This window comes from Chionomys nivalis, chromosome 4, assembly GCF_950005125.1.
Source record: "Chionomys nivalis chromosome 4, mChiNiv1.1, whole genome shotgun sequence".
Lineage (NCBI taxonomy): Eukaryota > Metazoa > Chordata > Mammalia > Rodentia > Cricetidae > Chionomys > Chionomys nivalis.
In genome coordinates, this window is record NC_080089.1 from 102,811,675 (window position 1) to 102,937,844 (window position 126,170).

General features: G+C 49.4%; 2 protein-coding genes across 4 annotated transcripts in view; one reads left to right on the top strand and one right to left on the bottom strand.

The window, feature by feature from the left end:
- Alas1 (5'-aminolevulinate synthase 1) overlaps nucleotides 1–11,811 on the bottom strand; it is a 14,133-nt gene extending 2,322 nt beyond the window's left edge. Inside the window, exons 1-9 of the mRNA XM_057766406.1 lie at nucleotides 11,695–11,811; nucleotides 10,698–10,920; nucleotides 7,856–8,083; nucleotides 6,204–6,353; nucleotides 5,679–5,901; nucleotides 3,689–3,873; nucleotides 2,801–2,980; nucleotides 2,109–2,273; nucleotides 482–750 (exon numbers count right to left, since the gene is read on the bottom strand). Coding sequence (XP_057622389.1) covers nucleotides 482–750; nucleotides 2,109–2,273; nucleotides 2,801–2,980; nucleotides 3,689–3,873; nucleotides 5,679–5,901; nucleotides 6,204–6,353; nucleotides 7,856–8,083; nucleotides 10,698–10,899 — 1,602 coding nt within the window. The 5' untranslated portion in view covers nucleotides 10,900–10,920; nucleotides 11,695–11,811. The remainder of the gene's footprint in view (nucleotides 1–481; nucleotides 751–2,108; nucleotides 2,274–2,800; nucleotides 2,981–3,688; nucleotides 3,874–5,678; nucleotides 5,902–6,203; nucleotides 6,354–7,855; nucleotides 8,084–10,697; nucleotides 10,921–11,694) is intronic.
- A 31,349-nt stretch (nucleotides 11,812–43,160) lies between these two features.
- Poc1a (POC1 centriolar protein A) lies at nucleotides 43,161–111,284 on the top strand. Of its 3 annotated transcripts, none has more exons than XR_009056972.1 (11): nucleotides 43,161–43,543; nucleotides 45,471–45,555; nucleotides 47,144–47,315; nucleotides 47,654–47,833; nucleotides 49,220–49,327; nucleotides 50,657–50,772; nucleotides 57,385–57,518; nucleotides 67,835–67,903; nucleotides 71,057–71,146; nucleotides 83,971–84,088; nucleotides 84,864–84,942. XR_009056972.1 is itself a non-coding variant. In XM_057766407.1 (11 exons), exons 1-11 carry the CDS (start codon nucleotides 43,526–43,528, stop codon nucleotides 110,683–110,685), a joined length of 1,215 nt encoding a protein of 404 aa, XP_057622390.1. In that variant the 5' UTR covers nucleotides 43,161–43,525; the 3' UTR covers nucleotides 110,686–111,284. The 3 variants fall into 3 exon arrangements, 2 of the variants coding, with proteins under 2 accessions (XP_057622390.1, XP_057622391.1); XM_057766407.1 differs by lacking the exons at nucleotides 83,971–84,088; nucleotides 84,864–84,942 and adding exons at nucleotides 90,434–90,577; nucleotides 110,587–111,284; XM_057766408.1 differs by lacking the exons at nucleotides 83,971–84,088; nucleotides 84,864–84,942 and adding exons at nucleotides 90,434–90,577; nucleotides 110,587–111,284 and having other exon boundaries at nucleotides 45,474–45,555.
- Nucleotides 111,285–126,170: the final 14,886 nt, after the last annotated feature.

Sequence of the window (126,170 nt, forward strand, 5' to 3'; positions counted from 1 at the left end):
GTCAAGGAGGTGCACACGGCTGCCCTGTCAGGTCCTGTATGGTCAAGGAGGTGCTTTTGTTTTGTTTTTTTCACGCAAGCAAACCCTGTTCCCAGGAGGATCTGCCTGCTCTGGGGTACTAGCTATTTCCTTACATTAACCGTGATGTCAGCAGGGATATGATTGCAGAGGGAAGAAGTGCAAGACCGGCTTTGAAATACACCAAGTGGAAAGTCACACCTCAAAGCTGCCTGTGCTTGGCTTCCAGAGCTGTCCAGACACAAGTTCCGTGTTTACCCTGTTAAGGTTACTGCTCTGGAGAGGGAAGCTGTGCTCCAGCTCAAAGACTTCCTTCTTATTATGAAGGCAGCCCAGGCACTGAAGACAGATGGCCACTGGGTGGCCCCAGCCCTAGCAATCACCCTGGACAAGCCCAGCTTTAGGAAGGTGGACAGAACACTGGCACGTCACGTGTGGAGTCCGACCACAGACAGGCCATTACCCGCACAGGGATGATGTGACTCGGGCAGTGGATGACCGGGAGGCCGGCGTCCATCAGCATCTGCCTCATCAGCTTGACATTGCGCTGGTGCTGGCGGCGGAGGGCGCGCCCCTCGGCACTCTTCAGGATCCGCACAGACTCCAGCGCTCCAGCCAGCAGCATGGGAGGCAGGGAGGTGGTGAAAATAAAGCCAGCAGCGTAGGACCGTACGGTGTCGATCAGCAAACTTGTGCTGGCGATGTACCCTCCGACACAGCCGAACGCCTTACCTGGGAGGAAGAGGAGCTGTTAGGTTGGCAACAGCAGCATGGGCACCGAGAGGCACCGCAGACTTTGCAGCAGTCACCTGGCTAAAGCGTCTGTGGCAGGACTGAACCCTTACTTGCTGTTCAAGCAAAGGGCAGAGTCTGGACAATTGGCATTTGCTGGATAAATACAAACACTCAGAACCTGTTAGAGCTGACTTAGGGTCAGGCTTGTTTTTCAGTTCTGGCCAAGGCCCTTGTATAATCTGTGTCTCATATTTCAGGATTAAGGGCTCCAAAAGGGTTGGTTCTCAGGAGCCTTAACTCTCTGTTCTGAAGTGAACATTTTTCTCAACCACAAGAGGATTAAGCAGGGGCAAACTTCTCTGCCTAGCACTTCCACCTCACTGGGCCACACCTCCACCAAGCCTACCCCACACACTGGAATTGGCATTTGAATAGGGGGCTTTCCTCTGCTGTCTCACGGCTGGAAGATGCTGGCTTTTCCTTGCTGGTCCTTAATTGAGTATAGGTTCTAACTTAGCATTCACTGACTGCTACACGGGTTTCTCACTGCCCTTAACAAACTCGGAATGTTTATAGAAAGAGAAAAGAAAAAGAAAAACCCTCGAAGTTCTACAACCTCTCAGCAATTCTCACATGCGAAGGCAACATCTACAGTAATGAGCTATAAATACTCATTTATCTTCTCTACAGGAATCCTGATACAGCTCCCAGTGCTATTTCCATCACATTGATGGGGAGAAAACAAAACAAAACAGGCATGGAAAGGTCACACAACCAGGGAGCTGCACAGCCGGGACTAAGGGCCAGACTTCGGTGCCATATGAGGAGAGGAGCAGGCTGGGACAGCGGAGCGCTGGCTCCCTGGGCCAGGCACAGAACACAGCATTTCCCAGCACCTGCTGGAAGAGCACTGGGGCGCTCGCTCCTTCAGAATCCAGCAGCACAGAGTGAAGGCTTTTGTCACAGGATGCAGTAAGAGCCACAAGAATGGCTGGAATGAGCTCAGATGGCGAGTAATGCAATTCCTGTCATGTTTAGCTGTGGGAGTCTGTGAGCCTCCATGTCCCCAGGGATGCTCCAAAGCGGGGTTAGCATACACTGGAATGAAAAATTTCACTGCAAGATGGAAGTGGTGGCATGCCTACAAAGCCAGCACTGGGGAACCTGAAGCAGGAGGGCCATCATGAGGTCAGCCTGGGATATAGACTAAAACAAAATACACCCTGAAGAGAAATAGTCCAGGCTTTACATGCTACCACACTGCTTCCTATCCTGGTGCCGGTCAGACCAGCCAGCCGCTGGTCTTGTTATGTATCCGAAGTTCAGTGTAAAAGCAGACTTTACAGTGCACACACCAAGTGTCCCAGAAATGATGTCCATTTTTGACATGACTCCATCCCGGTCACCGATCCCTCCGCCTCGAGCACCATACAGCCCCACCGCGTGGACTTCGTCCACAAACGTGATTGCTCCAAACTCATGGGCCACATCACATAGCTCTTCCAGTGGGCACACTGCTCCTAAAGAAAGCCACGGAAAATATTAATATTCGTGGTTAGAGCCAAAGCAAAGGACTTACATTCTTTTTCTGTTTTTCTGAGACAGGGTTTCTCTGTATACCCTAGCTACCCTGGAACTCTGTCTGTAGACCAGGCTGGCTTTGAACTCAGTTACATTAGTCTCTGCCTTCTGAGTGCTGGGATTAAAGGTGTGTGCCACCAATGCCTGGCTTGCCTTATATTCTGTGGGGTCAATTTTAGTACTGAACTTACCCCAGTACCTGTTTGCCTTGAGGTCACAGTCTAGCAACAGCCAGGGCAGAAAACCCAGTTACCCCATCCATACAATGTCTCTCAATTACAGAATCCCAGCAGAGACAAAAATGCAAAACCAAAGGAAACCTCCTGTTTTTGTTTGTTCCTGGCAATGAGTGTAGCACCGGAGACACCGTGAAGTAGAAGCCTGACGACCAGCTCTGCCCCCAGGGCCCACACACCGCACCTTTTAAACAGCTCAAGGCTTCAGACTGGTCTCAGCACAGACTCACCATCCATGGAATGAACAGTTTCGAATGCTACAATCTTGGGAACCGCGGGGTCAGATCTCTGCAGCAGTTCTCGGAGATGGTTGACATCATTGTGACGGAAGATGTATTTTGGCACTCGACTGTTGCGAATCCCTTGGATCATGGAGGCATGGTTCCCAGAATCAGAGTAAATTTCACAGCCTGATGTGAGAAAAATGCATCTTAGGGACAGAGGCATCAAAGACAACTGACATCCTGGACAGGTACAACAGACCTTTTCCTGCTGACAGTGCCTTGAAAATGTTCACTATGAAAGACACCATGAGTCAGTATTTGTCCTGACATGGTAACTAGCTACTGCGTCTCTTCTCGGAAAATGCAAAGGCAAAGATAGCCCATGGCTGTTGGGATGGAGCTCAGCTGCAAGGCACTTGATTTACATGAGCTGACGCCCTGAGTTCTATCCCAGCATCATGAAACACAGAACACAAAAAAACACAGAACATGGAGAACAATCCTTAAAGCCACAATGCCACATATTCAGAAGCCTAGCATTCTGAGGCAGGAGAACCAACAGTATGAAGCCAGCCTGTGTTACACAGTGAGACTATGTGCAAAGACAAAAATTGTCTCAAAAAAAAAAAAAAAAATGGGTACCTCATTTCAAACTCAATGAAGATGTGACTAAATGCAATGAAGCATCTGCTAAAGGAGCTTCTTAGAATATGACTACAATCAAGTCAGGGGCTTGAGGACAGGACCTTCCACGTTCTGCTGGAACTCCCAGTTAGCACCTCGTGCTGATCCAGGCCACCAGGCTGACTTGGAGGGGCCTTCTTAGTAGCCAATGCTATTGTCATTTTGCAGACCCCTCAAACGTGCTATGACGCTGACACAAGGCCTCCTTACCAGGCATCATCTTAGCCAGGGTGAAGAGGGTGGAGTCGTTGGCTACGAAGCAGGAGGAAAACAAGAGTGCTGCGTCTTTGCCATGGAGGTCGGCCAGCGCCTGCTCCAGTTCCACGTGGAACTTGCTGGTTCCAGAAATATTCCTAGTTCCACCAGCTCCTGCACCATGCTGCTTCACAGTCTCCCTGTTAAAAATAAGTGAAATACTAATACTGCAGGGTTCAGATCTCCAGAACTTATTAAAGATTTACTTATTATGTGTACAGTATTCTGCCTGCATGCATGCCTGCATACCATAAGAGGGCACCAGATCTCATTACAGATGGTTATGAGCCACCATGTGGTTGCTGGGAATTGAACTCTAGACCTCTGGAAGAACAGCCAGTTTCTCAATCTCTGAGCCATCTCTCTAGTTCCAGAATTCATTTAAAATCCAGGGGTCTTACATTCCTACAACCCCAGCACTGGAGCAGAGGGGATTGCAAAAAACAAAGATAAAAGGCTATGAAGTAAAGACCTAAGGCTGCCCTCAGGCCTCTAAGCACACCCCACCCCACCCCACACATACAAGTACATAGCACACATAAATACACACTATAATACACACTCTCTCTCACTTCTCTCTCTCTCTCTCTCTCTCTCTCTCTCTCTCTCTCTCTCTCTCTCACACACACACACACACACACACGAACACTTTAGAGTTGGGGCTGGAGCTCAGTTGGTTGAGTGCTTACTTAGTATATAAAAAGCCATGGGTTCAATTCCTGGTACTGCATAAACACACATGGAGTATGTGCCTGTAATCCCAGCATACACACACAAAACAACAACAACAACATCATGATTATACTTCAACTAAGCAAGAAAACTCACGGTTCTATTTTTATTTCATTTTAATTTTTTGTTTGTTTTTGTTTTTGTTTTTTTTGAAACAGGATCTCACTATGTAGCTCTAGCTATCCTGGAACTCACTATGCAGACCAGGCTGGCCTTGAATTAACAGAGACCTGACTGCCTTTGCCTCCCAAGTGCTAGGATTAAAGGCATGCACCACTATGCCCAATTTATTTTTTATTTAAAAAAAAAAGAACCTTTTAACCCATGATTCTAAACATCATATAAATTGATCCTCTTTCCAGAACCCAAGAAAATGAAAATTATGTTGATCTCACCTAGGAGCTCTCTCATTATGAAACCTGGGCCATAAATCTTAGAGCAATTGTTAAGAATAAGTGTTCAGGGACTGGAGCACTGGAGCAATGACTCAGTGGTTAAGAGCATTGAGTATTCTTCCAGAGGACCCAGGTTCAATTCCTAGTTCAAGAAGATCCAATACCCTCTTCTGTCCTCTAAGGCACAAACATGGCAGACATGCAGGTAAAATACTCATGCACATAAAATAAATAAATCTTTCAGCGCAAGTGTTCATTTAACAGTCATTAAGACATATTAGCCATGTAACTTAAACTAAGGCTTCTTTTTCTAAGAATAACCATTGACCCAAAAATAAGTTAAGATAAAGCACACTCTAGAAGGCAGCAAAGCAGTTACACATTAGGACACATGCAAATGCTACTGCTCAACCTCATATGGGACTCTCTTTAGCAAGCCCTTGGAGAATGTGATGAGCAACTCTCTCAAGCCATGGTGGTCCTTCTGAAGGACAAAGATGGGACCTCCATCCTTTTAAACACATCATCCTGAAATAGCCTTTTCCACTACCTTCATATTTGTCTCTAAGAAAGTCAACAGCGGTGGTTATCAAAGGCTGAGAACATGTGCCAGTGAGATGGCTCAGCAGGGAGGGGCTTTGCTGTAAAGTGTGGTGGCCTGCGCTCAATCCTGGGACTCCTGGACCGGAGGACGGAGAGCTGTGTCCACAGGGAACAGCAGTATCACCGTGGCACACTTGCAGTGACTAAATATTCTCCCACAAAACGTCCAGCTGTAAAAGCCACCTATGTCTTGCCAAATAATGCCAGTTACTTACATGACTGCCCCACACACGCGCGGGTGGCGACTCATGCCTAGGTAGTCGTTACTGCACCAGACCGACACCTGCTTTTTGGTGAGGAGGGAGTCCGTGTAGTCGTCAGCCATGGGGAAGATTTGTGCTCTCCGGTTCACAGTTTTAAAAACTCGGTAGGTATGGTCATTTTTTTTCTCATCAATTTTCTTCTCAAAGAAATGATCATATTGAAAAGTGGAAACAGCTAAAATGGAGACAAACAAAAGACAGTGCAGTCTTTTAAGAAGACTCTCCGGGTTTGGTGAAAGACAGACCTGAGTTCAGGTCTCAGCTTGGTCATTTCATGGCTACACTCAGGACTAGAATGATGTCCCAGTGCTGTGACAAGTGTGGGTACACTGTCCAGTACATAGGCGGTGGGTAACAAAAGAGAGGCCAATGATCAGTAGCCCAACAGTACTCAAGCAAGGACCACAGGGCTCTCCCTCAACATGCCGCTTCGCCTCCAATCTGACATACAGTTAACTCACAAACAACAAGACTCACATTTTGGCAAGTTATCCTGAAGAAGATGAGACACTCTTTCTGGCCTCTGCTTCCGCATGATATCCTGGAAGTTCTTCAGCTGCTGGCTCGGATCCTCTCTACCAGTTTTCACACTGGTCATACTGGGGGTCACAGAGTTTTGGGCAATTTCTATGGCAAAAATAACCAGAGGCATAAAAGATGGACTTTATATTCTTAGTTCACAATACCTTCTAGGCATAATAGTTAACGGGGGTAGGCGGGCACAGCTGGAGCAGCTCATCAGCTAACAGCACTGGCTGCTCTCCTGGAGGACCTGAGTTTGATTCCCAGCACCCACATGGTAGCTCACAGCTGTCTGGAACTAGAGTTCCAGGATCTGACATCCTCTTCTGGCCTCTTTGAGTACCAGGCACATTTTGGTGCACAAATATATATACAAGCAAAACAATAAAATCAAATTTTTTTCAAAAAAAAAATATCTTATTGTCTGGGCATCTTGGTACATGCCTTTAGTTCCAGAACTCAGGAGGCAGAGAGAGGCAGATCTCTATAAATCTGAGACCAGACTGTGCTACACAGTGAAACCCTGTCTCAAAACACAAAACCAATAGAATAGACTGTTGTCTACTTCATGAAAAGAAGCCAGTCATAACCAAAGTTGGTTGTAATGAATATACAGAATGTCTCCTCCTTCAGTGTGCTTATTATATAGCAGTATTTGATCCTGGGCTGCTTTTGGGCTTTTCGAAATGGAATATTGTTGTAGCCCAGCTGGCCTTGAACTCAAGACCGTCTTGCCTCACATGTGTAGTGCCATTTTGTTTTCACAGCTATCAGCCAGTTCCAAGGGACATGAATTAGAGCCTATGGCTCCCAGCTGACCGGCTGAGGCAGTCTTCCTTTTTTTTTTTTTTTTTTTGGTTTTTTGAGACAGGGTTTCTCTGCATTGCTTTTGAGCCTATCCTGGAGCTAGCTCTTGTAGACCAGGCTGGCATCGAACTCACAGAGATCCACCTGCCTCTGCCTCCCGAGTGCTGGGATTAAAGGTGTGCGCCACCACTGCCAACCTACCTCCCTTTTTACTTTTTTCAAGATAGGGCCTCTCTAAGTAGCCCTGGATGTCCTAGAACTGGCTATGCAGACCAGGTCGAACTTAAACTCACATTGATCCTCCTGCCTCTGCCTCCCAGGTACTGGAATTAAAGGTATGTGCCATGCTCAGCATGCCGAGGCTTTTACGGGTGGTTGGGAGCTCGATGAGGGTAAGTTTGCTCTCCCATGACCACCAGAAGGACAACCAGCTTGGGAATCTCAAGCTAGCGCTTACTGCAGTAATACCATGGTTCTACCTTCTATCCTTCAAAAGGGTAAGGAGGACCAAAGAGACACATGAATGCTGGCCTCTGCTCAAGACGACAGGTTATTTCCAGAAAGTGAGCATGACTTGGGTAGCTGGCTACCTCCTATTCCTTCACCAGAAAGCAAGTCCCACATTTTGCAATACAGTTGGGATGGTCTAGCTTGAGGATCCCCCTTCCTCTTTGCACTAGAGAGGAAGGTATTCCCATTAGCACTATGCTGGCCTAGTAAGAACTCACACATAAACCGGAGGTCCCAGGGGCCCAAATGACAGGCTCCCTCTTCCCACAGGCCAGAGTCGTTTCTGTTACCTTTCCTCACAGCGTGCATCTCCTGCACATCCTCCTGAAGCTCCAGGCTGGCCTTGCGGAAGACACTGCTGCCTGTCTGGCTCAGCTGTGCGGCCAAGAAAGGGCACTTGCTCCCAGAGCCCTGGCTTGTCGCGGGTGACGGGTGTCCTGACGGGAGCTGTGCGCCATCTGGAGTCAGCTGGGATTTGTCAGGAGCCTGCTGGACTGCGGCTTTGGCAGTTTTCTCTTCTGAGGGAGGAATAGAAAGAACAGGCATCAGGACCTGCTTGCTGAGGGCACAAGCAAGTCACCAAGTCACAGCACCTCAAACTTTATGCTCGTTCTAGTCTGTAACCCATGCTCGAGTTTCCTTTGTTAAACTCTGCTAACATCCGTTCTCGCCTGCCTCGCCGTACAGCGGTCCTCTGAAGGGCTGGTTGGCCCAGACCAGTTAGCACCCAAACTCACAGGCATTCTTCTAAACCCAAGATCACTATTTTATACTTTCAGACAAACCAACATTCTTTTTCCATTTGTTAAGACAGGGTCTTACTATGCAGCCCATGATACTTGACTTGGCAATCCTCCTGCCTCAGCCTCCTCGGCGCTGGGATTATGTGTGCACTTAGCCCCCAAAGCTCTTGACTTGGATCACTGTCAGCAAATTCTACCTCATGTCCACTCAGCGTATTTCAGGGGAGCCATGCTCCCCTAAGGCAATTGGTAGCAGTCACTGTTACTCACTTCGCGGTTTCTAAACAGATTCCCAGTAAAGCTCAACCAGTTTTAACAATACTTCTGAAAAAGAAAGAGGCCATCACTCAGATCTTCACACTGACCTCTCTGGGTTCAGACCATTAGTGTGCCGGAAAGGACGCAGGCTCCACGCACACAGCTCACCTACTTTATCATTTAAGTTCATCAGAGCTGCTGACGTAACCCAACGGGCTGGTTTGGGGCTCTAAGTTACAGTGACTCCTTAATCCCTTGAGCAATGTGCTCACCTTCCTTCTAGAAAAGTCTTCCTTCATCATTTTGGAATACTCCCATGAGTCACTGGCTGCTCTTTCTACAACTGGATAAGGTGTCTCAATACAGTTTCCATAACATTTCTATAAAGGGAAGTTAAGAAATGTTATTTTGAAATTAACTTAATTTTACAAGTAATGTAGATGTGTTGTGGAAAGTCTAGACAACAGACGGGAAATGAGCCTTCTAACTCAAACACGGCCACCACAGATGCGTTGAGAAAAGATAACTAACTCCAGACAGGAAATCCCCTAAAGGACTGAGCCCTGCTCCCTTACAGAACAAACATTCCTTTCCTACAGGTTCACACCAAAAAGAAGCCTGGAAGGCAAAACACTCACTAGGATTAGGCGGACTCTGAAAAATCCTTCTCCTAGATATGGCTCAGTGGTTAGGAGCACTGACTGCTCTTTCAGAGGACCCAGGTTCAATTCCCAGCACCCACATAACAGCTCATAGCTGTCAGCAACTTCCAGGAGATCTGATTCCCACATACAGACATACTTGCAGGCAAAACACCAATGTATATAAATAAAACTAAACAAATCAAAAAAAACCAAAAAACAAAAGCAAAAAAACGAAAAGTCCCTCTCCTGGCAGAAACTGACTAAGACCACTCCAGCCTGTTCATTAAAGCTTATCTGCCTGAGTGGGTCCACGCATTGACAGCACTAACTCCATGCCACACTTACACAGTGCACCCAGAGCGAGCCCTGAAGCTGAAGAACAGACAGTAGGGTGGTGGGTGCCAGGCACTGGGGGAAGGAGTATGGTGGTTAATTAAGTTTGGGAAGATGAAGAAAGCTCTGGAACTGGATAGTGACAGAATGATACGAGCGTCTGTAATACTACGGATTCACACACTTAAATGATTCAAACGGACACTGTAGTGGTGCCATGCTTATCATCCTAGCACTTAAAGGGCTGAGGCAGGAGGATTGCCACAGTTGGAGGGCAATCTGGGCTATATTATGAGACTCTGATGGAAAAAATAAAAAGCTAAAATGGCAAGTTTTATGCTATAGGTATTTTACAAACACACACACATATACACACACATTTTACTTAAAGGGAAGAAATAAAAAATGATGGCTCAGTGGTTAAGAGCACTTGCTGCTCTTCCAGAGGACTCAGGTTCAATTTTCAGCACTGAGATGGTGGTACAACCATCTGTAACTCTCCAGAGGATCTGACCTCTTCTTCTGGCCTCCTTGGACACCAGGCATATAGTAGTGCAGTCAAACATTCATATACATAAAATACAATGAATACATCTTCTAAAAAATAAAAACATGGCAGCGGTAGCTGAGGTCTGTGATGTCAGCACTGGGGAGGCAGAGGCGGGGTCATGACTATGTGGCCAGTGTGAGACGTTGCCTCAAAATGCTAAGCAGGGCCGGGCGGTGGTGCACGCCTTTAATCCCAGCACTCAGGAGGCAGAGGTAGATGAATCTCTGTGAGTTCGAGTCCAGCCTGGTCTACAGAACGAGTTCCAGGACAGCCAGCACTGTTACACAGAGAAACCCTGTTTCAAAAAACTTTAAAAAAAAAATATTAAACAGATTTTAAAATCACTACTTTACGAGTCAAAGGCCAAATCTTCATTGAGGAACAGACTGCAAGCGGCTGCTCGCAGCAGACAATGAGGAAACACTAGAGTCCAGCAGACCTGACATGCGATCCAGAAACCTGTATTGTATTGTTTCTGGAAAGCTCCTAATCCAGGAGTCAGAGAGCAGTTACACAAGAGGACCCCCTCCCATGCACAGTGCTGATCCCTTCCCTAGAGTGGCCCTTACCACCAAGGAGGTGTCTCACTGCTAACCCTACTCACTCTCGTTGGCTGGAGGGGTTTCTTTGGTCTGCTGGCAGTGGACTGCTGACGTGGACAGGGTTCGAGGGGCTGGCTTGGCTCCCACTTCCATCATCATCTTGGGGCAGTTTTGAGCATAGAACAAGAGAGATTTTCCTGCCTTCTGCAAAAAGGCCTGAGGGACTCGCGATAAGAATGGGCATCTTCGAACCACAGTCTCCATGTCTGCAGAGGTTGCTGGCTCCTGGAGAAGAACCCACTGTGAGTGATGTCAAGGGTGCCCTGGGCATACCTCTCACTCAAAACCCAAACAAACAAAACTAACAACGACAGCACCGACTGCACCGAGATAGGACTCAGTAAAGGAGTGGCGGCCACACTCTACCCAGGTCACCACTTCATTCTCCACCTCTACATAAAAACCCCCGGCAAAGCAACTTCTCCAGAGTAAATAGGGACGATTAATAACCAAGGGGGTGGAAGAGATGAAGGACAAAGCAGAATAGGTGTGGGAGGCCATAGGCTCCTCGAGGAGTGCGCACCTTAGCAAACATACAGGGGCAACAGTGAGGCTAGCGAAGAAGTCACTGTCACCTAAACAGGCAGGGAGGACGCCTGGGGACCCTAGCAACCCGAGGGAGGGGAAAGAGTCTAGACCAGCCTTGAGTTCCCGAGACAAGGTCATGCCCCTACAGCTGGAATCGGGAAAGGGAGCAGAACGAAGGATAGGGTCAGGGCTGACTCGGACAGGAGCAGGGCTAACCAGCCCAAGGAGTGGGGCTGGTGGAAGGGGGTCAGCGGTGAGTCAGAGGTCCCCCGGGGTCGCAAGGATAGGAAGGAGATTCTGAAGCCGCCTGTCAAATGCCGAATGTCAGGAGAGGACGGAACCGGGCCTCTGAGGTAGCCTAAGCGGTAAAGATGAGGTGGTGGTGGACGCTGAGGGCCAGAGGGGGATGGGGCGTGTGGCCGCGGTGGCGGGGCGCGCCGGCTTCCCGTGACCACCGAGCGCGACCCTTACCTGCGCGGGCTCTCGACGGGACGGCGGTGGGCGCTCGAGTGGAGGGCGCTAAATGGACCAATGCCCTTGTCCGCTATAGCAGCCTGGGGGACACAACTGGTGTATGGCCCTAATATAGAGCCAGAGTGACCGCTGCGCATGCGCTGTGGGCGCGGCCTCTCCGGCGCACGCGCACCGGAGTCGGCAGAGCAGGGAGGCTGCTCTCTCCGTGTGGGCTCTGCTCCAGCTGGTGGACTGTGACTCAGTCCTAGGCTTCCAAGACCAGGAGGGCAAGGTGGTGGGCGGGCGGGCGAGTCCAAAAAAGTTCCTTTTTGGACTCTATCCTTCGGTCCTCTGTCACCTTCCACGAACAGCCAGCCCTGTGTGTCAGACCCCTAGCCCCGGTGTAGAGCGTAAACCAACCACTCAGAAACCTGCCTACTAGTAGTAAAAGGGTTTCTTGGATTTAGAGGTAGGGGTTACAGATCCTAGAAATCTGATTAGCTAGGGGCTTAGTTTTGCTTGTGACAATGACAGGGCTTTTCTACTGGATGAATGGCCCAAGAATAGATTGGTCCTGGTGAGGATGTGCTGAGGGGTCTTGGAGATCGGACTGAAGAAGCAGCAGCAGAAGGGAACCCAAAAGTAGCACATTCTGGTCCGAACTGAAGAGAGAGAGAACTGAGAAACTCGCTAGTTGGAGCCCAGAGCTCCACAGCGCTAGCCATCCAGATGGTGAGGGCGACATTACAGCAAGGGCCCGACACAGGGTTTAACAGCTGTAAGTTATTGCGCTTGGGTTTTGTTGTGTTTGCTGTTTTGAGATAAGGTTTCTCTGGACCCACCTCTTAGACCAGGCTGACCTCGAACTCATAGACGTCCACCTGCCTCTACCTCCCAAGGGCTGAGATTTAAAGGCCTGTGTCACAACCTCCCGGCTCTTGTTTTTATTTTGAGACAAGGTCTTCTGTAGTCAATCTAGGCTGGCCTCAAAGTTTTTAAAAAAGGATGACCTTAGCCGGGCAGTGGTGGCGCATGCCTTTAATCCCAGCACTTGGGAGGCAGAGGCAGGCGGATCTCTGTGAGTTCGAGACCAGCCTGGTCTACAAGAGCTAGTTCCAGGACAGGCTCCAAAACCACAGGGAAACCCTGCCTCGAAAAACAAAAACAAAACAAACAAACAAACAAACAAAAAGGATGACCTTGAACTTTTAGTCGGCTTGCCTCTGCCTCCCAGTGCTGGGATTTATAGGTATGAGTCACCATGCCTGGTGTATGTAGCACTGAGGGTTGAACCCAGGGCCTTGTGGCAAAAACTCTGCTAGTTGAGCTACAACCCAGATCCTGTTTTTGTTGTTTTCACGAGCCAGGGTCTTGTTCTGTGGACCAGGCTGCCTCAGACTTCCCCAGATTCTCCTACTTCTGTCTCAAATGCTGAGGTTACATAAAGTTACGCAAGACTTAATTAGCTCATTTTTATTTTTATTGAGCACCGTCCAAAGTCCTTGCTGGCCATGATGTACACCAATTGAATGGCTTTGTGCTCCATTCTGTGTTAATCCCAAAGATGGGAGGAGTACACCAACCCAAATCATCTTGGCCAAATTAATTAGAGCAAGCAGTTAATTAAGGCAAGTTTTTTTTTTTTTTTAAAATTTGTGTACATGGTCTGCCCCCTACCACAAAGCAGGGTTTGAGAAGTCAGCATGGGATGTGAGGAAGCATGGTTTTCATAGCTCAGGGTAGGGGGTTTCCAAGTGGGGAATTTGGCCGGCAAAATAGGCAGGGTTACAGCAGCGGAACGTAGCACAGTAAGTGAGTCCTAACGACCTCTTGAAACAAAGACATGATTGCAAGGTGGTCATAAGGTGATCATAACAACAGGTAGTCATAACAACCTTTTTAAACTAAGGTATGCAAGATGATTAAAACTGAAACAAAGACACAATTGCCATTTCCTGGAACAGGCAGTGCAGAACCATTTGTAGTAAAGGTTACAGGTGGGGTATAGCCTAATCCTTGAGAAACAGATTTAGTCATAATCAGGAATGAACCAAGTTTGTCTTTACTATAAGGGGGCTTTTAAGCCTAAAATGGAGGCAGGTTGATTCTTTGCCTGGAAGAATCAGAGTTGAGTCCAGCCGCCTTTGAGACTCCTGAGACCTTACCTGAGGGGAGGGACCTGGCAGTCTCTCAGGAATGCCAGCTGGCCTCCTTATTCCACACCCTTCTCGCTTGCCCCAGACTGGACCTGTGCCAGGCCAAGAGCTGCCCTCCTGCATTTGAGGAAAGAACCATTCTGGATGCTTCTTTCCCAGCTGGACATTAATAAGCAGAACAAAGTCCAGAGTAATAAAGATGGAGGTGTGCCTGGGTACTTCCTGGTTCTCCCCAAATGCCCAGTTAGCTGGCACAATGAGCCTGTGACTGCCGAGGAGGCACTTTAATCCGAGGGCTCCGTTCGAGTTGCCCAAGACCTGGCTCCCACTTTGCTCTGGGGTAGCACCTATCAGTCAGAGAGGAGAGAGAAGGCCAGCACTTGAACTCAGAGCTTAGACCTGGTGCTGAGTTGATTTCACTTGCTCGGGGCCTCGCTTTCCTTATCCGAGCAATGGGATCGTAATGCCCACTGCCTGGCTATCTTAGGAACCGTTTGGGTGGTAAGTAGTAAAGTAGAAACAGAGCTGAGTATTGAGCAGGCATGAGTTCTAAACCCATCTCTGAATTTCCAGGGGCTTTGGCCTTCACAGCTAAGGCTTGATTTCCTCATTTGCGAAGCTTTTCCAGCTCCGCAGCTTGTCATGGGCAGCAGTGTCAGGGTGAAGTCATGACTGCAGAGACTTATTGTTTAAACTCAGGGTAGCCAGCTCTGGGAATTTCCTGTTTAATAAGGGGCGGAGGCTAGGGGATGAGGAGGCCTACCCACAGGAGGAAAGTGAAATAGGATGTTGTAAAACAATCCCAAATAGAGGAACTATTACTTTAACAGGAAGGAGGGAGACTCCAGTCACCAGGAAGGCGTCCTGAAGAGAAGTAGGCGCTGGCTGGAAGGGTGGGTCTATGTGGTGCTGGGAGGATGCTGGGGAGAACAGGAGTGGAGAGTGCCAGGCCTGTGGGAGGGGAGCGTGGTGTGTGAGTCAGCCTGAACAGCCAGAAGCGGGGGCAGGAAGTGCGACCAGACAGGCCTTAAATGAGCCACAGGGTCAGAACCCAAAGCATCATTACCAGGGTTCTGCCCAAAATGCAGGGCTCTGGGCTACACTCCTCGATTGTTTTTGTTTAGCTGGGTTTTTGTTTTGTTTTGTTTTTTCAAGACAAGGTTTCTCTGTAGCTTTGGTACCTGTCCTGGAACTAGCTCTTGTAGTCCAGGCTGACCTCGAACTCACAGAGATCCGCCTGTCTGTGCTGGCGAGTACTGGGATTGAAGGTGTGCGCCACCACCGCCCAGTTTACGCGCCTCGATTTTTCGAACCAGGAGTCTGTATTTTAAACAGACCACCCTTCCGGTTTGGTGGGCATTAGGTCTCTTAGGGACACATGTTGGGATATGCCATTCCAGTGGTTTGTGTTTAAGACCTCAGAGGACAAAGCTAAATTCAAGAATCCTAATCCTAGTCCTGCTACAGTCCAGCTTCCTGAGCAGATACTCCATTCCTCAGCTTCCATCTTTGTGAAGTAGGAGTGACCTCACCTGCCTTGGTTTGTGCCTCAGTGAGCCTGTGCCGGTCCAGCAGCCATCCTCCCCTGGGTTGCTGCTTCCAGGCTAAGTACTCCCTCCTTCCCTTTCTCTCCCCACCCTGTCCCCGTGCATCCTCCCGCCACCCCTCCTGACCTGCAATATAAACTCTTTATCCGTTGCTCTGGCCCTGAACAGGGTGCCCAAACCGCTAGGGTTCAGGCAAGGTCAGCCCTCATTCTAGGAATGACGTGCAGACCTTACTACTTCTCAGCCGGCCTGCGTCACTGTCACGGTCAAGGACTGCTACACAAAGCACCCGGCCAGCGGTCAAGGCAAAAGGAAAATGTCAACCCTTGCCCCCAGAATCCCCACTCCTTACTCTGGGCCCCACGAGCTGTTTTCAGGAGCACCCCTCCATGACAAGTTCACTAGTCAATCTTACTGATTACCACTCTCTGGCCTCAGTTTCCCCTCAAGGAGACCCTGATAGCAGGGGGCAGTGCTACCTACCACGCTCACTGTCCTAGATTTAACTCCCAGCAAAGCAAAGCTAAATTGAAAAGAAAAGAAAGCGTTCCAGCCCAGGCTGCTGCTGCTTCCTGTAGCTTTGGAGCAGAGGAACATCTTGGGCCAGTACTCGTATGTTAAAGTAGGTGAGAGGGCTACCGGACAGCCTGGCTCTGCCCTGGAGGGCTGGAATGTGAACTCCAGGTTTACAACAACAGGGCTCAGGAGCCACTGCGTGAGATGGGCTGTAGAGGCTGAGGAGAGAGACTGAGGTACCCGCTTTGCTTTGTCCCTGCCTTTGGAGTGACTTCAGGTGCTGGTTATCTCGGGGCAAGGGGAGGGGTGTAGACTCTGACTTCTGTTCATGAAGCTGAGTGTGAGACTGGGGACTCTGGCTGGAGGGGAGCTGTAACAGGACCCCATACCTTAGCATAATTGACTCCATGATGGAAGTACCTACCATTCAGGCTGTAAAACTCAACACACAGACAGCACCACCTGCCAAAACTAAAACAAAGGCTTAATCCATCAAAGTCCATAATTCTGGGGAAGTCTCTAAATGTACTAACTTTGCTTTTTGGCTTCTGCAGTTCCTCTTCTGACTAACTGTTCTTGTCAACTGAAATATGTCAGCCCAGGACATGGTTTTTGTGCTTAAAAGCCACTCTGAGAAGCCAGGCAGTGGTGGAGCATGTCTTTAATCCCAGCACTCGGGAGGTAGAGGCAGGCGGATCTCTGTGAGTGCAAGGTCAGCCTGGTCTACAAGAGCTAGTTCCAGGACAGGCTCCAAAGCTACAGAAAAACCCTGTCTCAAAAAATAAAAAACCCCAAACAAACAAACAAAAACAAAAAAGTCACCTTGAGAAAGGTTCAGTACTACACTGAGATCCCAAACACCCATTGTAGTTGTGGACCAGCTAATAAAGACTCTACTGGCTTAAACCCACGTCCGAGCAGTCTTCTCTGGTGGAAATCCCATAACAGAACAAGGCTGTTAATGCTTCCAGAAGGAGGTTTTCATAGGGTTCTTTCAGGACAGCCCACCCCAACCCCATTCTAGAGGTCAGGAAATCCTCAGAAGGCTCCAGAGATCCCCAGAATCTAGACTTCCAGCCATATACAACAAATTATAGCCTAGATATCTGCTTGGCTCAGATATCTTGTATTTTGTTTTCATTTTTTTTGTTTTTATGTTTTGTTGTTAGTTTTTTTTTTTAAAGAGAACCTACATAACTTGTTTGCTTGTTTGTTTTTACTTAAAAAGCAATGCCAGGCTAACCAGATGGCTGACTGCCAAGCCTGACAGTCTGAATTCAATCCCTAATATCCACATGGTAGGAGGGAACCACCTCCGGCAAGTTGTCCTCTGACCTCTGCAAACATGCATTCAAACACTCAATAAATTAATAAAAACATATTTTACAGCCGGGTGGTGGCAGTGCACATCTTTAATTCTAGCACTTGGGAGGCAGAGGCAGGCGATCTCTCTAAATTCTAGGCCAGCCTGATCTACAGAGTGAGTTCCAGAACAATCAAGACTACACAGAGAAACCCTGTCTCCGGGGGAAAAAAACCCAGTAATTTACAAAACCGATGCCTCTACTGCAAACAAATCTGGGTCAAAATAGATGACGTCAAAATGACATCAGTCCCATTTGTCTGGGTGTAGGGTTTTCAGCTAGCCAAAGAAACTATCAAATTTGTTAACGTTGCTTCCATTTCTAAACTTTCCTTGAGGGGCTGGAGAGATGGCTCAGAGGTTAAGAGCATTGCCTGCTCTTCCAAAGGTTCTGAGTTCAATTCCCAGCAACCACATGGTGGCTCACAACCATCTGTAATGGGGTCTGGTGCCTTCTTCTGGCCTGCAGGCATACACACAGACAGAATATTGTATACATAATAAATAAATAAATATTAAACTTTCCTTGAAGAAATATAGGGGTCACATTGTCCTCGAGGTAATCCAGAAAGTGACACTTGCTGTCTGCATTCATGTTTTGTTCACCAGTTAAAGAAGTAATTCCTTTTCTTTTCTTTTCCTTTCTTTTTTCTCCCCCCCCCCTTCTTTTTTTGAGACAAGGTTTTGCCATGTAGCTCTGGCTGACCTGGAACTGCTATATGTAGACCAGGCTGACCTCAAACTCACAGAAATCTGCCTGCTTCTGCCCTGGCTTCCGCCCACATGCATGTAAAGGCTTTGTCCTCTGGCTCGGCAGTGTCTTTACCTGCTGAGCCATTTCTCCAGCCCCTTGTAGGCTTCTTTTGTGAAGCTGTTTCTTGTCATGATTCATGACAATATCAACCAGGGATTTTAGTAGAGCGTTTTCACCAATGGGCAGGTCCTCAGGCTGAGCCTCCGTCCTATTGGCCATCTTCCCCTCTGTTCAGGCACAGGCTGTCTTTGATCTCTCTTCTCACCTTGACTGATGGTCTCCTGAGCTGTTGGAGAGGCAGAATCCAGGAAAAGACCCAGTGTGGGCCAGGGTGCTGGGGGGAAAGAAAAAGGAGGTGGGAGGTGGATTCTGGTCAGAGCTAGGCCTGGTATCAAGGAGAGGCAGCCTGAGACAGAGCCGTGGAGCCAAGGATTTCGCGAAGGCTGGGAAGCCTCGTGAGGAAGAGGAACATGCTGGACACCAGTGAAGCTTGAGCCAATCAGACTACGGGGAAGACAGATATAGTCACAGATGGAAAGGTGGCAGTCCCAATCAGCTGCAGCCAGATTTCCACTGTTACTCAGCTGCATGCCATCACCTGCAGTGGCCTGACTTGGCTGAAGAAGGAATTTTAGGAAGAGCCAGTGTGAAGCAAAGTTAGATTAGGGAGAAGGTTGAACATTGTTTTCTTTGTTGTTTTAACATAGCTTCAAGTAGAGAGTTGGTAGAAAAAGAAGTTCTTGGGGAAAGACCACGTACACCCAAGCGTGGATGTGGACTGTTGTGTATGGTGTTGGGTTCACGCAGTCGTGGAGAGAAGAAACAGGCACTGGAGGATGGTTTTTAGCCTTTCTAGCTGCAGGGGAGTCAGCCTCTGGAGAACTGACTGTCTCTAGCTTAGCCAAGGGCTCCTTTATTGTTACTGAATTTACACCTTTATCAAGTCAGTTTCCATACACCAAAAGTTCTTATCTGAAGCTCCCAAAGAGACGATGCCAATGCGAATTCCTAGCTTCCAAGTTTTGCAGAGGCTTTAAACCTTTAGGAAACTCTCAGATAAGATTTTTTTTTCTTTTTTTTTTTTTTTAAGATTTATTTATTATGTACACAGTGTTCAGCCTCCATGTATGCCCTCAGGCCAGAAGAGGGCACCAGATCTCATTACAGATGGTTGTGAGCCACCATGTGGTTGCTGGGAATCGAACTCAGGACCTCCGGAAGAGCAGTCAATGCTCTTAACCTCTGAGCCATCTCTCCAGCCCTCAGATAAGATTTACATACTTCAAACAGAAGCTACCAGATACTGCTAACACTCCGTAGTCAAACCAGCTGCAGAACACTACAGGGTCTCCCGAAACAATGGACCTTTCAGGAATAATGTCCAGCCCTCTGAGTAGAGCCACAGACCTGACTTGGGAGCTCTTTAAAGGTCCCTCCCAAATGGTTGCTAAGAAACATCTGCTTTTCTTTCTTTGCCATCTTCTTTTTATTATAATTTTCTTCCTCCTCTTCATCCTCCTCTTCTTCTTCCCTCCACCCCACCCTTTTTTTCTTCAAGACAGGGTCTCTCTATATAGACAGGGCTAGTCTTATGAACTCACTGAGATCTGCCTGCCTCTGCCTCCAAAGAGCTGAGATTAGCATCAAGAGCCATCTGCCTCTGTTGAGTTCTGAGTTCAAAGGAGTACAGCACCACACCAGACCCTGTCCTCTCCTTGGATAAATGAAAGTATAGGGTGGATCTAAAGGTGCCTAGGACAGGACGACCATCTGGAAAGACAAAAGCAGTGAGCCACAAGGGTTTCCCAAGGGTGTTAGGACCCATCTTTTACTGTAAATGGAAATTTCTTGTGATATTTCTAGAAAACAACAGATTTATAGCTGGCAAAGGAGGAAGACTGTATATACACCCCACCTAGACCTTAGCATGATTCATTGCTATCTCAGAATTCTTATTTAAAATATCTTTGCATAAAAGGAATCTTGTCTCTGTGTGGGCAACCTTCATAGCAAATGCTGTCAGTTGTACTGGAATATTCTTAAGCTTTTTTTTTTAACATTCGTTTATTTTAGGGGAAGGCGTACACACGCCATGGCACACATGTAGAGGCCATTAGAGGGCAACTTTCAGAAAGAAGTTGGTTCTGTCCTTCCACCGCGTGAAAGACCGAACTCAGATCATCAGGCTTGGTGGTGAGCACTCTTACCTGCTGAGCCATCTCATCAGCCCTGTGCTAGACCTGAAAGGCTTTGGTGGACTCTGGGACTAGCCCCTCCATTCCCTTCCCACATCCTCTTATTTCCCCCTGTCTTTCTATCCTAAGCAATGTGATTATCACCCACAACAGGGGCCTTGGTCTATCATCCCATAGGCGTTTAAGGGCCTACTCTTCAACTTTTCATTCTTTCTGGAACAAAAGGGAGGGAGAAGCCAAGAGAGTGAGCAAAGGCTGCAGTGTGGTGGCAAATGCCTGCAATCCTAGCACTCTGGAGGCAGAGGTGGACAATCTCTGTGAGTCCAGGCCAGTCAGGGCTATCTGAGACCCTCCTGTCTCAGAGAGAGAGAGAGAGATGGAAGGAGGGAGGGATTAGGGACTCAGAGGGGAAGTAGATCTAGGTGTGCATGGTCAGGGAGGACAGTTGGGGGGCAGTTGCTAAAATGAGTTAGCAAATACATTCGTGTGTTTGGCCAGATGCTGTTACTGTTGCCAACCTCAGGTTCCCCTTGAAGCAATCGTACAGAATAGTGCCACAATTAGTCCCTATATGGTACAGAGTCCAGGACAGGTAACTTGTATACAGCTAGCAAGAGGGAAGTGTGGTTGACTGTTGGTTTTCAAACCTAGAGAAAAACTTCAAGGAACCAGGCTGTGGTTGCACTGAGTGTCTTGGGTCTCAGTGGAGGTGTTTCTGTACTTTGGGTGCCTGGTCTATTTGGAGTCCCAGGACTACACTGTAGCCAGCCAGGATCTCAGGAGGCAGGACTCCTTCCATTCCCATCACTGTATGGTCAGTGACTCTGAGCTTCTTCCTATTTTGGGAGTCTCAGGAAGGAGACAGGCTCTTCTGCCCCACACCACATAACTTTTTTCTAATGATAGAAAACAGGATCTTGTTCTTTCTGCCTCTTTGCCTAGATCCAACATCTCTATCCCTTCTGCATGCTAACAATAGAGGGGTAACAACCACTACCTGTCATGGACATGAGACAACCAGGCAGGTGTGTGTGTCTGTGTGTCTCTGGTGTGTTTCGAGACGGAGTTTCTCCATGTAGCCCTGGCTGTCCTAGAACTAGCTCTGTAGACCAGGCTGGCCTCCAACTCCCAGAGATGTGCCTGCCTCTGCCTCCTGAGTGCTGGGATTAAAGGCGGCTAACATGTGTGTTTTAAACCTGATTCTTACAAGCACCTATCCAGTGTCCATATCTAATATTTCCCCTCCAGTCTCAAGCGGTCAGCACAGGCCTTGAGCTTCACTTCCCTTACACACAGAAAGCGAGGGATACTTCTGTGATGGTCAAATGTCCCATGTAACCTTAGCTTGAGCACGGGATCACTGTTTAAACACTGTCTAGATGTTGTTGTGACTGACACCTGTGAACAGCTGGTTTTAAAGGAAGGAGATTGCTCTGGATAAGGAGGGTGGGCCTCCATCAGTCAGCTGAGGGCTTCCGGAGCAAACACAGATTTCCTGGAGGAGCAGGCCTCGTGTCACAAGCTGGGGATGCAGAAGTCTGGCCGGAGTGTCCAGCCCACCCACTCTTCTACAGAGGTCAGACGTGTCAGTCTCTGCAATCACTCTGATCATTTTCTCCCTTGCCCTCCATCCTATCGCTTCCATTTCTCAGGAGAACCCTGACTAGTTTACACGAGATTGGGGTGAAGACTCAGTAAAAGGGAAAATGCCTTTCTGGAGTCAACTCTTCCTGGGAGCAACAGGCAGGAAGTGTCAGTTGTTGGCTGCAAATGAGAAAAGTGAGGGCTGGGAAAGTGAGGCTTCTAAGGCCTCAGAGAGCTGGAGTCAGGATTCCAGCCAGACCTGCCTTTTCCTTGTCACCCACCTCCTCACAGGTTAGCCAAGGGGCTCACCATGGGCTCTCTTTTCCCAGGAATTTCCTTCCCGTTTACTTAAAGCCCTCAGGCGCTGGTAGAGGAAGTAAGACCAGAAGCCCTATTGGGACTCTGGTATTGAACTAACCTATTCTTGTGCAAGAACAGTTGGGGGTGGTGGCTTGCCAAGACTTATTGCTGCAAAACTGTCTTGTGGCTTTGAGATAAGTGAAGTTAACGAAGGAGCAGCTACAGCTGGGAGGCCTGGCCCATGTCCCAGCAGCCCTAGGGAGCTATGTTCTTTGAGAGACAGACCTGGGATCCGCATCACAGAAGCCTTTGGGACCCACGGAGGTGAGGGCAGTTGAGGAGCCGGAAGGCCCTAGTCCTCCACACTCTCAGAGGTCCTGGAGCCTGGTGCAAGGGGTAGCAGGGCACTTCTTTACCGGGTTCCTCTGGCTTCAGTCCTCATCCTCAGCCCTTCCCCCAGCTCCTCCCTTGGACTTTATCTGTTTGGTAGATGTGAGCAGTTTCGGGCACTAAGGGACCCATAGGGCTTGAGCACACAGAGAACAGATGGGCACAGTACTTCTGGCTTAGTGGAGAAGGAGGGAGGGCACGACAGCCTAGTGGACAGAGGCACTTGCCAGGAAACCTACTGGCCTGATCCTCAGAACCCACATCGAGGTGGAAGGAGAAGACCAGCAGGTGCCCAACACCCATATCATGCACACATGCAATAACAGCATAAAGATACAAGAAATAGTCATTGAGACCCTGTGACCATAGATTACAAGACAAACTCTACTACTGTTAATATTTGGCTGCTAATTTCTTTTGTTGTTGTTTTTATTTTTCGAGACAGGGTTTCTCGTAGTCATGGAGCCTGTCCTGGAACTCGCTCTGTAGACCAGGTTGGGCTCGAACTCTTGAGATCTGCCTGTCTCTGGCTCCTGAATGCTGGGATTAAAAGTGTGCACAAGCACTGCCCAGCTTTTTTTAAACTTTTTTTTTTTTTGGTTTTTCATGGCAGGGTTTCTCTGTGTTTAATAGTCCTGGATGTCCTGAAACTCACTTTGTAGACCAGGTTGACCTCGAACTCACAGAGATCTGTCTGCCTCTGACTCTGGAGTGCTGGGATTAAAGGTGTGTGCCACTACTGCCCTGCCTCTAATTTTCTTTTTTTGAGACAGGGTTTCTAGTCAAGGCTGGCCTCTAGTTCCCTAGGTCTAGTTAAAGATGACCTCGAACTCCTGGTCTCCCTGTCTCTATCTAAATGCTGATTTATGCAGTGTCAGGATTGAACTCAGGGCTTCTACACGATAATCAGGCTGTCTATCAACTGAGCTACATCCCCAGAATGATGGGAAATGCTTTTACTTTTTATGTTTATTTTTTCTTATGTGTATTTATAAATGACTGCATGTATGTATATGCACCTGGTTGAAAGCCTTTATGTGGGTGCTGGGAACCAAACCCAGGTCCTTTGCAAGAGTAGCAAGTGAAATCTCACCAGCTCCTGGATGACACATTCTCATTGTGAAGGCACCCTTGGGTGGTTTGCAGTGATAATCTATTCGGAAATAAATTGTCAAGAAAATAACTCCACCCAGCTCGGGACTGTGCTGCGGCCCCTCAGTCAGAGCTTGCTAATGGAAGCTATCTTCTCAGAACCTGCTGAAAACCATAGGGAGGGGATCTCCCTGGTCCTTCCATTCCTGTGGGTTCTTCTCAGAGCCATGGTGGGAGGCATGATGACGGCAGCCCCTGGCGAAGGGACAGGGGAGGAAAAGGGGGAGAGGCCTGAGGTCACCTCAGAAGTTACAAGCTACTCAAAACAGACAAGATGGTGGGATGGTGGGGTGGGAGGGGGCCAAGAAAGTGGGTCTAGTGGACTGGGCTGACGCGCTTTCAGCTTCTAGCCTGCCACAGCAAAAATTACTTGCTTCAACTACAGGATCTTGTTCTGTGGGGTGAGAAGACAGTTCTATAGTCTTGGGGTTCAACCCGGGGCAAAGCAGGCCTTAGGGTCAGCAGAGTGAACTATGTTAGACCCAGCCTGCTGGCAGGAGGGCACGGCCACTTATCTTCCTAACCTCCAGAGTCCGTCGGCTTGAGCAGTTATTGGTTGTGACATCAGTTCTGTGCTTCCCCCCAGCTAACTGCCACAGGTCACTAAGCCCCAGATTCCTCTTTGCTTAGCCTCCCTCACAGAGGTCTGCTGATCTAGCTGTGCCTTCATTACCCTGACCTGGGGCTTTGGAGGGCACCATGCCAGTACTCCCCAACAACCCTAGGGTACACGATGAACACTTGTTGAATGAATGCATGAACGAATACAGTTATAAATGAATGAAGATTGTATGCTGACTATGTGTGAATGAGTTTGACGTGGTTCCCTAGGCCCCAGAGAAAGAGTAGTCTGTTAGTCTTTGGGCATATTGCGTCAGTCAAGAGGTCGGTGTGGAAAGCTAGAAGCGGATGGCTGATCAGCAAGGAGCCTGAAGAGAGGCTGGGGAACATTAAGTGAGATCATGCACAGGCCACCCAGTTCTGGGACACCCTCAAGGGCCTGCTCTAGTAGGTGCCATAAGTGACAGGTCTGGATACCCACCACCACATGCCGACCAGGCATTATATATACATAATATATACACATACAAGTCTGTGTATATATATCTATGGTCACACAAGCCCTCCAGTGTGTCCTCAGCAGTGACAGCAGCACCTTTTGCTATGCTGACCCTGGGAAGGTCTGCTCTGAGTCTCAACCTGTGAATATGAAGTCGATGGAAACCCCTTGGAACTGACTTAGGGTAGAGGTCGTGAGACTGACACAGCCGTAGCACATGCATGTGTGCTGAGTCTTTGTTTGATTTTGTTTTTATTTGTTTTTCATGACAGGGTTTCTCTATGTAGCCCTGGCTGTCCTGAAACTCACCCTGTAGACCAGGCTGGCCTCGAACTGAGAGATCCACCTGCCTCTGCCTCCTGAGTGCTGGGATTAAAGCTGTGCACCACCACTACCAGGCTTTCCTTTATTTTATTTTATTTTTTCATATGGCAAATCTTCACCTCAGACCCCAGTACTCCTTCTAGGTACTTCTCCCATACCCTTTTGTGGCCCGTTCATTAGAAGATGACTGTGGCTAGGCGTGGCACTGAGTGGTCATCCCACACCAGGTGCAGCACTGGAGCCAGAGGACACAAAGCCCACACTCTGAACTGGCATTTTTCCCTGTGACCAGAAGGCTGTTGGAGTGTTCTGTGGTCAGATAAGTTGGTGGATTACATAATTCCCTTTGCGTTAACTGTATTTCAAAAACAGTTTTCCTATACTCTGCCTGCGTCTTAGCAGGCCAAACATCGCTGGCCAGCTCGGAATGTGACAATCCAAATGTGAAAGATTTTATGGTCAGTTTCCTTTCAGGATAGCCTGCTGATTGCATTCACATACACAAGCACGGACAACTCTCGAATGCATGCACAATCTCAGCCCATGAGTATGCAGAGAGACACAGACTCCCATCACATATGGCCATGTTCCCAAGCCCCTGATTACAGGGACAACACCACAAACACCAGCTGCCTTGGGGAGCCACCCTGTCACATTGTTACAAGTGGCAGTATAACCAAAGTGAGCCCCAGGATTGATAGCCACAGTGTGCCGTGGTTGGGACTTCACCGTATACACGTGGGCTGAGTTGAGCATCATAGCCTTGCACTGTTTCACCTCTGCTGTGTTGACCTCCCCCCCCCCCCGCAAAGGGCTTCTGGGATATGTTGTCACCTGTACTCCCAATGAATCCAGAGGAATCAAAAGGCCTGTCTGTCATCCCCCTGTTACTTCCTCAGTAGTCCCTGCTCAGAGCTGTCCTGAAGGCCCTCAACATGCCTGAAAAAGTATAATTGGACTGGAACATGGACTCTGGGATAGCATGATCAAGCTGAATGGTCCTCACAGCCCCTTTCTTTCTGGGTCTCAATTTCTCCATCCACCAATGGGAATGTGAATGGAGGGGGCAGTCTCTTCTAGCTCCTGTGATAGGGACATCTCCAACTCTTTGGCTCCTCTGACATTCCCTAAGTCTCTACTCCAACCCCATTGCCTGAAGCCTGTTGTTAATGAAGATCCCTGCAAGGTACCCTTGCCCTACCTCTAACCAATCAAGCCATTTCTGAGGCCTGGGAGGGGCTCCCTAGGGCAGAGCTGGTGTTTGGTTGTCTACAGAGCTGGGAGAGTGACTCTTCAGCTTGCAAGCAGAGAGATTGCTGGGTGACTTCCTGGCACCCACGTAAAGCCTCTGGAAAAAATGCCACCTAAGCTCAGAGGGTTAGTCTCCAGAAACAAAGGAGAAAAGTCTTCTAGAGAAGCTGCCTTGCGGCCTGGCAAAGAACTCAGGCAGGAATGGCACTCTGGGCACGCATAGGTGGGTGTTGTTCTGGGAAAGTCAAGGTGGTGGTCTCCCTGGTGTCTTTCTTGTTCCTTGCTCTTCCCAGATGCTCAACCTTCACAGACAGTCCAGAGTTTCGATGTTTGAAGCTCTGTAGCCAAGTTCCCTTGCCCCTGAGTCTGGGGAAAGGTCAACTGATGTGTACCTAACCCATGTCCTGTCAGGGTCACCATGAAACAACTGAAATTTTCTTCAAAGGGCAATTGAGTGGTCACTCAGTGCCAGGTACACTATAGGAGCCAGAGAACACAAACAACATTCCAAACTGGTATTTTTCCCTGTGACTAAATGTTTACTGGGTGTCCTCGAGCTTTCTGTGGTGAAACAAGTTAGTGTGTTATATAATTCACAAGTTCTGAAGAAAGGTGAGCCGGCTTCATTTCTGAGGGTTTTGGCAGGCGTTGTGAGCACACTGTGTACGTGGGGATTGTTTAGGGATGTGGGCGGAGGAGACACTCAAGTGTGCTTTGTTTCCCTCATAGCTGAGCACAGAACCTGTCCTAAGAGCATCTAGGGAGGTCTAGCGGGGTCAGAGATCTCCAGAAGTACTTGAGGGCTGGGGACCTAGTTCAGTGCTAGAGCACTTGTCCTCCTGACCCCTAGCATGACAAAACAAACCAACCAAGAAAAACCTTAGAAGCTCTGGAGCACAGCGAGCCTCCCCCGGCACCCCCCCCCCCCATTTAGATCCACATCTGTGTGGTCCCAGGGTTCCTTTACCAGCAGGTGCCTCTCTGCCCATCACACCTGAGAGGCCAGATGTCAGTGACCATATCAAAGAGCCCTTTCAAAAGCCCAAACTAGCACTGTCCTTCCACAGCTTAGAGTAGACTGGCGGCTCCTTTTTAGAAGCTATTTCCTCACAGGACTCTCTATAGCCTAGCTACTTTATTGACAGCTCTTCAGCTTTCTATCCAACTAAGAAATCCCTCCCTGGGGCATCTTCCTTCCCTCCGTTTGAGGGTGTGCCAACCTCATGCTTTCCTTCCCCTATTTCCCCATCCTAGTGCCTGCTCTTCTACAAAGCCCTGGCTGGCCACTAGGGCTTTTGCCATCCCCTGCCCCTCCCCATCTTGTCTCAACTTTCCTCTCTATGCCTGAACTTTCTGATCTCTGTAACCTCTGTCAACTCCAGGAGGCTAAAGCTTGTTGGCGGCTCCACCCCACAGTACACAGTTCAGGGGTGGGGGAAGGGATCTATTATCAAATGAGAGGAGCCTGGAGCAGCCCAAGGAGCCCCCACAGGCCTGGTGTTTGGACCTCTCAGGCCAGCCGGGCTGGAGAAGATGGAACTCTCCCACAGGAGGGAGCAGCCCCTTGACAGGTCTGGAGTCCTGGGACAGTCTAGGCAGGAAGCACAGGTATCTAGACCTGGACAAAGGGAGTGGCCCTGTGGGTCGTGTAACCGGCTCCATGAGTCTTATCAGTGCGAACCTGTGTCCTAATCCCTGGAGCTTGTCGTGTTCCTGACAGCGCACACGGGTCAACGCAGTACGGATAAACTCGGCTCACCCAGTGATCTGAGCTCTCCACAGTGAACCTGATAAGCTCCCAGGCTGTCCCTGCGGCAGAAGGTTCTGAGGGGAACAGGAACCTGACAGAAACAAGCCTGTCCATCCTAACCCACCTTCCTGGCCCAGGAGGGCTCCAGTGGGCAGTTGTAGGAAGAAAGGTTTAGCTTGGGCCAGACTGATTCCAGATATCTGAGCGTTCCAAGGAAGGGTGGGGAGGGGCAGACCCTCTGACTCACTTCTTTCTTTAGCAGGAGGTGGTTATCCATAATCTCCACTGAGGTTCCCTGATCCCTGACTCCACAAGTGGCGATGCCGGCTGGACTTCCCCCCACCACACACACACCTCCTCCATCAAGTCAAAGCTGTGCTTCGGGGCAGCCTTGGAAGTCCAAGGCTCTCCTCTCTGTGCGTCTGCACAAGACGTCAGTTCCGGTCTCGCTTAACGTTCCTAAGGAAAGTTCTGTGGAGCAGAGCCCTAGTGCCTCTTTCACAGAGGAAGCTAACACTGTGCCCTGGGCCTGGCTTGTAAGCTGTGGTCCTCTAGGCACTTGAGCCAGACCTTGGATGTAATGCCATGACTGTATGTAACTGCCCAGGCACACACCCGGATGCTCTGAAGGATATGTGGGTACAGGGCTGTGTATGTAACCGCCCAGGCATACACCCGGAAGCTCTGATGGATGTGGGTACAGGGCTGTGTATGTTACCGCCCAGGCATACACCCGGATGCTCTGATGGATATGTGGGTACTTGCATGAAAAGTTTCCTGTCCGTTCTCTCTCAGCTTCCCCTATCTATTCTCATTTCAGACACCACTTGTTGACAGGTAAGAATGTGCCAGGCCATGGAGCAGCCCCATGCCCCAGGGTTGTATTCCCCTAAGAGATACATCCAGCTCCATCCCCTTGCTGTCAGTGAATCTGATCTTATTTTGAAATAGGGACTTTGCAAATGTCAGATTAAATAAAGTCATCTTAGATGAGACTGGGCTCAGAAGAGGGAAATCTGGACACGTAAGGTAAGATAGCCACGCGGAAAAAAAAAAAAGGAGGCAAAACAGAGATACTGTTCACAGGGGCAATGTCTAGATGGAGGTGGGAAGTGTGCCCCTCCTTGGCATGCCCAGCACACCCTATTGCCTATAAACAGAAGGTTCATGTCCCCTGCATAATCTTTAAAACCTCCCTGGTTACTGTCTAGGCTCCTGGGGCCCACAAGGTTGAGAGAGGGGAGGCTCAGGGTCTAGACTTAGCATCTTCTCAATAGGAGTCCCCATCCATTGCCCTGTGCCCACTGCACTCTGACTCCAGTTTCCATACTGACCTGAGGACGGGCCCTGCTGCTGCTCCCAAAGCAGACCAGAACAACCTGGTCCATCTGTGGAAGCTTGGCATGATTTGGTAGATCCCGAGCCAGGGAGGGTGGGGAGGAAGAAAGGGCAAGGCCACGGACTGCTGGCTGTTGAACTGATCTTTCTGTGAACTCACAGAGGCTGGTACAAATAGAGGTTTCTAGAATCCCTGTGCCCATGAGCATGACAGGGCACCAGCACACTCGATAGCATGGACGTGGGGTATAATGGTTTATTGACACTCCATCTGGTGCCTTTGTCTTGTCATTTTGCCTAGACAAACCTCACTTCCAACTACAAGGACTGGAGACCCTATGCATGAGGCCTTTCTTTGTCCCAGGAACCCTGAGGCCCTGTGTAGGGCAGAAGGGATGCCGGGCTCAGCTGTGCCTGTTAGGAATGGGTGGACAAGTGGACTCCCTCACTCTTCAGAGACAGTCTTGGGCATTGATTGTTGTGTGACATGCCCCAGGGGTTTTTCAGTGACAATGAATGTTTGTCACTCAACATGGTAACTTTCATAGTAACAAAACTACCTCTGTCGCTTTCCCTTCCCTGTAGGGATATTTTGTTTGTGATCTAAGTGACCTGGAGACCAGAGTACAGAGCTAACCCACCAGAGGCTAGGCAGTGGTGGCAGACACCTTTACTCCCAGCACTAAGAGATATGACTGGGGAGAGAAGGGAATATAAGGTAGGAGGAGACAGGAGCTCAGATGCAGTCTGAGGATTCAGTCTGAGTGTGTAGTCTGAGGTTTTGTGGAGACAGATGCAGTCTGAGGATTCACAGGAACAGGATGGCCCCTTTGGTAGAGGTAAGAACTCTCCAGTGGCTAGCCGCTCTGCTTCTCTGATCCGTCAGGTGCTACACTTCCCTGCTTCACTTTCTCACACCGTCCTGGTATTTCCTATAGGCATTCTCCAGAAAAATGAAAAACCTTCTAATCCACTGGTTCTCAACCTTCCTAAATGCTGCAACCCTTTAATACAGTTCCTCATGTTATGGTGACCCCTAACCATACAATTATTTTTGTTACTACTTCATAACTGTAGTTTTGCTACTGGTATGAATTGTAATGTAAATTTATTTTTGGAGATAGAGGTTTGTTGAAGGGGTTGAGAACCACTGCTAGTCCTTTCTCCAGGTCAGCCAGAAAAGTCCAGATTAACAGGCAGAGGTACATACACAGTCTTACATAGGTACACACACACACACCCCGATCCAGGTACACACGATCTCAGACACAGCACGATCACACAGATCCATAGACTCACACACAGCTGCTGTGAAACAGACACATGCACACAGATACACAGGTGCAGCCATCCCCAGAATACCCGTTAGTGTGTGCACATACAGACATGCAAACATGCATTGGTAGAGGTGACACATGCACACATAACTGTCCATATACTTGCACCCCATTCCATATGATGAAGAAAGGGCCTAAATGAAGCAACTGACTCCTCCAGGGACAATCAGATCCTCAGCTAGAACAAGATGGGGTCCCAGGAACCCCAGGAGAGATAAAACTGGCCTGAAGAAGTCTAAGCAGCCTGAGCTCTAAATGTTCAGTGATGGGGCATCCACAGAGGATGGAGACATTGAAGACCCCGTTCAGAGTGGGGGTCAGGCTTCCCCTGCACACTTCACATAGTATTTATTAGGCAGAGGGAATATGTAGAGTAGGGATAAGGGTGGGAAAGTGTGGCCCAGGAAGTCATCCTAGTTGGGAGGAGCACAAAGGGAAGGTAGAGAGGTGACAGGGGCTGAGCAGGTGGACAATGGGGAGTCTGGTCTTATCCTGGCCATGGGGAACCACAGGTTTACTTCAACTGAGGAGGGACCACATAGTGGGCCCCAGGAAGGCGGGCAAGTGCTTTCTCTCTCTCCAACTCAATCTTTGCCTTGTACCACCTGGTTTCTGTGACTCATAACTGAACCTGAATGGGATACAAAAGTGACCCTTCATAGAGAGTTTTGCCACCTGTGTGAGCCCTTGCTTCTCAGAGCTGGGCTGAAAGGTAACAGTCCCTGAGAAGTGAGTTCATCTTCTAGGGAGAGTTTGTCCCTGCTTGACTCTATGACTCTTCCCTGAAATTTCCCTCCTGGGTGGGCTCTTCTGTTTAATGACCAGCTGAGTAGTCAGGCATGGCATGGTGGTGCACACCCAGAATCTGAACAAATACTCAGGATTTGGAGGCAGGAGAATTCTGAGTTTGAGGCCAGCCTGGCTACATCCTGAGTTCAAGGCTAGCTTGAGTTCCACAGTGAGATCCTCTCTCAAGAAAACAAGGTTGGGTGGTGATGGCGCACGCTTTTAATCCTAGCACCCGGGAGGCAGAGGCAGGCAGATCTCTGAGTTTGAGGACAGCTTGGTCTACAGAGTTAGTTCCAGGACAGCCAGGGCTACATAGAGAAACCCTGTCTCCAAAAAAACCAATCAATCAATCAATAAATAAATAAATACCAACCAAAAAACAAAAGCAAGAGCTGTTAGTAAGACAGTTCAGCAGGCAAAGGCCCTTGCCACCAATGATGCAAGTCTGATGATCTGAGTTTGATCCCAGGGACTGAAGGGACAAGGAACACATTCCACAGAGTGGTCCTCTGACCTCCACAGGTATGCTGTGGAAAAGTACTACGTGAAAAAGGGCCAGGGAGCCAGGCGGTGGTGGTGCATGCCTTTAATTCCAGCACTGGGGAGGCAGAGGCAGGCAGATCTCTGTGACTTCAAGGACAGCCTGGTCTACAAGAGCTAGTTCCAGGACAGGCTCTAAAGCTACAGAAAAACCCTGTCCTGAAAAGCCATAAATAAATAAATAAATAAATAAATAAATAAATAAATAAATAAATAAGCAGGCCAGGGATGCCAGGTGGTGGTGGTGGTGCACACCTTTGATCCTAGCACTCAGGAGGCAGAGGCAGGCAGAGCTCTGTGAGTTTGAGGTCAGCTTGGCCTATAGAGTAAGTGCCAGGACAGCCAAGGTTCCACAGAGAAACCCTGTCTTGGAAAAACAAAAACACAAAACAAAGCAAGCAAGCAAGCAAACAAACAAGCAAAATGGCCAGGGATGTGGTTCAATGGTAAAAAAAAAAAACATGCTTAATACAAGCAAGGTTCTGGGTTTGAATTCCCACCACTGAAAATAAAAATAGTCTTAAAAAATATGACCAGAGACTGGAATCACACATAGCTCAGTGGTAAGAGCACCAGTTGCTCCTCTGGAGGACCCCAGCACCCGCATGGAAGCTCACAACTGTCTCTAACTTCAGCTCCAAGGGATCCAACACTCTCCTCTGGCCTCCACAGGCACCAGGCACACATGTGGTGCACCGACATGCATACAAACACCAATATGCATAAAATAAAATAAAATTACAAAATATGACCATCTGCGTGACAGCTCCCAACTAACTGGCTGCTGTAGGGCAGTCTTGGCTTCATCTCTTTTGTGGGGGCAGGCAAGTCTCCAGACCTCTCCGCCTTAAGTATTGCAGCAGCCCAGACTGGCTCAGATCTCCTAGTCATTCTCCCTGAATACATTAGGACTAAGAAGTCAGGCCTGCAGACAGACGAGTTCTACTCCTAGTGCCTCAGTTTCTCCAACAGTAAAATGGGCTTAACTCTGCACTGCTCCTGGGGTCATGGTTAAGACTTCATTTGCTTTAGTTATCTATCCACTCAGCAGGTGAGGGTTGTTTTCTGCTGACAGTCTGGCTCCAGGCTACTTCTTGAAGTCCCATTATGGCCTGACCTCTTTGGGCATCTATGTTCTTAGCTCAAATCCTCTGGAAACAGTCAGAGAAGTCCTTTTATGCGACATAAAGAGTTATGGCCAATCTCATTCTGCCCTGCTCCAGGAATCTAGGTTGGACTAGTATACCTGAACCCTTGCCTTTCCTGGGATAGTGGGGCATAGGCCAAAAACCTTCCACAGGTACCATAGATTGGGCACCACACCCTTTCATGACCTTACCGGAAGACTGAAGTCCAAGTGGCCAATGATTTTCTTGAGGTCACAGAGCTCATTTCTGGAGCTCTGCTGGCCAATACAGTAGCCACTAGCCATACACAACTAACTATGTTTAACTGAATTAAGGCAAAATAAGCAGAAGGATTCTGTTCTTCAGATACAGTAAGCACATTTCAAATATTCCATACTCACATGTGACCAGTGGATACCATGTTAGACAAAGTACATGACATTTGCACAGCCCTAAGTCTTTTGGTCATCGCTGGCCTAGAACCAGAGTTCTCAGCCCTGGCTGTCCACTGGACTCACCTGGAGAGCTTTAAAATACTGATGCTAGGCCATGCGTGATGAAAAGGAAGATCTCTGTGAGTTCAAGGCCAGCCAGGTCTACAGAGCAACTTCCAGGCTGGCCAGGGATATATAGTGAGACCATGTCGCAAACAAAACCAGTGATGTTAGGCTGGGCATGTAGTTCACTAGATAGAATGCTTGCCTAGCATATACAAGGCTTTACATTTGAGGCTGGTGTCTTTTGTTTTTAATATTTATTTATTATTTTATATATATGGGTTCTGTATCTGCATGTATGCCTGTAGGCCAGAAGGGGCATCAGATCCCACTATAGATGGTTGTGAGCCACCATGTGGTTGCTGGGAATTGAACTCAGATCCTCTGGAAGAGCAGCCAGTGCTCTTAACCACTGAGCCATCTCTCCAGCCCTGAGGCTTCTGTCTTAGACCATACACCACCACCACCACCATCACCACCACCACCGCCGCTGCCACCACCGCCACAACCACCCCATGCCATCCTGACATGATGAGACCCTGGGTTTGATTCCCAGCACCACATAAACTGAGCATAGTGAGGCATGCCTGTGATCCAAGTATTTAGGAGGCAGAGGTGGGGGGGGTTGGAAATTCAAGATTCTCTTAAAGCAGCAACATGATGAATTTGCTGACAGCCTAGTATACAGGAAACTGTTTAAAAACAACAAAATACACCGGGGCGATGGTGGTGCATGCCTTTAATCCCAGCACACGGGAGGCCGAAGAAGACAGATCTCTGTGAGTTCGAGGCCAGCCTGGTCTACAAAGCAAGTTCCAGGACAGCCAGGGCTACACAGAGAAACCCTGTCTCAAACAACAACAATAAAACTAAACACTGATGCTGGAGCTTTCCTCACAGAGGCTGTGCACACAGAAGTATTCCCCATCTGGCTTGAGAGGACGATACAGTGCCGGATAACTGTCAGCTCCATGTCCACACGCTGATTAGAAACCAATTGCAGAGGCACATGGTTCAAAATCAGCATGGTTTTTTTTTTTTATTTCCAGGAACCACAATACAGTTCTAGTCACATCACTGCCTGCAACATGGGAAGATGGGCCACAGCTAGAGAGACCCCCTCTAGCGCCCCACTGGCAGGGGACATTTTCCCAGAGTGACCACTGCAGCTGGGAGGAGGAGCTGGGGTAGGCAAGGCTGAAGACCTATAACCCCATTGGCTCTCTTCTCTCTCTAGGCTGTGGCCTCCTTCTAGAGAAAGCTGACTCACAGGGTCATGCCATCTCTGCAATGGGTACCACGAAACACAGAATTGAGTGGCATTCCCTGGGGAGGGTACTCTGCAATGTCACTCCTACAGCAGGTGGGCCATAGTCCCATCTGAGGGGTGCAGGGAGCACTTCTGTTTCCCTGTAGCTCTGGGGCAGGGTGTGTGGTTTACTGGGGACCAATTCCCAAGGATCTGGTCTGCTTTTCTGTCCTTCCAGTCTGGTTTTACCCTGCTCTCATCTGCTTTGTCCTGGTTCCCAAGTTTCTGTTTAGCTTTCTTTTCAGTTCTCGAGTGTGTTACCTACAGACAAACTGTCCTTCCTCAACCGGGTAAGGCAGCCCACACCCGAAATCACAGCACTTGGGACACAGGCAAGAGAACAGGAGTTCAAGATCACCTTTGGCTATATAGTGAATCAAAGACTAGTCTGGGCTTCGTGAGCTCTTGTCTGAAAAAACAAAAATAGAAACAAGGCTGGTTGTGGTGGCACACGCCTGCCATCTGACCACTCTAGAGGCAGAGGTGGGGAGATCTCTATGAATTCAAGGCCAGCCTGGTCTACACAGTGAGTTTCAGGCCGTCCAAGCCTACGTAGTGAGACTCTGTTTCAACAGCTGCAACAACAACAGAAGACAACGATGAAATAAACCCAGTGTGCCAGATGGTAATAAGTCACTGGGGGGCAACGAAGCAGGGACAAGGGAGGGGAGGACTGACGCTTTAAGTTGAGTGGTCATGATGTTTAAACAAGCACTGATGGAAGTGACAGAACCAAGTTGTCACTGGCACTGAACCCAGTATCAAAGTCCCGAGCGTGGAGCCAGGAACACTGGTGTTCAGGGACTGCTGAGGCCAATGAGGTTACCGCACAGAGAGCTGGGAAGAGTAGGAGGAGCAGGGACAGCAGGTGTTGGCTAGACTGTTGGCACAGAGGAAGTATGAAGTCACACAATTAATATTAAGTGACAGAGAAACATCAGGCTCCAACATGAATTAATAGCTCATGGGATGTCCCCACCCTCACGCAGCAGGTATACTATAATTGAGAACACAGAGGCTAGTAGAGGCGATGTGACTCTTACTAGCTTATCCAGCTTGCAGGTGGCAGAGCCTGGGTGCATCCCCAGACCAGCCCAACCCTGGGGACAAGCCCTGAGCTGCCCTGGCATAGAATTTCAAGCCTGGGCCATCTGCAAGTAGAACAGATCGCCCAACTGGACTGGGCTAGGCTGGGGAATGGGCTCTCTTCCTTTCCTATTTCTATCTTCATCCCATTCAGGGATGGCCTGAGAATCTGGATTGTAGAGTGAAGATGAGATGAGAGATTCACGTAGGTGGACATGCCTGTGCCCTCTGTAGCAGGACAGAGACTTCCTGGTTCAGGGGCTTGAAAAGGCAGTGCCTCTTGTAGTTCCCTTAACATTAAGCTCCCTCCACATGGAGGCTTCTCAAATGTTGAACTCTGACACAGTATGGAGGCCCAAGTCAGAGCTGCTGTCCAATCAATGGAGCTGACAAGCTGCTCATTGGTGTGGGGCTTCTCTCATCCCTCTTCCCTGGTGGACAGGAGTAGAGAAGACTGGGATTGGGAAAGATCTGGAGGAGACCTGGAGACTGAGAAAAATCTTCCTGTGTCTCTCATTTGGAGCAAAACTAACATTTGAAGACTATTTTATTTGATTATAAATGTTGCTGGATTAATTCAACATATATATTTTGAAAATGCTTTGACTTCAAAATTTAAGTCAAAAGATATGTTACTTTGCTTTTGTTTCCACAGGAAATGAGAGGCTGTGGATTCATTTCGGGTTAAGAAATATCAAGTTTGATCAAGGAAGATCCCTCCTCCCCAGAAGTCTCCGATAGGAGAGGATGGCCCAGATGTCTGAGTTCTACATCCAGAACAGTTTCAAGACTGCTGGATGAGATGATCAAGCCTCATAAGATACTCCAGTCAGACTTGATCATAATTCTAAATTTTCTTTAGGTCTCTATAAGATTATCAGTGCCCCTAATCAGTAGGAAGTACCCTGGAAAATTATGCCCACATTCCCCCCAAAATGGATTATGGATATTTATCTTTGTTTAGAGTGTTGGTTACAAGATATTATGGATAATGGTCTAGACAAAAAGCTAAACAAAGGATATTAGATTTAGAGTTCTTGTTTTGAAAAAAGGGGGGGGGGGAAGTGCTGTAAGACAATGGTCTTTTATCCTGTCACTTGTATTTTAATAAAATGCTGATTGACCAGTAGCCAGGCAGGAAGTATAGGTGGGGCGACCAGGCAGGAAGTAAAGGCAGGGCAACAAGAACAGGAGAATTCTGGGAAGAGGAAAAAGTCAGTCTGCAGTCATCACCCAGACAGAGAGGAAGCAAGATGAGAATGCCTCATTGATGAAAGGTGCCAAGCCATGTGGCTAACACAGACAAGAATAATGGGTTAATGTAAAATGTAAGAATTAATTAATAACAAGCCTGAGCTAATAGGCCAACCAGTTTATAATTAATGTAGACCTCTGTGTGTTTCCTTGAGACTTAACAACTGCAGGATCCAGGTGGGACAGAAACCTCTGTCAACAGAACTCCATCTCATATGCACAATAAAGCTTAAGACAGGATTATAGTAAAACTCTTTGTAAAGTGCATGTGACACCTTCTGCTGTGGGATAATGCTCCTGTACACTGTAAAGATTTGTCACTTGCATTGGCTTAATAAAATGCTGATTGGCCAGTAGGCAGGCAGGAAGTATAGGTGACTAAGAGAATTCTGGGAAGAGGAAAGGCCAGACACAGTTGCTACCCAGACGCCAAGGAAGCAAGACAAGAATGTTATACTGATAAAAAGTACCAAGACACGTGGATAAACATAGACAAGAATTATGGGCTAATTTAAGTTATAAGAGCTAGTTAATCATAAGCCTGAGATAACAGGACAACCAGTTTATAATTAATATAAACCTCTGTGTTTCTTTGAAACGGACAGCTGCGGGACTGGGCGGGATAGAAATTTCCGTTGATAAACTTCCATAAAGATGGGTTCTGTAGACTGACTAGCTCACAATAAGGGTATGGGGGAAGATTCCATATGGTCTTGCCACACACATAAAAAAAAAGGTTACCAGGCTATTAACCATATTCACTCCCAGGCTTCTAGGTGGATAACAACAGGTTATATATCCCTTCCTTTGAAGGATCAAGCCTGTGTGTTTAACATTCCTGGTTCCCTTTTCTGTGAGCACAAGGACCTCCATGCCTCCCACACCTTCTAGGGATTGAACTCAAGTCACTGGGCTTGCTTGGCAGCATGTACTTTTCCCTGCTCAGCCAACTCACTGGCCCTTTCCTATAACCATATAACTATAACTATATATATATATATATATTTGCATATATATAGTTAGTTGGTTAGTTAGTTAGCTAATTAGTGTGTATGTGTCTGTGTATGAAAATGGAGGCCAATAGAGGGGGTGAACCGATGAGTGAGTTACAGAAGATAGACAAAGGGTTACTTACCTACCCTATTGACTTTATTTATTTATTTATTTATTACGTATACAATATTCTGTCTGTGTGCCCGCAGGCCAGAAGAGGGCATCAGATCTCATTTCAGATGGTTGTGAGCCACCATGTGGTTGCTGGGAATTGAACTCAGGACCTTTGGAAGAGCAGGCAATGCTCTTAACCGCTGAGCCATCTCTCCAGCCCCCCCTATTGACTTTTTATTTTGAGACAGGGTCTTATTGAATTTTCCAGGCTGGTCTCACATTCACTCTGTGGCCCAGGCAGGTTAAGAACCCATAATCTCCCCATTTCAGCTTCTCCAGTAACTATGATTACAGGGCTGAGGCACTGGGCCTGCTTAAACCCAGTCTTCTGTGGTACGGGAGAATTGTTTGTATTCTGTCAATCATGTTTTAAATAAATGCTGATTGGCCAGGCAGGAAATATAGGCGGGAAAACCAGACAGGTAGTAGAAATGATGTAATGAGAACAGGAGAATTCTGGGAAGGAGGAAGTTGATTCCTCCCACTCCTGCCCAGACCACCAAAGCTGCAGGATGTGATCTGCCCCACTGAAAAAGGTACTGAGCCACATGCATGGCTAACATAGATCAGAAAAATGGGTTAATCAAGATGTGAGAGTTAGCCAATGAGAGGCTAGAGCTAATAGGCCAATCAGCTTTATAACTTATAGAGATCTCTGTGTGATTTTTCTTTGCGGCTAAATAGTTGTGGGGTATCGGGTGGGATAAAAACCCCAACAAACAAGCAGGCCTGGCCCCCTTCATGTTACACTTCTGAACTGAAGATTCCTAAACTAAGGGTGTTTAACAGGTAAAACAGACAAACCTGCTACTGCCCAACAAGAAAAATCCTAAATTTAGTAGACAAACTTTTCTGCACCACTTACCCCCTCACTCCCCAACACATGCCTTGAATATTTAGCTGGCTATGGAGATCAGGCTGCATCAGTGGCTTTCCAGCTGGGCCCTGCCCTAAGTAACTCTATGTTACACAGCAGCAGCTGGCTTTGTTATGAATGCAAACACAGAGGCAGAATGACTCTAAATTTCCTTGTGTATGTAGGTTATCGCTACCTGTCTAGGCATCAACCATGATACACAGGCGGATGAACATCTTATTCCTGCAAGTAAAAAGTTACCACCTTGTCAAAGTAGATCAGGAACACGAACACACAGGCACATGTGAGTTTACAACCATCCAGATCTGGGTGGTGGCGGCACACACCTTTAATCCCAGCACTCAGGAGGCAGAGGCAGGCAGATCTCTGTGAGTTTGAGGCCAGCCTGGTAGCTGTAGGAGCGAGTTCCGGTATAAGGTTCCAAAGCTACACAGAAAAATCCTTTCTTGAAAAATCAAAACAAAACCCAAAACCAAAACCAATCAACCAACCAACCAACAACAACAACAACAAAAAACCCAAAAAACAAACAAACAAAAAAACCCACTAGGCTTAGAACTTGGTTGTTGTTGTTGCTTTGAGACAGGGTCTCACTGTGAAACCTTGGCTGCTCTGGAAACAGCTGGTCTCAAATTCAGAGAGATCCTCCTGCCTCTGCCTCCAAAATGCGGACACTGAAAGCATGTGCCGCCATGTCCAGCTCCTTGAGAACTTCCCAGACAGACGAGACCAATGAAGGGTGCAGCACCCTCACCCTCACCCGGGTCCTAGAAAAAGAAGACCTAACACTCCAATGGTGACAGCTGCACCGATCTTTCCGCAACCAGTCATCCAATCACTGAACATATGTGTCAAGGAGCCAACAGAGAATCCACTGTCCTCAAGGCTTCAGCTCATCACAATTCCCCCTCATTAACTTGGCCCATTCAAATGGCGATGCCTCTGCTTGTCCTTCCATCTCTAGGATGCTTCTGTCTCAGCTTGGCCCTGCAGCCGGGCTCTAAGAACCTCCAGCAGCTCTCCAACAGTGCTCACTAATATCACATATAACGATGGACAGTAACTCCCTGCATCGGTATCAGCTCTCCACCTCTCCTTCCAGCAAGTCTTCTTTGAACTCTGTAGCCTCTTCAATTCTTCTGTAGTCATTTTGTAACCTACATAATACATTGTGTGTGCACATATTTATGTATGGACACACCAACACCCATATTTACATATATACTTATTATGTAAGGGAAGAGATCTGGAAGTAATATTAGTAATTAGGATTGGAATCATGGGGCTCAGCTGAGTCACTGCTTGCCTAGCATGCATGAATGCCTGGTTCAATCCCCGCCATTGTATAAACCCAACCTGATAGTACAAGCCTGTACTCCCAGAATGGAAGCAGGATCATCTGAAGTTCAAAGTTATCTTCAGCTATGTAGTGATCTGGAGGCTGGCTAGCCTGGGCTACATGAGACCCTTCTTGTAACAGGGCCCAAGAACTTAGTAGGCTCCCAGATCTTAGCACAACTGACTTCATGATAGAAGTACTGTACCATCCAGGCCATAAAATTCAGCAACAGACAGTACCACCTGCCAAAATTAAAACAAAAGTCTAATCCATCCAAGTCCATAGTTCTGGAGAAGTTTCTAAATGAACTAACCTCGCTTTGGGGCTTCTGCAGTTCCTCTTCTGGCTAACTGTTCTTGTTAGCTGAAGTATGTCAACCCAGTTCATGGTTTTTGTGCTGAAAAGCCACCCTGAGAAAGGCTCAGTGCTACACTCGGATCCCAAACACCCAGTGTAGTTGCCAGCTGGCTGATAAAGACTTTCTATTGGCTTAAAGCCAGGTCCGAGCAGTCCTCTCTGGTGGCAACCCCACAACATTCTCAGTGAAAAGAAATCAAGAAAAAAGAAAAAGAGATTAGAATAAAAATAGAATAAAAAAGAACTTGTGGTTGGGGGTTGGGGAGAGCAGTAAAGAGCACTGGCTGCTCTTGTAGAGGACCCTGGTTCAATACCCATATGGCAGCTCACAACTGTGTGTAACTCCAGTTCCAGGGGATCTGATGTCTTCTGGACTCTGAAGACACCAGCCATATGTGTGGTGTATATACATACATGTAGGCAAAACATATCTTTTTGTTTGTTTGTATTTTGTATTTGGAGACAGGGTTTTTCTGTGTAGCTCTAGTGACTGTCCTGGAACTCACTCTGTAGACCAGGCTGGCCTTAAACTACCAGAGATCTGCCTGTCTCTGCTTCCCGAGTGAGTGCCCGGGATTAAAGGCATGTGCCACCATTACCCAGCTCACATAAATCTTAAAAAGCAAAAATAAAAGAACCTGTGACTGTCAGAGACAGAGGCAGGAAGTGTGAGGTCAGCCTGGTCTACAGAGCAGGCTCCAGGAAAGCTAGGACTACATAGAGACCCTATCTCAAAAACAAAACAACGACAAACTGACAGAGCTTGTGAACTTATTGTTACTCAGAACATTGTGAATTGTAGAAACATACAAATGTGTCTATCATGTTTCTGGCATGGTATGCTCATGACACTTATAGACAAGAGAAAACCGAGTATCGTTATTGAAAGGCTGGGAAAATGTCCTCTGAACAATGCTGAGCAATCCAGGCTGTTCTGTGTACGTGAGCAACTATTTTTGTCTTGGGAATTTCACAGTGTCTAAGTTAAATTGGCCTAAACATTTCTAAAGTAAAGAAACCAACTCTATGCCAAAATAGTTAAAAATGGCATCAGATATAGATCCACTTCTTGTATCCCTCCTCGAGACATTCTTAAAAATTATTCTTTTTAATTAAGTGTAGGTGTGTATCTATGCATGTGAAGGCAGGTGCCCCAGGAGACCTGAGGTGTTGAATTGCCTTGGAACTGGAGTCACAGGCAGTTGGGTGCTGGGAATAGAACTTGTGTCCCCTGGGAGAGCCGTTTACACTCTTAACCAATGAGTCCAAATACACTCCTCCACACTCCAGTTTCTGAGTTTACTGTCCCTGCAGATTTAGGGACACAGTCTCAAGCCTAGACATGTGGGTTGAAACCTCAGGACACTGCCAGATCCTAATCAGTGTTGGAGTACGGACAAGTTGGCCTGCCTAGGAGAGGCGATAGAAGGTTCTTGAATCTTACAAAACATCCAGTTCTGGTCAGGTGCACGTAGGGAAGATTCCCATAGGAAGCTGAGTAGAAAAAAGGTCACTCAGGGCCTTTCACTGCAGAAAGTGAGAAAGGACGGCTTCTGCTGGTCAGGCCCAGGACTGCGTAGTTTACCCTCTTTTTTTTTTTTTTTTTAATAGGTAGGTTAAGATTACGTCGCACTAATCCAAGATTCTCCCCAGACTATTCAGTGATGGGAATACATGGACTTCTTTTAGACACAGAGTATGTGAAAGAGGCCGGGCTGCAACCACAGTCACTTTTAAGACAAATGGGGAGACTGTCCTCGGAGCAGACACGCTTTTCCTGAGGTCACCCAGTAAAACCATGGGAAAATTAAGAATTGAACACAGGTCTCTCTACTTCATGGTTATGATTCCGAGTGACTCCAGCTCTTTTAAATAGACACTTGGGAGCCTTCGGAGGCACGAACCATTCCGAGGTCCCGAGGGGCAACCAACTGGTTCTCAATGGCGCCTTAGGCGGAAGCTTTAAGGCAGCACCAAACACCACCACCAGTATTCTCTTTCCGGGATTCTTAAGGCCGCCACTCGTAATGGTAAAGCTCCGCCCGCCCCGGGGAATTTCGGGAAATGTAGTTCTACTTTTATTAAGACTGTAGGGTAAGAGCTATGTAGAACTTCATTTCCCGGAAGGCTGCGCGCTCTATTGCCTGAGCTAGGCGATGAACCGTAGGGCCTAAACCTTTAGCTAGGATTTTTTAAGTTCTCAGAAGGAAGGTGTGACGGCGAACGGAGGCTTTTGGCTGCTCGGCGGGTTAACTCATCTGTGGAGCTGGAGGAAGAGAGCGTGACGACTGTGGAGCGGGCCCACTTCCGGTCGGCGGTCAAAAACCTAGAACTCTTCTCCTTTAATTGCGGTGGGCGGGACGCGACGACGCCACCTGCGTTGCTATTGGCGGCGATTGGGGGCGCGGAAACTGAACAGGCACAACTGCCGGCGCAGCTACCTCGGGCTTTTGAGGTGCTTCTGGTCCTGCCAGCCCCGCCAACCCCGCCATGGCCGCTCCCAGCCCGGTAAGTCTCTGGAGAGTGGGCGCCTGGCTGACTGGAGCAATGGCCACGAGAGGGGCGGGTGGTGACGCGGGGTTCTGGGGTTGCCTCCTCATCTAAGGTTACGGGGTGGGTCTAGCATTGACCCAGCGTCCCAAGTGCCAGATAGATGCTGGACCACTCTGGCGAACAACCAAGCCCCTGCTTCTGGGATTTATGATTTAGCGAGGAAGATACAAGCAAGGCCCGAGCCTTGTCGTGGCCTGGGACCAGAGTGAGCCTCGTCCTGTCCTCTTCTTGATGCCTTTTTGGAAGCAACATCCTTTCCAACAGGCTGAAGCAGTAGGCCACTGGAATGCCTGAGGTGTCAGAGGCCTGCAGTATGACCTAGGCCGGACCCTGACCCCTCTCCCAGTCCAGAAAACGGACTCCAAATTGGCCTTTTAAATAAAAGTTTGCGGCCGGGCGGTGGTGGCGCACGCCTTTAATCCCAGCACTTGGGAGACAGAGGCAGGCGGATCTCTGTGAGTTCGAGACCAGCCTGGTCTACAAGAGCTAGTTCCAGGACAGGCTCCAAAACCACAGAGAAACCCTGTCTCGAAAAACCAAATAAATAAGTAAATAAGTAAGTAAATAAATAAATAAATAAATAAAAGTTTGCTTCCAAAGTGCCTGGTGCTCTGACGAGGTGGTAGCCGATGGCCCCGGTGCACCTTAAAACTTGGGCAAAAATGGAACCTAGGGGCTGGAGAGATGGCTCAGAGGTTAAGAGCATTGCCTGCTCTTCCAAAGGTCCTGAGTTCAATTCCCAGCAACCACATGGTGGCTCACAACCATCTGTAATGGGGTCTGGTGCCCTCTTCTGGCCTGCAGGCATACATACAGACAGAATATTGTATACATAATAAATAAATAAATAATTTAAAAAAAAATGGAACCTAGAATTTTGATTACCAATCTGATCATCTGTTGACATCCATAACAACACGCTGGTTTTAGGGGAGGGGAGGCGCACATGCAAGATGAACGACTCAGGGAAGAGGGCATTGGGAAGGGGTCCCACTGATCAGGGCTGGACCTTTCTGCCCACTGAGCCTAGGATAGACACTGCTTTGTCCTTATTTTTCCAAGAGGTTCAGATGAGGCCGAATGTTCACTTGCTGCTTTGTGAGAGCCCTCCCCCTGAGCTACCACTCCATCTGTTAAAAGGCGTGGCCCTGCAGGTGTGTTGGGGGTGGAGCTGGGCACTGGGCCTCACCTTTGTTTTGGGTACAGCTTCGTGGAGTAACGGTGGCTCTGCTGTGCCATAGGAATGTCCTTTCCCAAGCTGGGTTCCTTGGAGCTCCTAAAATGGGCTTCTGAAGTTTTTGATGTTTGAGGTGGAAGGAGATACCTTAACTCTGTATGACTCCTAAGTCTTGTATACAGCCATGGCTGTCCTGGAACTCGCTCTGTAGACCAGGCTGGCCTAGAACTCACAGAGAGTTGCCTGCTCCTGCCTCTCGAATGCTGGGATTAAAGATAAGTGGTGCCATGCTCGGCCCACATGTGGTTTATTTGTTGTGATTTGTTTATTCATCTGTTGATGGGCGTGTGTTTATAGACTGTGTCCCTTTCCATACTGCACTCCGTTATTCTAACAGCTTTTAATGGATTTCTTAGGGTTCCTTATATACAAGATATAAAAACACTTGAGGGGCGGAGCAGTGGTGGTGCACGCCTTTAATCTCAGCACTTGGGAGGTAGAGGCAGGTGAATATCTGTGAGTTTGAGGCCAACCTGGTCTACAGAGTGAGTTCCAGGACAGCCAGAGCTACACAGACAAACCCTGCCTCGGAAAATCAAAAAACAAAACAAAAAAACCACTTGAGTATTTTTAACATCTCCTGGTTATAGGAAGAGTCTTAGTCCCAAAGAAGTCTTTTACCCACTTGACCTTGCTCTCCCCCAGGAGGACCCCTCACTGGAGAGGCACTTTAAGGGCCACCGAGATGCAGTTACCTGTGTGGACTTCAGTCTCAACACAAAGCAGCTGGGTAAGTGAAGGCATCTATCTTGTCTCAGGTTCTAGATTCTAAACTTAGAAGGATTGGTGTGTGGACGCCAGAGTACAGCAAGGACATGCTGTTTTGTTTAGCCTTTGTCTTGCTTCTAATGTGTTAGCTTTCTGAACACTGGACTTACTAGGCTCCGTAAGCTCCATTGTGCGTGACTAGAGTGTAACACCCAGAGAGGTTAGGAGCCTTGTCAGGGTCGTGCAGCCTTTGTTTAGTTTAATCTTTTTCCTTTTATTGGAAAGATTCTTTTTCTCACAAAATATATATGATTGCTGTTTCCCTCCCTCTACTCCTCGCAGTCCCTTGCCGGGTGGTGGAGCATTCCTTTAATCCCAGCACTTGGGAGGCAGAGGCAGGCGGATCTCTGCAAGTTCGAGGCCAGAGAGGCTCCAAAGCTACAGAGAAACCCTGTCTCAAAAAACCAAGAAAAAGCAAAAGAACCAGGCTTCTAAGGAATAATAATAAAATATAATAAGATAAACAAAAACTATCACATCTGAGCTGGACAAAACAAACAAACAAGGAAAAGAGCTCAAGAAGAAGGCACAAGAGTCAAAGACACACTTGTTCTGCACACTCAGGAGTCCCATAATGACATTAAATTGGAAGCACATAGTATATATGCAGAGGACTTGGTGCAGACCCACGCAGGCTGTGTGCATGCTGGTCATGCGTCCTTTGAGAGTACAGGGTCTAGGTTTTCCCCTGTGCATCCTGGCTATTTCTTGGGTCTGCTCTGGGGTGTGGACCCCAAACTGGCTCCTTCTCCTGAGTCTTCAGTTTGATTGCCCACAGCAATATGGCACATTTTCTTGTTACAGAGACCTGCTAGTGAGAAAGATATTTAACAGGCCCATCTCCCAGCTCCATACCACTGCCCCTTCCTTGTACACACCAGGGTTCCTAAACAGCTTTTCTGACTGCAGGTTTCTTTTCCCATGGATTAGGCTTGCCTCCTTAACTTATTGCTGAGTTTCCCTGCCAGAGGTTTGCTCTAAACAAAGAGGGAACTGAAGCCATTTTTTTGTCTGTCCCTCCTTAGGCTTCTTACTAAGTTTGGTTCTTTGTTTTGTTTTTATTTTTAGATTGGCTCATTTTATTTATGTGATTGTTTTATCTGCATGTATATCTGTGCACTACATATGTGCCTGGTGCCCCCAGAGTCCAGAAGAGGGCATAGTTAATCACTGAGCTATCTCTCCAGCCCCAAGTTGGTCCTTTGAATAGAAAATGTCTTCTATATCTAACTGGCTCCTGAGCGTTGGGAGGACTGGGCCCCTGTGCTCCCAGAGTATCAATGGGAGACCCCGCAGGGATGAATTTCATAGGACCCTGGGTTGCAGTACGGAAATGGAATGTGAATGGTCTATCAGTGTGGTTCCTGTGTTGGCCTGCTGCATGGAGAACTGCCAGGCCATAGCTGGCAACCTTTCCATCCCAATGGGATCCTTTTTGCCCTGTTGGAGATGCTTGTGAAGGTGGAGCTGGGCCTCCTGTATCCCAGCAGTGAGGTGGGTGCCCAAGGTTCTTGAGATCTGAGAATCATCTTGTTACTCACTCTCCTTAGCCAGCGGCTCCATGGACTCATGCCTCATGATCTGGCACATGAAGCCCCAGTCACGTGCCTACCGCTTCACGGGCCACAAGGATGCTGTGACTTGTGTGAACTTCTCCCCGTCGGGACACCTGCTTGCCTCAGGCTCCCGAGACAAGACTGTTCGCATCTGGGTACCCAATGTGTGAGTTATGGACCTTAAGGGACTAACAGCGTTGAGGGACCTGGTATAAGAGTTGTCCCTCCTTAGGTCCTTTCCTGGCTTAGGTCCCAGCTGGTCACTGGGACATGTGACCTTAGATGCCAGCAGACCTTGGCTTCAGCTGGGGCTGTCTGCTTAAGCTGGAAGGACTCACATAAGGGTAGAGATGGGGAGAAGCACTTTGTTTCTGGTGGAGAGGCTCTTGCCTTTCGGGGGCCCTGGGACAGTGAGGCCTGGAGAGGTAGAGAGAACTCCGGTGCGCTTGTAGGTCCTCGTGTCACTGCTGTGAATCCTCTGAGTCTGGGTGTCTGTCCTCATAGCAAAGGTGAATCAACCGTGTTTCGTGCACACACGGCCACAGTGAGGAGTGTCCACTTCTGCAGTGATGGCCAGTCGCTTGTGACAGCCTCTGATGACAAGACAGTCAAGGTGTGGTCAACTCATCGCCAGAGATTCCTGTTTTCCCTGAGCCAGCACATCAACTGGGTCCGCTGTGCCAAGTGAGCATTGTCTGAGTGGAGAACCTGGAGGGCGTCGGGGTGGTAGGGTGTCAGCCTGTAACCTTGGGCAAGTTACACAGCTTCCCTTTAATGTATCCCTGAGCCTTGATTTCCTAATCTGTAATGTGTCAATAGCTGTGGTTGCTACACTGAACTGGTCAGGAGCTTCACCGAGCTCATGTGTGATACCTATTAGTCAGCTGTGACCCTCTGTCAGGGGTGCTGAGTACTCCCAGGACAGCAGCAGTAACAGCAGCAGCAGCAAGCTCCTGTCAGTACCACCGTGCAGTGGCTCCTTGTTCCTTTGGACAGTTCTGCTAGCTGGGTAGCATCGTTCTCATTTTGCAGAAAAAGAAACAGGCTCAGAACAGAACAGTCTCTTGCCCTGGGGCCTACAGTGGGTACGTGGTGGAGCTGGGGCCTGAGCCCACATTTCTCTGGCACTCGGGTTTGCCTACTTCCTCAGAACTTAATTGTGCTCTAGAGCTGCTAGGTGGGGCTTGATGCTGAGGCTCTGGCTTTTGTGTGGGAGGCAGTGCTGTGATGTGGCAGACACAGATTTGCCTGCCTGTGGCGTCTTTAGCTCCTTTCAACAGAGCTTTCTCATGTCACAGCTCTGCTCCAGAAGAGGGGATTATGGTGACCAGAACGCAAAGAAACCTTGAAAGTCAGAGGTTAGGGACCTCTGTGGATACCATGGAAGTTACTTAGTCCCTAGAACAGAACTATTCTTTTTCTGGGAAGGCCCTGTTCTGAGAGGTCTTATGGTCAAGAACATAAGAACAGAGGAAGGCAGGGGTCAAGTAAACAAAGTGGGGTATGATATCCACAGTAGTCCTTTGATGGTAGGTCCCATACTTCCATGTGTTTTTGTTGGCCCATTGTGTTTTGCTAATGAACTGATGTGGGACGCGTGATCTCCTCCATACATCAAACTAGACCAGTTGTGTATCGCTACAGGCCATGTACCTTCTGGGTATTCTATGCAGTGTGCTACTGCGTGATTACTGCGGACACTGGAAAGGATGGATCTCACAGAGAGGGAAGCCACTTGCCCAGGATCACTGAAGGTCTTAGAGCAGTGCATGTAACCCTAGGTCGTTCCTGGTTCAGGTAGCTGGGTCTAGTGGTGCGCACCTATGGTCTCAGGAGAGGCAGGAGGATCGCCACAGTTTGAGGCCAGCCTGATCTACATATAGAGTGTTGCAGGCCAGCCAGGGCTACATAGTGAGACCCTATGTCAAAATAACAATAACACAAGAATCCCAAAATGCCCAAAAAATTCCTGGATCAGGTAACAGCATGCTGGGAAAGATGGCTATAGAGAACACGGTGTGATAGTCAAAGAGTCTGTTAGTCATGTGACTTATTCTGTACTTAACTTAGGTTTTCCCCTGATGGGCGGCTCATCGTGTCTGCCAGTGATGACAAGACTGTGAAGCTGTGGGACAAGACTAGCCGGGAGTGTGTCCACTCTTACTGTGAGCATGGCGGGTGAGTCCCTATGGTTATCCTCAGTTTGCAGGTGCTCCTGCACAGGTCAAGACAGAAGGCCCAGCGCCTTTGGGGCCTGGGACTGCGCATGTGGTAGCCCTGCTTGCTGCTCGTTGGCTGGCTTCCTTTTTTGTATGAGCTTTGAACCTTTTTCTTAGTGGGTGGACAGTTAAGCCCAGTCCCCTCCCCATGGATAGCAGAAACACTTCACCTAAGGTCATGCAATAATTTGGCCTCTTTTTCCCTCTATAGTTTCTAGTTCTCAAAATTCTAATGTGTCTCTCAGAGCACTGAATCAGCTCCCTAAATTGCATGTTAAACTTAGTGTCCCCCAGGGTAACGATTTAGGAATGAAAGCCTCCAGTTCTTGCAGCAGTCAGTGGCTCTTTGTTCTCTGTTACATCATACATGGAGAATGGGAGTGGCCTGCAACTGAGCAGGGATTTATATTTTCTTTTCTTTTTTTTTAATTTATTTATTACGTATATAGTGTTCTGGGCACCAGATCTCATTATAGATGGGTGTGAGCCATCATGTGGTTGTTGGGAATTGAACTCAGGACCTCCGGAACAGCAGTCAGTTCTCTTAACCTCTGAGCCATCTCTCCAGCCCCGGATTTAGATTTTCTAAGTGTGTAAGTGGGCTTCAGCTTTGGTCCTTATTCCTTAAGCTGGGGCTCACAGGCAGGGGCCCCTTTGGAGTGCCTGAGTATCACAGATCGTGCATTGCAGGCTCTTGGCCTGTTTTGTAGTGAGAGATGGATGAGTAGTCCTCGTAGCCCTGGTGGACCTTCCCACCTGTGCCTCAGTTGGCAGGACCTGTCGTCTTGGAGCCAGCCTGGCAAAAGGAACCCCAGAGCAACTTGGCTGACTTGTTGGACTGAAAATTGCTGTTTTCACTTGTACTTAGAGCTCAGTAGTGGGCTGGACATGGTTCCACACACTTGTAATCTCAGTATTGAGGAAGGGAGTGGAAAGGTGAGTCTGGACTACATAGTGAATAGCGAGCTGCTGTGTCAAAAACATAAGGAGAGAAGGAATAGAGGGAGGGAGGAAGGTAGGGAGGGGCGTGGTCCCTGATAAGTCTACTTTACTCCACTGCTGACCACTATTGTCACCTCCTTCTTGGTCTTTCTGGAAGAACAGCCAGTGCTCTTAACTGCTGAGCAATCTCTTCAGCCCCCCTTCTTGGTCTTTCTTTGCCACCTGGTAAAGAAGCATGTTCCAGGTTGAGGGAGCCGTGTGAACAAACGAAAAAGGACAGGACACTTCTGTGTCCATCCTAACCAAGGAAGACCTCTTACACTATGTGACTGTCCCTGTCTTCCAGTTTTGTCACCTATGTGGACTTCCACCCCAGCGGTACCTGCATCGCCGCTGCTGGCATGGACAACACAGTGAAGGTGTGGGATGTGCGGACCCACCGGCTGCTGCAGCACTATCAGCGTGAGTGGTAAACAGTACCCTAGGCCTCAAGGAGCTGCGGTGAGACCATGCAGGCGTTTGGTTCATTGCCGCAGTGATCGAACAGGCCCAAGGCCAGCCCTGAGTCAGGAGGCATCTTGTGGCTGTTGGGTTAGCCAGGGTGAATAGTTGGCAGAGCAGCTATCTTAGCTTGGGATGTTGATCACGAGGTACCCTTCTATGAGGTAGCAGAGGCTCATATACACTCAGCTGAGGAGTCTTCAGTGGGTTTCTGTCTAGGACTGTCCGTAAGGGTACTTCTTGAGAGCCTCCCACTACTCATTTCTCCCTATGACAGAGATGACTTTCCAGGGCTGCTCATAGAGGTCAGTGGTGGGACCTTAGCCTCGGTTCTCCTCCACCGGTCTGCCTAGAGTTATGAACCATATAGAAGGTTGACCTTAGCTGGGGCCAGGCTCTGCTTCCAGGCCCAGGGCCATGGCCCCTTATTGTCACCTTTGGATGGCAAAGCAGCAGGGAGTTGACACTGGTTTGGAGCTCAGTCCTTAGCACTCTCTACCCAATATCCCCATAAGCACTTTCTTGGGTCACTGAGGTGAGTGGACCTGGAAAGGGGAAAAGGGTGGATTCTGTAGCGAGCTTCATCATTCCCAGCTGTGTGACACTGGGCGCGTCAGTTGACTCTTGGGCTCCTGGGACAATGATAGGGTTCTTCTTGCAGGTGGTGAGACAGGGCTTGAGTTTATGTTAAAAATGGAAAGTATGCTGGGCGGTAGTGGCACATGCCTTAAATTCAAGTACTTGTGGGGGCAGAGGCAGGATCCTCTGTGAGTTCGAGGCCAGCCTGGTGTACAAAGTAGGTTCCAGGACAGCCAGGGCTGTTACACAGAAAAAACAAGACAAAAAGAATGGAAAGTGGCTGTGACAACATGGCAGCAGTGACAGAGCTGCTGCTGCTCCCAGTGGTCTGTCTGGACATACAGTACACTGCGCCACCACCAGGTGGCAGGCCTTAGCTGCAAGAACCAGGTCTGTCCTATTCAGAGCGCCTAGGCATCAGCCCTTGATGTTCTTTCAGAGGCTTCTAGAGCAGAGCAGCCGTGGGCTCAGTCTTCCGCCTGAGAGGGGTGGGCCCTACACTGTTTTCTGTTCTGGCCAGGCCTAAGTGGAGGCGCAGGGTGGGATACTGGGCCCCACACTGACTGGTGGGGGTGAGGCAGGAAAGTGACAATGGCATGCAATGGCCAGGGGTGCAGGCCGTGTCCTGGGAAGGGGGATAGATAATAGGACCTCCGGCACGAGGTGGGAAGCTGATGAGAGTACGTAGAGGTATTGTAGTTCATGCTTGGTGTGGTGCCTGCCACACACTCCCTGTACTGGGAGGAAAGCATTTCTAGCTGTCTCTGGAGGAGTCCCACTCTCCCGGTGGATTAGGAGCCTAGACCTGGTGTTCATGAGTTATAGCCGCATGTACTCATTGGAAGAATCTTGAATGCCACCTTTAAATCTGAGGTTCCAAATATTAGTGGCTGGCAACTCTGGGGCATGACAGGTAAGGATCAAATGGATGAGGTCATTTGAGAGGACAAATATAGAGTGAGATTCTAGGGTGTGTGGTTGACAGACCCTGGCCACTGGTGCGTGGATGTCCAGAGGGGTCAGGCCAAGGGGACTGCTTATGTGCAGTGAGTAGAGGCAGGAGCTGATGCTCTGGTGGTGGAGGGGCCAGCTGGGCTCCGGGATCTAGGACATGAGAAGGGCCAGTGCCATATTCTGGGCCCTTATGATTGGAGGACCACTGAAGAGAACAGGTCTCCAAAGCAACCAGACCATGACATAGCTGGGGGAAGGCAGAGCCAGAAGGAGAATGAACTCTCAGGAGATGGAACAATACAGAGGAGGTGGGGGAGTGGGCTTGGTCATGGGCAGAAGGACAGCTCAGTGCTAGCAGAGCTAGAAGGTGTGTGGACCTGGGTGAGCATCAAGGCCGGGTTCCAAGTGGACCAGAGTGCTTGTCACCCACAGGTTCCCCGGAAAGCCTTCAGTGGGCATTTGCTGTTGTCCTTGCCTCTTGGGATGGAACTCCTCATCAAGGCTTCAGGGGCATATTTCTCAGCTGTCCTGGTGTGTGTTGGAGCCTTGTGGACTCCGTGCAGCCTATAAACGTAGCCATCTTCTCTTATGCTTCCCTACAGAAGGCTGTGGTACCTGGTGGGTGTTCACATGCGGCAAACTCACCCCTTAGCCTGGGTAGGGGCGGGAGAAACAGCTCTCACTCAACCTTCTGACACCAGGCTCTGGAGAGATTTGCTCAAGTCTAGGGCCTTCCCAGAGAGCCCCGTGGCTAAAACAGTACTTGGGAGGCTCACACGTCTTCAGTGTGCCCATAGATCTGGGTGGAGGCTGATTGCTCAGAAAGGCCTCTCAGAACTGTGGTGGCAAACCTCTGATCTCTGTCCCAGATCCCTAAGGAAGCCAGGTGAGATATTTCAAGGACAGTGATTTCCAGATGTCTTCCCTGGTGACACTGGGTGGTTGCCAGACACTTCTAAGTAGCTTTCTCATTTGAGAGAACGATGGGCTCTTGTAAGAGTGTGGTTGGTGCTCCTGCAGTGTGTGTCCAGCCGCCATGGCCGTGCTTCCTGCGCTTGGCTGGGTTGTTGGAGTAAAGCTCACTTCGGCTTCAGCTACCATAAACCACCGCTGTTTACCTAAGGCTGACTGACTGTCCTCTCAGGCAAGGAGTTTCTTGGCTCTGGCCTATCACTGCAAGGAGCAGTTCTGATTTCCCAATTCAGTATGGGTTGGTGGAGCCCTGGGAGTGCCAGTTCCCGTGGAGGTGGGTTAAGTGCCATATGCTCAGAGCCCACGTTAAGACTGTTCAAACATCTGAGCAGCAGCCCCCGCCATCCCAGAACCCAGAATCTGCTTTGTGGTTTTACAGGCATGTGCAGATCCATGATCCAGGCGCAGGCCTGGGTGACTAGCAAGACATGGGCACTCCCCCTTCGCCCACAGAGAGTGTACGGCGTGCCTACAGTCACGCAGCTGGAAGGCAAATCTAGCTCTTCAGTAGAAAGGGCCTGGGAGTCTGCCCATCATTTCCACTAGTGTTTTATTCACAGGGTTCCTAGGAGAGAGAGGTTTCTTTTTTCTCTCTCTCTCTCTTGTTTTTGTTTTTCAAGACAGGGTTTCCCTGTGTAGACTCGGTGGTCCTAGAACTCACTCTGCAGACTAAGTTGACCTCAGACTCACAGATCTGCCTGCCTCTGCCTCCTGAGTGCTGGGTTTAAAGGCATGCATTACCAGCTAGCCAAGGATGGTTTTCCTAGCTGGCTTTAAGCAGGCTAGTCTTTGTCATTTCCAGGAGCTTCAGTTGAAATTCTTAGTCCTGAGTTCTCTGGTCACTGGTTCCTAAGAACATCTCTGCACCCCTACCCTACTAAGAGGTGTTTGTTTAAACTTTCTTTATTTTCATATGTATGGTATGGGTGTTTTGCCTATGTGTATGTCTGTGTGTCAAGTATGTGTTTTGCCCAAACAGTCCTGGGCCTCTATGACTGGAGTTACAAATTGTTGTGAGCAACCGTGAGGGTGCTAAGACTTGAACCAGGGTCCTTCAGAAGAGCAGCTAATCGTTTTAACTGCTGAGCCATCCCTTCTGCCCCTTGTTTTATGTTTTTAACTTTGTGCTAGGGAGTGAACCTAGGACGTCAAGCGTGCTGTCACCAAGCCCTATCCCTCCAATCTGGTCGTGAAGGCTTTTTTGCTTTCTTGTTGTTTGTTTGTTTGTTTTTTGATTTAAAAAAGTGTGTGTGTGTGTGTGCGTGTGTGTGTGTGTCCTGGTGCCAGCAGAGGCCAGAATAGGAAGTTGGATCCCCTGGAATTGGAGTTGCAAGTGGTTGTAAGCTGCCTGACGTGGATGCTGGGAACCGAACTCAGTTCCTCTACAAAAGCAATGCATTCTTAACTGCTGAGCTAGCTCTCCAAGAACCTTGTTATTTCTCTGGCCCTACTTGGTGTTTTGAGATTGAATGTATTGATCAGGAGCAATGCTGGCTAACCTACCTCACTATTTCCTACCATCCTAAAGTGGCCATTTATGTGAACTTTCCGAAGAGGGGTCCTTGCAGGTATAGACAAAGTATCCTGGAAGTCCAGAGGCCGGTGAGTCACTGGAAACACTAGTCATCATCAAGAGGAGCCATGCTGGACACTTGGAAGTGAGCAGCACTTCCAAGTATGTGGAAATGGAACTCAACCCTGGCACGGTCTACTTCAGAAGGTTTCATCCTGCCCAGCCCACAGGCATTCTCTGGACCCCTTGGCCTCTCTCTACTCCCATCAGGCCTCCCTTCCTATACACAAAACAGTATAGGCAGAAGGACTGTGTAAATATAAGTCTCTCTTCAGGTTATCTGCTGCCCACAATTTAAAGCCATTTCCTGGTGTTTAGGAATGGAGCTGTAGGACCCCATTGGCTCCTGGTGGCCTGTAGAAGCTTGCTGCTGTGCATCTCTGACACTGAATTACAGTTCCCTCTCTAGATCACAGCCAGGAGCTTACAGCTCTTAATGATAGTCTGTGTTGTCCCCGATAGCTGCCATTGCGCAGGACTTCATGAAAAGTAGATTGTTCTTGGATGGTCACTGCTCAAGGCATTGTGAGGGGGAGACTCACCCTTTTGTGGGGCAGGGATAGCTCGTAAGGTCGGGCCTGATTAGAAGCAGAGTGGGGGAGACTGTGGCCAGCAGATGAGGCAGGAGAGCAAGTGGGGAATAGGGATGTCCCCCAAAGCCTGACATGTCAGGCTCAGCCCTTCTTGGGGGTAGTGACTGACATTTGGAATGGGGTGGGGCTTCTGTAGTTCTTTCTCTTAACCCAGTTTTCTGTCTCTGGTAGGCCTGACCAGAGGGGAGGCCATAGTTGTGTCCACACAGACTGGGGTTCGGGGGAAGCCCAGGATTCCCTGAGCATACCTCACCATGTCCCACTTTTTTGCCATTGGCTGTACTTCTGCTTCTTTGTCTTAGGTGGCGCTTGGGTGGCTTTCCTTCCAAGGCAGGCTGAGGGGTCTCTGTTCTCTCCAGGAGTGGGCTGCAGAAACCTTCAGATCTTCTCCAGGCTTGTGTCAGTAGAACGTGTTGTTCAGATATAAATACCAGGTTACATAAAGCCTTGGCTGTCTCCCCTAAGTGTGCTTGGGAACATGTCTCCACACTCTCCAACACATCAGTACACCAATGTGGTTAGCATCTGAGAGGCTTCCTGTAATCCTTATGGGCTCTGCTGAGGGCCTTGCAGAGGTTCCTGCATCCTCTTGGAGCCCAGGTGAGAGCCTGGGTTTTCAACTTGCCTCTTTATTTGTGGCAGTGCCAGCCCATCAGGGTCGTGGTTATCTCAGCTCCACTGGTTTCTTCAGCAGATTAGTGGTAGTGAATAGCAGATCCATGTGTTGGCTATGATGTTGCTCCTTCCTCATGGGGACCACATAGCTCTGTCCATCTCTATGAGCTCCGTACACAACATGCCTTCAGCCTTAGAGAAGGGCTATGTAGCCTCAGGGGCTTCCTTCTGGACAACCATCCTAAGTAGCTGCTTCCTCTCCATTTTCTGTGTCCCTCTTGGTGAGGCCTTGGCTTAGTCTCTGTCTGATGAGGTGATGTCAGGAGACAGTGGATGTGAATCTGAACGCAGCACATAACGAGAGGGTAAACTTGCGTGAGCCGTGTAGTGTTTTGGAAGAACAAATAAAGGGGCCCCCCAGAAAGCTTCCCAAGGGAGATGATTTTAAGTGGAGAGCTTGAAGATTAGGGACAGGGCAAGAGACTTTTAGCCCATTGGGAACAAGAGGTGAAAGGTTTCCCAGATGGGCAAGCCACCAAAGTTGAGGTGACTGATTCTTGAAGAATGGGGGACACCAGAATAGGTGGTAGGCTTGGGTAGCGGTGGTGGGGAAAGGAGTCATGAATGGGATGGAGCTGCTAAATGGGTAGGGTAGAAGGGCCCAGGGCCCAAAGGAGAGGGATACCCGTGCGGCACTGGGGGCTAAGGGTTCAGTTAGAGATTAACTGGTAGCATTTTCATAGCAGCCCCAAGAGTGCCATGGTACAGATGAAGAAACTGCCAGGTCAGTCAAGGTGACTGTTCAGGGTCACAAGGCAGGCCACTGGGAAAACCAGGACGGGAGCCTGAGCCCTACTGGCTCTCGACAGTCTCTGCATCCTCTGCTTGCTGTGCCCACACAAGGTCTGTCCTGTAAGATAGCACATTGTATTGTATTTCGAGGGTTTCCCTGCAGTAACAGAATGTAAAGCAGATTTAGCACTATAATTGCCTGTTCTCTTCCAGTTTCACTGCTGAGTTATAGGAAAGGTAGAGGATCATCTATCCTCTTGTGTATTCTGTTTGTTTCTTCATTGTCTCTCTTTGCCTGCCCTTGGTCCCCATCTATAAATGGGGCTATTTTCCTGGGAAATCCATGAGGAGTTCCCTACTCAGTAAACAATGGCCATCCTAGCCTAGCCCCCTGAGGCCAATGCTGAGGCACTGTTGACTCTCATCGGCTGTCCCAGGCTTCAGCTGTGTTCTGGGGGCCTCCCAGCCAGTGCCTGATGGCTGTTCTTTCTCCAGTACACAGTGCAGCCGTGAATGCCCTCTCCTTCCACCCCTCGGGAAACTACCTCATCACAGCCTCCAGTGACTCAACCCTCAAGATCCTGGACGTGATGGAGGGCCGGCTGCTCTACACACTCCATGGGCACCAGGTAAGAGGTACTGGCATGGCGTGGGGCAGAAGCACAGCTTTGATGCAGGTGCAGGGCGAGGTTTCACTTAAGGGGGGGTTCTTCTTCCCCTGGAGCCCACTGTGGTTCCATCTCAGCCTGGACGGGCCTGGCATCTGCAGGAGCTGGTAGAGGCCTTTTTTGTGTCCTCGCTTGATTGCTGGGGTTGAACTTGGTGTGCCTGAGAAGGGAGAAGGAACTAAGATTAGAAAGGTGTGGGCTGAATGGAACCAGTCTCCTAAAGAGCTTAGACTCCTTGGTTTGGTGGTTGAGTAGCGTCTTAGAACCCTAGTCACCGTTGGAGTTCTGGGTTGCACTGATTTCCATGACCTCAAAGACAAAGACGTTTCAGAGGTTGGGGCAGGAGAGGGAATCTGCGTGTTTGTTTAGGAATTTCTGGCACTGAGTCAAAGGGGCAGAAGCTTTCTGTCTTAGCGGCTTCAAAGAGCATTGGCCCTCTGAATTCTCTGGCGGGTCATCTACAGGGGCTGGGCTGCCTGCAGCTCTCACCAGCAGCTGGCGCGGAGCTAGACCTCTCATGTACACCCCACCAGGAAGTTGTGATGTAGCTGTTTCCTGCCAAACAGATCAGTTGCCTAAGTGTCTTCTGTTGGAACACAGTTACCATGTGCAAGTGGGATGTCCAGAGTGTGGAGAGCAGAGATTTTAAGTGTGTCCTTTCTCCACCTGGGAGCTGGAGGAAGGCAGGACAAGGAGTAGGTCAGGTCCTCAAGGGCTAAAGGGGACCCTGAGAGAGCATGCATACCCTCCAGCAGGCTGGAGTTATCTAGCTTAGGGCTCCCCAAGCTATGTTTGAATCCTGTTATCTTCTGTTGGGGCACATGCAGGCCTTGTGGCCATGGCTCAGAGGTGAGGACATAGCTTTTTCTTATTTCTTGGGACCTGAAAGCTGTTTGCTGTCTCTCGTCTAGTGGTGAGCCCTTGTCTTCCTTGGGCCACCACAGCCAGGTGCAGTGCAGTGTGTCCTAGGGTGTAGTGACTGCAAGCCAATTGCTTGCGTTGCAGCAATTAGATCATGTGTAACCAGTTTGGGTCCACTAGCCAGGAGGGCCCATGAAAGCTACCTCTCCTACTCCCCATGGGCAGAACAAAAGCACTTCTCAGAAACAATACGTAAGCAGTTGCATACCAAATCAGATGTTCCCTCTCTTTGTGAGCGTCCTTTGAAGAGGGGACCTCTCCCAGCCCAAGGACACTTCAGTATGGGTGGCAAATGTTCTGGTGCATTATCCAACACATAAAGGCAAACCTGTTGACATTGTTTTCCCTTGCATCTGTCACCTGCTCCCTGCTTAGTGGGTCAGACAGGAGGGACACAAAATGAAGGTTGTGGTCCTACTCTTTGGCGCTCACAGCCTGGGTTGTGGAGGTCTCTGTTAAGGCAGAGGTGTTTGAGACTAGGAAGGACAGGTGTGTCCTATAAAGTACTCGGAGGCTTGGCTGAGAGTGGGCAGGCCCTGCTCACTCCCTGCCCGTCTCTCACAGCTCAGATGAAGGTGAGAATCGGGATCTAAGGCCGGATGTTTTCCTCTTCCCATCCTCTAGACTCCTGTTCAGTACAGAATAGGATTGCCACAGATTTTATAAGTTTCTCTTGTTGAGGTCTCTGATGCATAGCTTTCTTTTGGGGTACCGCAGGCTCGGGGTATCCCTAGACTTGGCTTCTTTAGAGTTCTGCAGGCTGATCAGGAAGCCAGGTTTGCCCAGACTCTACTCCATGCTCATGTTTCCCATAATCCTTGCTCTTTCTAGAGACACTTGTTCTTTGTCTGCCTCCTTTCTCTTCAGGGCCGTTAGTGAGGCCCCTGACTCTCTCAGCTGGTTCTGGTTGCTCGGTGCTGTTCTCCACAGCCAGTTTCCTCACCCTGTGCGGCATGCTTTCTTTCGGGTGCTTACTAAAGCTAGAGAGTGCTTCTGGTTTGAAAAGTTGAACATCAGGGCTGAAGCAAGGGAGTGCGTGTGGGGGTTAAGGCTGCCTGAAAAAGCCTTTTTTACCCCAGTCCAGTTCAGCTCTGCCCTGTTTGGAGGAAGTTCAGTGTCAGCTTCCCAAAGTGGAGGATGTTGCAGGTGAAACAGCCTTGCTTATCTGGATAGCTGGTTCAGACATAGAGCCCACCAGCTGGACTGAACTCCTTGTGCTTTTGGAGAGCTGTGGCCAAGAATGGAGTCTGATCTTCCAGAAGTGCAGGTGGGCTCTGGTGACTTGAGCTTTTACACTCTGTCCAGGAGGTGATAACATGATGGGGGATGAGGCCCAGCTGTTGGTAGCCCCACCCGGCTGTGTGTGATTTAGCAGTTCTAGGGCTTGTAAGTGGTCCCCGACTACAGATAAGCAGGATGGCAGATTTGAAAACACTTGAGAACAGGTGACACTGAGGGCCTTGTGTACTTCTCAGGACAGCAGAGCTGAGACAAGTGCTCACATCCATACTTTCTGCTATGCTCTCTTGCCTGTCACACATGTCTTTGACATTTGAGTTGTGGTTTCACCCTTGGTTCGGCATCACTGGTCTGGATAAGATGCCAGCAGGTCTCATGGCTGCTGTATCCCAGCACCCTGATCTGGTCTATTAGGAGGGAGACCCCATGGAACCAGCTTAAACCCAGGAGGTCCAACTAGTGGCAGTCCCCAGGCACAATCCCTAGAAAGTTGTCACAAGGAAGTCCATTTGGCAAGAGGGACAGCAACTTTCTTGTGCTTCCTTTTCCACACGTTTAAGAAGAGGATGATCACAGGCTAAGGGTGAAACCCTGGGGAGGACAGCCTCAAGGTCACATCAGGAAGCAGACCCTGACAGGAGGGAGAGGGGCTGTTGTGTGCTGGAGAGCTGTGTGGAGACTGTAGGGGAGTCCTCTCCACAGAGGAGGAGGAAGAGTCAGGGCCACAGTGCTTCAGGTGGTGTTCTTATCTGGGTTGAGGTCACAGCGTCTCCTTAGGTGAAGATGAAGTAACTTGTCAAGTACCAGGATGAGTCACGACCACCCTGTTAGCCTTGGGTTTCTTGGACTGGAGCTATGTGAGGTTGTAGGCCAGTATCAGTCAAGGAGTCTAACCACATGGCAGTTTTGTCATTCTCTGGTGTGTGATGAGCAGACTTCCCAGTGGCCCACTTAAAGGGCTTTCTGTATATGCAACCTCCCCTGTTGAATATATATGAAATACATATGAACCCACAAGGGGTTCAATACACGGTGAAAGACCCCCATTTTGAGGCTTAGGGTCTCACTGTGGGGCAAAGAACTTGCTTTTGGGTGAGTGAATTACTTTGTTGAGCTAAAGGCTGGGTCAAGGGGCATACTCTTGGGTGAGGAATTTGCTCTGTGTGGCGTGGGGCTTGTTCTGTGTGGGAGGGTCTTGTGTTGGGCTAAGGACTTACTCTGTGGTTGAGGAGCTTTCACTGTGTAGTGAAGGGCTCACTCTGAGGGGTAAGTGGGCATGTTTAGGTCCACTTTTTGTTTGCTATAACAAAATACCCCAAATCCAGGCATGGTAGTCCACAGTAGCAATCCCAGCATTTAGGAGGCTAAGGCAGAAGGTTTACAATTCAGGCCAACTGGGCTACTAGTGAGTTGTCACCTCAAAACAACAGCTATAATTTAAAAGATGTTCCAAGTTGGGAAATTTATGAAGATGGGAAGTTGTTTTCTCATGCGCTGGAGACAGGGTGGTCTAAAATCAAGGTGCTAGCCTCTGGTGAGGGTTGTTACTGTTCTTTACTTTCAAGGCAGCGCCTTGATGCCACATCCTTCAGGGAGGAACCCGGTGTTACGTGGTCGGCCCCACTTGGCAGATGACAGGTGCGCAAAAAAGCCAAATTCTCTGTCCACACCCTTCCAAAGAGCACCTAATCCCACTTATGAGGCAGAGCCGAATGACTCAGCTTCCTCTAAAGACCACACTTTGGAACACTGTTGCTCTGGGGACTAAACTTTAACATGAATTTTTAGAAAGAACAAAAGCATTCAGACCATTGGAGGGCTAGAAATTGGTAAGTTTATTGTAGGCATAAAGATTTCTGATATTCTCACATGGCCCTGGCTTTGGAACAGATCCTGTTGCTTGGCACCTGGAGCATGTGAGGCTGGCTCTTCTGAGGTTCTGTAGAAACATTTCTGAGTGACCTGACAGACCAAAGAGCTGGAAAAGTTCTTTGCTGGCTTCGACTTGCATGGGTCCTAGCCCTTTAACACTCCTTAGCTTGGAGCCTCTCAGCAATGGTGGGAGGCAATGAACTGTCATTAAGTCTCTCTAGATGTAGCCGAGTGGACGCTGCTACTCTGGCCAGTGGATCAAGTCAGCTCCAGAGAGGGGCCTGCCTTGAGTCTGAGGCTTGGTGGCAGTTAAGCAGGAAGGAACGAGTCCCAACTTCTCTCCCCATGCAGTGCAGATTTGGGGAAGTGAGAGCTGTACAGGAGCTGCAGTGCGCCCCCTCATTTTACGTCAGGGAACACCGGCAGGAGAGGGAAGGGCTTTCCCACCGACTGCAGCTGTCATTTGAAGCCTCATGCCCCGAACAGGGCCCTCACAGATCTGTGTGGCAAGTGTGGGGGCAAGGTGCTAGAAATATAGATTTATTTTTCTGTATTTTCTGAAACATAGCCTTGAGCCATGCTCATTTGGTTTAAATCCTCTAAAGCTATTTGGGAGAGGATGGTGGGTGGGCCGTGGGCAGAGTTAAATCTGCTATTAGTGGCTGTGCAGTTGGTATGTGTGTTACTGCAGAGTGTCGCTGTGGAATGACTGAGCTGCACGCCATCCGGTGAGCGCAGACAGCTACCCTAATGTGGGTGGGAACACTTGCCATGGGCCTAAACATGGGCAGAGGCTGCTGACTGTACTCGTGGCAGGAGCTCAGGCTTCTGAGGGACCCACAGATGTATTCTGGGCACTTGGGCCATACCAGGCCCTAGCTGGGGTTGGGGAAAGGAAAGGAAAGGAAAGGAAAGGAATCTTAAGTGCTTAGGTTTCTCCTGGGGCTGCAACAGTAGAAGAAACTTCTGGAATGTCTCTTCGCCCTGTGTCTTGAGAGGACTTAGCCCTTGTCTAGTTGCTTTGTTCTGAGGAGTAATTTGATAATGGATAAGGTCTTACCTGGTATTGATTGGACTCCTCTGGGAAGTGTAAGGGGCCATGAGGACGGAGTAGAAACTCATGTGTGCCATTGTAAGAAACCCAGAGTCAGCCTGGCTCTCTGGCACCCTCTAGCAATCCAGAGTTAAGAACTAGGGTCCTGGCTCAGGGTGGAGAGAGAGCTTTGCTTTCCACGGGCAGCACCTCCTACACAGAGTTGTAATATCCCTATGGCTCACCACTTGGATATACAAACACCTGGTGTGCCGGACTGAGTTTCTGTACAGGGTCAGAGGTCGGAGCACCCACTCCAGAAGTCTCTTGGCCCCCTTGGTCATATATATGATGGCCACTCTGCCTCTTCACATACCTGGGGAGTGTGTGGGATGACAGCCCTGTTTGTTCACTGGTACATGGTGTGTTAGGATACCAGACTGGACTTTGGCCAGCGTAGCTCTTAGGGCCCCATGGTCAGAATTCAGGTGCCACAGAGTCTGTCAAGTGTGAGGAGAGTCCAGAGATCTGGACAGGCTGCCTAGGGTATCAGAGCGTGCAATCTAACATATTCACTATGGGCTTCTTTTTGCCTGATGCTTGGTGTTTAAAGGAAATGGAGAGGGAGCTGGCCAGATGGCTTGTGGGTAAAGGCCCTTGCTGCCAAACCTGATGACCTGAGTTCTTATTTTTCTTAATGTGCATTGATATTTTGCCTGTATGTATGTCAATGTGAGGTGTCAGATCTTGGAGTTACAGACAGTTGTTAGCTGCCATGTGGGTGCTAGAAATTGAACTCTGGTCCTCGGGAAGAGCAGTCTGTGGTTGGACTTTTTTGTCAGGACCATTGGCTTCCCAATAATGACACACAGACTTATTATGAGACTTACTAATTATGAAACTCAACTGATAGCTTAGACTTGTTTCTAACTAGCTCTTATAACTTAATCCATTTCTTTTCATTTATTTTCTAATTCGTGGCTCTATTACCTCAGCTCTACAGTACCCATCCTACTTGCTCTGCATTTCCTGGCATCTCTGCCCCTCTTCTTCCCAGCGTTCTTTGTGCCTAGAAATTCTACCTAGCTATAGGCCATTTAGCATTTTATTAAACCAACCAGAATGACACATTTTTACATTGTACAAAAAGATTATCCCACAGCAACAGTCAGTGCTCTTAACCATCAAACCATCTCTCCAGCCTCTTGATGATCCAACTTTTATACCCAGAACCTATATAGTAGAAGGAGAGAACTGACTCCTGAAAGTTGCCCTCTTACTTACACATGTGTGCTATGGTACATGTGTGAGCATGCTAAATAATTAAATAATGTAGAGAAAAGAATCGGCAGCATAGCTCTCATGAGTCTGGAAATTGACAAGGGAGAAGAGGCGTGGTGAAGTGACTGAGTGTGAGTTCAGCCAAGTATGATAGAGTCAGGAGACAGAAAGGGAAAATACAATGTGTATACAGTGTTCATTACAGATTAAGAAGGATCACCTTGCAGGGCAGTGGTGGCACACGCCTTTAATCCCAGAAGCAGGTGGATCTCTGTGAGTTCGAAACCAGCCTGGTCTACAAAGTGAGTTCTAAGACAGCCAAGGCTACACAGAGAAACCCTGTCTCTTAAAAAAAAAAAAAAAAAAAAAAAAGTAAGAATAAGGGGGAGGAGGAGAAGAAGGAGGAGGAAGAGGAAGAAGAAGAAGAAATAATCACCTTATAAAAAAAACCTTTAGGGGACGAGAGGGGGCACTAGCTGAGCTTGTGAAACATCTCCATGGAAGTGGTCAGGAGTAGACAAGGGACAGGGTCCCCAGCAGGTAGGCCACTCTGCTGGGGGTGCAGTGCAGCTGGAATCTTTGCTGCCTAAGGCCCAGCAAGAGATGATGCTCAAGTCACACTCTGGAGACCCTGTGGAGGCCCCAGGGTAGGCCTAGTCTCGGAATGGAAGAACTAAGCCACATCCCTGCTGGAGCTGGCCTCCAGCGCACCAGGAATGATTGATCAAATGAAAGGAATAGGCCACCATGAAGCTTGAACATACTGTATTTGATCACTGACACTTAGAGAAAGGAACTCCCCAAGTTCCCTTGGCTTGAAAACCTTAGATTCATTCACTTCCCAGTAACGGATGGCCTAAAGAAGAACTTGAGTCAAAACTGACCATTAGGAAGGGAATGACAGTGAAAGTGTACAGACTGGAATCTTCAGAGACAGATTTGTAGCTTTAAATGAGTTTATTTAAAATGAAGGAAGATTGACAGTGACTGAAGAGCTCAGGGTTGGAGCTTCAGGAGGAGCAGGAGAAAGAGACTTTTTTTGGCTCAGCCTTTGAGAAGCAGTGAGCAGTAGAGTAGACTAGAATGTTGGTGAAGGGCAAGATCAGTGGAGGCTGACTTGTCCAGACCCTGAGAGCCAAGCCCCAGAACACAAGAATCAGCCCAGGAAAGTGGGCCTGCTCTGTATAGTCACGGTCTGAGAAACACATCCTGTGATTTTGTCATCGGGCAAAATAGTTTATACTTTCATAACCTGAGGTGGCTGCAGTGGCGTGGTGATGCAGTCTGATGGGGGCACAGGCTGCACTCGGCCTCAGGCTGCTTGCTTGGGCTCTGGACAGACCAGCAGAAGCCTCTGATGAGCACTGTTCTTTCTAGGAATGCAGAGGCTCCTGGTTACAGGAGCCTTGCTGCCTCTTAGCCAACAGGCAGGCACTACTGGGGAAGCATGTGGGCCCCACAGAGCCTCCTGGTTGCTTGCTTATCCCTGAGTCTGAAAGACTCGGTCTCCTGGGGGAGCCCCAGAACGTTAGCACCTGCTCTCTGGCCCTAATCCCCCTGTAAGCTGGGTGCATTCTCGGAGCCTGCTGCTATTGCTGCTGACATTTTGTTCCCAGCTTGGCATCTGGTGGTTGAGTGATGACAAGCAATCAGAGTGAGCCACAAGTGTGTTTGCTCTTGTCATTGCTGGCCCTTCTTGGAGCTCTTCCCATGAGCTCTGGGTGGGCAAAGGGCCTGTCTGCTTTTGAAACTCTGTGCACTGGTTTCCTTCCCTTTTCTTTCTTCCCTCTTTGTATTTTTCCTCAAAATTAAAAACGTTCTATTGTCTTATTTTTTTTTTTAATTACAGCATTGTCATACATTAAAAAGTTCCAAGTATGGCTGCCCTTGCAACCTACCCCCAAAAACAAACCAAATTTAAAAGAAAAACCAAAAATCAAACCAAACAAAGAAATAATAACAAAAATGTTCCAAGTATGGAATTGTCACAATGTCACAATTGTCAAGAATCAAGTAGATGTTCTTTGAAAGTGTACCTTCCTCCATCAGCCTTGTAACACCTTGCTAACTTTCCACTGGAAGGGACATTCCCCATGCTGCAAATACAGTCAGTGTCACTCAAAATAGAGCCACATGGTCCAGTATGGCTCGCACCTGGTATTTGACACTCACTGCTGGTGGATGTGAGTGGCCATTGTTCCCTAGCAGGAAAAGTGGGTCCACTTTACCCTGGTTAGTGGTAGGTTAGAATTCCTGGGCTGGACCACTGGTGTGGAGCAGGGAGGTAACAGGCAGGCGTAGGCTTTGTATTGGGTGCTCTTGAGCTTTGTTCCCCACAACTTGGGATGGTAAAGGCACACGCTGTCCTTGGCGTTAGGTGAGTTAACACAGGTGCAGGGGTCCGAGCCAGTGCGAGCCACATGGAATTCTTTCTGTCTTGTCACCCCAGTATGAGTGCCTCTGAGAGGAAGAACTAGGAATGGATTCTGGAAGCCAGAGCGGTATACCCTCCTTCTGTCTCATGTGCCTGAGCCTGGGAGACATGGCTCACTGCCTGCCTCCAGGGAGGAAAGCAGCTTGTGGCTGTGAGGTCTTTTCAGCCTAAGCCGTGGTCCTCCTCCTAGCACTCAGTGCAGGGTATTTTCCTGTGTTTCCTTTGTCTCTAGCCCAGGCTCTGTTGCTGAAAGCCCCTCCTGTGGACATTTCTTTTTTTTTTTTCTTTTCTTTTTTTAAATTTGTTTGGTTTTTTTGGTTTGGTTTGGTTTTGGTTTTTCAAGACAGGGTTTATCTGTAGCTTTGGAGCCTGTCCTGGAACTAGCTCTTGTAGATCAGGTTGGCCTTGAATTCACAGAGGTCTGCCTGCCTCTGCCTAAGATTAAAGCCATGCATCACCACCGCCGGGCTGTGGGCAGTTCTTGTTATACTTTGGTGGTCCAGAAGAACTGAGGTGATCTTTGTGACAGATCTCAGAGAACTTTAGTCTGGTTTTGCCTGCAGAATGCCAGGCACTGGCTATGGTAAATGCTCAGCTGGAAGGGAGAGGGTTGTATCTGTGGCTGTGACCTTGGTTGGCATATCTTTCTGGAATGGATTCCAGGCATATGGGGAGGAATGTTCTTTCTCTGCTAGGAGATGATAGTCCCCTCCCATCCAGGGTGTGCTTGTTGGAGAGTGCTGCATAGCATGTACTTGAAATTCCCCTTTAGATGGTTGCTCTGACCTTTTGTACCTAGAAAGCCAGCAGAGAACATTGCCCTGCAAGGCCCAAACTTAATGACATGCACATTGCAGGGACATTGGTGTCATTTTTTGTTCACTCCTCAGGCACCTTCAGTAATTCCTTCCTTGGCCTCCTTCCTGTTGCTCAGGCCCCTGACTTTGCCTTGTTCATTTGAGTCATTGGCTTCCCTTGGGGCTTCCACTTCTCTAGGCTACAGCAGGGCACTATTGGGCCTGTAGCAGAGAAATCAGTGTTGAGCTCAAGCTGTGCTCTCTGACCTTCTTCTCATTAGGGCAGCCATGAAAATGATGCCTGTCTGGCCAAACTGCCAGTGTGAATGTCCTGTTCCCTCCTCTCTTGTCCACCCTTGATCCCACAGCCTGGCCTTTGTCTGTTGAGGTGTCTGGAAGCAGAGATCCAGCAGCAGTTCTTGTACCTGACCACATGCAAGCTTCCTGGGCAAAGGCTAAGGAGGACTGGGTGCTGAGTGAGTACTCAGACCTTTGTCCCACTGCTGCTGTCATTCAGGAACTGTGCATTTAGACTTGGTATGATCTTTTTGGAGGGGGTTGTAGGATGTGTATTAAGATGGGGGTCTTATGTAACCCAGACTGGCCTGGAATTCCTGATTTCCCTGTGTCCACTTCTGTGATCTCTTGTGTGTTACCATGTCCAGCTGACCTTTGGTGTTTATTCTGTTTGTTCTGCTAGGGACCTGCTACCACTGTTGCCTTTTCAAGAACGGGGGAGTATTTTGCTTCTGGAGGCTCTGATGAACAGGTAAGAAAGAATGGCCTAAGGAGCCTGAGCTGATCCTGCTCAGAACCTCGCAGGAGGCTGCAGTCATGTGGAGATGGGCCTTCAGTGACTATCTGCCATGGTGAAGATTACATCACAGTGGTGATGGAGCTTGTGGGGGATGCTCAGGGCCAAGGCTGTCCCCAAGCAAGTCTCCTTCAGGGACAACTGTAGACATGTCTCAAACTAGAATGGGTTGGAAGGAGTTTGAACTAATTATCGTGGTGAAAAAGTTGAAGATTTCAGTTTTGTTTTTTTTCCCCCTTTCTCCTGATTACATAAAGATGAAGAATTACTGGGTACTTACTGCAGATCTGGTAATATCATCAGTGTGGCAAGGATTTCATAGCTCATTTAGTTCTGAGTCCTGTGGGGCAAGTCTTCCTATTTTATTCTTATAAATGAGGAAACAGTCCTAGCAGGTGGCAGAGACAGGGACAAGCACTCAGCCTACATGACTGCGAGTCTTGGTTTTTCCCTGGAACCTCTACTTCATTCTCTGCTGCCTTTTGCTTCCCTGCTCATGACATGTTTAAAGGGTCAGCGTTTTCTGTATCCTTGACTGCAGAGAGGAAGTCCTGTCCCACCTCATAACCCTTGGCACTGAGCCTTCATCCTGACATCCCTGTGCCTCCATGCCCAGGCTGCTAACTGCCAAGGGCTTATCTGCTGGGTGAGGGTGGGGGTACTCTGACCTTGGTGCCTAGCTCAAAGCCTGGCCCAGGAAAGGTGTGGAGCACCTAGGAATGCACCATCCGCAGTCTCCCAGAGTATATCCACAGCCCTCTGTTTCTGGAGGAACAAGCAGTGGCTGTGAACACAGTTGATCTGGTGGACATCGAGAATGTTCATCTTTGGGTACTGGCCTCGCCTCGCAGCTCTGCTGCTCAGCCCAGCCAGGCCTGTGGCCTTCTGTGAGTCCCAGCTGCAGTGAAATGTACTGATTTTCCAGTAAAGCAGAGACTAGCTAAAGGTTCTTTGTCCATAGCCTGGACAACAGCCAGCATGTATCTTACCATCCCAGCACTAGGTCCTAGCTAGCAGCCAAAGAGGAGGAAGGTAAAGGAGAGCCTTGAGCCTCCAGTGATTGTGGAAAACGGAAGCTATATGGCAGATGCACATGTTAACTGTGCAGTAGATGTACATGTTAAATAGCCATGCTAAAACGGAGTCACACATCACAAGAGGAAACCTGGGGGAGAGCTTCCACCTGCCGTGGCCATCCTCAGACAGTGAGGCTATCAAGTCCCTGATTTTTTACACCTGCTCATGTGTTTCCCAGGTATTGGTGTTATCTCTGCGTTCATGCTAGCCACTCTGCTCCTAGAAGCGTTAGGTCTGCACAGCTATACAAGGACTTTGTACATGGGCTATGCATATGCCAGCGTTCTGTTTGTAAGTTGATAAATGAGGTACCATGTGCCCATCCCTCTGGGCACTGTAAACAGAGGAACTGCTCAAGGAGTGGCGAGCTTCATATGAGCAGCCGTGTCCCAGTGAAGATGGCGTCTGGGCCACATCAGGCCTTTATCTTGGGGGATATAGTGGTGCTTTTTGTTTGGTTTGGTTTAGTTTTGTGTGTATGTGTGTGGCTTCGTTGGCTTCCATTGACAACTGGTCATATTGCAGGATTCCTCCTGTGTTGACCAAGCCGGCCATCCTGAAAGTAGCCCTAGAAGGAGCCAGCCAGCCTCCTGTGGCTTCTAGCCACCAGTAGGGAGTACTCTTGCTTCCTAAGCTTTTGTGGAAGTGCCTTCAGCTTAGGAAGATACTGAGTGTGGCTATTCATTTGTTTGTTTATTTGAAATTCTTTAACATTTATTTTTGTATTTTTAATTATTTTGGTTTTTGAGACAGGGTTTTTCTCTGCTGTACTGGAACTTGCCTTGTAGACCAGGCTGGCCTCAAACTCAGAGAGATCCACTTGCCTCTGCCTCCCAAGTGCTGGGATTAAAGGCGTGCGCCACCACTGATAACTTTTTTGTTTTTAATGTGTGCGAGTGTTTTGCATGAATGTATGTCTGTGCACTACATTCATGCAGTGCCTGTGAAAGCCAGAAAAGGGAGTCAGATCCCCTGGTACTGGAGTAATAGGAGTTGTTAGTAGTTGTGCTGGGACTCAAACCTGGGTCCTCTGGAAGAACAGCCAATGCTCTTAACCACTGAAGCCACTTTATTTATGTATTTGTTTATTTGTTTGTTCTAAGGCTGAGTCTCACTCTGTAGTGCTCACTCTATATTGATTGACCAGCTTGACCGTGAACTCATAGAAAACTGCCTGTCTTTGCTGCCAATGTTTGTATTACCATACCTGGCTAAGAATATGTTTTTTTTCATTGTTAAACTTACTAGACTTAGGATTATGAGTGTGTTAGCATTCATTCCCTGGTGCCAATGACTGTTACACACTGTTTCCTGTCAACCTCCTAGCAGCCCTGTGAGAGGAGAGCTGGGATCTTTTCAAAGAGGGCCCTAGGCATAGGCTGAACCCCTCACCTAAGCCTCACAGTAAGTCAGTGGTTCTCAGCCTTCCTAACAAACACTGCTACTCTTTAATACAGTTCCTTATGTTGTGGTGGCCCCAACCATAAAATTTTCATTGCTACTTCATAACTGTAATGTTGCTACTATTATAAATCATAATGTAAATATCTGATATGCAGGATATCTGCTATGTGACTCCCGTGAAGACGCCCAGAGAGGTTTCACCTACAGGTGGACAACTGCTGCAGTGAGGGTCAAGACAGGACACTAACCCAGACTGTGGCTGGGATTTTATGTCTACCGCTTCCCACAGTGTCATGAGCAGGGCCACCACCCTCAGGAGCTTCCTTTTCAGAGAGACATGATAAACGGAGAAAGGGAACAAATGGATTAAATAGTGATTCTGACACCGAGACGTCTAGGACACCCAGGTAGAGGGACAAGCAGGTGTTCAGGCCTAGTCGTGCTGTATGGCAACATCATGATATTCCATCCTGATGCCACGGGTCTGTCCCCGAAGCCCTGGGGATATGGGACAGGTCCTAGAGTTGAGTTGAGCTGTGAAATGGGGACCACTGTGATTCAGAACTTTGGGGTTGATTTATGGTCCCATTTTCTCCCCTCATTCTCTGTGCCTATTGTTCTTGGCAGGTGATGGTTTGGAAGAGTAACTTTGATGTTGATTATGGAGATGTGAAAGTACAGAGGCCTCCACCCCTGGCCAACTCTACTGGGAATCTGGTAAGTGGCTTGAGCCACGTGACTCTGGGATGGTCACAGTAAACAGCTCTGGGCTTGGACATGAGGAGGCCTGCAGGCGTCTCTGTTACAAGAAAGGAACCCTGGGAAGGTCCATCAAATAACACTTTGGGCCTTGACTCCAATCTAGAATGAACAAATGAGATATAAAAGCTACAGAGCGGCTGTGGTGTCGAGCTCCCTGGCCCTTTTGGTGGGAGTGTTGTCATGGTGCATGGTGCATCTCACTGCTGGAGTGAGACCAAGGATGCTGCCCTTGGATCCCAGGACCCAAGTCCTGGTTCCTAGAGGGCTCAGGACACAAAGCCTCAGCTGCGATGAGTGGGAAAGACCCTGGTTTGGTTACTCTCACTTCTTTTTTTTTTAAACCATGGAGAGGAAGTTCCTCAGCCACAAACCATTCTTACTACCTTTGTTGGTAAAAGGGCATTCAGTGTTCCTGAATAAAAATAACTAATTTTGTAGAAAATTTGGGAGAAAAATGTTAACTGATAAAGGCTCATTAAATAGACCCATACTCAACTTTGATTGAAGCAGGTCAAGATTGTAATCCCGAAGGTTTAAGCTTCTATGGTGACAGACTGTTTAGATCTTTTTTCCCTGAACCTAAGAAGCATCATAGATCTCCCAAGCAGGAGGAAGCTGGCCTGAACAACAGGAAGTGACTCGCCCAAACCTCAGCAAGTCAAGGCTGGGACTCAGAATAGAACCAGGAAGCCTCCTTAGTCTGTCTGGGCTCCCTGTGGCTCCGCAACTGCAATCTCCTTATTGCACGTGTGCCCAGTCTGTGGAGCTGCCACAGCAAACCCAGATTGTTCTCCAAGGGCCTCCCCTTGACTCATCGCTGTGGCTGGGAGGTTTTATTACTCCTAAGTGTTTGCTAATGAGCCCTAAGCTGTGGGCTAGTTGGGGCTCTCTGGGGTGCGCTGATGCTCTCCTTGCTGCTGATTCCTTTTTTGTTGCTGTTGTTGTTGTTTGGGGTTGTTTTCTTCATTTCTTTGTTCGGTTTTTTTTTTTGAGACAAAGGGCCCATGCTTTGCAAGGTCATTTCAAAAGTTATATTCCTCTTATAAATGCTTCCCTCACCCTTTTCTGAAACAGGGTTTCTCTGTATAGCCCTGGCTGTCCTGGATCTCACTTTGTAGACCAGGCTGGTCTTGAACTCATTTAGATCTGCCTGTCTCTGCTTCCCTTAGTGCTGGGACTAAAGGCCTGCTCCACCACCACCCAGCTTGCTGATTCATTTTTTACCTAGAAGGATCCTGTGTTGATTTTGCCCTCTGTCCTATGACTCTCTGACTGTCAGGAACTCACATGAGATCAGCACTTTGTATGGGCTCATTGCTTGCAGAGTGGGGAGGTGGTTCTGGTTCTAGTTCTCAGGGGAGACTTTCAGATGTAACCATGCTGTCTCCTCTGAGCAAGACTAAATAACCATGCTGGAGACTGCTGGTAGCAGGAGCTGCTGATGGCAGGGGCTGCTAGGCAGCTCTTTCCTATCCTAGGAGGGTCCCATCATCTGCCTCTTGGGAATAGTTAGTATCCAGTAGGTGGAAAAAAAGTTCACATTTTTAAAAAGTATTATTATTAAAAGGAACTTCGTGCAAATATTGAGCATTTTCTCCCAGCCGCCTGCTCTCCCCTTTTTCTCCCCACCCCCTCCAGTAGGCTTCTTTGTTCCCTACAGTTTCACTTCTACTTCCGTGTTGTGTGTCTGTATACAACTTTATGAGGCTATGTGAAATCTAGGAACCACAAATGAGAGAAAACGTATGGTGTTTGCTTTCTGAGACTAGCTTGATCCAGTTAATACGGGCATTGCTGGTTGCATCCATTTGCCTGCAAACAATGTCACTTCATTCTTTTCGTAATTTAGCTATTGTAAGTAATGCTGCGTCTCTGTGATACACTGACTCAGAGTTCCTCAGTAAATGCCCCCAGTGGTGTAGCTGGGCCATACAGTAGATCTACTTTGAGTTGTTCTAGTTGCTTCCATTCTAACTTCCACAGTGGATAGTTCACATTGCCACCAACAGCATTTGTTGTTTATTTCTTAATGGCTACTATTCTGACTGGGCTGAGATGGAATCTCAATGTAGTTTTGATGGCTAGTAAGGTTGCGTATATTTTTTTTCTTATAGTTACTAGGAAAATAACTTGGACAAACTGCTTGTTGTCCCTCAAACCCCCTCAGAATGGAGAACATGTCACCTTGTTTCCCAGAGCTTCAGGGCCTGAGAGTCTAGGCTGTAATCGTGGGGAGAGGCAGCCAGCAGGACAGGATGGGGCATTGGCAGGTGAGGGCTCAACAGGACTCAAGGCAGCCAGTTGTCCCCAAACTACTTTGAGGTCCACGTCAGGGCTATTGTTACAGTCCTGCCAGTGGCTGCTCTGCATGGCACTCAAGCGGGGCACAGGATGTAGATTCTGGCTTCATGGAGTTGGCTTTGAACCCTGCTGGATAGCCTGGGATGAAGCAGCTCATCCCTCTAAACCTTCATTTCCCCGGTGGGTTTAGAGTACCCGTGGACGACTTGATTCTGAAGAGTCCTGAAGTGACGCCGTAGTCTTAGAGCCACTCTTGGGCAAGAGAAGCACTGCTTGATCTTTGTCTTGAGTACCTTCTAGAGCCTTGAGAGGACAGGTAGGCCTTCTAGACACCCACTCACCCACACCCACTCCCAATGCTGTCTGAGAGGCTTCCCTGAAAGGGAAAAGGAGGAAGGCCAGGGTATTGAGTCTTCCCCGGCACTCAGATCCCCTGGCTGTCCAGAGTGCTCTGTTCCTCAGGGGAGCCCAGAAGCACTGCTGTCCTGTGACCTGAGTCTGACATCCTTCCATGCTTCATTTCTGCCCACATCCCATCCTTTCAGTAACTCTGAGCTGCTCAACCTCAACAAATCATATCTGGGGTTGATATTTGAGTGTTTGCTGTCCTGTGTACTGAGATCTTTAGTGGCCTTTACCCAGTGGGTGCTGGTAGTATCCTGCTCCCCAGTTTTGGGGACCAGAAATGTCTTCAGATACTGTCAGGTGGGAATCACTGCAGAGCTTCTTCCTCAGGAGGAGCCCCAAAGGAAGGCCGTAGGAGAAGTGTGGAGACAGACTCGGGGGAGCGTCTAGGAGCCTGCGCAAGGACTCCGCTCAGTTGACTGAGTTCTGGCTCCCACCAGGTGCGCACCAGAGCTCTTGGAGAGTCTCTGGTAGTCCGTTTTCTAAGAGTTCTGTTTGGCTATCAAGTTTCGGGGTCTCAGAGATGTTGATAAACAATAAGAAAAGACTCTTCATCTTTAGCAACTTGATTTTCTTCAAATTGGGTGTGTTTCTTGCCTTGCCTGCCCAAGGCTACCTGGCTCAGCAATAATACCTGATGAGAGATTTAGTGACTGGCCAGGGTGATTTGATTTCTCAAAAAACCCATGAACACTGCAACCATGACCAAACTGTGCTGTGTATCCAATGTCCTTCATCTCCTATCTCCAAACCACCTTAGGCACTAAAACACGGTGGACGCTCCTGGGCATTTGGGGTTTCCAAGGAGTTCGTGGGAACTTCTGACCATGTGCTCTCTCCATTGTGTCCATTGGAAGCCTGAGGGGCAGACCTTGCCTGGACCCCACGCTGCTCCCCCATTAGCAGAGAATGTCAACGACGACCTTGTGCCTGTGGAGGTTTCTTCACCCTTGAGCCCCCCTGCCTGTGACCCCTTCTCTGACCGTGGCATTTTGGCTTTCAGATCTTGGAATGAAGGCTGTCCTTAAACTTACTCCAAGCAGAGCTCTGTTCACTGCAGAGCTATTTTCAACCTCTGGTTGAAATTCACAGTTTATTTTTAGGCACATTTCATGTTGAAAAGCAAAAGCCATTTCCCAGCCATTCAGAAGGAGAATAATGGGTGCCATTTTCCTTCTGTTCTTGGCTGAGTTGTCTAAAGGAGGGATTTCAGGGCTTGCGACTGGAACACTTTCTCTGCTTGGAAAGTTGCACATGAAGGATTCTAGGTCATGCTGTGGGCTGAAGGGAGGCAGGAATCTCCATGCTCTGTTCTGAAAGAAGGTGGGAAGGGCTGCTTTGGGGCAGATGGGTGTCTCCTAGAGAGGTATGGGTGGGTACTGCAGAGGGCTTCTCTGGAGCAGGTGCTTGTACTGGTGTTTCAGAGATCCAGTGTTTGGCCCTGTTTTCTGCTGCAGCCCTGGCCTTCAGCCCTCTGTTTTTACCCCCTTGCTCTCTGTACTTCAAGGTCTGTCCCTTAGGCAGAAGGACCCAGTTGTCTTAGCTGATTTTAGAGTAGGAGTAGCATCTTGCTTACCCCAGATCTCAGCTTCTCCAGAACAGATTTCTACCCCAGCTACAAAAGTACTTTTTAACATTTTTGGGGGGAGGGACAAGGTCCCATTATGTAGACCAGACTGACTTTGATCTCAGATCTGTCTGCCTCTTCCTGCATGCTGGAATTGTGCACAACCATGCCCAGCTTTTAAAGCTACTTTTAATTAACAAAGGTGCATTATTTGGATCTACCCTTATTTTTGCCACAGTCAGAGGCCCATTATGCAATTGAGAAGGTTGTACTAGTGGGGTAGGGAGGAAGAACACCAAGTTCTAGGTAATTCAATGAAACTGACAGAAAAAAAGCCAACCCACTTCCTGAGTTCTCAGGGTTGACTGCTCCGGTTTAGACATTAACCTTGATCTCTAGGGTTGAGGGCTTTTCTCTGCTCACTTCTCAAGATTGCATTTGAAGAAAAGCGCACCTGTGGTTAAGAGCTTGGCTTCTGGCTTCCGACCAACCAGTGATTGAATCCTGTCCCTGCCTTGTTTGTGCTGTGACCCCAGCCAGTGGCCGGATCTCTGAGGTCTTGGTTCCTCTTCTGTCAACCTGGGAGTCACTGGGTCCTCCTCCTTCCATGAGATTTCACAGGTGGCATGCCAAGCAGGTAGGCCAAGCAGCACTTGGCCCTGTTCCTGCCACATGGCAAGTGCTCACCCAGCTGTAGCTATTTCAAGAATGTTCCTTTTTCCCTCTTCCGTCTCCTAAGAGCCAGTCAGAATGATCAAATGTTCAAATCTTTTGGGGTGGGTGCATTGGACAGGGGTGTGGGTGATTGCTGACTGAGGTAATTTTTGGTGCTGGCTCTTCCCTACAGGTGGTCCTTGTAGGGACAGGGGTAGGTTTTAGACCCTTGCAAGCATATGTTGTATTTTTAAATGACATATCCCAAGTCTTCTGAGCTTGCAGATAAGAAAATAAACCTCTGAGATGGGTAGAAACAACACATACCCTTCTGCTACCCTCAACACTCCTTAGAGCAAGATACCCAGGAATCTCAGAACTTTGGTGCTAGAACCTTCCCTGGAGAAGGGGTTGGCCCAGTCAAGAATATCTGCCCTAAGTCTGAGGCCTCCTTCTTGCGGTCTGCCTTTTTCTTTTGCCTTGTGTCCCAGGATCTGAGGACAAAGCTCTTGTCACCTGCTATACCTATGTTTTGTTTTGGTTGCTGCCATGGGGTTCTGATTTGGGGTGCTAAGGGGATCTGGTTCCTACTCCATAGATACTTGCTCATGCTGAGGATCTGGGGGGTCCTAAGTGCTTGTGGTGGTTTCTGAAGACCTAGATTTTCCTTACAGGAACCTCACCTAAGAAGGCAAAGAAGTGACCCATTTCCACCTGACTCTCAGGTCTTATCTTTGTGCCTTTCAACTACTATAGACTAGGGCAGCTTTTAAACGGAAGTTCATGTTTCACAGTTCTGGAGGCTGGGTGGTGCAAGCAGGGCATTGATAACCACTGGTGAGGATCCGGTAGTAGAGAAGTAATGCCTTCCTTCTGTGTCTTCCTGTAGTAGACAGTGCTGGCTGAAACCCCTTATAAGGGCACTAATCCTAATCATGGCAGCTCCGTCCTCATGACCTAGTTGCCCACCAAAGGCTCAATTCCAAATATGTTAGGATTATGATTCTAACATAAATTTTATAGGGGACACAGATATTGGAGCTATTAGCAATTTGATTTCCAGACTTGGGTCTGTTTCCTAGAATATAGACTTCTGTTTTGGCATTTGCTTTTTGTAGTGAGAAATAATAATTCAAGCTGGGTACAATGGCAATCTCAGTCCTTCCTTGGAAGGTGGTGGGAGGAAGACCAGGAGTTCAAGATCATTCTTGACTATGTAAGAGGTTGGAGGCCAGCCTGAGCTCAAAAACAAAACACCACAAAATAAAAAAAGAAATTCAGATTCAAAGGCATGCTTAAGCAGGAGGGTCATTGAGTGTATTTGAAGCAGAATGAACCCCAGATTTATGTGTCTTAAAAAGGAACTTCTCCCTTCTCCACTTGACCCCATTTCTGGCTCCTTTTTCTTTTTAAAAGACTGTTAAAGGGAATTCTTGGCTTTCTGCCTGCTGCCAGTGAATCAGATGCACAGCTTGGAAAAGGGTTGATTTCACTGGGCCCATCCTCCGACACAGAGAGCTGCCTCTGCCTTTGGGTCCAGGGTATCTCTGCTAGTCGAGCTGTGTATCTTCAGATGTCGTATGTTGTGCGCCTGCTGAATGACTAGCTTTGTCCGCAGTGTCCCTCATCTCTGTGGATGAAAGCTTGGTGGGAAAAACGGGGAAGCAGACCCTCTCCTGAAGGGCCCACATTCCTCCCTGTTTGCCTCTTGTGAAGCTTTGTAGATCTCAGAGGGCTTTGAGGGGTGACTTACTTGGGGACAATGGGGATGCTGTGACTTACCTGGTTGTGCATCTTTGTGTGGCTCCTGGTACAATTCATTCATGCCTTCTGCTTGTAGAGGAGGAACCTAGACTCAGAGGTCATATGTCATGCTGGTGAATGGTTCTCGACCCAGTCTGCCACCTTGAGTGCAGCAAAACCAAGAGGCATTTGAATGAAGAAGCAAAAGGCGTCCCCCCATTTCTCCTTCAGCATCCCCAGACCTAGGACAAATGCATAGGCTCAGTGTGTGTTTGAGTGCACACTCAAGTAGGGAGTCACATTCCTACCACCTTTGGTCAGGTGTGATCATCAGTGCCTACCACTGCTGTTTATTTTCCCCGCTACAGATATGGGGTGCTGTGGGTACATGGGTTGTCAGGTAATCTGACTGCTCAGGTGCCTTCCTGTCATGAAGAAGGAAATCTTACAAGGATGATGTGGGATTCTCCTCTGTATGCTGTGAATGCCATTGGTTAATAAAGAAGCTGCTTTGGGCTTATTGCAGTGCAGAATAGGGCAAGGCTGGAGTTCCAAGCCCATAGAGGAGGAGAGAGTAGACAGAGTCAATGAGAAGCCATGTAGCTTCCACAGGAGACAAATGCTGAATGGAATCTTACCGGTTGACCACAACCACGTGGCAGTACACAGATTAATAAAAATGGCTTAATTTAAGGTATAAGAACTAGCCAATAAGCAGTGTGAGCTAATAGGCCAAGCAGTGTTGTAATAATACAGTTTCTATGTGTTTTTTGGGGTCTGGATGGCTGGGAAACAGATGAGCAGCCTCCGACTACATAAAGATATGTTTGTGTTTGCACAAAGGAACATTTGCAGACATCCCTAGGCCATGTTAGGTGGACTTTCCTGACCGTATTAGGATCAAAACAAGCTTGTGAGACTGTCTCACTATGTAATCCTGTTGTGTGGCCTGGAGGTCAGGCTGGCCTCAAACTCATAGGGATTTGCCTACCTCTCTCTGCTTCCTGGGTACTGGGATTAGAAGTGTGCACCACTATGCCCAGCCAAGACAGTCCTCTTAACTTTTGACATTAGTATCCAGAGCTCCTCCAACTGGTTTTCAAACTCAAGTGTGCATCATAGCCCACATAGGAATGTTAAAACTTGCTACTGAGCCAGGCAGTGGTGGCGCACGCCTTTAATCCCACCACTTCGGAGGCAGAGGCAGGCAGATCTCTGTGAGTTCAAGGCCAGCCTGGTCTACAGAGCAAGTTCAAGGACAGAGAAACCCTGTCTTGAAAAAACAAAACAAAATAAACAAGAAAACTTGCTGCTGGCTGGGCCATCCCCAGCGTGTCTGATTTGGTAGAGATCTTATACTCCTAACACATTTCCAGGAGATGCTGATGCTGCTAGTGCAGGGCCCCACTCTGCAAACCATTAGTCTATTGAAAGACGGTGTCCAGCAGTGTCTGGCATCCTAGACAAGGAGTCTTTTTATATCCTAGACATTTCTGTGGCTGGTAGAAGCTACAGCTTGAGAGAGGCAGATAAAGACCCAGTAGGGGAAGGGGTGTAGATTTGGTTAGAATCTTCAGGATTGTTCAGAGAGATTCCAGTGCTGTCCCATGAGCCCCTTAAACCTATGGGCATCTTCTAGTCTGCTTAGAACAGTTTATTACCAGAACCAACTGTCAGTAAGGAAAATGCTGCCCTGCCATAGGCCTCTGCTGACCTGTCTTCCTCTCTTGCCTCCTGGCTGCCACTAGATGCTCTACCTCTAATCTAGTCCCTTGTTCTTAATCTCCATTTCCAGGCTGCTGCTTTCTGCACTGTCCTCAGTGTCTCCTTTGGTGCTATCTGTCTCATATCTCTCACACTGTAATTGTGGGTACCTAGGGCAGCTCCTATCCTGAAGAGAGCCTGCTAACTCTTGAATCCACACAAAGTCCAGAGGCCTCAGGTTCAGTTCTGCATGTATCAGGGCTTACCTAGCGTGTAAATCCGACCATCACACTCTTGTAGACCAGGCTGGTCTCGAACTCACAGAGATCCGCCTGCCTCTGCCTCCCGAGTGCTGGGATTAAAGGCGTGCGCCACCACCGCCCGGCTTTTTTTTTTTTTTTTTAATTTTTTTAAATTTTTTATTTTTTTTTTTTTTGTTTTTCGAGACAGGGTTTCTCTGTGGTTTTGGAGCCTGTCCTGGAACTAGCTCTTGTAGACCAGGCTGGTCTCGAACTCACAGAGATCCGCCTGCCTCTGCCTCCCAAGTGCTGGGATTAAAGGCGCTTTTTTATTTTTAAATAGGTGTATGTGTGTGTTGCAGTGCAAGTGTGGAAGTCAGAAGACAACTTTCAGAAGTCTTCTCCTTCTACCATGTGGGTCTTGAACTCAGGTCATCAAATTTGGTAGCAATCACCTTTGTTCACTCAGCCATCTCAGCAGCCCTAGATATCCCGCCCAGAGCAGTCCCCTCCCCAAAGTAGCCCCTCTTTCCTACCATCAGCTATTCACAGCCCTTGGACTGAGTTGTGCTCTCCCCAGAGCAGCCAGCATGTACCTGGAAAAGGATGCTCAGGAAATCAGGGTGTGGAGAACACATGCCTGGATCATTGAGCAGTATGGCTGAGTATGTGTGCCTTCTGACTGCCTTTGGCCCTCTCTAAGTATTTTTTCATGGTCCCTTCACTAAATGAAGAAAGTAACTTTTTGGCTTCATTTGTCCCTTTGGCAGCAGGTGGTGTGGGGTGATACAGGCAGCCAGCAGGCCACAAAGGTTGGTAGAACTGTGTGTCTGGACTAGAGTTCCAGAATTTCTTTTCATTTGAAATGGAAAAACCCTTTTTGCATTTTATATTGTCCAGATTGGCTAGTAATGTTGACCATGTGGTGTAAGGGTGTTGGATAATACTTATGTTTATGTTCTTATTGGTTACCATGGCAAAAAAAAAAATCAGAATAGATGGTTTCCATGGAGATTATCTTACAGTTAGTTTCTGTGAAGGTTTGGACACTGCTGTGGATTCAGTGAACGCTGTCATTGCCATCAGGGGCTTTCTCTATGCAGTGCCAAAGGCTCAGGCAGACATTCTTTGGGCTTAGGCAAAGCCAACTGTCTCCCATGCTTGCAGACTCAGGGCCCCCAAAGGTGGAGGTGACCCTGTAGCTCTGCTTCCTGCTGGGGTTCTCCAGCCTGGCATCAGCCCACAGCACTTGCTATCAAAATAAACAAAGCCTTTGTGTGACAGAAATGTTCAGCCTAGCCCAGGAGTGGAGCAGGAAGCAGCATATGGGCCTGGGAGCCCTCACCTGGCTTCTGCAGAGGCAGAGCCTTCCATCTTCCCCATGTGCCTTAGAAGCCCTAGAGCGTGCCTCTAATTCCAGATACCGCATTTTGCTCTAAACAAGGGTTTTCCCTAATTATGTAACTGTAAAGCTCTTGTCAAATTCAGCAAAATTAGTGATTTCTTCCTAACAATACTGAGAGCATGTTCACATTTTCCCATATTGTGTCAAGAATGTCATTTTGTGGGACTGGGTATGTGGCTTAGTTGGCACAGTGCCTGCCTATCATGTCTAAAGTACTGTTTGTTTCCCTGCACCAAATAAAAACAGGTGTGGTAATGAATGTCTGTAATCCCAGCCCTTGGAAGCAGTAGGCAGAAGGATCCTAAATTCAAGGTCATCTTTGGCTACATAGCAATTTCAAAGCCGTCCTGCATTATTTGAGACCCTGTCTCAAAGAAAAGAAAAAGAAAAATTATTTGTTCTCTTTGCTCAAGTAAGGATATAAAAAACATTAACACCCTTGTGTGTCATGCTGTTATCTGAATACTCCTCTTGGTCCTGCCTGCAGTTCAGGGTAGGGGGGTGTAGAGTCTTTGACCTGCACCTGGGGTCAGGCCAGGGACAAAGGGACCCACTATCCTCAGGGAGCCCTGTCTCTTCCTGGAGCTGTGGTGGGCAGGTAGGCAAGCTGCTGCTAGTGACCTGGGATGGCATCAGATAAGATGTACTGGCCCTCTTTGAAGCCTGCAGGAGTAGGGGAGGAATGATGTAACTATAGTTCATTCTGCTGTCTGCAACTTCATTTTCTGGGAAGCAGAGAGGCCATGAGACTCCTTGGGGTATGGCCTCCCATGAAGCATGCGGCACTGGCAAAGGACTCTGGCTGGCTAATCTGAAGCCAGCTACCTCTGCTGATTGGATAGTTGGGCCTGGGTGTCTGTCTTGGCAGGACTAGTTCATGTACAATTATGCTGTGCGAAATATGAATTAACTGAGCTTGGGAGTGATGCCTGGGGTATGGTTCGTGGCTCTGATACTCTCCATTGAACTAAGTGCAAAGAAAACTTAAAATAGTCCGCCTTTGTTCCCGGAGTTTTAAAATTCAACTCCAGTAGTTACAATGATCTGTTTTCAAGTGGATCTATAAATAAACTGCTACTGCTCCTCTTTGTCACCAAAAGCTTCCGCGTCTTCCAGAGACGTCTCTGCCGCTCATCTTCATCAGATGCCTCTCATCTCATCTGTGGGGCAGCTGCAGCCCTCATCAAGCTGGGCTGGCACATGGAGTTTGTAAAGACAGCATGTTCCCTCTTTAAAATCCAGTTGTCCCCAAATTAACTACACAGGGAGAAATAATAGCTTTGCACTGCAGAGACTTGGAGTAGGGACAGTCCCCACTGATGAGGTCAGCACCCTCAGCGTTCAGTCCTGTCTGCCCAGACCCTGCAGTGTCAAAATGTGTAACCTGAATCCCATCATGTGAAACATCATTCAAAACCAAAGTGAGAGCCACTTGAGAAAATAACTGACCAATATTCTTGAAAAGGACAAAGGAGGGTTGAGGAGCTGACACAGATTGCGGGAAGCTGAGTGGATAATAAAGCATGAGTGAGGGACTGGGTCAGCCTGGAAAGTGCTCTGAGTGTGGAGCCCCAGCACTCACGTGAGAAGCCAGGCGTGGCAGGGCACAGCTATAGTCCCAGTGGTGGGAGGCAGAGGTAGGAAGATCCCTGGAGCTCGCTGACTAGCCAGCCTAGCCAAATCAGTGAGCTTCAGGCTCTGTGAGAGACCTTGTCTCAAAAAATACAGTGGAGAGCCCTGAGGAAGACAGCTCTGCCCTCCACAGTGTGCAGGCACACGCTGCACACACACAGGTCCTGGATAATATTCTGTCTAGACGGGCGATCCAAGGGTATCAGCCACAGAACTGGTGAAACTCACACAGCGCTATTCGCTTTGGCTGGTGGTGTTTCCCAGTGCTAATCTGATCTAGATACTGCCCTATGGCTTTGTAAGATGCCAACCCTGGGGGTGGGGGTATGCATATTATAAATTCCCTGTGCTATTTTTTCTAACTTTTCTATAAGTCTAAAATTAGTTAAAAATAATTTAAGCTTTTTTTTTTTTTTAATCCAACTATAGTCAACACTGAGGCCTTATTAGAAATCTTGATCTGCTCTCTCCCTGGCCTCCAGGCACTTGGCATATGCAGGGCAGACATTTCTAGATAGCCCTGAGAGATTCAGTATAGTTGTAGTAGACCTTCAGGAATGTTTGTGGGATTGACCTGAATAGGAACTACCGTGATTGGAGACCCCGCGTTCCAAGGGAGCGCTCTTTCCCAGGAGTGAGTCTGGAGTTGGCAGATCAGCTGCACTGTTTCCTTCGTAAAATCCCTGTGGTCTCACTGTCCACCTTTATTCTGGTTTGTCTTCCCTAACTATGTAATATTCTCTCATTTTTAAGACTTTTGGGTTATTTTTCTTGTTTGTTTGGTTGGTTGGTTTTGGAGACGGGGTCGTCTCTAAGTAGCTATGGCTGGCCTGAAATTCCCTATGTAGACCAGGCTGGCCTTGAATTCATAGAGATCCACTTGCCTCTGCTTCCCAAGTGCTGGGATTAAAGGTGTGCACCGCCACCGCCAGGCTCCAGTTCTCTGTGTGTGGTCTTGACCCCCCCCTTACCTTGCTGCCAGAAGTGTGTGGCTCTGACTGTGCTATGGCAGTGGTGAAAGCTTCAGCTCCAGAAGACCAGCTGTTTCTTAAGGTCTCCACTGATTTAAACTGCTTACCCTTCTCAGTTTCATCTTGCTCCCCTCTCCCTTACCCCTGTGTCATTTCAGGATAGACCTCCTCACTTTTCCTGAGAGTCAGTGTGAACCCTGCCTGCCAGGGCGTTCCCTCCCCCGTTTGAAGACTCCCCATTCTGTGTGAGAAATGCTTGGAAACTCTTGGAGCCAGGTTGGTTGTGAACCCGGAGTGACTTTCCAGACCCCGGGGCAGGCAGAGTGGGGCTCTGTGCTTTGTCTGTGTATCATTTGCCCAGATGTAGTGAAATCACCTGCACTCCCTACCTCTCTGAGGGGAAGCATGTCATGAAATGGGGACCATGTTGCTTTTGGTCCTGAAACCCAGATTGCACTGGTTCTGCGTGGCAGGGAGGGCCTGTCATCAACGTGTTGATCAGGCCTGTGAATTCTTTGCAATCCATTTAAAGACAAGTACTCATCTTCCCAGCAGTGAGAGCTTATCAAGTCAGGTGTGTAGCCCTGAGACCTGTCTGGGGTCTTTGGTTGCAGAGTGTCCCATTCAGCTTTGAGGCTACTATTTAGACCCCAGAACTTGTATCTCTCTATTCCAGGACTTAAGCAAATGGCCCAGCACTCTGTCCTCCCCAGAACTGGTGTGGGGACCGGGCATGTTGATAAGTCTAGAAAACCAGCAATGGTAAACAAATCCTAGGCTCACGCTTGGGCAAACATTGGCCAGACTGCCAAACAATTAGATGCTTTTAGGAAACCAGAATTCCTTGTGGCTTCAGAGCTATGTTTAGAACCAGAAGTTTCTTCTCCTGTGGGATTTCAGGCTGGAACCCTAAATTACAAGACAAATACGGCTATAGGATGTACGGTTTGCAAATATATGTGATTTAAGAAGATAGCCCTGCCTGTTCCATGTGAGAAGCTGGGCATGAGGCTGAGTCCAAATGAACTCTGCCTTTTAATTCCCTCCCCAGGGCCAAGTTAAGCATACATGAAGGCAACTGTTAGCTTCTGAGAGCAGCTGAAGGCCTGACATCAGGACAAGGAAACACCTTCTGAACTCCTCTTGCTAAGTGAGCCAACTATGGTGAAAGGTGTGTGTGTGTGTGCGTGTATCTCTGTGTGTATGTGTCCATCATTCCTTCCAGCATGGCACTCGGCCAGTCCTCGGAAACTCAGTGATATGCTCTGGTGTGTTAAGTGGGCAGTGATCAGGCAGGCAGTTCAAGAAGGAAATTCGAGCCTGAGAGCCCAGCCCTGGGTCACCTCAGCTTCCCCGTTCTGGCTACATCTGAAGCCATGGGTCAATTCTTGAACTCTTGTCCATTTTAGGAGCAGGCTGTCCAGAGGACAAGGTCCAGGGTGAACAATTAAAAGAAAAGGAGAAATGTACTTTGAGCAAATGTTAATCATCACCCACCCACCCGCCTGCAGGACCCATTCTGTTAGCTCAGCTCAACATCTTCCTGTCAAGTGACAGCTGCTTCTGGCTTCTTGCCCACTGTGTGCAGTCCTTGCTTGACTCGGCATGGATCCCTGTGTGACTAAGGGCTGCTTGGGAAGCCCTGCCTCTGGGGTCAGCTTCTTCCTCCCTTCCACTGGGGAGACTGCACTGAAATGACGTTCTCTGCTTTACACGTGTGGAAATTAACTCCCATATTGATGGCAAGCCTCCTGAGCCTCTAGAGTTGTCAGCCTTGGCTTAGCCCGTTGGCGTTGCTCTGTGTGTGGGGGGTGCTTTTCACCTTTGAGTGCAGAGTGGCAGTGATGTTAAGAATGTCAAGTGTGGCCGGGCGGTGGTGGCGCACGCCTTTAATCCCAGCACTCGGGAGGCAGAGGGCAGGCGGATCTCTGTGAGTTCGAGGCCAGCCTGGTCTACAAGAGCTAGTTCCAGGACAGGCACCAAAGCTACAGAGAAACCCTGTCTCGAAAAACCAAAAAAAAAAAAAAAAAAAAAGAATGTCAAGTGTGTTGTGTGCTGGACAGGAGGGCTCCTAGGAGCATTGTAGATCTAATAGTATCTTTGAAGGATTGATAGAACTTTGTCATTACAAATAGTAATATTCACATTGAAAAAAATGATCAGTTCTGAGCTTTGGCGAACAGATAAAGTTAGGTAACACCACCACCCTACACACAATCAAGGTACAGAATATTTCATTCATTCCAAAAAGTTTCCTTTGTGCAACTACTAAATGACTTGCTTGTTGTGGGTTTTAGTTTTTGAGACAGGGTCTCACTGTGTAGCCCTGGCTGGCCTGGAACTTGCTGTGTAGACCAGGCTGTCCTCGAACTCATAGAGGTCTGTCTGCCTCTGCCAAAATTAAAGGCATGTGCCATCATGCCCAGCTGTTGTGAGGTGGGTTTGTTTGGTTTTTTTGCATATATGTGTGAGTAATATGTAAACGTGTGAGTACATGTTATGTGGATGTGTGTATACATGCTTGTAGAACTGTACTTGTGGGCTGGTCTTCATTGGGAATTTGCTTATCATACACTGAATGTATTAGTTTCTTTTCTCCTGCTGTGGACAAGTACCTAACAGAAGCAAAATAAAGAAGGTTTTATTTTGGCTCACAGTTTGAGAGGATACAGTCCATCGTGCTGGGCAGGCAAGGTGGCGGAGCATGAGATGGCTGCTCATACTGTGTCTGCAAGTCAGGAAGGGGAGACAGAAGCTGATGTTCCACTCAGTTTTCCGTTTTGTTCAGTCTGGGACCCCAGCCGGTGGGATGCTGCTGCCACGTTCAGAGTGAGTCACTCCTCTGTTAAACTTTTGAAAACATCTCACAGGCATGACCAAAGGTATATGCCCTGATGACATCAAGAATAAGCATCACACCTGAGACCCGCTAAAGCCCCTAGGATGCTTTGATATAAACAGGTGTGATCTTTCCACTTCAGCACTGCTGTGGTCATTCTGCCCTTGTCATTACTCAAGGCCCTGCTACTTTGAGTGCTCACCCTGGCACTTAGCTTTCCCATGTCTGCTTCCGTCCCTGTTCACCACCAGGCTTCACAGGAAATGCCACAGCTCTCAAGTGCTGGAGTGCAGATGAGTGGCCATAGGGCAGCGGGGCGGAGCCATGGCCCTCTGTTGCAGTGCAGACACTGAAGAGGTTCTGTCAGAGGAATTCCACTGCACCTGTGGGGTGGGCCTTTTGAGGTATCAAGTATTTGTGGAGGGCCTCTGTTCTCTGCTTCCAGGCATTCCAGGACAGGCAGGGGAGCAGTGATGGAGAAACAGGCTCAGAGAACCTAGTGACCACCACAGAGACACTAAAGAGAAAATGCACAGAGAAGTCCAGCCGTAGCCAGTATGACCTGTCACCTGTCACAGGCTACCTGATATCCTGGAAGTTGATGCTCTGAGATTAGATCTCAGCCTGGTGATTTTGAGAAAGGCACCGTAACCTGCCAGGGTGATCTTTCCTGAGAGAGCATTTAGCCTGAGTGTTCTCTAACTGAAAAATAATAAAACAATTCCTACTGTGAAGGACCCTCAAGGACTTAGTGAGGTGACATTAAATCAGGGCCTGCAATGATGGCAGGTAAATAGCAGTGACAGCCCGATCAGCCTTCAGTGCTGTGGTGCTAGGGTTTTGTTCTTTTGAGACAGGATGGCCTAGACCATGGCCTTAAGTTCACTGTGTAGCTCAGGCTAGCCTCCACACTTGTGATCCTCCTGTTTCAGCTTCCAGAAACCCCAGATTCTTTTTAAATTTTTTTCTTTTGTTTACTTACTATATCTTTATTCTTTATTTAAAATTTTATTATTATTGAGTATGTATGTATACACTAGCCCGTGTGTACAATACACACCCGCATGTATGGAGGTTAGAGGACAACTTCTAGCCAGTCAGTTCTTTGTCATGGGTTTGGGATTGAATTTAGCAAGTGGTTGTCCTCACTAAGCCATCTTCCCGCTACTCCAATCCCCATATGTAGCCCAGGCTACTGTGGAGTTCACAGCCTCTTGCCTTAGCCTCCGGTGCTGGGATTGCATTTCTTTCCTCAGTTTCCCATGTGAACGCATGGTATCCATGGGAACACATTTCTCTCCTAAAGCCGCTTCTCCAGCTTGGAATACTATGGCTCCAGTCCTTGCTGCTCCCTTGGATCTGCTCAGCTCTGGCTCAGAGGGAGATTGCTAAAGTTTGTGCTCACTCCCCTCCCCCACATCATCCACTGTTTCCAGAAGCCCAGTTCAGCACTGGCAGCTTCTGGGCTGTTCTGCAACAACACTCAGAATTTCCATTCCCTCCTTCCCAGGCAGCAGGCAGCGCCATTCTGGCTGTCCTCATGGAGATGCCTGCTGTGGGGCAGGAAGCTTGTAACCTTCTCTCAGTAGTCTTTTCTGGTGGAACCGTGGGGACTCGGCGCCTAGGGGAAGAGTGTGTCTGTCTGGAACGAGTAGGCACAGGACGAAAACGATTTTCAAGGCTTGCTGCTGACTTCAGATGATTTCAGTCATTTGCTCCATTTTTCAGATGAGAAGGTAGAGGCACTAGCTGGTCAGTGGTGGAGCCAAGGCCTCTCTGGCTTCTTCCTCACCAGTGACAGAACTGCCTGCGCCTGGGGATCACTGTGGCTGACACAGCCTTCCTGGCAAGGCTAGTAGACTTCTTAAGTATTTCCTTTTGGAATGGGCTTCTGGGTAGACATTGAGACCTGAAGCACTTGATCCCTGGAAGGCCTGGAAGAGCCCTGGTCCCGACAGCCAAGACCTTAGGAAATGGCCACATCATCCAGCAGACATGCCAGCCATGGGCATGTGGGCACGGCACTGATTTTCTCAAGAATGCACCTCCGGCTTGTGTTTCACATTCTAGTTCTTTGGCTACCAGATCTGGCATTTTTCAAGTTCACATCAATATGTCCTTGAGAGTTTGTGGTTTATGAGATCAGGACTCTTTTCTAATAAAGAGAAATATTAGGTAGGTTCCATATGCTGAATTGTCCTTGCCTTTCTCCTCTGTCACCTGGGAATCCTCGCCTGGGTCCCTTCTTTTCAAGGACTGTGATGTGATCCAGGTGAACATGTCCAGGCCAGATCGTCTTCCAGGACTGGGTTGCTGTGGCTTAGTCTGAGAGGGAAGACATTGAGGGGAAGATGTAAGCAGCCAGCTTCTGATTGTGGGTCCACAGGCATCCCAGCACTGTCAGGGCTGGGCAGTATCCTAGGTGAGTCCCAGATGTACCCAGCATAACCACTGCCTGTGACTCTGGAGGTGGGCGGCTTCTGGGAGGAGAAGGCTTGACTCTTGTGCATGGGTGGTTCACAAGCCTTGAGCCTAGTGACGTCCTGGGTTTGTGGGGAAGAGTGATGAGTACAGGCAAGAGGGAGCGACAGACCTATGGACGGCCCATGGAGAAGCCAACATTGATTCGTCTGCCTGTGTTCTATCCCTTGTTCTGAAGATGAAGTGGCTAGAGGAACAGGGCTGGAAGAGGGAGTTCCCGAGGGGGAGGGCAGTGCACTTTTAGCAGAGGAAGAAGTGTAGGTGAAAGCACCCCCTGGAGAGGAAAGTGTGGTGCAAGACCCAGAGCACAGAGGCAGGAAAGGGGCGTGGAAGGAGGTAGATTAGATGGACAGAGCCCTGAGGGGGACATGGTACATCTGGAATGTCCATGAGACATTTGTGGGTCAACAAAACTTGGGGGTGTCCCAGAGCATCGGCTGTCACTAGCCCGCAGTGGAGCCTGCATCTGAGTACAGAGAGGGGCTCAGTGACCCTTCATGCCGCTAAAAACCCAAGTGCCGCCCATTCCTGCAGTCCTGTCTGAAACAAGCCAGCTGTGCCTGTCCTGTGGGTTCTGGCTCTTGCCAGCCATCTGGGCATAACAGCCACACAGGGATCTTTGTTTTTCCAGGCGACCTGGGGCAGGGCAAGATCTGGACCATCCCCTCTCATTTCTGGGCCACAGCTGTTGGGCCCTTAGGAAGGTGTTAGTGAAACCTGGGGCAGCCAGTGTTGGGAGGGTGGAATTGAGGTTAAACAGTAGTCTGGGAGAAGGGGAGACTTCAGGGCCATGCAGTTTTCATGTCTCTAGTTCCTCCAAGATGCATCCTGGATGGTGCCTGAGAGTGAAGAGTTGAGAGATGAACCAATCTCCCTGAGGACCTCATCTTGTTTGGACTGCCAGGCACTAAACTGTACTTCTCAGTCCCTGCTGTGAAAGATGGGTGTATGAATCTCAGTGTGTTGGAAGGGTATGTGTCCTTTTTCCCTGCTGACGCTGAGAAGCCATTTCCTCAGGTTTCCTGGTTTCTCAGATAACCTATCTTTGTTTTGTTTGTTTGGTTGGTTGGTTTTTCAATACAATGTTTCGCTATAGCTTTGGAGCCTGTCCTGGAACTAGCTCTTGTAGAACAGGCTGGTCTTGAACTGACAGAAATCTGCCTGCCTCTGCCTCCCGAGTGCTAGGATTAAAGGCGTGCGCCACCACCATCTGGCTTCAGATAATCTACCTTTGAAGATGACCCTCTCTCCTTTTGTTTCTAAAGTATTAACTAGTCTGAGGGATTGTTCTCTGTCTTTAGCCAGAAATGGATTTGCCTGGCCCACCAGGCAGAGACAAGAGTCTGGAGTCCGTGCAACGTCAGCCCCAGGAACCTGTCAGTATGCCCCAAACACTGACCAGCACACTGGAGCACATCGTGGGCCAACTGGATGTCCTCACACAGGTAGGTTCTGATGGGAACAGGTGCTCATCCATCTACATTGTTCTAGCATTTGAACCGTTTGATGTTGGTTGGCAGGTACTGGTACTGAGTTTTGTTTTAATGAGCCAGGGTCACTTTACATAGCCTAGGCTGACCCTGAACTGGAAATCCCCTTACTCCAGTGTCTCCTGAGCACTGCTGTAACAGGGTGTGTGTGTGTGTGTGTGTGTGTGTGTGTGAGAGAGAGAGAGAGAGAGAGAGAGAGAGAGAGAGAGAGAGAGAGAGAGAGAGCATTGCCAGGAACTGCTGGGTTTTTTAAAATTAGAAGCTCACAGTGCCTTTGCGTTCCTTGTGCACTCATTGTGTCCTTCTCTGGATCAAAGGCATGCTGACTGTCTTGGTTATGTTTTCTGTTGTTCCAATGAAATACCATGACCAAAAACAAATTGGGGGAAAGGGTTTATTTGGCTTATACTTTGACATCACAGTTTGTCACTGAAGAGACGCAGCGCAGGAACTCGAGCAGGACAGGAGCCTAGAGACAGGAGCTGATGCTATTAAGAGGTGCTGCTTACTGCATGCTCTCCATGACTTGCTCTGCCTGCTTTCTTATAGACTCCAGGACCACCAGTTTAGGGGTGATCCCACCCACCATGGACTGAGCCCTCCCCCATCAAATACTAATTAAGAAAATGCCCTACAGACTTGCTTGCCGCTTGATCTTACAGAAGCATTTTCTTTTGGTTTTCAAGACATTTTCTTAGTGGAGAGTCTCTGTGTATTCTTGGCTTTCCTAGAACTGAACTCACTCTGTAGACCAGGTTGGTCTCAAACTCAGAGATCCTTCTGCCTCTGCCTCCCGAGTGCTGAGATTAAAAGCGTGTGCCACCACCATCCAACTGGAAGCATTTTCTTTTCTTCTTTTTTTTTTCAGATTTATCTATCTATCTATTTATTTATTTATTATGTATGCAGTGTTCTTGTGGTTATGTGGTTGCTAGGAATTGAACTCAGGACCTCCGGAAGCACAGCCAGTGCTCTTAACCACTGTGCCGTCTCTCCAGCCCCCAGAAGCATTTTCTTTTCTTTCCTTTTTTTTAAAAAAATTTATTTATTTATTTATTTATTTATTTATTTATTTATTTTGGTTTTTCAAGTCAGGTTTCCTCTGTGTAACAGCCCTAGCTATCCTGGAACTCACTCTGTAGAGCACGGTGGCCTCAAACTCACAGAGATCCACCTATTTCTGCCTTCCGAGTGATGGGGGTTAAAGGCAGTGCGCCACCACTGCCCAAGCCAGAAGCATTTTCTTAGTGGAGAGTCTCTCTTCTCAAATGACTCTGGTGTGTGTCAAGCTGACATGAAATTAGTGAGCAAAGAGGCTGACCCCTTTGATTTTAACCCTGGGGAAGCAGGGGTATATGGGCGTCTGTGAGTTCCAGGCCAGCTGGCTCTGTATATTAAGTTCCAGACTGGCCAAGGCTGCGTGGTGTGAACTTGCATAGTCTTTTTTTTATTTGTTTGTTTGTTTGTTTGTTTGTGGTTTTTTTTTTTTTTAAGATAGGGTTTCTCTGTGTAGCTTTGACTGTCCTGGAACTTACTCTGTAGGCCAGGCTGATCTTGAACTCACAGTGATCTGGCTTTTAAAATAAACAAAATGTTTCTGCACGCATGAAGGGGGAGGGGAAAGAGAAAGAAGGAGAGAGAGAGAAAAAAAAATGGACCTGTTTTCCAACCTACATTAATGAAATATCAGCGTCTTCCTGGGATCCTGGCTGTTGGAGCTATGTAAACCGCAACCACCAGACTCAAAATCACACATAAGTTTCTACCCGAGTTTGCCCATCCTGGGGTGGCTGGAGCCACAGTGGTGCTTTGAGAGAAGTCCGTTCATCTTTTGCCTTCCAGAATGCGGGAGCAGTGAGTGGCCATTTCTGCAAGCCTGGGTTTGGACTCAGTGTTGGTTTTTATTCCCCGGGTGTGCTTGGTTTCCCCACCCCTTTAGTTCTCTAAACTCCAGTGCCTTGGCCTGTAATACACAGGTTGTCTGGGCTCTTGGCCTCCATGTTTGTGGTAAGGGTTAGCAGATTTGAATCACTGCAGAGTTTGGCTCACGCCTGGCTCTAAGTGTGTCTATTGAGTGAGTGTGTACTGTGGTCCTTCTACCCATGATCTTCATCAGTGAGGTCAATGTGGATCCTACTCTCCAGACAGAGCTTAACTTTCATTAGCAACTTGCAATTTATAGCATAGCAGTTTTGGGATGAACAAAATATCCTGACTTGAGGTAGCAGCGGCACTGGGGAATGCCCAGAGGAGAGTCACATGAGGGAGGCCCTGACAGAAGAGCAACCTGCCTATGGTCTGGAGGGACCATGCAAATCCCGGGGTAGCTGACGTGTGGTGCGGTGAGCAAGGCAGTCTGAAAGATCCTCTGTCCGCCTAGAACCTGGGCACTAGCTGCCAGGCAGGGACTTTATAGGTCCCTATATCCCGTGCCGGCTTGTGGTTAACAAGGCTGTGAGGGACACGTGGTCTGCTAGGACAGGTTGTAAAAGCGGGAGAGGAGTGAGCAGCCCAGCTCAGTCCCATGGGGGAATGCAAGGGATGGCCAAACAAAATGGAGCTGAAACCTGGTGCCGTTCCCTGACTCTGGACCTCGGGCTGTGTCTGTCATTAGCGGAATGTCAACCTTGGGTCCATAGATGGAAGTACCCAGGGGAGAGGCAGGTGTCAGGGTGTGAGGCTCCAGAGCACACTGTGGAGACATTCTGGAAAGCCTGTTAGCCCCCGAGAAGAAAGGCTGCTCTGAAGAGATGTGAGCTGCGTGCAAAGTCTTTAAGGTGAAAATCCCACTTCACGCCTGACAGAAACCGCCTCATGCTCTTCACAGCCTCGTGGAGTGAGAGGTCGGGGGAGGTAGAGTCCTTAGGACCTTACAGGCTAAAATTGGAAATCAAGTCTGAGAAGGTGGCTAAAAATGCAGGAGCACAGCACTGAAAACTCTTCCTGCTGCTGGTTTCGGAGCGCACGTGAAGGCTTTGTTTTGTTAGCAGTCAGGAGTATGATAGTAGCTTTGTAAGGCACTCATAGAGGGCAGGCTAGCCTGCAGCTCAGTACCTGACAGTGTTTGGTCTTTTTGCAAATCCACGGTGGTCTTATCCTCTGTTCCTTGGTGCCACGAAGTGAAAAGTGTCCCCTTTAGACCCACTGTGTCCTGAGGAAGCTTGGGTTCCTTGGAGCCGTACACAAGGCCATAGGCCCAGCCCGCTTTTGTACAAGGTACATTGGGTCCTCCAAGTGCTCTTTGGAGGCTTGGTCATCAACTATTTTTTAGACCTAGTCCAAACTGAACCAGCCCTCTCCTGAGCCCTAAAACCAGGTAGCCACTGCCACCTTCCCTTCAGCTGGCTCATTCAACCAGGCTGCCTGTTTAGTCTGTGAGGTCTGGCCTGGGATCTACCCCATCAGCAGCTATTCCTCACTATGTGCTTAATCCTAAAGCCCTCTGTGCTCTGGCCACCTCAGCACAGACTCCTGCTTCAGTGATGTCCGTAAGAATCGTGTGTTGTGGGCTGGAGAGATGGCTCAGCGGTTAAGAGCACTGCCTGCTCTTCCAAAGGTCCTGAGTTCAATTCCCAGCAACCACATGGTGGCTCACAACCATCTGTAATGAGATCTGGTGCCCTCTTCTGGCCTGCAGGCGTACACACATACAGAACATTGTATACATAATAAATAAATAAATATTAAAAAAAAAAAAGAATCGTGTGTTGTACGATCTGAACTTTACTGGCCTTTTCCTTCTCTTCAAGGAAGTCTACTGCATGGTCTCCTAGGAGATGGGTCCCTTACATTTCTGTCCTACAGAACATCCTTTCTGATATTGCAGTGGGCAGGGATGATTCCTGAGGGAGTCACACAGGTCCTCCAGTGCCACCTTAAAAAAGGACTAAGGTGTTTTTTTTTGGTTTTGATTTTTCAAGACAGGGTTTATCTGTATGGCCTTAGCTATCCTAGAACTTATGCTGTAGGCCAGGCTGGCCTCATATTCACAGAGATCCACTTGCTTCTGCTTCTCAAGTGCTGGGATTAAAGGCATGTGCCCCACCACCTGCCCAGGTAGGACCCTAGTTCTTAAAGCTAAATTCTTAATTCACACTGGCAATCCTTGCACTTGGAATGCTGAGCCAAAAGGACCGATAGTGTAAGGCCAGCCTGGTCTACAGCATAAACCAACAGGTTTCTCAAAATACTAGAGAATTATGAATAAATAAAAACCTACCTCCTTGTTCAACAGTCTGGGAGTGTGGGTATACAGCTCAGTGGGGCAAGGCCACTTCTGAGGATGCTTGTAGTTTGTTTGCCACAAGTCTGAGGGACAGATGAAAAAACCTCAGCCCTCTCTAGGGAGACACCCTCCCACATTATTTCTTCTAGAAAGAAAAGTCTTGGAACTAAGCAAGTCCCCCTTGGGGCTCAGTGTGTGTCTGGCAGCCTTACCTGGTGATTCAGGGAAACCTAAGCCTCCTGTGCCTTAATCTCCAAGCCTGGAATGCAATGCTGTTACCAGCACCCACTCTCCAGGCCTTTGGGAATATAAAATGTGTCCACCTGTGTCAAGCAGTGCCCAGCAATGCTGTATATTCCTGTCGTGTTAAGCAGCCACCCCTGGTGCTGCCACTGCTTGGCTTGCTAGGGACAGAGCCTTCTATATGACAGCACCACAGAGCCATCTTCCCAATCTTCTACTGCCTCCAGAAGCTAGACCTTCCCTGCCCAGAGAGCCATTTCTTAGCCCTTACAGTAGAAGTGGTGGTTCTCTCTATGCACACACATTCACTGAGCCCATTCTCTGTTTGCTCCTGTGTGAAACCCAGTCCCTTTCTTGAGAAGTCTCCTTGACTGAATTTGATGCCAGAGCAAGGCTTTAAGAGGGAGCGGGCAGCTGGAGCCATTGAGAAAGCTAGGAACGATGGATGCATAAGAAGCCCAGGCGTGGTTAGACACTGAACAAAGCCGAGCTGGAGCCTGACCCAGCAGAAGCTGGAGGGATACAAGGTGAGATAGGAAGGACACAAGAGAGGTCAGGATTTAGCAAGAGGCAGAGCTGTCACAGGCTTGCTTCTGGGAAGCAACTTCATAAAACCTTGGAGCTAGATTTCAGGGCAGGTCAAGGAAGCGGGTGGTGAGATCAGCAAAACAGTGAAGCATCTAGCCTCCCTAGCAAGCAACTTCCCCCCACCCCAAGCCAAGAGATCTTGCAGGTCTGTCAGAATTCCAACTGGCCTTGGGGTTTGTGCAGCATCAGAAATCAGTTCTTTGGGGGGGGGGGCTGGGGTTGAGACAGGGTTTCTGTGTAGCTTTGGAGCCTGTCCTGGAACTAGCTCTTGTAGACCAGGCTGGCCTCAAATTTACAGATTCACCTGCCTCTGCCTCCTAAGCACTGGGATTAAAGGCATGCACCACCACCACCCGGCTCAGAAACCAGTTCTTTAACACATGCACATGTGCATTGGGCCTTGCTGGTTTTACCTTTTAGAGAATCCCATTTTTATAAAGTGCACTCATTACTTTTCAAAATTGCATTTATGAGCTAGGTATGGTGGTGGCACATGCCTTTAATTCCAGCACTCAGGAAACAGAACCAGGTGGATCTCTGAGTTCAAGGCCAGCCTATTCTACAGAGCAAGTTCCAGGACTACACAGAGAAACCCTGTCTCAAAAGGGGGTGGCATTTATGAGAGGAACATAACTTTTGAAATGACCTTGCAAGGTATGGACCCTTTGGTCTGTCTCCTGCTGTCTGTAGTTCCAATAGGCCGTCTTTAGGTTGGCCTGACCTTTCAGGTCTCCTCCAATCTTTTTAGATGGCGAGTCCCTGAGAGCATCTTTCTGATGCTTAGCTGAGGCCTCAGCTCTTCCCGGGCTATCCTTTGCAGCCTTCACTTGATCTCGCCTTGGGGTTTCCCAGCAGTTAGCATCTTGTCAGGTGTTGATAAGGCCTTCATAATGACTTGTACCTGGATCCACCCTGGAGTTCAGCCAGCCTGGGTTTGACTTTGTCCTGATCATAGCATAGGCAGAGCATCCTCTGCATCTCTCGGTAAACAGTTTGGGTGGGATTTTGGGATGTCTTCATCAAGGAGCTTCCTGTACTTGCTGTGCACACCTGGAAGCACATGAAGGTGAGAGGAGAAAACCGGCTCCTCGGGGTCTCCGGCCTCCACACACACGCTGTGGACTTTGTGCCCCTTTCCTCAGTAATAAACAGTGGAGGAGGAGGAGGAGGAGGAAGAAGTTGTAGTTCAGGGCTGGAGAGATGGCTCAGCAGGTAAGAAAGCGTAAATCATAAACACTGGGCACCTAGCTCGGTGGTCATGCTTGTCCAGAATCACAATACCCCAATTTTCATTCCTACTACTACCCACCACAAACTTTCCCTTTGGAACAAACTTGACCTTCCTGAAGGAAAAAAGCTGCAGTTCTTGGAGCCCAAAGGCTAGCCCCTGAGGCCACCTGCAGAGAACAGCCGCCACTCTCTTTCTCTCTCTCTTTCTCTTACTCTGACCCCCTCTGAGGCTGCTACTTGTGACTTCACTTATTCCTCTGCTTAGCTCATGGAGGATCTGATCCCAACTGGATGCCATCCATACTCAGAGTAGCCAGGATTCTTCAGCTGCCTTGTCCACCAAGTATGGAGAGGAATGGCTCCCTCTTGAAATTCACAGATGTTCTCACTGAATATACCACCTGCCTATCAGATGCCTCGGCACCTTCCCTCTCCTGGATTTGGAGGCATCCTGGGTATCTTGGACATTTGGTATCATTCCCATGGCCTCAGTTACCTTTCTTATAAATGGGAATAGCCAAACCTGCTGTGGTCCTTGGTTAACTTGTAAACTGGACTGGGACAGTTGTTTGGTAAAGATCAGCAGTTATTCCAATGTTGTCTGAGGCACTGTGAGGAAGCCCTGAGATAGCCTATAGCATGGGAGCAGCAGAAGTGGACACTCAAGTCCAGGAATCCTGTGAGCTGCCAGGGAAATGCCAGTGTCTGTCTATGACTATCAGAGGCTGTTTGTTCGATCCCGGCTGCCCTGACCCGAAATATTCACACAGAAACTGTATTAATTACAATACTGCTTGGCCAATGACTTAAGTGTATTGCTAGCTAGCTCTTATATCTTTGGTTAACCCATTTCTATTAACCTGTGAATCGCCATGTGATTGTGGCTTACCGGCAAGGTTCTAGCACGTCTGCTCCAGCGACTACATGGTGTTTCATTAGACTCCACCTACTCTCTCTGTATATCTCTTCCAGCCTGGCTTTACTCTGTTGAACCATTGGCCAAAAGCAGCTTCTTCATTAACCAAAGCAATAAAACATTCACAGCATACATCACCTCCCACATCATGTCTAGGTTGAGAAGGGAACACAAGTTGGGGTGAGGCTGTTGAAATTTAGGGATCGGGGGGCTGGAGAGATGGCTAAGAGGTTAAGAGCATTGCCTGTTCTTCCAAAGGTCCTGAGTTCAATTCCCAGCAACCACATGGTGGCTCACAACCATCTGTAATGAGGTCTGGTGCCCTCTTCTGGCCTGCAGGCATACACACAGACAGAACATTGTATACATATTAAATAAATAAAATAAAATAAAGAAATTTAGGGATCGGTCTTTGAACCTGGACTACGGCCCTCAGGGCCAAGACTGAAGCTCTTCAAAGATGTCTGCTTCTTGTGATAGCCATTCTTTGAATTGAGTTACCACGTAGCCTGGGAGGCTGCTGTGAAAAGTGCCATGTGGGCCCATTCAGCAACTTATTGTCTTCGTCTTAGACACCAACGGTAGCTGGCTTGGGGAAAATGTAGGGATTTCTTTTTTCGTAAGGTTTATTTATTTTTATTTTATGTGTATGGGTATTTTGTCTGAATGTATGTCTGTGTATCACATGTATGTCTGGTGCCCATGGAGGCCCTAAGAAGGTATGAGGTCTCTGGAGCTAGTGTTATAGATGGTTGTGAGCTGCCTTGTGGGTGCTGGGAACCAAACTCAGGTCATCTGGGAGAGCAGCCCAACACTTAATGACTGAGCCATCTCTCTAGCCCTGAAATGCCCTTTTTTGGGGGGAGACAGGTTTCCGTGTATAGCCTTGGCTGACCTGGAATTCAGCTCATAGAGATCTGCCTGCCTCTGCCCCCTCTGTCTCTCCCTTGGAGGACTTTGCTATGAGTTCATCTTCAACCTTATTACCTCCACACCCAATACATGCCTGTTCTATGGCTGCTCACATCACTCTCTTGCTGAGCCTGCCTGAGTCTTTTTTGCTGACAAAGCTGGCTCCACCCAGAAGTCTGTAGGGTCTACAGAAAAGCCAGGAGAAGGGCAAAAGGGCCTGGCTGCTGTTGTTGGGCTTTGCTTCTTAAGACTTTCTCTAGCGTGAAGCTTCTGGTTCAGCAGTCAGAGGCCTGTGGGGTGTTCATTCCTGCTGTTTCCGCCCCACTTACCACCCCACTTTCCCATGTTGCCCTTCACAAACATGAACATAACCACCTTGCTGCTACATAGCATCTGCCATTCGGTCTTGCAAGGTGGTCAGCAGACATCAGCATCTCTGGTAGAGCCATATCTTCCCATGAGGCCTTTCAAAATCTGCTCTGCCACCACGCCAGTTTTGTAGCCCTCGTGGCAAAATCTGAAGGACTCAGGCCAGACCACTGGGCTGCCAGACCTGCTTGCTTGATGTCAGATCCTGAGGAACAGCAGCACAGGCTCTGACCTGCATGTTCTTTCCTCTTCTTCCTTGTAGAGATGCTGGAAAGCTTAACTAGCAGGCAGGTAGAGTCCTGGACATGCTCACTGCTCCAGGGACTCCCCTGTCTTCTTCTGTGGACTCGCCGAATCCTAGAGGATTGCTGGGCAGGGCCTAACTATCCTCTTGAACATTTGAGGCCCTGGGTCTCTCTGCTGGAGATGTGGATAGTGACCAGGAGCCTGGGAGGCGGCTGTGAGCAGCCCAGCACAGACTTAGCCAGTGGCCTGGTGGTTTTGTTTCAGAAGCCAACAGCAGAGTTATTTTTGATTTCAGTTTCACATCTTGCTGCTTTTTAAAAATACCAAGCCATGAAATTCTTGCAAATTCTTGTTCCAGCTTTTTTTTTCCTAGCATGCAGTGCTTCAGGCTAGCCAGCCATGCTGTGATGTCACAGTCAGGTTCCTATGGCTCATAGAAAATACTAGGCTCTAATCTAAGACTTGAAATTTAAGCAAGAAGAACCAAGCCCTACGAGCGCTGCTGCTTTGGGGCTCCTTGGCAATTGAGTGTGCCAAATGTTCAGGTTCCTGAGCTCTGCTAGTATCACCCAACAAGGCCAAGGATTTTTCTTCGATTCCTTTGGATACCTTTAACTAATCCTGCCTTGCTAAATCCTTGCAGTTCCCTGCTTAGAGGACTACTAGATAAAGTGTCTAGTCCACACTAGCAGGATAGGTGGATTACTAGGCCGTGTCTCTGTGCTGTGGGCCAAGCTGCCTGGCTACTCCGTGGGGCTTTCAGTGTCCTTATTTGCCAGGCAGAGCAGCCACTGTCAGCAGGAAAAGAGTCTGAATTTTTAGTAGTTATACCATTTTCTCTAGGGTCGGTCCTCCCATGGGATCCCAAACCTAGTTTGTCAGGAAAGTACAAAGCAAGTCCCCTTGTGTGCCCTCTGCAATTCCTGCTTACAAGTGAGTACTTGTTTGTTTCCACCAAAACCATCCTCTGCACATCAGCGTTTGCTAACAAGCACATAACTACCACACAGACTTGGTCCAGAGCAAATTTGTCTTCCTTCTGTCTATATGACCATTCATGGGCTACCCTTTCAGCCACGGTCAAGTTCAGAACAGCCTGAGCCCCTGCCACTTGGGGGTTTGCAGACAAGAGGCTTGTTTGTCTCTCTGTTAAGAGGCTACTTCCTGGGAGACAAGGGACTGAAGACATTGTGTAATCTGTGGTAGGGACAGGCCTGATGCCTGCCTTTAGCTAGTTGCAGATGCACCGGGGAAGAATAAGAGCATCTGTCTGGGTCCCTAGCTCCTCCTCCCCAGCCCTGTTGCTGGCTTTGGCATTCAGTCCACAGGTTCCTGTGGCTTTACAATAGGGAAGGGTGGGGGAGGCTGTTCCCTCCTCAAGTACCAAGTCAGGACAGCATGCAGCCTCCCTTCATGGCATGCAGCTTACTAGCTGTACTCCAAAACTAGCTCGTGTTTGTTACTGCATGGGGGGCTGGATGGCAGCTTCCTCGGGGATCTGGCAGACATCTCTTGCTTTCCATCTTCTATCCTGTCTGCGGTTGTGGCAAAAAGTAACCCCCCACACACACACACACACAAAGAAGCAGCAGATTGAAGTGGGCTGGGCAATGGCTGTGGTTACCTCCGGAGCAGGAATGTTCATGGTTGGTCATACGAGATTTCTTCTGAGGCTCCGTGCAGGCCTAGAGGAGTGGGGAGGGCTGGAACATGAAGAGCAGGAGTGGGGGGCTGGGACATATGAGACACATGTATGAACCCCTCATTCAGGCTGGTGTAGGATGTGCTTAGAGATGGGTCAGGGGACTCCAGTAATTTATTCTTGTTCATCTGGAGCCCTCTAAAGGAAGGGTCAAGCACAAAACACAAGAGGGGACCCGTGTGAGCTTTATGGCAGGCAGCTGCAGACAGGCCTGTGGTGCTCTGAGATTAATCAAGCCTCAGCTGACCCTGTGGCTGCCGGTGCCAAAAGCTTGTATTGCTTTGCAGCAGACTGTGGGCTGAGTGGGGAATAGCTAGAGATTCTGAGGGTTTTCTGTAGATTCTTACGTTTTATGGGCCAGCTGTGTGTAAGCCTGGGTACTTCAGCATGTCAGACATCATCATAAGAGGGACCTCCATTCCTTCCCTCCAGAGTTCAGGCCTTGAAGCTTTAAGCCATCAGATCAGAGCTGAGATTGGACAAGGAGGAACCCACAGATTCTTTGACTCCGGCTCTAATTTTGTATCCCCCATTTCCTGCTCTACTGAAGTTGGGGAGTTTCTCCCCAGGCTAGCCAGAAGAGGGCCACACTAGGGTAGGGTGTTAGGTCTCTGTCCCCCATATCCCTCCCGTGTCATCCCTTCAAGCTTGCCATATCCAGGGGTTAAGGTGAGTGAGTGCTGTTCATCAGCCAGGCAGACTCATCAGCAAACTTGGGCTGTCTTGGGTCTCAGGGAACTGTGTTCTTGACACTTGCCCCACGCTCAGCACTCAACCTTTGTCCATCAAGTACTTTCTAAGTACCTGTGTCTTGGAGCTTGTCTATGAACAAGACTTGTACAAAACCTTGCCCTCATGATTCGGACACTGGACGACTGGCAGGCTGCTTGAAGACCAGCATCGGCACCCTCAAGAGTTGAGAACCCCTCTGCAGCAAGTCATTAGATGCGGGCCGTGACCAGTCTGGGAGGCAGACTGAGTTGTGGGAAAGATTGAACTCAAACCAGCAGCCTGTCCCCAGGCTGCCCCTCCAGCCCCTAGTCACCTTGACACGTGACTGACCAGAGCACCATTAGCAAGGCAGGGCTTCCTGTGTACACATGTGGGCACACACATAGGGACGTGTACCAAGACATGAGGCTGGGGCTTGCTAGGGACAGAGCAGAGCTGGGACAGGCTGCATACTCAGTGTCCCTACTTTGATTTGATAGCTCACAAGACCTCACAGTGGAGAGAGATTCCCCAACTTACTGCATCTGTTTTAGATGCTGAGAATCTGAGCTGCGTCAAACCATGCTGCAGTGAGATTATTTCCACATTCTCTATCTTTAAAACCAAGCCAAAGGAGCTAGATGTGTGTGGCACAGTCCGGTGGCCAGCCCTAGAACATTCCCCACACCTGCCACTTTTACCCAGAGTGGCGTGCCAGGGGAACTGCACCCAAAAGCTGCTAGGACCCCTTAGCCTCTAATAATTGAATTCTCTGTTTGGTGGGGGAAGGAGGAGGTTACTGGGGAACCCAAGACCCTCCAGAGAGATCTCCTTGGGGAGTGCAAATCAGCCACAGTCCTGGAAATCATTAAAAACAGCTTTCCATCGTGAGGGAGCTGTAAGAAGCCGCAGAGCACTGTGCACCCTCTCAGGACTGACCACAGGATACTGTCTTTGGGACGCCAGTGAGTCCCTTCTGTGTCCAGGCTTTCCCCACTATCCCAGAACTCAGCCAGGGCAAGAGCTGGGGCATCGCGTTGCCCACAGTGCACCCACCCTATTTACAGCCAGCAGCAAGTGAATAAACATGAACTGTGGGTAGGTGAGCGTTGCAGCAGCTCTGAAAGCTGCATTTTTACATACAGGGAAACTGAGTCAGGGAACTTAGCCAAGGCCAGTTGCAAGCTGATCAAGTTCAAATCTGAGCACGAATCATCACAGTCTGGAGCCTGTTCCTTTGTCACAGTGAAAGCCGAAGCTCCTCGGTGGGAATCACTGTGACATTTCCCAGGGGCTCACACCTCTTCTACAGCCACAGCATGCTGAAAGGGGAGGAAGGCAGACCCCAAGCATGGACTGAAGCCCAGGAGGGAATGCTGGGAAAGAGGTTGGACTGGGTCTTTGGGAAGGAGTATTGAGCTACCACACAGGGCCACAGTGCCATGTGAGTGTCACACGGAGGAATCTGAAGTCTTGGGTAGAAAAGGAATGTGTCAGAAGCAGCAGGAAGAAGGATGGGAGTCAAGGGTGGCCTAAGAAAGGAAGTCATTAGGAAGCCGAGATGTGGCTGTCAGTGGACAGACAGGGGTAAACCCCACAGTAGGACAAGGAAGGTGTGCCCTGGTGCAGAAGGACCCCAATGGTGCATAGGTGGCCCCCGAATCCGTCAGTGGTCCCTTGTCTACAGAGCCCTCATGTAAAGGCCATGCTCTGGCTACCTTGGTTGCTATAATAAAAACAGACAAGTACTACCTCCGCCCAACAATCCTGCCTTTTCCTAGCCAGAATGGATCCCTGTCTTGCCCCATCCGACTAGGAAAGATGCCCCAGACCCCAGCATTCCCTGCTAGACTAGTTCCCCCCGCTTGCTCAGGCAGAAGGCTTCGTAAGTGTGTGACTAGGTGTCAGCATTCCACCGTCTGATCACCTGGCCTAGCACCCTGTCTGTTGTGTGTTTCCTCCTTTCCAACTCATGGAACAAGCCAAGAGGGTCCCTCCTCCCTGGAATCCGCTGTCTCCCCAGAGGCCCAGGGCTCTACTTGGAATAAGACCTGGGCATAGGGAAGTGCGCTGGCCAGGGTGAGCAGCAGCTGCTGGGAGGAAGGACCTCAGGGCCGAAGGAGAGTAGGGTAACCAACGGAAGCCCTTCTAAGAGTCTAACCATGTGTCTAAGAAGCATAGGTAGAGTGGCTGGCCTGCCACGTGCCTAATAACTCACTTCTTCCTTCCTGCTAAGATGTCACTCACCATCAGTGATGGTGGAGCAGTTTTGCCAAAACTTAGCCCTTCCAGACTTGTGTTTGTCACAGCAGTGTCTAGAAGCCCTCAGGAGCCAGAGTCCCTTGTGCTGCGTAGGCACCGGGCAAGTGTGTTGTAATGCAGCTGTCGGATGTCCTGAGGCCTTCTACATAGCTGCTGGTGACAGTGGCTGTGGGAGAGAGTAGCTGCTGAGGTTTGTGGTTCTGAACATGGGCCCTATGTTCTGAAGTGTCATCCACTCCTCTGCTTGTGGGACCGAGTGGCTAGGTCTTTGCCCAGAGTTCACTCAGCAACCATCAGCCTGCACAATGGCCACAGCACCACATCGTCTTTCTGATAGTACCTGTTAAGACCTGTGTGTCAGTGACACAGCAGCAAGAAGTGGAGGCTTCCTCCTTCCCTTTCCTTTCAGGCTGCAGGTGCTGGGATCCCTATTCCAACTTCTTTCTTTGTTTTTTTGGGGGGTGGGGGCATGGTTCAAGACAGGATTTTTCTGTGTAGCCTTGGCTATCCTGGAACTCACGCTGTAGACCAGTTGGCCTCAAACTCACAAAGATCCACCTGCCCCTGCCTCCCTAGTGCTGGGATTGAAGATTGCACCACCACCGCTGGCATAACTTCATTATTTGTATTGTATATCGCTTTCTCCCCTACCACACTGAACTCCTGACAGCTTCCCAGGTGTCACTTGGCCTTCCACTCATCCTATACTTGAGAACCACTACAATCTACCTGGCTTGTAACGTTTTACCACAGTTTTCTATCGGAGATGACACCCTCCCTCCCAGCACTGGCAGCTGTGGCCTGAGCCCAGAGCAGATGAGCTGTGTCAGGGGCACTGTCCCAGTGGGTCAGACAAACACCGTGCGCTGCTTTCTTGCCTTATTCCAAACACAAAGTGAAAAGTAGGATAAAAGAAGAAATAAACAAGAATTAAGAAGAAAGAGTTGTAGAAAGATGCAGGGCAGTCCCACCTCAAGAGAAAACCATGCCAGAGAGGGAAAGAGGCCAGTGAGACTACAGGAGGGGAGGTCATTGGTGAGGAGATAGACTGGGCAGGAGATGGTCGTCAGGAGAAAGAACGAGAGTGAACGCACACATGACCCAGGGAGAGAGTATGTGGCTGTCATGGTCTCTCTTCCGCTCCGAGCTGTGGCAACCATGCAAGTTGTACCTGACCTTTTTCCACTTTTCACCTTTTCTGAGGGTTCTGGACTTTCTCACCTCCTTTCAGTACTCAGAGAACTCTTCTCTGGAATACGAAGAGCCTGTGAGTGCTCTGTGGCCCCCACGAGGCCCTGTAAACTTGCCCTGGCTTCCTGTGGTTCTCTCACATACCTGAATCCCAGTCACACCAGTCAGAGAAGCCAAGACTGTCTCCTCAGCCACCTCAGGCCAACAGATACCCGAGCTCAGGTTCAGTCCCATGCAGGGCATCTGATATGGCTGGTATGGGCTGGTAGTCCTGTTGAGAACAATGCAAGAGCTGGATTCAGCTGTTTGGGATCCTAGCAGCCTTCAGCAAATGCCCCATAGCTACTGCCAGTACAGAAAGGCATCTGTGAGAACGACCCTGGTGCTGTGGTCCTCTGACATTTGGGGTGGGGAGTCCAGGGGCCAGACATCTCAGGCTTGGCGTTTGGTTCACCTGTTTTGAGAATTGCCATAGTTCTTGGGGACTAAATGTGAAGGCTGTCACTTTAAAGTCGGTTCCTTTTTACTGTTTAGAAAGCCCTTCAGGGTGTCACATAAATGTTTACTCTCCTTGAACTGTGAGAGAAGACGCACTTGCCCCGTAGCCCTAGCCAGAAACATCACTGTCTCCCCTCCCCTTGCAGAAAAACCAGAATGGAAATAGAATACAATGTTGAGCTAATTCTAGGAGGATTTTCCTCCAGAAGCCCAGGATGAGTCAGACTGAAAGTCCCACCCGGTAGCCCCAGCTCTAGATCCTCATCTGCTGCCCAGAGCCAGGGGCTGGCCCAGCCGCTCCTCACTGTGCTCTTGGTTTTGGTCTCCAACACAGTAATACTTTCCTCCCGTCAGTTCCTATGGGTCGGGCAATCCCTCCCTGGCAGTGCCCTTGGCCCTGCTAGACTGGATTCTCCTTTCCTACACCAGGGGCTTGTGGATTCACTGCCCTCCCATCCTCAGAAACACTTATGCTGCAGCTCTCTGAGCCACTTCTCAGACCACTGCAGGCCTCGCTCTCTCGCGGGCTCTCTTCTCCGCTAACCTGAGTCTTGCCTCACCATTCAGAGCACTGTCTAATTTTGTCTCCTTTCCTCTAGGGCTTCCCTTTCTGCAGTCTGAGCCCCCACATCCCATCCTTGACTCCACCTTGCCTCCTCACAGCTCTGCAGCGCCCTTCCAGACTGTTCCTAGGCAGCAGCCAGTGTCTCCTAGCCCTTTCCTGCTGCTCTGAGGTGAAGATAAAGCTCTGCAGGGGGCTGTGGGACCCGAGACCCTGTCTTCTTGGTCTGCAGTGCTCTGTAGCCTCCTGTGGTTGTCTCTCTTGCCAGTGAGTTCCCCTCAACTCCTGCCTGCCCTGCCTCATTTCCTCGGCACAACCCCTGACCAGTGTAAAGCTTCCCATTTGCCTCCTTAACCCAGTGGGCACCTGTTTGCCCACTGACTCCTGGATAAGATTGTCCCTGTAACATTGCCTCTTTTTTCTTTTTTTTTCTCTCTCTATATTTATTTATATATATATATATATGTATGTATATATATATATATATATATTTTTTTTTTTTTTTTTTTTTTTTTGAGGCAAGGTTTCTTTGTGTAACCCTGGCTGTCCTGGAAAACTTGTTCTGTAGACCAGGCTGGCTTCAAACTCACAGAGATCTACCTGCCTCTGTCTCCCAAGTGCTAGGATTAAAGGTGTACACCACCACCACTCAGTTCCTTTAAAAAAAAAAAAAGTGTCAGAGGATAACTCTGGGCATTTGATTCTGAGGATCAGGTTCAGAATGGCAGCTTTTTGTGGCAAGTGATTTTACCTGGGCAGCCATATCACCAACCCCCAACATTTATCTTTCCTTGCTTTTATGACTTCTGCCATAATTCCAAACCTAAGTGTTTAAGCAAATAAAAGATCATTTGGTTGGGGGAAGGGACACTTGTGATCTGGAAAGTGAGCCTCAGTGTTGTGAGGTGTGTGACAGGGCTGCTGGGTAGTCCTCAGCAAGGTCTTTGGACTGATGGTGTTTAGACACTGGGCTGGAAGTTGTTGTGACAGGCACTCTCCCCCTCTGGTGCCCCTGTCACCTGACCTGACACAGCTCCCTCTGAGGGACTGGGCTAGTTGAGAGACACTGGGAAGGCCGGAAGGCTAGTTCTCATGAAGAAAATCAAAGCTGGGGGGCTGTGGCGTGGGCTCCTAATATCATAGGTATTGCCTTTAAAATGCCCCACTCACTTTTTTTTTTTTTTTTTTTTTTTTGGTTTTTCGAGACAGGGTTTCTCTGTAGTTTTGGAGTCTGTCCTGGAACTAGCTCTTGTAGACCAGGCTGGTCTCGAACTCACAGAGATCCGCCTGCCTCTGCCTCCCAAGTGCTGGGATTAAAGGCGTGCGCCACCACCGCCCGGCCCCACTCACATTTTAAGGATAAAGTATGGCTTTGTTGCCCAGCCAGACCAGACCCTCTGTGACAGGAGAATTCCCAAGGTAGGACCCAAGGGATTGAAATGAGGTGAGCAGCTAGCCACCCATGTGACTGAGCTCCCCTGTGTGGGTGCTGGGCAGAAAAAGGGAACAGTAGCTGCTCTTGTCATCTGAACACTGAGGCAGTACATATTCACTGAACCTCTCTGAGTGATTGACACTGATGTAGACATGTGCTCGTCACAGGTAAAAGTCACACTGTGAAAAGGCCACATGAAGTGGCCTAAGGTTAGTCCTTAACCAGGGATGTCCCAGATGTCTTACATGCCACCCCAGATGCAATCTCCCCCTCCCCAGGTCCTGCCACAGTGGCAGCCTATGCATCCTGCACTGCAGTCCTGGGGCGGACGCAGACCCTGCCAGGGCCTTGCTTATCCGCATCATCAGATGCCCTGGTGGGACATTCCATTGCTGGGAAAGCCCTCTTCTTTGTGGAAGAACAGCACATTGTGCGCTGGAGATGCGCTGAGTTGGTAGAGGGCATGTGTCTACCATGCACGAAGCCCGTGGTTTGATACCTAGCACCAAACTGGGCATTAATTGGGCTTAGTGACTCATGTATGCCTATGATCCTAGCACTAAGAGGGGGAGACAGGAAAAAAGTTCAAGGCCATGCTCAGCTTTATAGTGTGTTCAAAGCCAGCCTGGACCACAGGAGCCCTTGTCTGAAACAAAGGAAAAAGAAAGAAAAACTAGAATTTTTCTGGGATGGTATAGAGTCTGAATCAATGTGAGTGATAGTCTCACACTAAGATACTGCAGCGGGAGTCAAGAACGTGGTTCCCAGGACCCAGCTCTGTTGTGGGGATCGTTGTTTTCTGTGAAAATGAACTTGTGTGCTTTATTAGGGTAGAGTCATCAAGGGGAGCAACATGAAGCCAGAGATGCCAGGCGGCATCTAATGGACAGGTATCTAGAAAGCCCATCTTCAAGACTCAAAACACACTGAGATCAGATGGATCTTGGAACCGCCTGGTAGTTATTTCTGGTGGTGACTGCCACCTGACCCGCTGGCAGAACAGGCTTGGGGCAGACCAGACAGTTTGGACAGTGTAGTCCAAACACAAGATGGCATGCCTCTTCAAGCTTGCCTGGCAGGGAGTGAAGCTAGAGAAATAGTGGGGGAGATGCAGGTATGACGGGCACACTATGAGGTGTCCCTTGCCAGGCATGGTGTGCTTGTCTATCATCCCAGCAGTGGAAAGGTTGAGGCAGGAGGATTGAGTTTGAGATTAGCTTGGAGTATCTACACAAAGGCTCCAAAACAAGGGAGGAGTCTCCCTTTAGAACTGGAAGCAAAGTGACCCCCCCAGTGGGCCCAGCACCCTCCACTAGTGAGGGGCTGGCTGTGAAACAGAGGATGCTTTTCTATTCGATTTAATCTAATATGGACACATTTAGTGCCCATGTTCCTGCTGGACTAAAGTATGGGCCTCTCTCCCAGGGAACCAAGTGGAGCCCCCATGTTGCCGTTGGTCCAGCAGCTCTTGTTTTCTGAGTCTATGATCTCTGCATTTGGAAACTGGGTTCCTGTTAAAATTTTTAAAGGAAGGGGGGGAAAAACAAGCAGAAAAGGAAATGCCACCAGCCAGGCTCCCCCACTGTGGCCTTGAGTCCCGACTGTCTGTCGGAAAGGGTCTGGAAGAAGAATGATTTTGGCAGAGGGAGTTTCACAGCAGCCAATGGAAACTTCCAGGAATGCTGCTCGGGCCAGCCCGGGGCTGTTTCCAGTGCCACTTTTCCGAGCAGACCCCGTCCTGGCTGGCTGGCCGGCTTGGGGATATGATGAGTTCCCTCAGCTTAGCTCTGCCTCTGGAGGTCCAGTTCACGTCCCACGGGTAGTGATTTTTCCAGGTTCGGTCCTCCCATCCCTGGCCAGCCATCAGACAGCACAGGATACTGTGAGAATTTACATCTGCACAGAAAGGGACACTCCCAAAATGTCTCCGTTCTCTCGAGTGCATGAAAGCTCAAACCTTCTTGGAACCTCGGGGAAGGGGACAATGTCTCTTGAGAGACATCCCTGGTGAAATTACGTGACCTTCCTAGTGCCTGTAGGAATCAAGCCTGCTGTGCTCACGGTGGCATTCCCTGCAGTGACCTTATCCCCAGTGGCTGGGGTGGCCTTCATGTATGCAGTAGGCCATCAGCGGCCCTCAGTGGTGGAAATGAAATGACCAGCTGAACGTGGATCAGCCTAGCAAGTGTTAGGGTAGGTGTGACTGGTGGGGCAAACTGGGATGGGTAGCCTTTGAGAAGTATGCGGCTCCCACTGCTGACACCGCCCAAAGCCAGGGAAGTAGACAGGTTTTCACCACCTTGTGGGAGCCCTGTCTGCAAGACTGGTCTTGGTCCATTAAGTACACGAAGCCTCAGGAGACTGGACCCATAGGCAGCCTTTGTGCTGGGTGTGTGGAAGTAAAAGTGGATCAATCAATCACTTGCTAGGGATCACCCTCACCCCCAGGTGGCGCTGTCTCACTCTGCCCTCATAGGACCCTCCCACCTTGGGAAGAGTGCCCTCAGCACAGGGGGGGAGGGACGTGTCCTGGGGCAGGATCAAGAAGTATTCATGGGGCAACTTCTTTCCTAGATAGAAGTGGTCGGTGGTTTCTGGTATTGTACAGAGCATGGCCCAGACTAGGGGTCAGATTTCCTCCTGCCCTGGTTGTCTTGGGGGAATGACTGAGGACTGTGAGAGCTACAATCTGCTTCCCCTCAAGGCATCTCTTCCTTCCCACAAACTCCAGAGATGCGCGCAGAAGGCATGAAAGGCCAGGCAGGGCCTGGTGGGAAGGGAGGCACCTGGCATTTGGATAGGAAGCTGATGGCTTATCCGTTAGGGCAGCAAGGTAAACCCTCCATCCTGAGCCTGGCACCTTTTATTTTGCAGACGGTGTCCATCCTGGAACAGCGGTTGACACTGGCGGAAGACAAGCTGAAGCAGTGTCTGGAGAACCAGCAGCTAATCATGCGGAGAACGCCATCGTGATCAGGGAGCACATCAAGAATCAGGAGCTCAGTCGATTAGGACATCAGGCCAGGGATTTGTACGGGGGGCTTGAGTAAATAAATAAAGGGATTTGGCCCTGAGGGAGCCACATCTGTACCCATTCTGGGATTGGGTGCTCCTGCTCCCCCATCCCCAAGTGCTCTTAGTACCTGGAGCCTCCCCACCTGGCCGTGGGAAGCTCCCAGTGGGCAGAGCCACACAGAAAGGAGACTTGAGACCCAGCTGAGAGGACCACACTCAGTTTAATAAAAAGGGGCCACTGAACTGTACTTCTTCAGAGTCCTGAGTTGGTGGCACGCTGTCTGGAGAGCCATGCTAAGTTCTCATTCAGCTCACTGTGGTCCCTTGACTGACTCCTAAGCTGGCAACTCATTGCTTGGACGAGCCAAGAATTTTCCCTCCAAACGACACCCCCCTGCATGCGTGCACACAAAAAATGGAAGCCCCCAGTGGGCCATCTGAGTCAAGATGCTCAGGAACAAGCTTGGCAGAATGGGTAGGGCCCTTGCAAAGGCTGTCGTTTCTGTCGCCCCATGTTTTCACCAGGGCTTGTGGCTTCCTGTCTACATGCATGAGAACAAAGGAATCTGAAAATTAAAACTAATTTGACTGATCTTGCTGCAGGAATGGCTTGTTCTAGGTAACACTGGTTACAGTCCTCTTGTCCCAGGGCCCACAAAGGGAAAATGAGCATTGTTTCTGAGACGAGGGACACCCTCTTTTGCAGCTGTTTAGGGGTGCTGGAGTGCAAAATCTTGTATACTAGCTGGGCGATGGTGGCACACGCCTTTAATCCCAGCACTCGGGAGGCAGAGGCAGGTGGATCTCTGTGAGTTCGAGACCAGCCTGGTCTACAGAGCTAGTTCCAGGACAGGCTCCAAAGCCACAGAGAAACCCTGTCTCGAAAAACCAAAAAAAAAAAAAAAAAAAAAAAAAACCTGTATACTATTCACCTCTGGCGTTTGCAGGGATTTGGAGACCCCAAGCACTCTGTTTCCATTCATTCATGAGGGTTTCCAGGGCCCCTTCCACATCTGGACTGGGAAAGCCAGTGTACTTTCCATGTCTGCATTGCTGTGCCTTCAGCATCTTGGGGTTTAGCCAACAAGGGAGGTCCTTGTCCCTAACATACTGCCCTGCCCTGGGGGTGGATGCAGTGCTAGAACCCACCCCCACCCCCAAAGCTGTCAGGACCGGCTAGTTAGCATGGTCACTGCTCCCAGGAGAGGTGGAGCCTGAATGTCTAAGAGTGCAGGCTGCCAGAGGGCCAGCCTGTGTTGATGTCTGATAAACCTCCAGGAGAGCTGAATTCCAGGGTCAGAGCTTGGTCCTGCCTACCCCCAGTTGTACCCTCAGGACTGCAGCTGAGGCTCTGATTGTTAGGAATTTTAAAGCAGTGACCTCTGTTCCTCTAGGTGCTGCACCTTGCCCATGCAGAGTAGTTGCTCAAGGGAACCTGTCACTTTGTCCAGTCCCACTAGATGGCAGAGCCTGTTGTCAGGGTTTCCTGGGAAGCTGCAGTGTAGGAGCCTCCACTGCCTCAGGAGGTAATGAGCACCCCACCCCATGAGCCTTAGCTGGCTGCCAACTCAAAGGGTGCTCCTGTGGGGCCAGTCTTGTCATCCCCTCCCATGCTGGTTCTGCCACCCAGCATGGGCTCCCTTGGAGGCAGAGGCAAAGGCAGGCAGATCTCTGAGTTTGAGCCTGGTCTTACAGTGAGACTCTGTCTCCAAAACTAGGTAGAGGTGGAAGCCAAGAATCGGCATTTATCCCCTTCTGCTACCCAGCTGTGGGTCCAAGGTAACCAACACTTCAAGTTCAAGCTGCCATGACTTCACTACCGTGATAGAACATGAGCCAAATAAACCTTCCCTTCCAGAAGTCGCTTTTGCCAAGTACTTTGTTAGAGTGATGGAGAGCAGCCTTCCTGGGATGTTTCTAAGCCACACATCTCCCTTAGTGGAGCCGCAGGGATTAGGGAAAGTGCAATTCTCAGTAGGCATGCATTCTATCACTGGGCTTCCCCAGTCTACGTACGTGACTCTTGGAATGATCTTGATCATGGTGGTCTTTCCTTCCATGCCCAGGACAGACTTATGAAGGACTAAAGTTCTCCCCCAAAATGGTCCTTTCTTCTCCCACAAGTCCCAATTCAAAACTTCCCTGCTCCAAGAACCTGAGGACCCAGGTTGCACCTAGTTGGGGAGGGGGTCTAAAGGCCCCTTGCCACTCCTACCCCTGTGAAGACTTACGGACTCCCTGAGCTGGAGAGCTCTCTGGAGTGCTAGGAGGTCCAACACAGGGGTCCTTGGTGGACTTGGATGGCTTGGAAGGTTGGAGGTCATGTAATTGGGCCTTTCTTGCAGTATTTATCTCCCCAAATGATACTATCAACCCTACCCGATAGCTGCTCTGCTTCTACCCCCTCCCTCTTGCTGTCAAACACAAAAGCAGCCCTCCAAGAGTTCACCTGGTGGCTCCAGACTTTGGATGCTTTTTGCTTTGTGGGTGGCTTTGCCAAACCCAAAGGCAAACGTGGAGGTGGAAGGTCTGTAACCATACATCTTTCTGAGGAGCTAAAGGATGCTGCAAGAGCTGGCATGTCTCTGTGTTAGAAGCTCTTGTGTTAAATGCCGAACTCTCAGATCTGTAAAGGCAATTGAGAATTGGGTACCATTACCTGTTATATTTAAACTGGGCATATAAGCTAAATTTAGACGTGTATTTTATTTATCCAATTAGTTACAGTAAATGTAAGAAGATTGAAAGGAATATTTTAATAAGTCAAAATACTAGCAGGGAGGGGGTGGGGGAGGGGGAGGGAAATGGAAGGAGGGGAGGAGGTGGAAATTTTTAAGTAAAAATAAATAAAAATAAAGAATACTAGCAGGGCTGGAGAGATGGCTCAGTGGTTAAGAGCATTGCCTGTTCTTCCAAAGATCCTGAGTTCAATTACCAGCAACCACATGGTGGCTCACAACCATCTGAAATGAGATCTGATGTCCTCTTCTGGACTACAGGCAGACACACAGACAGAATATTGTATACATAATAAATAAATAAATATTTTTAAAAAGATACTAGTACAGCCGGGCAATGATGGCACACACCTTTGATCCCAGCACTCAGGAGGCAGAGGCAGGCCAAGGCCAGCCTGGTCTACAAGAGCTAGTTCCAGGATAGGCACCAAAAGCTACAGAGAAACTCTGTCTCAAACCCCCCCCCCCCCCAAAAAAAAGGAATACTAGCACATGTGAGTACTCTTACCTAAGATGGCAGAGAGGTCAAAATGGAGGTTTGTATTTTTCCAGAGCTGTCTTATAAATTTTCCAGAGCTGGAGTTCTAAATTTTACTGATCTGAAAACGAGCACACATGCACACAGAAACATAAACCAAGCATACTATGAAAACACACCCACATATTCACACAGGCATACCTTGGCCACATTATTCTAACAGACAAATAAAACACTTGAAGAAACCTATGTCAGCTGACCAACTCAAAATCCCGGTGTAGTTAGGTGGCAGGAGCCAGGAGAGTGGAAGGACGGGGAAACAGATTTGTTTAAAAAAATCCTAGAGTTGCCAGGCAGTGGTGGCGCACGCCTTTAATCCCAGCACTCGGGAGGCAGAGGCAGGTGAATCTCTGTGAGTTCGAGGCCAACCTGGTCTACAAGAGCTAGTTCCAGGACAGACTCCTAAACTACACAGAGAAACCCTGTCTCAAACACACACACACACAAAAAAAAAAAACAACAACAACAAAATCCCAACGTGAGACAAATGGCAAATAGCTAGAGAGCAGGGTGGGGGAGGCGAGCGGGGAGGGGGGCAGGAGCATGCATTTAGAAACCATGGACTTTTGGAGCCTTGTTTGCTTCTATGTTAGATGTTAGATAGCCCCAACTTAAAAGGATTTTTGTAAAAGGCAGCCCAAGGGTGTTTGAGGATTCGACTTTGAATAGCAAGAACCCATTTAGAAGTCTATGCCTTTCGGGACTCAAGCCTGTCCCAATGCGTCCACCGAACAGGGCTCTTGAGTCAAAAATGGGGGTTTAGGAGAAATGAGTGGCAGACATCTCCAAACACCAAGTCTCATCTCAGCGAGGCCTGGCTCACCTTGTGGGTTGGACTACCGGCATGGCTACTTCATTGGAAAGCCTGAAAATTGACAAAAATAAGCGTGAATGCCCCCCCCCCACACACACACAGGCCATGTACTCCAAAAGGGGAACTCACTGAGATGAAGCCCATTTTAGCCTAGCGGAGAGAAGGTCATTTTCCCAGCACACGGTGCTGGGCCTGCAGGAAAAATGGACCCCCTCGGTGGAAACCTCCATAAGTTAGGTATATTTCTTAAGCCTTTCTGACAACTCAAATTATTCCAAGCAGACCAAATTAGACCGAATAAAAGATACCCATGTTTAATTAATGCAGCACTCCGGATGGGCTGGAAAGCATGGTGCGGGGGAAGAGGGCGTGACCATGCAAAACCCAGAGACCACGTGATCCTTTTCTGGGCAGCAGCCTAAATAGCCTGTGGGAGTGGTCCACCACTGGGTGGGCTTTTTTGACCCTGCCTGGGGTCACTGGTTGGCAGGCTTTCCCGGAGGTGGAGTCTGGACCAAGGTAACTCCCAGGAGAAAGTTGAAATGGAGTTTCCTGCTCCAAGGACGGGTGCCAGGGGCTGGGGTGATGCTTTCACCCAAACATCCTTGAAAAGACCCCCTAGCCGGGCAGTGGTGACACACACCTTTAATCCCAACACTTGGAAGACAGAGGCAGGTGGATCTCTGTGAGTTCCAGGATAGCCAGGACTGCACAGAGAAACCCTGTTTCAAGAAAGAAAGAAAGGAACTGAAGGAAGGAAGGGAGAGAGGGAGGGAGGGAGGGAGAGAGAAGCCCCCTCATATTTTCTGGTTTCTGTAGAATTCTCAGCGCAAATGTGGACAATAGATGACTGTCTGTTGGCCTACAGCCAGGTCTCTTCCCTGGTACTTGGCTCTACATATCAATAGGGGACTCATGGTCCTGGGGTCTCTGGCTCCAATTCCAGATGGCCTTCATCTCTTAGGCCAGTAGCTCCTGCCACAGGCTTCTCCAGGGCCAAGAAGGAAGTTGGGAGTGTGAGGAGGTAAAAAGCCACCTCCTCTACCACCAGTAGGGCTACTAGCACAGGGTGGGGGTGGATATTGTGATTACCCAGAATCCCGGAAACCCAGCCTTTGAGCAGGCCAGTGTGTGTTGTCACCCTCACCCTGCCACCCCAGCTCCCTGTCATTAACCTCCTCTTCCTAATGGTTTGCTCAAGATAGGCCCTTGATGGCCCCAGCGATGCAAGGGGGACCAGTGCTATAGGGGCAGCTTCTCACCAAACAGCCCCACGCCTCTGCCTCACCCCACCCTGGACTTCTGAAGAGAACTAAGTTTGCTGAGGGAAGCTGGGCGATGGTGGCGCACGCCTTTAATCCCAGCAGAGGCAGGCGGATCTCTGTGAGTTTGAGACCAGCCTGGTCTACAGAGCTAGTTCCAGGACAGGCTCCAAAGCCACAGCGAAACCCTGTCTCGAAAAACAAAACAAAAAAAAAAGTTTGCTGAGGGAGCTGTGTCAGGCTGGTGGCAGTGTCATTGACTCAGGGCCTAATTCCATTCCCTGTGACATTGCTGCTTGGACATGGGGAGAGGAGACCAACCCACCCCAGCCAGGGCGCTGTGAGCACACTGAGTGAGTATTTCCACCATACTAAGGAGAAGCTTCACGCTCCCTTTTGTCCCAGAATGTGGGGCACTCAAGGCTAAACTGGGGATGGGCCCTTGAGGCAAGCCCAGAGTGCCTGCTGCCGCCTAGCTGCTAAGAAGCCTGGGGAGCCAGCCCCTCCTGCGTGTGGAAGCATTCTCCAGGGAACCTATTTACAGAGCAAGGGTAGGTGTTTTCATTAAAGTGAGGCCACCAGCCCATGGCCTGCAGTCAGTTGTGGAAGAACCCCCCCGCCCCTCCCCCAAGCACACCCCTCCCACTCCTACTGCCTGGAGAAGTCTGTTCACTGGGAGGAAGGGAGGAAGCTGGCTTTCCTGCCACTTCCTGTTCTCAGCCTCCGCTTCTCTCTTTCAGACACAGTTTGTGTTACTAGAAAAGGGTCCTTTAGTTTGTGTGGTAGGTATCCTGTGGGCAGAGTCTGGGCCCACAGGTCAGTGTCACGAAGCCACACTCACCAACACCCCATCCGTGTCCACCTTCCAGATGGGCATCTGCACTTTGTGACTTAGATGTCCCTAAGCTCCAGGACTCTTGTTTCCCCAGGCCTGTGTCTTCCCTTGATCTCAGGGCTAGCCCTAGCAGGATGGTGTCCCTGCTTCTAAATGCTCTGCTCCCCTGCCTCTCATAACCCTCTGCCCTCCACAAGGCCTTGGCCTAGGGCCTTGCTGGGATTTGGCAGATCTCTCTAGAACGACCATGCTCTTCAAGAAACGGCTGCTGTAACCCAGCTCACCTCCATACTGACAGTGACCCCAGCCCGAGGACGGACTTGGATCCTGCACTGGGCCTGCTCAGTTCATCTCTCCCAGCCCTGCTGCTGCAGGCTAATCTCCGAAACCTGGAGCTGAAAAGCAGTGTAGTTAGCACTCATGCCTCTCCAGGCAGCAGCTCACACGCGCCCACACCTATGCCTGCTCACTGGAAACAAGGTACTTTCTGTCCCAGAAACCTGGCTGCTGTGGACTCCGGCAGGAGCTGGGAGACGGCCCCCAGTTCTGAGGCTGCCCCTGGAATGTGGGCTGTGACCGGCTCCCCCAAGGAGTTGGGATGCACCTAGAATAAGGTCAGCCCTGAGATCCCACAAGGATGCTCCCAGCCCTTTGAGAAGTGTCTAGTCTCCTGTTGAGAACCAATGCCTGTGAACTGAAGGAGACACAGTTCCATAGACCCCTCTCTGGTGGGAGGGGAAGCCTCAGGCGCGAATGCCAGGTGAGGACCACCAACCTCCCCAAGACCATGAGTCTTGTTCAGCCCTCCTGCAGATCAACGGCAAGCCTGGCAAAAGGAGTCAAGGCCTTTCCAACCCGGTCTCCCGCACCTGCCCAGACTACCCCATTGGTTCTCAGCCTAGCGCCCAAACTGCCAAAGGGTCAAGCTAAAAGACAGTAAATAACAGAGAGATTGCAAGACAGCTCATGGCACTCCTGCTCAGCCTCCTCCAAAGACAGGCCAAGTGGGCCCCTCGTTCCTATCCCCGCCAGAGCCAGGGCCTCTGCACACACTGCTCCTGCAGCCAGGAATGCAGCACTTCGCCTTCGTCTCGGCCTTCATACTGCTAGCATCAGGTGACACCAGGGGCAGCTTATGGGCTGCTAGAAGACTTGCTGGGACAATTCACACACAGTTCCAAGTGCTGGGTTTTCTCCAGTGGAGTAAGAGCCACGGCCCAGGGAGTAGATAGGAACCCAAGAGCTGGGCCTGTATTCATGGGGTCCCCATGCCAGCCAGCTCAGCCTCCGTTGACTATCTATGCTAAGTGAGGCTCAGCCAGCATTCCTGGGAGGGTTCCATTGTGCCCCATGATGCCTTCATGCTGCTTTGCCCAGTTGCCACACATCTTTTGCTGGACCCTACCACCTACTGCATGGCCTTTTCCCAATGGGACTTCCAACCACCAGGCCAAGCCAGGAGCCTCCACACAACCCCATGTGCCAGGCCTCCCCATGCAGGAGCTGAGAAAGCCAAGGTGGGGTTCAGGGTGGTGGTTAGCTCCTCAGACCAGCAGGGTTGGTGGAAGGGCAGGATTTGAGAGAACACTGTCACTAGTCACCAGAAGTGAGGAGGCTTCTTTCCCCATCCTCACTTGCTCACCAGGTCCTATACCCCCACTTGCTATGGTCCAGGATCCTAAACAAGTAGAGCTAGGAGTGGGGCTTTTTCCTGCTGGGAGAAAAGAGCAGCCTCCTAGGGGCCTCCTGCACCGCCCCCATTCGACCACTGGCCTGGGGCCTCCTGCAGGGGCCTGGGAGCCTGTCTGCCAATCTGGGATGCTGTAGTGCTTCTGGGGACGGAGCCTGCTTTGGCTTCCTCCACAGCCACATGTTTCCAATCCCTTCCCAGGCCCCTCTCCCCCTTCCCAGCCCCTTCCCGTTTCCTCCTCAGCCATCCACTCCACGTGGAACTAATTAAGAGACCCTCAGGGCTAGTAACCCAACTCTGGCCGCGGCTTGGGGAGGGTACTCCATTCGCGGCCGGCCCATGTGCAGAGATGCGGCTTCCCCAGGCTCATCCCACCTCATGCCTGTCTGGCCCTGAGTAGCTCTAAGCTGAGACCACAAAAAACTGGCCATGACCAAAAGTCAGCTGTGCAGCTGAAAGGAAGTACAGCCAGGCCATCTAAGCTCTTCCTTTTCTCTCCCTTAAAGCACCCCAGCTTCCCAAGTTGCTGGGCCGGGAGCTCTGATCCCAATGGGTAACTGGTCCAGTGTGAAAGGCAAAACCCAGGGTTCCTGGGGCAGACTTTGGAGGTTCTGAGCCACTAATTTGATGACTTTCAGCTTCCCACTGAAAAATGAGAAGGTCCGGTGCTATATCAAATAGCCACCAAGCAACATACGGCCTCATTCTCCTGCGAGCCCCACTCCATGGAGGCTATGCAGAAAAATCTGGTGCCCATTGCTCTGATCAGCAAAGTTTGGGAAGTGCCAGGATGATAGGGAGAGCCGGCAGCCTCCAGCAGGATGTGTCAGAGCCTTCAATTCATTCCTCTACACTGGAGTCCTTTCCAGAGGTGTGACCACATGACCCTTTGTGTGGAGGTGTACCTAGGGGATCTGGAGCACTTCGGAACCCATTCCGGAAAATATGATAGGGAAGGCAGTCAGGGGGGCCCTAATAAGAAAGGACCCCCTCATGGATCTGAACAGTAATTTTCCTCTGACTCTTAGGAAGTGGTGACAGCTAAGAAGGGAGCAGAAGCCCATTGTAGAGTCGGGGGTGGGGGGTGGAGGAAGGAGGCGTTACTATGGCCAAGACTAGAAGCTGAAGGATGCTTGAGTCAGGCCCGGGCCCTGGTGACTCCCTGCCTGATCTTCCTTCCTCATGGGAGAGCAGGCAAGTGGGTGGGACAGCAGAGGTACTGAGGCCCAGGCTGTCAGGCAGGGCCTTTCCCATGCCATGAGACCTGCACGGGCAGGCCCAGGGTGTTGGGAGTGTCCATACTGCCACCCCACGGCAATATCAGCCTGGGGATGGGGCAGCCACTGGCTCAAGCTTCAAAAGAGCTCCTTTGTCTCTGCTTCCCACCCGGTTGGGGCCAGCCTCTGGCCAGAGCCCACCCTACCTACGTGCTGGCACAGGTGTGCCACACCCTCCTGGCACTCTGCTCCAGAGGCCTCCCCACCAGGGTCCTCCACTAGCCTGTGCCCTCTCTCCTGTCAGAACCCAATGAGGGATGAGCAGGGGAAGACTAGGCCTGTCGCGCGCGCGCACATACATTCGCCTTTCCTGCCTCATAGAGGGCTTGAATGGCGTCCCACAACCCACTTCCAGAGAAAGAACAAGTTGGGGGAGAGGCAATGACGGCCTGGGGCTGGAACCAGCTGTCTTGGGATTTCCAGTTTCACCCCACCCCATGTCATCCGTATCCTATCCTGAAGTCACAGGACAGGGCCTGGCAGGTATCTATACTTGACCTTGTCTGACACAGCTAGATCAGGCTTCTACTGCTACCTATAGGCGTGAGGACAAAGCAGTGTCTATGCTCAGCCAGCCCCCTTGGCCACAGAGGCACTTCCCCAGTATTTCCGGCTAAGAACCTGCCGGGCTTCCCTCTGGAAGTTAGCTAGGCAAACGGAGAGATGCAGAGTCAAGGGCTGGAGCCCTGCCTGGAGCCACCCAAAGCTACAGCACAGCTGTTTTCTCAGCTCTCCAGGTCTTCTTGTTGCTCTTGGGGGCTGCCTGAAAGTCCCACATCCGGGCAGAGCCTGGGCCCTGGGGAGTCCAACCGCTTCTCAGCCTGAGTTACTGCACTGGGACAGTGGCTCTGCACTGGCTGCTGCTCCAGAATCTCTGCTGAGTGTTCCAGTTATCACCAACACCTCCCTAGGGCCCTTTCCCCCTGCCCTAGGGTCCAGACACCACGTCATCCTGCCTGGAGAGAAGAGTCAGAACAACAGTTTTGGTTTTGGTTCTGCTGTTTCCTTTCTCCCTCCCTCCCTCCCTCCCTCCCTCCCTCCCTCCCTCCCTCCCTCCCTCCCTCCCTTTCTCTCTCTCTCTCTCTCTTTCTTCTTTCTCTTCTTTTTTATTTTTACTTTTTTTGGGGGAGACAGGGTCTCACTGTGTAGACAAGGCTATCCTTGAACTCAGAGATCAGAGATCCGCCTGCCTCTGGCTCCTGAGTGCTGGGATTTATGCCTGCCCCTTAGTCTCTTCATGAGCTATGGCTGGGTGCCAAGAGGAAGACAGGGTGGCTCCCAGCAAAGTCGGCCTCTTGTCCATCCTGCCCTCACATTAGAGAACAGAGTCCAATTCACTGAATCTCTGCACCCTTCCACAACATTTTGTGTGCTTCATGGGGTGGAGGGGACCTTCCTTGGGACACTTGCTGGTGCGGCAGGAGTAGGACTGGGCACAGTCAGGCCAGATAGGAGCATCCCCAATCTGTTTCCTTATGCCACCAAACTGGGGACAGGCAGTCCAGCTCCAGGATGGCCCAGCCTATATGAGATGTACTGAGTAAGAGACCTGGGACAGGGACCTCAAGCCAGCACGGTGTCTGGCCAGGCTAGGTGGTTCCCAGGCCATTTCCCTGGCATCATTGTGGTCACTGTCATTGTCACCATCAATGCCTCATAGGAGGGATTCCTGAAAAACAGGGCTGCGTAGGCTGGTAGGGAGGGAAACAGACAGGTCCAGGCGACAGGCAGATGCTAATGAGGCAATTAGGCCTAGCAGTTACTGAGAGACCTGCCCACCCAAGGCAAGCCCAGCCCAGGCCCCTGGCACATCCGCCAGCCCAGGCCATGTGCCCTGGGAATTCCTGGTCTGCTCCACCCTCCCAGCCTCAAAGGTGGGACTGGCTCGATTGTCAAGAATCTTTTTACTCCAGCTTTCCTAGTTCAAAAACCGTCGGCATGTCTGGGGAGACAGAACCGGGGACCCCAACTTTATCACGACTTTTTACAGTTGAGTTAGGGGAGTTAGTGGGACCCAACCCATAGGTACCTTAGGCCCTTCCTGGCTGAGGCAGCCATAAAAGGACCAGAAGCTCAGTGCCAGAGGACAAGGATGACAGGGTGAGCAGTAGCAGGCAGCTAAATACCCTGCATTCCAAACCTGTGCTTCCTGGAGTGTCCAGGGTGGGCTCATGGAAGTGCTGCCTCTAGCCAGGGGCTTTCATAGAGGAGGGAAGGATGGAAAGGGAGTACTTCAGGGCAGGGGCCCCTTTCCCTCTCTGCCCAGCCTGCCTCTGAGGCCCAAGAATATTTTCAGCAGTCTGCCTGACTCCCCCAGGCTGTGGAGCGGCTTCTCCTGGCTCTCCAGAGATGACTTTAGTGTCAGCAGATGAAGCATCTGGCTGAGTCAATCCCCTCACCCCTTCTTCCGGTTTAAGGGGTGCTGGTATGGGCCTGGAGCCCAGGCTCAGGACACTAAGGATTTGAGTTCCACAAAGAGACCAGAGTTCTGGTTCAGCCTGTGGAGGAAGGCTATGCCATACTGATCCTGGCAGGGGAAGAAGGAGCTCTGACAGGAATTTGATGCCCTGCCACGGGGGAGAACAGGGGCTCAGGGCAGGGAGCCTTGGTCTCCAGGTTCTCCTACTGAGCAGCTCCAGGTAGGTCAGATGGGGAGCGGAAGTGAGAGGCTTCCAGAATCATACCATGTGACTGGGGAGGCACCAAAACATTTTAAATCATAAGCGCACATGCTTATGACTGACAACATAGAAGCTTCTAGAAACATGCTGGGGTGGGTTCTAATCCTAACACAACCACTTTACAGGTATCAACTCTGGCTCAGAAGGGGACAGGTGGGTCTGGGGAGGAACAAGAAGGTAGTCCAAGGCAAAGTGGGAAGGCACGTTCTAGCAGAGGGACTTGATGAGCGTCATCACCGCCCAAGCAAGAGCCAGCAAAGGTGTCTGAGAGAGGCTAGCCAGAGTATGAGAGTGGTAGACAGCTGAGACTCCAGGTGTTTGCCATAGAAGCAGAAAACCAACCACCCTACAGCTCATCTATGTAACTACCTGTTGCCTCCTGCCCTTAGTCTTCCCACATTGTGCCAGTCTTCTGACCTGGGGATGTGGGGGAGGATGTGGGGATGTAGGGGGGACCTAGAACCTAGTTGAGAGCCCCTAGCAAAGAAAGAGGAGCTCTGAATTTTAGTCCAGACCATGGCCTTGGCCATAGCTTGGCCTGTGACCATGGGCCTCAGTTTCTTCATCTGTCAAAGAAGTTGGCAGAGCTCCCAGAGCGGACGCAAAGCCCAGGGAACATGTTGGGCACAGTCAGAGGTGCACCTGGCCAGTAAGCCCAAGGGGGCTGGTGTGTGGGAACTCATACTGGGAGCCCCGGGCAGTCCTCCACCCTCTCCCTAGACTGCCCTTCCCACTTGCTCATGTTTGTGTGTTTCCTTCCCATCACCTGGGCCACCATGACTCACCCCCGGCCCTGTGGGTATATGAGTAACTGGCTGGGACCCATGCCAAACCAATGGGCAAGACACTTCCCCTCCTGGGCCTCAGCTTTCCCATCTGTAGAACGGTCAGAGCCCTGCTCCGCTCGCCTCACTGAGGAATCCAGGACAACGGCAAGGCTGAGGAGGTGGAAGCAAGAGGGGGCCGTGAAGAAAGGGCAGCACAGGTCTCACCCACCTAGAGCTAGCCGGTGCAGCAGCCCCTGGCTTCTCAGAGATACCAAGACCTTGGGCTGGCCAGCAGGAGACCTGGCTACTCCGAGGCTCGGGCTTGACGCTGGGTGGTAGCACCAAATGAAGAAAGAGACCAGGCCTTTAAATGGTAAAGAGTGGGACCTGCTGGACGGGAGAATTCGGAGGTTAAACAGACCCTACTGCGGCCAGGTAGAAAAACTTCCTGAGCCGGGAGTCCCTTGGGAACTGAGATGCTATGAGGGGCACTGTGGCATCGACATGTAACTCCAGCAGAGGGGATGGGCCTGAACTTGCGAGTTCGAGGCCGGTCTTGCGTACAAAGTGAGACCCTTTCTCAAAAACATTACAGCCTAGAGGTGTAGCTCAATGGCAGCGTGCTTGTCTGTGGCGTGAGAGAGTCCCTAAATTCAATCCCCAGACCAGGGAGTGCGGGGGGTGGGGGAGATACCAGAGCTGGCATAGCAGTGAATTAAGAGTCCACCACCAAGAGGGGGGTTTTGTTTGGTTTTGCAGTACAAGGGCATGAGAATGGAGTCAGGGAGCAGCTTGGTGCCCCCCCTTTCATCATGTGGGTCCCTCAGATTGAACTCAGATCCGCAGGCTCAGTGGCTAGTGCCTATACATGACCAGGCCTTTCACCAGCCCCTACTTTTTATTTTTGAGCCAAGGTCTCACTAAGTTGTCCACGCTGGCCATCAGTTCACGCCATAATCTAGTCAGGCCTTAAGCTTGTGAACCTCCTGCCTCAGCCTCCTGGATAGCTGGGGACTACAGACTTGTGTCACCAGGCCTGTCTGCAAATAGGCTTTATGTCCTTTTCCTGTCACCATTATTTGGCCTGGTAATGTTCACTGTAAAGATTTTGGAAGCCAGCATGTGGCTGAGCGAGAAGTGCTGCAATTGACTAGTAATGTCTGCCTGGAATATAATATGGAGGATGACTTTCCCATGTGGATTCCTGCCTCCTAGTTCCCATTCGCAGACTGGTTTCTGTAAATGGGCCTATCGCTGAGAAAGGCACACACTCAGAGTGAGTTAGCCATGGGGACTCCATGTAGAGAGGTTCTGCTCGATTCTGCTGGGTGAGAAGGACTTACATTATTCTGATCTTACATGAATGCCCATCCTGTCTTGTATATTTCCTGACACAGAGCAGGCTCTCAAAAAGTGTTTGAGAAGCCAGGCAATGGTGGCGCGTGCCTTTAATCCCAGCAGAGGCAGAGGCAGAGGCAGAGGCAGGTGGATCTTTGTGAACAGAGCTACTTCCAGGACAGCCGAGGCTACACAAAGAAACCCTGTCTCAGAAAACAAAACAAAACAAAACACAAGTGTTTGAGAAGGAGCAGGTGGGAGGCTGGCCTAAGACCTGGCTCTTTTCTCTCCCTGTCCTTTGCTTCTCTAGGCAGCCTGGGGGGATCAGATTCCCACAGACATTTCCCAGGCCCTCGCTCTGTCCGGTCATGTTCTGTGCTCCGATTGACCTGGACATGGCCCTATCTCTTGGCTTTGGTTATTTGTTCCCCAAGGCTCTGCATTCTCACCTGCTCTCAGCCCACACATCTGGACAGATGTGGCTCCCAGATGCTCTGTGCCCTAGGACTGTCATTTGGGGCCAGGAGGAGGGTAGGGGGCAAGCCAAGGGTGGAATTCTCATCCTTCAAGAACTTCAAACTACTGAGACCCTAGAATCAACCAACAGGAGACAGTGAGTCTGGTGAGCTGGGGGAAGGGTGTGGTTCCCATTGTTCGGTGGGGCAGCCCCTCTGACTAGCCTAACTGCCCCACCGAACAGGAGCCACAAGTGCCAGACAGGGGTGTCTTGAGGCCTGTGCTGTAGGTTTGAATGGAGATGCGAATGTAGATGCAAACACGTGAGCATATATAGCAGGAGTTCAAGACTAGTCAGTCTTTATTAGCTCTTTCACAGACCACTGTTGACCTACTTGTCCGGACATCCGCCCAGGTGAGTGACCCACCAAGGGCTGAGCAAGCTGTTCAAAGAGCCAGGGTAAGCAGAGTGAGTCTGAGTTTCCAGTGGTGGCACAGGGGAGTGCCACTGGGCACAGGGTGGTTGAACCAACAGCAGCAGGAGTCATTGACTGCAGTGTTCCTCACAGCCCCAGCCCCTGTTCATTCCTAACAGGGGATGACAGGTAGATCTGCTAAGAAGTCACCCTCTGGACTGGAATCATAGGATACACCTGTAGTCCCGGCATTCAGGAGGTAGAAATGAGGGTTGTAATTTGAAGCCAGCCTGGGCTATAAGCCAGGCTACAAAAGAGAGGTATTGTCTCAAAACAAACAAACAAAAACAAGCAAACGAACAAACAAAAACAAAAAAAGATGGAGGGATCACAGAAAAGAAAAAGAATATATAAAGTAAATAGGCACTCACCCGAAATGTACGCTAGCTTCTTTGGGCTCAGAAGGATAGGAAAGTGACCCTTACCTACAGGACATATTTGTCCATCTTGAAGAAATGTATGTTTAATGACACAGCAGTGGGGTCACCAAGCCACACAGGGGGGAGGGCACACCAGTTCATGCCTGTTCTTCAAGCTCTGCAGCTCCTCCCAGAAAACAGCAAAAGGCAGG

Excerpts from the sequence above, each read along its gene's own strand:
- Poc1a (XM_057766407.1), top strand. Across the intron at positions 47,834-49,219 it reads AACTGGGTCCGCTGTGCCAA|GTTTTCCCCTGATGGGCGGC; the intron begins GTGAGCATTGTC and ends TACTTAACTTAG. Across the intron at positions 49,328-50,656 it reads TCTTACTGTGAGCATGGCGG|TTTTGTCACCTATGTGGACT; the intron begins GTGAGTCCCTAT and ends CCTGTCTTCCAG.